The 144,179-nt window shown below is 49.6% G+C and overlaps 3 protein-coding genes and 3 non-coding genes across 7 annotated transcripts; 4 read left to right on the forward strand and 2 right to left on the reverse strand.

The window, feature by feature from the left end:
* Positions 1-532: 532 nt before the first annotated feature.
* On the forward strand, positions 533-116,280 carry LOC141060199 (oocyte zinc finger protein XlCOF8.4-like). 2 transcript variants are annotated; one of them, XM_073556446.1, is made up of 7 exons: positions 533-939; positions 89,827-89,976; positions 90,106-90,285; positions 90,368-90,491; positions 90,575-90,672; positions 90,871-90,961; positions 115,301-116,280. In XM_073556446.1, exons 2-7 carry the CDS (start codon positions 89,899-89,901, stop codon positions 116,152-116,154), a joined length of 1,425 nt encoding a protein of 474 aa, XP_073412547.1. In that variant the 5' UTR covers positions 533-939; positions 89,827-89,898; the 3' UTR covers positions 116,155-116,280. The 2 variants fall into 2 exon arrangements, with proteins under 2 accessions (XP_073412547.1, XP_073412546.1); XM_073556445.1 differs by lacking the exon at positions 533-939 and adding an exon at positions 89,488-89,657.
* Positions 2,280-2,362, forward strand: TRNAL-CAG (transfer RNA leucine (anticodon CAG)). The gene has a single exon. It is a non-coding gene; the product is annotated as a tRNA-Leu (tRNA).
* Positions 10,830-10,912, forward strand: TRNAL-CAG (transfer RNA leucine (anticodon CAG)). Its single transcript has one exon. It is a non-coding gene; the product is annotated as a tRNA-Leu (tRNA).
* Positions 19,350-19,432, forward strand: TRNAL-CAG (transfer RNA leucine (anticodon CAG)). Its single transcript has one exon. It is a non-coding gene; the product is annotated as a tRNA-Leu (tRNA).
* LOC141060198 (uncharacterized) lies at positions 47,799-58,335 on the reverse strand. The gene is made up of 2 exons (XM_073556444.1): positions 58,276-58,335; positions 47,799-48,621 (listed from the first exon to the last, which is right to left on the reverse strand). Exons 1-2 carry the CDS (start codon positions 58,280-58,282, stop codon positions 47,873-47,875), a joined length of 756 nt encoding a protein of 251 aa, XP_073412545.1. The 5' UTR covers positions 58,283-58,335; the 3' UTR covers positions 47,799-47,872.
* LOC141060263 (oocyte zinc finger protein XlCOF8.4-like) lies at positions 58,485-61,581 on the reverse strand. Its single transcript, XM_073556487.1, has 5 exons — positions 60,827-61,581; positions 59,224-59,373; positions 58,917-59,094; positions 58,711-58,834; positions 58,485-58,627 (listed from the first exon to the last, which is right to left on the reverse strand). The coding sequence occupies exons 3-5, from the start codon at positions 58,938-58,940 to the stop codon at positions 58,485-58,487; spliced, it is 291 nt and encodes a 96-aa protein (XP_073412588.1). The 5' UTR covers positions 58,941-59,094; positions 59,224-59,373; positions 60,827-61,581.
* Positions 116,281-144,179: the final 27,899 nt, after the last annotated feature.

Consider the following 144,179-nt stretch of genomic DNA (forward strand, 5'->3'; position numbering starts at 1 on the left):
GCTCAGCCTCTGCTCCCCCCCCATGCTCAGCCTCTGCTCCCCCCCCATGCTCAGCCTCTGCTCCCCCCCCATGCTCAGCCTCTGCTCCCCCCCCATGCTCAGCCTCTGCTCCCCCCCCATGCTCAGCCTCTGCTCCCCCCCCATGCTCAGCCTCTGCTCCCCCCCCATGCTCAGCCTCTGCTCCCCCCCCCCATGCTCAGCCTCTGCTCCCCCTCCCATGCTCAGCCTCTGCTCCCCCTCCCCATGCTCAGCCTCTGCTCCCCCCCCCATGCTCAGCCTCTGCTCCCCCTCCATGCTCAGCCTCTGCTCCCCCCCTCATGCTCAGCCTCTGCTCCCCCCCCCATGCTCAGCCTCTGCTCCCCCCCCCCCATGCTCAGCCTCTGCTCCCCCCCCCCCCCATGCTCAGCCTCTGCTCCCCCCCCCCATGCTCAGCCTCTGCTCCCCCCCCCCATGCTCAGCCTCTGCTCCCCCCCCCCCATGCTCAGCCTCTGCTCCCCCCCCCCATGCTCAGCCTCTGCTCCCCCCACACACCGTCTCCCTTCTGTCCTCTGCGGGGTGTCGCCGCTCCCTCCTCCGGGCTTTGTGTTGTGCCGCGCTCTTCCCCGCTGACAGCTCCGCTCCTCTGCTGCGCTCTCTCCACAGCAAACATTACGACACCACCGTCGCCTCCTCCATGACTCAGTCCGGCCTCCCACGTCTCCTCACCACACGTCACTTCCCCGCCCGGCCGCCATTTTAGTTCCTGTGGTGGCGGAGCACAGGCGGAAGTGCCGCCATCTGTAGCAGCGGCTGCGGTCCTCCTCACCGTGTCTCCGCCGAGTCAGGAGGTTTTCGTGAGGGGGAGATCTCGGCGGCCTGATACAATAATGCCGTCCACCCCGCTCCGTGTGGCCGCGGTGTGCTCCAGAACCGCAGCATGGAGGCGCACAATCTCCTCAGGTAATGGCGGAGCCCCTTCTTCTTCAGTCTGTGCGCGTAGTTCGGGGCCGTGTGAGGCCGGTGATGTCTCTAGGCCTCTGTATGTGATGGAGGACCCTGGGAGCGGCCATACCTTCTTACACACACCTCCATGGTGGCCTTTCCCCCCTCAGATGTAGGAAAATTACACATTTGTAACTGAATGTGTTAGAAACTTTTTTTGGGGTGGGGAACTTGCGCCATATAGCAACTCTCCGGCCATTTTTTTTAAAATTCTTTTATATGACTGGGAAAGGATTAAAAGCATAACAGTAGTGGCCTTTTCAGTTACCGGGGCCGACTAGGCCTCACACGGGTTCTGGTCGGGTCGTCATCAGTCCAGTCTGGGCAGGTGGTGTGTATATATATATATATATTTTAGTTTTCACCCCCCCAGTCTCTTCACTAGTTTTAAGCTTCAGGGGCCTGAAGGTCCTGGAAACCCTTTTATTTCGAGTGATTTCTGGCCGAAGCAAACTTAGGTTTGTTTGTGTCTGGTGGAAACTGATGGCCTTCACTCTGTTTTTTTTTCTGTTTTTGGAGTAAAAAAAAAAAAATATATATATTAGGTTCTTTTCACACCAGGACGTGTACACTGAATATATTCTATAGGGTATAACAGGCACCCGTCTGCCGAGAGAACGTCCTTCTCAAATCCATCTGACCACTGTACATCCAAAGAAACTTACCAGCTGATTCATCAGTTTACATTTTTTTTTTTTTTTTTAAGCCAAAAAATGTCTCTTGATGTTTTTACAGCCTCTCTGTTAACTTTGTGAAAAGTTGAATAAAATGCCTTTATCTACGATCATCTGATGTCTTGTTACAAAGAAATTAGACAGGGACAGAGTTTTGAATATTGGAATATTACAATTTTTTCTCATGTAGGGTGACCAGCCAATGTTACTGGGCACAGTGAGGCTACATGAAAGCTCCACATGTCCACTGTTAACTCCTGGTGGATTGTTTTATTAGTAATCTGTTCATTGTGGTATAAGTTGTATGCACAACTTTTTGTGTTGTATTTGAATTCAAATGGAATTTGAATTCAGGGGGTCGGAGCCTGGCTGTCCATGGATAAAAGTGGTCCTTGTGGTGCAGGCTTGAGGGTGCACAAATGCCCAACAGAGCACCACACAGCCCCAAGAACTGCTCCCTCACCTCAGTCTGGTAATTAGCTTTCAAATGACATCCCAATGTCCCCTCTGGCTTTGCCAGAAGTCCCACCAGGGGCCCCAATGTCTGATTTGGACAGCAGATCTGTACTGAAGTCCCTGGTGGTGCAAACTCTTGTGTCACCAGGGAGCATGTCAATGTCAGCAGTCAGGATGGCCTAGTGGTCTAAGGCACTGTGTTCAGGTTGCAGTCTCCCGTGGAGGCGTGGGTTCGAATCCCACTCCTGACAGCAGCAGTACTGGTCCCTGGAGGTGCAAGCTGTTGTGCACCAGGGAGCGTGTTAAGCGTCTGCAGTCACCACATGTGGAGGCGTGGGTTCAAATCCCACTCCTTGACAGCAGCAGTACTGGTCCCTGGAGGTGCAAGCTGTTGTGCACCAGGGAGCGTGTTCAGCGTCTGCAGTCACCACGTGGAGGCGTGGGTTCGAATCCCACTCCTGACAGCGACAGTTTTTTTTTTTTGTTTTAAGAAAAGAAAATAAACCTAGTGGCAGCATGTGTAATAACAGTCTCCAGGTCTTATAGCCTAATGTATACACCATAAATATTTATATGTGTGTCTATACAGTTGGTGTATATATGTGTGAGTATATTTTTTAGCCTTAAAGTTTTGATTCTCCATCCTCATTTCTTTCTTTTCCAAATCAAAAAAACACTTGTGTGAGAGCAATCTGCATCCAAAAAAACTTAGGGATAGGGACAATTTAGTGAGTACGTCGGGCTCCCTTAAAAGGTCAATTCACCCAACGAACAAGGGTGCTGCTCAGGGTGGATTGATTTAAATCACGCCGATTTAAATCACGATTTAAATCAAAAGATTTTTTTCTATTTAAATCGGATCGATTTAAATCATGATTTTAATCATGATTTAAATCACTGATTTAAATCAAAAGGTTTTTTTTTAATATAAATCACGATTAAAGTGAGAGCAGTGTGCATGTGCGCCCATAGTTACACGGACGAAACTAGGGGCAACGATCTAACGCCAGGGTGAGGGGGCGACCCCAAAGTAAGTAAAAATCTTTTTTGTTTTACTATATGGCAATAGGTAGGTGTTTAAAAGCAGCATGTCTTAATTGTATAAACTATTAATAGCCTCCACATTTTGTTCATACTGCCCCTTTAATTCCACACTTCTAGCTTGGTTTCAGTTTTGGTTTAGTTTCTTTTTCCCTGCATTCAGTTGACATGCCCAAACTTGTTGGATAGTCAGCAGTACTTGGCTCAGGCTGTAGTAACATCAGCAGTGCTTGGCTCAGGCTGTAGTAACAATCAAACTTCATAAGTGATCTGTGTGAGCCATGGCAGCAGGTCGTAAGAGAGACCCTATTTGGGTTCATTTTGTTGAGATGCCAGCAGCAGATCTTGGAAAGAAAGGTGCAAGAGCAAAGTGCAAATACTGTCAAAAGGATATCCAAGGACTTGTTTGCCGTTTGAAATCACATTATGAAAACTGCAATCAAATGATTTAAATCAAAAAAATCTGATTTAAATCAAAAAAATCTGATTTTTTTGATTTTTTTTAAAAATTCAAGATTTTTATCCACCCTGGTGCTGCTTGCTCGTCGGGTGAGATGGGCAGCACGATTATTATCATCTAACACGCTTTCCTAGGATAATCTGCCAACACAAATCTCTTCTTGAATGGACAATCGTTTCTTAAATGACAATTTATGCTGATAAAAAAAACCAAAAGCTCTAAATTAGGAAGGAGGCTGGAGGGGGGGGCGTCAGGGACTGGAGGGGGGAGACAGAGGCTGGAGGAGGAAGTGTGGTGGTGTAGACGGGGCTGCGGGAGGCTGTGTGGTGCTGTAGAGCGGGTTGCGGGAGGCTGTGTGGTGGTGTAGAGGCCTACAGGGCCACACAGCCCCCTGGTGTGACTTCCCGAGTGCCATGACAGCTGACTGTATATACATGTTTACACATACATGTATGTACATGTGCCATGACCACTCCTTAGACCATACATACATGGATTGTCACTTACCCAAACCGAGGATGAAGAGGCTTAGCTGCTCCACATGATGATGGTGGCCGGAGAGCTGTGTTCCTCCATAGCGATGTCGTCCATTAGGCAAACTTGGTGTCCTTGTCCCGCCAGTTCTTGAGCCAGTTTAGTGTCCACGATGCCTTGTTACCTATTGGAAAAAAAAGGGAAAAGGAAATTATTGAATTTTGACATAGAATAAAAATTAAGTCCTATGAATTGTACTGGTACATTAACCCCTTTTTCTACGAGCGTATATTGCCAGCAGACACACAGAGAGCGGGCGACTGCCCCAAGTGTTACCTACTGAGAGACAGAGAAATAAAAAAACAATAATTAATAAGGGAAATATTGCATTCATAATTAGTGTTCACAGCAGAGTGACAACACAGCCCCCCTAACCCTCCCCTACCCCACAGGGAACGCCTGTACCCCGCCATGCCCCCCACAGCTGTGCCCATACACTGTCCTCACCTCCCCCTGCAGGGACCACCTGTCTCCCACGCAGTGCCCCCCACAGCTGACCCCAAACACTCTGCAAGGACCCCCTGTCTCCCACGCAGTGCCCCCCACAGCTGACCCCATACACTCTGCAGGGACCCCCTGTCTCCCCCGTAGTGCCCCCCACAGCTGACCCCATACACTCTGCAGGGACCCCCTGTCTACCCGCAGTGCCCCCCACAGCTGACCCCATACACTCTGCAGGGACCCCCTGTCTCCCCCCCACAGCCTCCGGGCTGCGAAGAAATCGCGACGGAGCCGCCGTCCCTGTACCGGAGCACAGCCCGCTGCCACCACCGCAGAGCGCCGCCCGCTGCCACCACCACAGAGCCCACCTGCCCCAGCACAGCTGCCCCTGCCCCAGCGCAGCTGCCCCTGCCCAGCTGCCCCAGCGCTGCTGCTGCCCCTGCCTCAGCGCAGCTGCCCCAGCGCAGCTGCCTCTCCCCCAGCGCAGCTGCCTCTCCCCCAGCGCAGCTGCCCCAGCACAACCAACCTGCCCTAGCACAGAGCCGCCACCGCACGAGCCTGGACCACTGAATGACCCCTGTGACTACTTCACCTGTGCCAGATCCCTTCCCAGGTAAGCTGAATTCGGACTGTAAGACGGACCCCCATTTGACACATTTTTTTTCCCCCTATTTTCCTACTGAAAATTGGGGTGTTCTTATGGTCCGTTGCATCTTTTTTTTTTTAAAGAAAAGAAAATAAACCTAGTGGCAGCATGTGTAATAACAGTCTCCAGGTCTTATAGCCTAATGTATACACCAGAAATATTTATATGTGTGTCTATACAGTTGGTGTATATATGTGTGAGTATATTTTTTAGCCTTAAAGTTTTGATTCTCCATCCTCATTTCTTTCTTTTCCAAATCAAAAAAACACTCGTGTGAGAGCAATCTGCATCCAAAAAAACTTAGGGATAGGGACAATTTAGTGAGTACGTCGGGCTCCCTTAAAAGGTCAATTCACCCAACGAACAAGGGTGCTGCTTGCTCGTCGGGTGAGATGGGCAGCACGATTATTATCATCTAACACGCTTTCCTAGGATAATCTGCCAACACAAATCTCTTCTTGAATGGACAATCGTTTCTTAAATGACAATTTATGCTGATAAAAAAACCCAAAAGCTCTAAATTAGGAAGGAGGCTGGAGGGGGGGGCGTCAGGGACTGGAGGGGGGAGACAGAGGCTGGAGGAGGAAGTGTGGTGGTGTAGACGGGGCTGCGGGAGGCTGTGTGGTGCTGTAGAGCGGGTTGCGGGAGGCTGTGTGGTGGTGTAGAGGCCTACAGGGCCACACAGCCCCCTGGTGTGACTTCCCGAGTGCCATGACAGCTGACTGTATATACATGTTTACACATACATGTATGTACATGTGCCATGACCGCTCCTTAGACCATACATACATGGATTGTCACTTACCCAAACCGAGGATGAAGAGGCTTAGCTGCTCCACATGATGATGGTGGCCGGAGAGCTGTGTTCCTCCATAGCGATGTCGTCCATTAGGCAAACTTGGTGTCCTTGTCCCGCCAGTTCTTGAGCCAGTTTAGTGTCCACGATGCCTTGTTACCTATTGGGAAAAAAAAGGGAAAAGGAAATTATTGAATTTTGACATAGAATAAAAATTAAGTCCTATGAATTGTACTGGTACATTAACCCCTTTTTCTACGAGCGTATATTGCCAGCAGACACACAGAGAGCGGGCGACTGCCCCAAGTGTTACCTACTGAGAGACAGAGAAATAAAAAAACAATAATTAATAAGGGAAATATTGCATTCATAATTAGTGTTCACAGCAGAGTGACAACACAGCCCCCCTAACCCTCCCCTACCCCACAGGGAACGCCTGTACCCCGCCATGCCCCCCACAGCTGTGCCCATACACTGTCCTCACCTCCCCCTGCAGGGACCCCCTGTCTCCCACGCAGTGCCCCCCACAGCTGACCCCATACACTCTGCAGGGACCCCCTGTCTCCCCCGCAGTGCCCCCCACAGCTGACCCCATACACTCTGCAGGGACCCCCTGTCTACCCGCAGTGCCCCCCACAGCTGACCCCATACACTCTGCAGGGACCCCCTGCCTCCCCCCACAGCTGACCCCATACAGGCATACAGTTACCGGCCGGCAGCTCCAAGGTTCAAATCTGGCGCTCAGGTGACGTCATTGTTGCTGCAGTTAGACCGAGAAAGCAGGGGGTGGGCTCGGAGCCACGTGACACAGAGCCCGGCCGCCCATCCCCCAGCCTCACTGTACTGCAAGCCAGGGAGAGACTGTTTGTGTGCTGCACGGCGCTGACTCCGCCCCCCGAGCCAGGGGATGAGTCACAGGCAGCTCGGCGTGTCACACGACTCCTCCCTCTTCCACCTTCTATGCAGGCCGGATCTTGGTTCCCATAGCACAGTGACCCTGCCCACCGGCCAGTCACTGCCGCCCCTCCCCCACCACTAAGCGATCTTACACAGCAGCACAGAGCCAGGGAGGAGATGGGAGATGACCCCGCACCACACAGCGGAGCACTATGAGCCCTGGGGGCGCAGCGCTGACCCCACCCACACCGCACCACACAGCGGAGCACTATGAGCCCTGGGGGCGCAGCGCTGACCCTGCCCACCCCGCACCACACAGCGCAGCACTATGAGCCCTCGGGGCAGTCTCCCGTAGAGGCGTGGGTTCGAATCCCACTCCTGACAGCAGCAGTACTGGTCCCTGGAGGTGCAAGCTGTTGTGCACCAGGGAGCGTGTTCAGCGTCTGCAGTCACCACGTGGAGGCGTGGGTTCGAATCCCACTCCACACAGCGCAGCACTATGAGCCCTCGGGGCGCAGCCAGGGGTGGGATTCAGCGGGTTCTCCCCGGTTCGGTGGAACCGGTTGTTAAAGCTATTGCTCTCATTTTTGGCACCATTAGCCGGCTCTCACTTTTGAAAATGAGATTTCAAATTTTGAGGTCTGCGGCAGATTCTTTCCGGCGTCCATGCTCCCGGAGGCCACTGCAACATGGCGGCGGCCAGCAAGGGAAGTGCGGGGGCCTCCGGGCTGCGAAGAAATCGCGGCGGAGCCGCCGTCCCTGTACCGGAGCACAGCCCGCTGCCACCACCGCACCGCAGAGCGCCGCCCGCTGCCACCACCACAGAGCCCACCTGCCCCAGCGCAGCTGCTGCCCCTGCCCCAGCGCAGCTGCTGCCCCTGCCCCAGCGCAGCTGCTGCCCCTGCCCCAGCGCAGCTGCTGCCCCTGCCCCAGCGCTGCTGCTGCCCCTGCCTCAGCGCTGCTGCTGCCCCTGCCTCAGCGCTGCTGCTGCCCCTGCCTCAGCGCTGCTGCTGCCCCTGCCTCAGCGCTGCTGCTGCCCCTGCCTCAGCGCTGCTGCTGCCCCTGCCTCAGCGCTGCTGCTGCCCCTGCCTCAGCGCTGCTGCTGCCCCTGCCTCAGCGCTGCTGCTGCCCCTGCCTCAGCGCTGCTGCTGCCCCTGCCTCAGCGCTGCTGCCCCAGCACAACCAACCTGCCCTAGCACAGAGCCGCCACCGCACGAGCCTGGACCACTGAATGACCCCTGTGACTACTTCACCTGTGCCAGATCCCTTCCCAGGTAAGCTGAATTCGGACTGTAAGACGGACCCCCATTTGACACATTATTTTTTTTCCCCCTATTTTCCTACTGAAAATTGGGGTGTTCTTATGGTCCGTTGCATCTTATAGTCCGAAAAATACGGTAATTTATCCTGAGATTACAGAGTCTGCAACTTTTCTATCTAGCCAGTTAGAAGTGACTCATTGTAACACTTAGGGTACCGTTACACCTAGCGATGCACCAGCGATCCCGACTAGCGATATGACGCGGTCAGGATCGCTGGTGCATCGCTAGGTGGTCGCTAGTGAGCTGCTACACAGGCAGATCTCACCAGCGACATTGCTGGGGACGGGGATCGCTACTTACCTGTCAGACGCGGCGATCCTGCGTCCTCCCGCCCTGGGCGCCACAGGAAGCCCAGCAGGAAGTGGCCGACGAGGAATGGACCAGGAGCTTCTCGCGCGATCAGTGATAACCAGCGGGGGAGCCGGTCGGAGGTAAGTATCACATGCAGGGATATCGCTAGCAATATCGCTGCAACGTCACAAAATCGGTGACTTTACAGCAATATAGAATCATAGAATCGTAGAGTTGGAAGGGACCTCCTGGGCCATCTGGTCCAACCCCCTGCTAAAAGCAGGATTCGCTAAATCATCCCAGTCAGATGTCTGTCCAGCCTCTGTTTGAAGACTTCCATTGAAGGAGAACTCACCACTTCTCGTGGCAGCCTGTTCCACTCATTGATCACTCTAACTGTCAAAAAGTTTTTTCTAATATCTAATCTGTGTCTCTTCCCATTCAGTTTCATCCCATTGCTTCTAGTCTTTCCTTGTGCAAATGAGAATAAAGTTGATCCTTCTACAATGTGACAGCCCTTTAGATATTTGTAGACAGCTATTAAGTCTCCTCTCAGTCTTCTCTTTTGCAAACTAAACATTCCCAAATCCTGCAACCTTTCCTCATAAGACAGGGTTTGCAGACCGGTCACCATTCTGGTCGCTCTTTTCTGAACTTGCTCCAGTTTGTTGATGTCTTTTTTAAAATGTGGTGCCCAAAACTGGACACAATATTCCAGATGAGGTCTGACCAAAGAGGAGTAGAGGGAAATAATGACTTCACGTGATCTAGACTGTATGCTTCTGTTAATACATCCTAGAATTGCATTTGCCTTTTTTGCAGCTGCATCATACTGTTGACTCATATTCAGTCTGTGATCTATTAGTATACCCAAGTCTTTTTCACATGTGCTGTCACTTAGCCCTATTCCTCCCATTCTATATATGCTTTTTTCATTTTTATTGCCCAGATGTAGTACTTTGCATTTCTCCCTGTTAAAAACCATTCTGTTAGTTGCTGCCCACTTCTCCAGTTTATTTAAATCTTTTTGAATCCTCTCTCTCTCTTCTCTAGTATTAGCTATCCCTCCTAGCTTTGTGTCATCAGCAAATTTAATCAGTTTACCCTCAATTCCTTCATCTAAATCGTTGATAAAGATGTTGAACAATACAGGGCCCAGGACAGAGCCCTGTGGTACCCCACTTGAGACATTCTTCCAACTGGATGTGCAGCCATTTACGACCACTCTTTGGGTCCGATCACTAAGCCAGTTATGAATCCACCTAACAGTTGCCTTGTCCATTCCATACTTAGTCATTTTTTCAATAAGGATTGTATGAGAGACTTTGTCAAATGCTTTGCTGAAGTCAAGATATACTATATCTACAGCATTTCCTTGATCCACCCAATCAGTGATACCGTCATAGAAGGAAATTAAGTTAGTCTGACATGACTTATTAGTTAGAAACCCATGCTGACTCTGTTTAATCACTTCATTCTTATCCAGGTATTGACATACATGTTGTTTAATAATTTGTTCAAAGATCTTTCCTGGTATAGAAGTCAGACTCACCGGCCTATAGTTGCCTGGGTCCACCTTCTTCCCCTTTTTGAAGATAGGAACAACATTTGCTCTTCTCCAGTCTTCTGGCACTTCTCCTGTTCTCCAAGAATTTTCAAAGATTATGGAGAGGGGTTCAAAAATATTGCTAGCGATATCGCAGTGTGTAACGGGGTCTTTACAGACAATGGCGTTTACCATCTGTCTGCAGAACTAAAGTAATGAAAAAGAAGCTGGTAATTAGCTTTCAAATGACATCCCAATGTCCCCTCTGGCTTTACCAGAGGCCCCAATGTCTGATTTGGACAGCAGATTTGAAAAGACATTTTCAGTCTGGGGCAGTCTTGGGGGTTCTCAATCCCCTTAACTACTCTGCAGAAGGGGTCAGGCAAATCAAGCTTGGCAGGAACATCATCCAGGAGGCCACCTACATACAGCAACATCACTTGTCCCCCTGCTCCAAATGGAATTTGAATTCAGGGGGTCAGAGCCTGGCTGTCCATGGATAAAAGTGGTCCTTGTGGTGCAGGCTTGAGGGTGCACAAATGCCCAACAGAGCACCACACAGCCCCAAGAACTGCTCCCTCACCTCAGTCTGGTAATTAGCTTTCAAATGACATCCCAATGTCCCCTCTGGCTTTGCCAGAAGTCCCACCAGGGGCCCCAATGTCTGATTTGGACAGCAGATCTGTACTGAAGTCCCTGGTGGTGCAAACTCTTGTGTCACCAGGGAGCATGTCAATGTCAGCAGTCAGGATGGCCTAGTGGTCTAAGGCACTGTGTTCAGGTTGCAGTCTCCCGTGGAGGCGTGGGTTCGAATCCCACTCCTGACAGCAGCAGTACTGGTCCCTGGAGGTGCAAGCTGTTGTGCACCAGGGAGCGTGTTAAGCGTCTGCAGTCACCACATGTGGAGGCGTGGGTTCAAATCCCACTCCTTGACAGCAGCAGTACTGGTCCCTGGAGGTGCAAGCTGTTGTGCACCAGGGAGCGTGTTCAGCGTCTGCAGTCACCACGTGGAGGCGTGGGTTCGAATCCCACTCCTGACAGCGACAGTTTTTTTTTTTTGTTTTAAGAAAAGAAAATAAACCTAGTGGCAGCATGTGTAATAACAGTCTCCAGGTCTTATAGCCTAATGTATACACCATAAATATTTATATGTGTGTCTATACAGTTGGTGTATATATGTGTGAGTATATTTTTTAGCCTTAAAGTTTTGATTCTCCATCCTCATTTCTTTCTTTTCCAAATCAAAAAAACACTCGTGTGAGAGCAATCTGCATCCAAAAAAACTTAGGGATAGGGACAATTTAGTGAGTACGTCGGGCTCCCTTAAAAGGTCAATTCACCCAACGAACAAGGGTGCTGCTCAGGGTGGATTGATTTAAATCACGCCGATTTAAATCACGATTTAAATCAAAAGATTTTTTTCTATTTAAATCGGATCGATTTAAATCATGATTTTAATCATGATTTAAATCACTGATTTAAATCAAAAGGTTTTTTTTTAATATAAATCACGATTAAAATGAGAAGTGAGAGCAGTGTGCATGTGCGCCCATAGTTACACGGACGAAAGTAGGGGCAACGATCTAACGCCAGGGTGAGGGGGGGACCCCAAAGTAAGTAAAAATCTTTTTTGTTTTACTATATGGCAATAGGTAGGTGTTTAAAAGCAGCATGTCTTAATTGTATAAACTATTAATAGCCTCCACATTTTGTTCATACTGCCCCTTTAATTCCACACTTCTAGCTTGGTTTCAGTTTTGGTTTAGTTTCTTTTTCCCTGCATTCAGTTGACATGCCCAAACTTGTTGGATAGTCAGCAGTACTTGGCTCAGGCTGTAGTAACATCAGCAGTGCTTGGCTCAGGCTGTAGTAACAATCAAACTTCATAAGTGATCTGTGTGAGCCATGGCAGCAGGTCGTAAGAGAGACCCTATTTGGGTTCATTTTGTTGAGATGCCAGCAGCAGATCTTGGAAAGAAAGGTGCAAGAGCAAAGTGCAAATACTGTCAAAAATCTGATTTTTTTGATTTTTTAAAAAAATTCAAGATTTTTATCCACCCTGGTGCTGCTTGCTCGTCGGGTGAGATGGGCAGCACGATTATTATCATCTAACACGCTTTCCTAGGATAATCTGCCAACACAAATCTCTTCTTGAATGGACAATCGTTTCTTAAATGACAATTTATGCTGATAAAAAAAACCAAAAGCTCTAAATTAGGAAGGAGGCTGGAGGGGGGGGGCGTCAGGGACTGGAGGGGGGAGACAGAGGCTGGAGGAGGAAGTGTGGTGGTGTAGACGGGGCTGCGAGAGGCTGTGTGGTGCTGTAGAGCGGGTTGCGGGAGGCTGTGTGGTGGTGTAGAGGCCTACAGGGCCACACAGCCCCCTGGTGTGACTTCCCGAGTGCCATGACAGCTGACTGTATATACATGTTTACACATACATGTATGTACATGTGCCATGACCGCTCCTTAGACCATACATACATGGATTGTCACTTACCCAAACCGAGGATGAAGAGGCTTAGCTGCTCCACATGATGATGGTGGCCGGAGAGCTGTGTTCCTCCATAGCGATGTCGTCCATTAGGCAAACTTGGTGTCCTTGTCCCGCCAGTTCTTGAGCCAGTTTAGTGTCCACGATGCCTTGTTACCTATTGGAAAAAAAAGGGAAAAGGAAATTATTGAATTTTGACATAGAATAAAAATTAAGTCCTATGAATTGTACTGGTACATTAACCCCTTTTTCTACGAGCGTATATTGCCAGCAGACACACAGAGAGCGGGCGACTGCCCCAAGTGTTACCTACTGAGAGACAGAGAAATAAAAAAACCAATAATTAATAAGGGAAATATTGCATTCATAATTAGTGTTCACAGCAGAGTGACAACACAGCCCCCCTAACCCTCCCCTACCCCACAGGGAACGCCTGTATCCCGCCATGCCCCCCACAGCTGTGCCCATACACTGTCCTCACCTCCCCCTGCAGGGACCACCTGTCTCCCACGCAGTGCCCCCCACAGCTGACCCCAAACACTCTGCAGGGACCCCCTGTCTCCCACGCAGTGCCCCCCACAGCTGACCCCATACACTCTGCAGGGACCCCCTGTCTCCCCCGTAGTGCCCCCCACAGCTGACGCCATACACTCTGCAGGGACCCCCTGTCTACCCGCAGTGCCCCCCACAGCTGACCCCATACACTCTGCAGGGACCCCCTGTCTCCCCCCCACAGCCTCCGGGCTGCGAAGAAATCGCGACGGAGCCGCCGTCCCTGTACCGGAGCACAGCCCGCTGCCACCACCGCACCGCAAAGCGCCGCCCGCTGCCACCACCACAGAGCCCACCTGCCCCAGCGCAGCTGCCCCTGCCCAGCTGCCCCTGCCCCAGCGCTGCTGCTGCCCCTGCCTCAGCGCAGCTGCCCCTCCCCCAGCGCAGCTGCCTCTCCCCCAGCGCAGCTGCCCCAGCACAACCAACCTGCCCTAGCACAGAGCCGCCACCGCACGAGCCTGGACCACTGAATGACCCCTGTGACTACTTCACCTGTGCCAGATCCCTTCCCAGGTAAGCTGAATTCGGACTGTAAGACGGACCCCCATTTGACACATTATTTTTTTTCCCCCTATTTTCCTACTGAAAATTGGGGTGTTCTTATGGTCCGTTGCATCTTTTTTTTTTTTAAAGAAAAGAAAATAAACCTAGTGGCAGCATGTGTAATAACAGTCTCCAGGTCTTATAGCCTAATGTATACACCATAAATATTTATATGTGTGTCTATACAGTTGGTGTATATATGTGTGAGTATATTTTTTAGCCTTAAAGTTTTGATTCTCCATCCTCATTTCTTTCTTTTCCAAATCAAAAAAACACTCGTGTGAGAGCAATCTGCATCCAAAAAAACGTAGGGATAGGGACAATTTAGTGAGTACGTCGGGCTCCCTTAAAAGGTCAATTCACCCAACGAACAAGGGTGCTGCTTGCTCGTCGGGTGAGATGGGCAGCACGATTATTATCATCTAACACGCTTTCCTAGGATAATCTGCCAACACAAATCTCTTCTTGAATGGACAATCGTTTCTTAAATGACAATTTATGCTGATAAAAAAAAACAAAAGCTCTAAATTAGGAAGGAGGCTGGAGGGGGGGGCGTCAGGGACTGGAGGGGGGAGACAGAGGCTGGAGGAGGAAGTGTGGTGGTGTAGACGGGGCTGCGGGAGGCTGTGTGGTGCTGTAGAGCGGGTTGCGGGAGGCTGTGTGGTGGTGTAGAGGCCTACAGGGCCACACAGCCCCCTGGTGTGACTTCCCGAGTGCCATGACAGCTGACTGTATATACATGTTTACACATACATGTATGTACATGTGCCATGACCGCTCCTTAGACCATACATACATGGATTGTCACTTACCCAAACCGAGGATGAAGAGGCTTAGCTGCTCCACATGATGATGGTGGCCGGAGAGCTGTGTTCCTCCATAGCGATGTCGTCCATTAGGCAAACTTGGTGTCCTTGTCCCGCCAGTTCTTGAGCCAGTTTAGTGTCCACGATGCCTTGTTACCTATTGGAAAAAAAAGGGAAAAGGAAATTATTGAATTTTGACATAGAATAAAAATTAAGTCCTATGAATTGTACTGGTACATTAACCCCTTTTTCTACGAGAGTATATTGCCAGCAGACACACAGAGAGCGGGCGACTGCCCCAAGTGTTACCTACTGAGAGACAGAGAAATAAAAAAACAATAATTAATAAGGGAAATATTGCATTCATAATTAGTGTTCACAGCAGAGTGACAACACAGCCCCCCTAACCCTCCCCTACCCCACAGGGAACGCCTGTATCCCGCCATGCCCCCCACAGCTGTGCCCATACACTGTCCTCACCTCCCCCTGCAGGGACCCCCTGTCTCCCACGCAGTGCCCCCCACAGCTGACCCCATACACTCTGCAGGGACCCCCTGTCTCCCCCGTAGTGCCCCCCACAGCTGACCCCATACACTCTGCAGGGACCCCCTGTCTACCCGCAGTGCCCCCCACAGCTGACCCCATACACTCTGCAGGGACCCCCTGTCTACCCGCAGTGCCCCCCACAGCTGACCCCATACACTCTGCAGGGACCCCCTGCCTCCCCCCACAGCTGACCCCATACAGGCATACAGTTACCGGCCGGCAGCTCCAAGGTTCAAATCTGGCGCTCAGGTGACGTCATTGTTGCTGCAGTTAGACCGAGAAAGCAGGGGGTGGGCTCGGAGCCACGTGACACAGAGCCCGGCCGCCCATCCCCCAGCCTCACTGTACTGCAAGCCATGGAGAGACTGTTTGTGTGCTGCACGGCGCTGACTCCGCCCCCCGAGCCAGGGGATGAGTCACAGGCAGCTCGGCGTGTCACACGACTCCTCCCTCTTCCACCTTCTATGCAGGCCGGATCTTGGTTCCCATAGCACAGTGACCCTGCCCACCGGCCAGTCACTGCCGCCCCTCCCCCACCACTAAGCGATCTTGCACAGCAGCACAGAGCCAGGGAGGAGATGGGAGATGACCCCGCACCACACAGCGGAGCACTATGAGCCCTGGGGGTGCAGCGCTGACCCCGCCCACGCCGCACCACACAGCGCAGCGCTATAAGCCCTGGGGGCGCAGCGCTGACCCCACCCATCCCGCACCACACAGCGGAGCACTATGAGCCCTGGGGGCGCAGCGCTGACCCTGCCCACCCCGCACCACACAGCGCAGCACTATGAGCCCTCGGGGCAGTCTCCCGTAGAGGCGTGGGTTCGAATCCCACTCCTGACAGCAGCAGTACTGGTCCCTGGAGGTGCAAGCTGTTGTGCACCAGGGAGCGTGTTCAGCGTCTGCAGTCACCTCGTGGAGGCGTGGGTTCGAATCCCACTCCACACAGCGCAGCACTATGAGCCCTCGGGGCGCAGCCAGGGGTGGGATTCAGCGGGTTCTCCCCGGTTCGGTGGAACCGGTTGTTAAAGCTATTGCTCTCATTTTTGGCACCATTAGCCGGCTCTCACTTTTGAAAATGAGATTTCAAATTTTGAGGTCTGCGGCAGATTCTTTCCGGCGTCCATGCTCCCGGAGGCCACTGCAACATGGCGGCGGCCAGCAAGGGAAGTGCGGGGGCCTCCGGGCTGCGAAGAAATCGCGGCGGAGCCGCCGTCCCTGTACCGGAGCACAGCCCGCTGCCACCACCGCACCGCAGAGCGCCGCCCGCTGCCACCACCACAGAGCCCACCTGCCCCAGCACAGCTGCCCCTGCCCCAGCACAGCTGCCCCTGCCCCAGCACAGCTGCCCCTGCCCCAGCGCAGCTGCCCCTGCCCCAGCGCAGCTGCCCCTGCCTCAGCGCCGCTGCTGCCCCTGCCTCAGCGCTGCTGCTGCCCCTGCCTCAGCGCTGCTGCTGCCCCTGCCTCAGCGCTGCTGCTGCCCCTGCCTCAGCGCTGCTGCTGCCCCTGCCTCAGCGCTGCTGCTGCCCCTGCCCCAGCGCTGCTGCTGCCCCTGCCCCAGCGCTGCTGCTGCCCCTGCCTCAGCGCAGCTGCCCCAGCACAACCAACCTGCCCTAGCACAGAGCCGCCACCGCACGAGCCTGGACCACTGAATGACCCCTGTGACTACTTCACCTGTGCCAGATCCCTTCCCAGGTAAGCTGAATTCGGACTGTAAGACGGACCCCCATTTGACACATTATTTTTTTTCCCCCTATTTTCCTACTGAAAATTGGGGTGTTCTTATGGTCCGTTGCATCTTATAGTCCGAAAAATACGGTAATTTATCCTGAGATTACAGAGTCTGCAACTTTTCTATCTAGCCAGTTAGAAGTGACTCATTGTAACACTTAGGGTACCGTTACACCTAGCGATGCACCAGCGATCCCGACTAGCGATATGACGCGGTCAGGATCGCTGGTGCATCGCTAGGTGGTCGCTAGTGAGCTGCTACACAGGCAGATCTCACCAGCGACATTGCTGGGGACGGGGATCGCTACTTACCTGTCAGACGCGGCGATCCTGCGTCCTCCCGCCCTGGGCGCCACAGGAAGCCCAGCAGGAAGTGGCCGACGAGGAATGGACCAGGAGCTTCTCGCGCGATCAGTGATAACCAGCGGGGGAGCCGGTCGGAGGTAAGTATCACATGCAGGGATATCGCTAGCAATATCGCTGCAACGTCACAAAATCGGTGACTTTACAGCAATATAGAATCATAGAATCGTAGAGTTGGAAGGGACCTCCTGGGCCATCTGGTCCAACCCCCTGCTCAAAGCAGGATTCGCTAAATCATCCCAGTCAGATGTCTGTCCAGCCTCTGTTTGAAGACTTCCATTGAAGGAGAACTCACCACTTCTCGTGGCAGCCTGTTCCACTCATTGATCACTCTAACTGTCAAAAAGTTTTTTCTAATATCTAATCTGTCTCTCTTCCCATTCAGTTTCATCCCATTGCTTCTAGTCTTTCCTTGTGCAAATGAGAATAAAGTTGATCCTTCTACAATGTGACAGCCCTTTAGATATTTGTAGACAGCTATTAAGTCTCCTCTCAGTCTTCTCTTTTGCAAACTAAACATTCCCAAATCCTGCAACCTTTCCTCATAAGACAGGGTTTGCAGACCGGTCACCATTCTGGTCGCTCTTTTCTGAACTTGCTCCAGTTTGTTGATGTCTTTTTTAAAATGTGGTGCCCAAAACTGGACACAATATTCCAGATGAGGTCTGACCAAAGAGGAGTAGAGGGAAATAATGACTTCACGTGATCTAGACTGTATGCTTCTGTTAATACATCCTAGAATTGCATTTGCCTTTTTTGCTGCTGCATCACACTGTTGACTCATATTCAGTCTGTGATCTATTAGTATACCCAAGTCTTTTTCACATGTGCTGTCACTTAGCCCTATTCCTCCCATTCTATATATGCTTTTTTCATTTTTATTGCCCAGATGTAGTACTTTGCATTTCTCCCTGTTAAAAACCATTCTGTTAGTTGCTGCCCACTTCTCCAGTTTATTTAAATCTTTTTGAATCCTCTCTCTCTCTTCTCTAGTATTAGCTATCCCTCCTAGCTTTGTGTCATCAGCAAATTTAATCAGTTTACCCTCAATTCCTTCATCTAAATCGTTGATAAAGATGTTGAACAATACAGGGCCCAGGACAGAGCCCTGTGGTACCCCACTTGAGACATTCTTCCAACTGGATGTGCAGCCATTTACGACCACTCTTTGGGTCCGATCACTAAGCCAGTTATGAATCCACCTAACAGTTGCCTTGTCCATTCCATACTTAGTCATTTTTTCAATAAGGATTGTATGAGAGACTTTGTCAAATGCTTTGCTGAAGTCAAGATATACTATATCTACAGCATTTCCTTGATCCACCCAATCAGTGATACCGTCATAGAAGGAAATTAAGTTAGTCTGACATGACTTATTAGTTAGAAACCCATGCTGACTCTGTTTAATCACTTCATTCTTATCCAGGTATTGACATACATGTTGTTTAATAATTTGTTCAAAGATCTTTCCTGGTATAGAAGTCAGACTCACCGGCCTATAGTTGCCTGGGTCCACCTTCTTCCCCTTTTTGAAGATAGGAACAACATTTGCTCTTCTCCAGTCTTCTGGCACTTCTCCTGTTCTCCAAGAATTTTCAAAGATTATGGAGAGGGGTTCAAAAATATTGCTAGCGATATCGCAGTGTGTAACGGGGTCTTTACAGACAATGGCGTTTACCATCTGTCTGCAGAACTAAAGTAATGAAAAAGAAGCTGGTAATTAGCTTTCAAATGACATCCCAATGTCCCCTCTGGCTTTACCAGAGGCCCCAATGTCTGATTTGGACAGCAGATTTGAAAAGACATTTTCAGTCTGGGGCAGTCTTGGGGGTTCTCAATCCCCTTAACTACTCTGCAGAAGGGGTCAGGCAAATCAAGCTTGGCAGGAACATCATCCAGGAGGCCACCTACATACAGCAACATCACTTGTCCCCCTGCTCCAAATGGAATTTGAATTCAGGGGGTCAGAGCCTGGCTGTCCATGGATAAAAGTGGTCCTTGTGGTGCAGGCTTGAGGGTGCACAAATGCCCAACAGAGCACCACACAGCCCCAAGAACTGCTCCCTCACCTCAGTCTGGTAATTAGCTTTCAAATGACATCCCAATGTCCCCTCTGGCTTTGCCAGAAGTCCCACCAGGGGCCCCAATGTCTGATTTGGACAGCAGATCTGTACTGAAGTCCCTGGTGGTGCAAACTCTTGTGTCACCAGGGAGCATGTCAATGTCAGCAGTCAGGATGGCCTAGTGGTCTAAGGCACTGTGTTCAGGTTGCAGTCTCCCGTGGAGGCGTGGGTTCGAATCCCACTCCTGACAGCAGCAGTACTGGTCCCTGGAGGTGCAAGCTGTTGTGCACCAGGGAGCGTGTTAAGCGTCTGCAGTCACCACATGTGGAGGCGTGGGTTCAAATCCCACTCCTTGACAGCAGCAGTACTGGTCCCTGGAGGTGCAAGCTGTTGTGCACCAGGGAGCGTGTTCAGCGTCTGCAGTCACCACGTGGAGGCGTGGGTTCGAATCCCACTCCTGACAGCGACTGTTTTTTTTTTTTTTTTAAAGAAAAGAAAATAAACCTAGTGGCAGCATGTGTAATAACAGTCTCCCGTGGAGGCGTGGGTTCGAATCCCACTCCTGACAGCAGCAGTACTGGTCCCTGGAGGTGCAAGCTGTTGCGCACCAGGGAGCGTGTTAACCGTCTGCAGTCACCACATGTGGAGGCGTGGGTTCAAATCCCACTCCTTGACAGCAGCAGTACTGGTCCCTGGAGGTGCAAGCTGTTGTGCACCAGGGAGCGTGTTCAGCGTCTGCAGTCACCACGTGGAGGCGTGGGTTCGAATCCCACTCCTGACAGCAGCAGTACTGGTCCCTGGAGGTGCAAGCTGTTGTGCACCAGGGAGCGTGTTCAGCGTCTGCAGTCACCACGTGGAGGCGTGGGTTCGAATCCCACTCCTGACAGCGACAGTTTTTTTTTTTTTGTTTTTTTTTTAAAGAAAAGAAAATAAACCTAGTGGCAGCATGTGTAATAACAGTCTCCAGGTCTTATAGCCTAATGTATACACCATAAATATTTATATGTGTGTCTATACAGTTGGTGTATATATGTGTGAGTATATTTTTTAGCCTTAAAGTTTTGATTCTCCATCCTCATTTCTTTCTTTTCCAAATCAAAAAAACACTTGTGTGAGAGCAATCTGCATCCAAAAAAACTTAGGGATAGGGACAATTTAGTGAGTACGTCGGGCTCCCTTAAAAGGTCAATTCACCCAACGAACAAGGGTGCTGCTCAGGGTGGATTGATTTAAATCACGCCGATTTAAATCATGATTTAAATCACGATTTAAATCAAAAGATTTTTTTCTATTTAAATCGGATCGATTTAAATCATGATTTTAATCATGATTTAAATCACTGATTTAAATCAAAAGGTTTTTTTTTAATATAAATCACGATTAAAATGAGAAGTGAGAGCAGTGTGCATGTGCGCCCATAGTTACACGGACGAAAGTAGGGGCAACGATCTAACGCCAGGGTGAGGGGGGGACCCCAAAGTAAGTAAAAATCTTTTTTGTTTTACTATATGGCAATAGGTAGGTGTTTAAAAGCAGCATGTCTTAATTGTATAAACTATTAATAGCCTCCACATTTTGTTCATACTGCCCCTTTAATTCCACACTTCTAGCTTGGTTTCAGTTTTGGTTTAGTTTCTTTTTCCCTGCATTCAGTTGACATGCCCAAACTTGTTGGATAGTCAGCAGTACTTGGCTCAGGCTGTAGTAACTATGTAGGTGACTATACAGTTTTTTTTTCTTGTATCGGAGGCAGCGGCAGCAGCAACATGTTGGGGCCACTCACTGTGCAGCAAAGCTGGGGCCACTCACTGTGCAACATAACTGGGGCCACTCACTGTGCAGCATTATCTGGGGCCACCCACTGTGCAGCATTATCTGGGGCCAGTCACTGTGCAGCATTTTCTGGGGCCAGTCACTGTGCAGCATTATCTGGGGCCAGTCACTGTACAGCATTATCTGGGGCCAGTCACTGTACAGCATTATCTGGGGCCACTCACTGCAGCATTATCTGGGGCCACTCACTGTGCAGCATAACTGGGGCCACTCACTGTGCATCATTATCTGTGGTCACTCACTGTGCAGCATTATCTGTGGTCACTCACTGTGCAGCATTATCTGGGGCCACTCATTGTGCAGCATTATCTGGGGCCACTCACTGTGTAGCATTATCTGGGGCCACTCACTGTGCAGCATTATCTGGGGCCACTCACTGTGCAGCATTATCTGGGGCCACTCACTGTGCAGCATTATCTGGGGCCACTCACTGTGCAGCATTATCTGGGGCCACTCACTGTGCAGCATTATCTGGGGCCACTCACTGTGCAGCATTATCTGGGGCCAGTCACTGTGCAGCATTATCTGTGGCCACTCACTGTGTAGCAATATCTGGGGCCACTCGCTGTCCTCATTATCTGGGGCCACTCACTGTGCAGCATTATATGGGCCTCTCACTGTGCAGCATTATCTGGGTCCACTCACTGTGCAGCATTATCTGGGTCCACTCACTGTGCAGCATTATCTGGGTCCACTCACTGTGCAGCATTATCTGGGGCCACTCACTGTGTATCATTATCTGGGGCCACTCACTGTGCAGCATTATCTGGGGCCACTCACTGTGCAGCATTATCTGGGGCCACTCACTGTGCAGCATTATCTGGGGCCACTCACTGTGCAGCATTATCTGGGGCCACTCACTGTGCAGCATTATCTGGGGCCACACACTGTGCAGAATTATCTGAGGCCACTCACTGTGCAGCATAATTGGGGCCACTCACTGTGCAGCATTATCTGGGGCCACTCACTGTGCAGCATAACTAGGGCCACTCACTGTGCAGCATTATCTGGGGCCACTCACTGTGCACCCTCGGCTTATACGCGAGTCAATAAGTTTTTTTGTGACAAAATTAGGGGGGTCGGCTTATACACGGGTCGGTGTATATAAGGTAGTACCACAGCCCCAAGGGGTAAATTGCAATGCTATATACAAAAAAAACAAAAAATAATCAAAACATAAAATAGAATGATAAAAATAATAATTATGATGGAGCAACATTATGATTAAGACCCCGGCGGGGTGAAAACATCAACAACTGTAGTTGCTTCCTCACATTGTAAATTATCGCTCCCTTGTGAAAACCCCAATAAATCTTTTCTATTTATGCATGAACACCCGGCACTGCCGCTGGCATTCGGACCAGAGCTTGCGGCTGCATAGAAATACATACTGCACACTCTGGTCCGAGTGTCGGCGGCAGTGCCCGGTGTTCATGCGAGAGACTCGCACGAGAATCGTGAGTTTCTTGCATGTGTGTCCCCGGCCTTATCCTGGTCTAGGGCCTATATGGTCCATTACCCCAGCCCCTCACTTTAATTCTCACAGTGTGCAGGCTAATTCTAAATTTCACTGCATCTGTAGTTGCACAAAAACTCAACTAGCACCATTAACAAGCACGTCCACATCCTTGTCCCACCGCAGCGTTCAGTTGTCCACACCCCAGTCCATGGAACGCAAGTGTGGCGCCCCTGAGGCTGTTGCCACAGAGGTACTGCACCTTCTCCTAAGGTGTAGTGCCCCACCGCCTAGGTAAGTTGGGAACTCCTTTCCTCACTCCAACACCTGCATCCCACACACAGGATAGTTCAGCAGGACCACATTGCGGCTTCATGCTTAGAGGGTAGCAGAGCACCTTTCGTGGTTCCTGGCTTTATAACACGAGATGTGCTGGGAGGTGGGTGGAGTTGAGATACATAAAAGAGTGGGAAAGTGTAGGATTACAGGTCAGTCTGGCGGGAGGTCAGGCAAAAGAAGAAGGACAGTCAGTCAGGAGAGTCTGAGGATGGGTCCAAGAGGGAAGGAAGAAGGAGTGCTGCAGCTGCCTTAGTGATCTGAGACAGCTGGCATGGGAAAGGAACAAGGAGAAAGATGTAGAACTGCAACCTAAGCTTCCATTAGAGAGAGAAAGAACAGTACGGAACGAAGGAGTAGAGAACAGAGAGGAGTTGTGGGTTGGAAGAGGAACCCTGCCTATAGGTTCTCAGCGCAAGGCCGGGGCCCGGTCTCCGAGGTTGTATGGATACTTATGTGTTATGAATGAGTCACCGGAGGAAAAAACAAAAATGCAAGCTATGTCCAGAAAACCGGAGAGGTTGGTAGCTAGCGGATTGCAGACCCCTGATCCTATTCACAACTAACAGTAGCCGTGGAGCGTTCCTACGGTGGTCCTAGACGCCTCTTCACAGCCGAAGAACTAAATAAGCCTAAAGAAAGAAAGGGGAAATCTAAACTGCCCCAGAGCAGACCCCAAAGCAATAGACAGCCCCCAACATGTATTGTCGGTGAAAACACAAACACAGACAGAAAGAAAGGCAGAGCAAACGATGGGGCCCAACTAACTAGATAGGAAAGGACAGAAAAGATGCTGGCTGCAATCCACAAAAACCCTACCAAAAAATGTCCCAACACGTCTGATAGGAAAAACGGCCCTGAAGTCACTAGACTTCAAAATCCCTATATCAGCACTCCGATATATTCTGAAGACAGAGCAAAAGAGATTTAACCGATCAGGGACAAAAATGGAAATTCAGCAAAGCCCCAGTCGGGGCTGCCTGAACACAAAACTAAGCAAATCAGACAAAATCTCATAGAACAATAACAGAGCAAAACTTAGCTTTAGAAGACAGACACACTGAACATGTGGCATGAACTGGCTCTCTCTACTGCGCATGTGTGCTGTACTCATGGTCAAGGAGTGCACGGTGACTCGCTCTCTGGCGGTCACTGGGCACACGGCACCTCGCTAAATGGCAGTACCACTTTTACAGTTGTGGCCAAAAGTATTGACACCCCTGCAATTCTGTCAAATACTCAGTTTCTTCCTGAAAATGATTGCAAACACAAATTCTTTGTTATTATTATCTTCATTTAATTTGTCTTAAATGAAAAAACACAAAAAGAATTGTCCTAAAGCCAAATTGGATATAATTCCACACCAAACATAAAAAAGAGGGTGGACAAAAGTATTGGCACTGTTCGAAAAATCATGTGATGCTTCTCTAATTTGTGTAATTAACAGCACCTGTAACTTACCTGTGGCACCTAACAGGTGTTGGCAATAACTAAATCAAACTTGCAGCCAGTTGACATGGATTAAAGTTGGCTCAACCTCTGTCCTGTGTCCTTGTGTGTACCACATTGAGCATGGAGAAAAGAAAGAAGACCAAAGAACTGTCTGAGGACTTGAGAAACCAAATTGTGAGGAAGCATGAGCAATCTCAAGGCTACAAGTCCATCTCTAAAGACCTGAATGTTCCTGTGTCTACCGTGCGCAGTGTCATCAAGAAGTTTAAAGCCCATGGCACTGTGGCTAACCTCCCTAGATGTGGACGGAAAAGAAAAATAGACAAGAGATTTCAACCCAAGATTGTGCGGATGTTGGATAAAGAACCTCGACTAACATCCAAACAAGTTCAAGCTGCCCTGCAGTCCGAGGGTACAACAGTGTCAACCCGTACTATCCATCGGCGTCTGAATGAAAAGGGACTGTATGGTAGGAGACCCAGGAAGACCCCACTTCTTACCCCGAGACGAGTTTGCCAAAACTTACCTGAAAAAGCCTAAAACGTTTTGGAAGAATGTTCTCTGGTCAGATGAGACAAAAGTAGAGCTTTTTGGGCAAAGGCATCAACATAGAGTTTACAGGAGAAAAAAGAGGCATTCAAAGAAAAGAACACGGTCCCTACAGTCAAACATGGCGAAGGTTCTCTGATGTTTTGGGGTTGCTTTGCTGCCTCTGGCACTGTACTGCTTGACCGTGTGCATGGCATTATGAAGTCTGAAGACTACCAACAAATTTTGCAGCATAATGTAGGGCCCAGTGTGAGAAAGCTGGGTCTCCCTCAGAGGTCATGGGTCTTCCAGCAGGACAATGACCCAAAACACACTTCAAAAAGCACTAGAAAATGGTTTGAGAAAGCACTGGAGACTTCTAAGGTGGCCAGCAATGAGTCCAGACCTGAATCCCATGGAACACCTGTGGAGAGATCTAAAAATGGCAGTTTGGAGAAGGCACCCTTCAAATATCAGGGACCTGGAGCAGTTTGCCAAAGAAGAATGGTCTAAAATTCCAGCAGAGCATTGTAAGAAACTCATTGATGATTACTGGAAGCGGTTGGTCGCAGTTATTTTCGCTAAAGGTTGTCTAACCAAGTATTAGGCTGAGGGTGCCAATACTTTTGTCTGGCCCATTTTTGGAGTTTTGTGTGAAATGATCAATGTTTTCCTTTTTGCTTCATTCTCTTTTGTGTTTTTTCATTTAGGACAAATTAAATGAAGATAATACCAAAGAATTTGTGATTGCAATCATTTTCAGGAAGAAACCGAGTATTATCTGACAGAATTGCAGGGGTGTCAATACTTTTGGCCACAACTGTATTGGCAGGAGCTGACGGGAAGTCCTTTGCGGTGCCTGTGCTCTAAGGACAGAGCACGCCGCTCAGCCTCCTCTGCGCTGCTTGTCCACACCAAAAATCTCTGCTGTCGTGCCCTTTCTCTTAAGCTGGCCCCCTGCCTCTAGGTCACAGGGTCTGTCTGCTGCAGTTCGCTGCAGCGTCGGCACTTCGAGTGCATTGTGCACTACCCCCCTTGCTGCTCACACGCTCACAGCTGGGGACTCACTCCTGCTTTGTTTTTTTTTCCCTCAGCTTCCGACCACGTTCCCTGTCTATACATGCCCCCTCTTCCTGGGTAATGGAGCCTGTCCATTCCCCTATTACTTCCCTCGGGAAACGCAGCCTTGACAGTTCCGAACCCGGCACAGCACAGGTACCCGCAGCACGGTCATCCTGACTGCGTACATATCTGGCCAATCAGTTCTTTAATGCAAAAATCATAGAAGGCATGTTCTTCCAATTTTCAAGAGAAAATTGTACATTACATCCAGAACACTTTCACTTTGAAGGACTTTGTGGCTCATATCAATCCACAAGATGACACTAGTCTCATACTTCAAAATTTCGGTGGTAAATCATTTCCCCACTGATAGGCTGGGTATGTTCTGACATATGTAACATCATTTGGGTGATAATAATTATTCATACCTATTTGCTTCACAATATATTCATCTTTTTCTTAAAGGCTTCGGAATCTAATGTAAAAGTGAAAGCAAGTTGGTGAAGTGTGTTTTAACTCAAATGTGAAACGAATTGTCATCTTTACTATTTCTCCATTCCGTGTGCGGCTAACCACCTCATTGATCTTATTGAGTTTCTTTGGCAAGAAAACAACAGCACCATCAATACCACGTGCTTTTCCTATTAATTCATCGTGCTGGTAAAGTAGAGGTGAGATTAGTGATCTAGATAACATCTGTGGACTGTAGTCAACATGACACTGTGCCAAGACCCACTGGGATCTAGCTACCAATTTGACAGTTTGTGCACAGCTGAACAGAGTTGTCAGAAAAACGATTTTGATTCAATAACATGTTGGATGGTTTGTCTAGTGGAAACACCCATATAGTATTATTATAATTATTTATTTATATAGCGCCATTAATTCCATGGTTCTGTACATGAGAAGAGGTTACATACAAAGTAATAGATATCGTTTACAGTAAACAAATTTACAATGACAGACTGGTACAGAGAGTAGAGGACCTTGTCCTTGTGGACTAACATTCTACAGGATAATGGGGATGAGACAGAAGGTCGAGGGTGCGGTGCCTCAGCTGGTGGAGAGGCAGCAGCTCATGTGGTGGTGTAGAAGTCACATCTATGACCACCACGCTCTCCAATTGACACCTCTTGAAATGCAGCCGAAATGTCAAAATCTCCGTTACAGAAAGTGCAGGGGCTCCTTTTTTACGTCATCATCCAACCAGTTCAGTATTAGTAGGTAATGGATTTTCAGATTGCGGCCCAGGAACAGCAGCCTTCAGTAGTTGCGAGTCCTGCTCTTCCGCGTGATCTTGCTCTGGCTCTTTCAGTCATGATTTAATCTAGAAGATTTTGCCTTTAAATTCAGAGACAGAGTACAACACCGCCCAAGCGTTAACCCTCTGTTCCTCAGACTTTCTATCTGCGCAATGAATGCCTCTAGGCAAAAGATGATGGTGGTAGTAGTTGGAGTATTTAAGACAGTCATGAAGCAGCCATAATGACTTGAAACAGAAGTATTTTTACCGAGATATCACACTGTTCAATATGTGGCCTGTATTTTTACCCCAAAATAGTGTAGAGGACTAGGGTATCTGACAGCAAATACAGTGGAATATTGGCCAGAATTGCCACAATTTGTATGCATATGATATGTATATACACACATAGAGTGCTTGCCGGCCTTGCACTAATATGTATAGAGCGACGTACACTCCCCTGTCCACATAACACTGCAACCTATATACTCCGGAATTAGTCCTTAGAAGGACTGTTGGTTTAGCTGGATGTGAGTATTTAGGATGGTAGACCCCACACTGACTAATAACTCCCCAAATCTGACCCTATCTCTGCAGCAGCTCTCCCTACACTATCTCAATCCAGAGTTGAATGCACCGATCAGGGTGGTGTCCGGTCTCTTATACCCTTGATGATGCTGTGTGGCCAGCCAATAACTGCACGACCATAACAAAGATGGCTGCGGCATTACAGTGCCTGGCAGACAATCCCTGCATGGTGATTGGGTCTCTAAAGACCGCCAAAAATGCTGGGTGGAGCATTTCCCGCCGAGTAGTCCCGGATATGCACTGTGCTCGCCGAGTAGTGATACTCAGGCGAGTAACGAGGAATAGCAAGCACGTTCGCTCATCACTAATCAGAAAATACATAAATGTAATTTATGACAAACAAATGAATGTGATATTGAAAGGATACGTTATGATGTAGAATATCGATGAGGGCACTGTTTATTAAGTAGATATTATAATATATTGCGCAAAAAAAATAAAGGGAACACTTATACAACACGATGTAACTCAAAGTCAATCACTTCTGTAAGATAACCTGTCCAGTGATGATACAACACTGATTGTGAATCAGTTCCTCCTGCTGTTGTGCAAATGGAACAAACAACAGGTAGAAATGATCGGCAATTAGCATGACAACCCTATAAAGGAGGATTCTGCAGGGGGTGACAACAGACCATTTCTCTGATCTCATCCTTCTTGGCTGTTGTTTTGGTCACTTTTGCGTTTTGTCATTGCTGTCATCTCTAGAGCGTGTACAGTAGCATGAGGCAGTATCTACAACCCATAGAAGTTGCTCAGGTAGTGCAGCTCTTCCAGGATGGCACATCAGTGCGAGCTGTGGCGAGAACGGTAGCTGTGTTTGTCAGCAGTGTCCAGAGCATGGAGCAGATACCAGGAAGCAGGCCAGTACACCAGGAGACATGGAGGGGGCCATAGGAGGGCCACAATCCAGCAGCAGGACTGCTACCTCCTCCTTTGTGCAAGGAGGAATATGAGGAGCAGTGCCAGAGACCTGCAAAACGACCTCCAGCAGTCCACTAACATCCATGTGTCTGCTCAGACTGTCTGGCTTGGCTTTTATCCTAAGTCATGTAACAAGGCTCGTTAAAGGGTCGACATTGACTTTTAGGATTGCTACTTCCAATAGGTGGCACTAGAGTTCTGGTCCTCTTCCTCTCTGATGAGACAATTTGCATAATTAGCTCAGACTGTCAGAAACAGACTCCATAAAGATGGTTTGAGGGCCCAATGTCCACAAGTGGGTGTTGTGCTTACAGCCCAACACTGTGCACGGTGATTGGCATTTGCCAGAGAACACCAAGATTGGCAGATTCAACATTGGTGCCTTGTGCTCTTCATGAATGACAGCAGGTTCACCCTGAGCATGTTACAGACGTGAGTCTGGAGACACTGTGGAGAAAGTTCTGCTGCCTGCAACATCCTCCAGCATGACCGGTTTGGCAGTGGGTCAGTAATGATATGGGAAGGCATTATTTTGGAGGGCCACACATCCCTTTATGTGCTAGCCAGAGGTACTCTGACTGCCATTAAGTACCGGGATGAGACCCTCAGACCCATTGTGAGATCATGGGCCCGTGCAGTGGGTCCGGAGTTCCTTCTGCTGCATGACAATGCTAGGCCTCATGTGGCTGAAATGTCATCAGTTCCTGCATGATGAAGGCACTGATGCTATTGACTGACGTGCCCATTCCCCAGACCTGAATCCAATCAAGCATATCTGTGACTTTGTATCTCGTTCCATCCACCACGTTGCACCACAGACTGTCCAGGAGTTAACTGATACATTAATCCTGGTCAGGGATGAGATCCCTGAGGAGAACATTCGCCTCATCAGGAGAATGCCCAGGCATTGTAGGGAGGTCATACAGGCAGATGGAGGCCACACACATTCCTGAGCATCATTTCTTTTTCTAGAGGACTTTCCACTGAAGTTGGACCAGCCTGTAATTAGATTTTTCTCCTTGATTTTGAGCATCATTCCAAATCCAGCTCTCCGTGGGATACTGTAATTTACATTGATCATTATGTTTTATTGTTATCAACACATTCCACTATTATTATTATTATTTATTGTTGTAGCGCCATTTATTCCATGGCGCTTTACATGTAAGGAGGGGTATACATAATAAAAGTACAATAATCTTAAACAATACAAGTCATAACTGGTACAGGAGGAGAGAGGACCCTGCCCGCGAGGGCTCACAATCTACAAGTATGTAATGAACTGCTCAGCCCACGCATCTAAAGATTTCTGGAAGATGTAATTTCTCAACCAATGTGGCCTGAAGACTCTGACTACACAGATTTGTTTCTAGTCTGTTACCATAGGGCTGCATCTGAGCTGTTCACACCAACAAGCAGAGATCAAGCTGTTTTATTTTACATGTCTCTTTATTTTTTTTAAACTTTCTCCCAAATCATACACAGATGCCCTTCCAGTATTACCAATTTATGGAAATCTGCCATGAAGAATAAGAGCAAGATTTCACCACTTCTTTAAGATGAGTATCTCAAGGAGTTTTTGAAGAAAAAATTGAACAAAAAAATTCAAAAACTTTAGTTTCAGCTCCAAAAAGTCAGGAAAAAAAATTAGGAAAAAATTAAAAACCAGACCTCAGACACTTCCTGCCTAGCCCCCACACACACTCTACTCTCTGCTTGATCCCCACACGCACTCTACTCTCTGCCTGACCCCCCACACACACTCTACTCTCTGCTTGATCCCCACACACACACATGCTAGGTTAGGATATGGGTTGAACTAAATGGACTTAAAGTCTTCCTTCAACCTTAATAGCTATGTTACTATGTTACTGACTAACCTGCAGGGGGTGAATTATGGGTACAATTTTAGATTTGGAATTAATAAAGTTTAGTTTTGTCAGCAAACATGAGGAATGACAAGAGACAACCCATTTAAGAAGATCCAATTTCCGTTAAAACTATTTCAACACTATGAACATAAAAAAGGCTTCTCCCCTATGTGACGTCTCTGATATTTATTAACAGTTGATTTCCAAGTAAAATATTTCCCACATTAAGAAAATGAAAAAGGCTTCTCCTCTGTGTGACTGCTCCGATGTCTAACAAGAAGAGCTTTCCGTTTAGAACATTTCCCACATTCTGAACATGAATATGGCTTCCCTCCTGTGTGAGCTCTCTGGTGGCTAACAAAATGTGATTTACATGCAAAACATTTTCCACATTCTGAACAAGAAAAAGGCTTCTCCCCTGTGTGAGTTCTTTGGTGTTTAACAGGATTCCCTTTATGGTTGAAACATTAATCACATTCTGAGCAGGAAAAAGGCTTCTCCCCTGTGTGAGTTCTATGGTGATTAACCAAATCTGATTTCCGGTTAAAACGTTTCCCACATTCTGAACAGGAAAAAGGCTTCTTTGCTTTAGGAGCAGTTTGTTTTTAATGAATCTTTTTTTACTTTGATTTTCATAGAATCATAGAATCATAGAGTTGGAAGGGACCTCCTGGGCCATCTGGTCCAACCCCCTGCTCAAAGCAGGATTCGCTAAATCATCCCAGTCAGATGTCTGTCCAGCCTCTGTTTGAAGACTTCCATTGAAGGAGAACTCACCACTTCTCGTGGCAGCCTGTTCCACTCATTGATCACTCTAACTGTCAAAAAGTTTTTTCTAATATCTAATCTGTGTCTCCTCCCATTCAGTTTCATCCCATTGCTTCTAGTCTTTCCTTGTGCAAATGAGAATAAAGTTGATCCTTCTACAATGTGACAGCCCTTTAGATATTTGTAGACAGCTATTAAGTCTCCTCTCAGTCTTCTCTTTTGCAAACTAAACATTCCCAAATCCTGCAACCTTTCCTCATAAGACAGGGTTTGCAGACCGGTCACCATTCTGGTCGCTCTTTTCTGAACTTGCTCCAGTTTGTTGATGTCTTTTTTAAAATGTGGTGCCCAAAACTGGACACAATATTCCAGATGAGGTCTGACCAAAGAGGAGTAGAGGGAAATAATGACTTCACGTGATCTAGACTGTATGCTTCTGTTAATACATCCTAGAATTGCATTTGCCTTTTTTGCTGCTGCATCACACTGTTGACTCATATTCAGTCTGTGATCTATTAGTATACCCAAGTCTTTTTCACATGTGCTGTCACTTAGCCCTATTCCTCCCATTCTATATATGCTTTTTCCATTTTTATTGCCCAGATGTAGTACTTTGCATTTCTCCCTGTTAAAAACCATTCTGTTAGTTGCTGCCCACTTCTCCAGTTTATTTAAATCTTTTTGAATCCTCTCTCTCTCTTCTCTAGTATTAGCTATCCCTCCTAGCTTTGTGTCATCAGCAAATTTAATCAGTTTACCCTCAATTCCTTCATCTAAATCGTTGATAAAGATGTTGAACAATACAGGGCCCAGGACAGAGCCCTGTGGTACCCCACTTGAGACATTCTTCCAACTGGATGTGCAGCCATTTACGACCACTCTTTGGGTCCGATCACTAAGCCAGTTATGAATCCACCTAACAGTTGCCTTGTCCATTCCATACTTAATCATTTTTTCAATAAGGATTGTATGAGAGACTTTGTCAAATGCTTTGCTGAAGTCAAGATATACTATATCTACAGCATTTCCTTGATCCACCCAATCAGTGATACCGTCATAGAAGGAAATTAAGTTAGTCTGACATGACTTATTAGTTACAAACCCATGCTGACTCTGTTTAATCACTTCATTCTTATCCAGGTATTGACATACATGTTGTTTAATAATTTGTTCAAAGATCTTTCCTGGTATAGAAGTCAGACTCACTGGCCTATAGTTACCTGGGTCCACCTTCTTCCCCTTTTTGAAGATAGGAACAACATTTGCTCTTCTCCAGTCTTCTGGCACTTCTCCTGTTCTCCAAGAATTTTCAAAGATTATAGAGAGGGGTTCAAAAATTTCTTCTGCTATCTCCTTCAGCACTCTGGGGTGTAATTCATCTGGACCTGGAGACTTGAATTCATTTAGGCTAGCTAAGTGTTTCCTCACTATCTTTCTGTTTATAGATATCCTGGATTCTTCTATTCCCTTAATAGGACAGTGAATAACAGTTGATGTTACATTTCCTTTCTGAGAGAAAACAGATGCAAAATAGGAATTTAAAAGTTCAGCCTTCTCAACATCCTGTCTTACCATTTCATCATTTTCATCCTGTAAAAATCCTATAGCATCTTTGACTTTTCTTTTACTTTTGACATATCCCCAAAATCCTTTATTATTGCTTTTGACATCTCTTGCAAGCCTCAATTCATTTTCAGCTTTAGATAATCTGATTTGTGCCCTGCAGGTTCTGCAGACAGCATTATATTCTTCTTTAGATATGCCTCCCTCTTTCCATTTTATAAACATTTTTTTCTTCCTTTTTAGCATGTGCTTAAGTTCTGTGTTCATCCATCCTGGTTTCCTTAACTGCTTCCTATTCTTCCCTCTTTTCGGAATTAACAACTGTGCTTTGAGAATTTCATTTTTCAAGATTTCCCATCCTTCCTGGACATTTTTGTCTTTAAGGATATCCAGCCATTGGATCCCTCCAATTCTCTTTCTGAATCCCTTAAAATCTGCCTTTCTGAAATCTAACCTTGACGTCTGAGTCTTCACAGGTCTTCCGCCTCTAGTTATCCAAAATTCTAAAATAGCATGGTCGCTACCTCCTAGGGTCCCAGCCACTTTTACCTCCTCAACCATTTTCTCCCTGTTTATAAGGATTAGATCCAAGGTAGCAGTTCCCCTTGTTTTCTCCCTTACCTTTTGGAAGATAAAGTTGTCAGCAAGAGAGGATAAGAATTTCCTTGACCTGTTAGTTTTGCCTGAGAGAGATTCCCAACAAATGTCTGGATAGTTGAAATCTCCCATGACAACTATGTCATATTTTTTGGAGAACTTGGCCATTTGATGCATAAAGAGTTCATCCATAGCTTCAGCTTGCACAGGCGGCCTGTAGTAAATGCCTACAATGGTGTCCTTTCCATTGTTCTGTCCTTGTATTCTTACCCAAACAGTTTCCACAGAACTCCCAGTCTCTGAAGCTTCAATCTCTGTGCAGATATACGCGTTTCTAACATACAATGCGACACCCCCTCCTCGTTTATCAAGTCTGTTTCTTGCAAATAAGTTGTATCCTTCTAGTCTTGTATTCCAATCATGTGTATTGTCCCACCAAGTTTCAGTGATTCCAATGACATCATATTTCTTTTCCTGTGTTAGTAGTTCCAATTCTCCTTGTTTGTTGCCCATGCTTTGTGCATTAGTATAGAAACATTTTAGTTTGTGATTGGTTTCTCTTTCTCCAATATTTTTATTAATTAGATTCTTTCGTCTTTGTTCTTCCTTTCCACTTCTAATAGCAGAGTTCTCAATAGCATTTGTCAGGTGTATGGCTTTTTCTGGTCTTTTGCTTCCCTTCCCATGTTGTTCTAGTTTAAAGCTCTCCTTACAAGTGTAGCAAGGCGACTTCCAAATACATGCTTACCAGTCTTCGTAAGGTGCACCCCATCTCTAGCAAGTAGTCCATCGTATAAGTAGTTCACTCCGTGATCCAGGAATCCAAATCGTTGCTGACGGCACCATCGACGTAGCCAGTTGTTCACCTGCAGAATCTTATTCCACCTCCTTGTTCCATGGCCATCCACTGGGAGGATGGAAGAGAAGACCACCTGCGCTCCCAGTTCTTTCACTTTCTTGCCTAAGTCTTCAAAGTCTCTGCAGATGGTTTCCAGGTCGTTTCTTGCAGTGTCATTTGTCCCCACATGTAGTAGCAGGAATGGGTAGTCATCTGTAGGTCTGAAGAGTCCTGATATCCTGTCAGACACATCTTTAATTTTTGCACCTGGAAGACAACACATTTCTCTTGAAGTTATATCCGGTCTGCAGATAGCGGCCTCAGTTCCTCTCAACAGGGAATCCCCCATGACCACCACTCTCCGTTTCTTCACAACATTTTTCTTTCTCCATCCAGGAGGACTCTGAAGGCGTACAAGGTTGCTGCTTGTTGGCAAAGTCTTATCCTGATGTATTTCTTCATTGTTTTCCTGCGTGAGAGCCTGGTACTGGTTTCTGAGCAGTATGGGTGCTGACTGCCTCCTGATCCTCCTGCTTCTCTGGGTCACATGTCTCCATTCCTCTGTTTCTTCAGGTGCACTTCGAATTTCTTCTCTTTCTGTAACATGAAGAGATAATTCTGCTCTGTCCAAGAACTCTTCACCTTCCTTAATGATCTTCAACGTAGCTAACCTCTCTTCGAGATTTTGCAACTTTTCCTCCAACAGGGACACAAGCTTGCATTTGTGGCATGTGAAGTTTGGCTTTTCCACTGGTAAGTCTGTGAACATGTAGCAAGAAATGCAGCTCACCAAATGGCTCCTGGCCTCTTCCATCTTGAGATTTCTTAAAAACGATGAAAGATGAGCCCACAGAGACTCTTCACTTATCCCAGAAGGCACTGGGAATATGCAAATGATCTCCTCAAGACTCTTCCCCTGGTTTTCCGATTTCCTCTTTTCAGCTGCAACGGCCAAAACCCAGTGATCGTTGAGCTCGCGGAGACTCTTCACTTATCCCAGAAGGCACTGGGAATATGCAAATGATCTCCTCAAGACTCTTCCCCTGGTTTTCCGATTTCCTCTTTTCAGCTGCAACGGCCAAAACCCAGTGATCGTTGAGCTAGCGGAGACTCTTCACTTATCCCAGAAGGCACTGGGAATATGCAAATGATCTCCTCAAGTCTCTTCCCCTGGTTTTCCGATTTCCTCTTTTCAGCTGCAACGGCCAAAACCCAGTGATCGTTGAGCTCGCGGAGACTCTTCACTTATCCCAGAAGGCACTGGGAATATGCAAATGATCTCCTCAAGACTCTTCCCCTGGTTTTCTGATTTCCTCTTTTCAGCTGCAACGGCCAAAACCCAGTGATCGTTGAGCTCGCGGAGACTCTTCACTTATCCCAGAAGGCACTGGGAATATGCAAATGATCTCCTCAAGACTCTTCCCCTGGTTTCCTTAGTAGTCAGTAATGAATCAGGAGATGGGACCTGTTTCATAGGCTTATATGACAGATCTTTGCTGTGAATGGATGATGATATATCTGGAGTAATGGCATTCACTTTAGTTGTATCTTGTAAGATCTCAAGATCATCAGATTTAAAATCTGAAGATGTCAGCTGTCCCTCTGCTTTCCTGGTACAGTCATCTGCTTAGATAAAAACAATTATTTTTTTAATAAAATATCCTTGAGTTTTATATTTTTGAACATTTCTATTTAAACTGTCCATAAAAATGGCAAGCTATGTAAAAAAAACTATAATTATTTACCAAGACAATGACAGTTCACAGTCTAACATAAAACCTTGAAGGATGAACGAGTAGTGTGTGGTGTTCAACTGTTTGGTTTCTTTATATTTGATATTTGGGAGGCAGAATGAACAATCAATGTTATGTAGGCGAAAATAATACCAATTCTCATCTCACAAAAAACAAGTCCTCACTCAGGTCCATCATCTGTCAGTGGAAAAACAGAGGTTCCCACACTATTAGTGGCTCAAAGGCTGTTGAAAAGCAACAGAGTTTCTATAAACCAATCCAGCAAAATCCGCTCTCATGTCGGAGTCTTGCAGTGTGCGCAAACAACATTTAGGATCTCTGTATTTTGCAATATTATAGGAAGAAGAACCCACTTAATTTGCGGTGTGTGTCTCCTGGAGCACAATCTGGGCACTATGTGCTGGGTAAGAAAATGGCAAATGTGTAATTTTCACTCTCCAACATCCACTGCGTGTTAATTTCCGGAAAGAGGCTGTGGAGTCAAAATATTCACTCCTCCTACACACGTGGTCAAAATTGTTGGAACCCCTCGTTTACTGACAGATAAACCCACAATGGTCACAGAAATAACTTGAAGCAAATGAAAGTCAGATATTGCTTTTCAACCATGCTTCCACAGTACTTTTAAAAAAATAAAACTTATGAATTTGGCCTGGACAGAAATTATGGTGCCTTTAACCCCTTACCTACAATTGACGTAATATTCCGTCCATGTGACCATGGACCTAATTACCATGGACGGAATATTACGTCATCGCGATCAGCGGCGCCCACGTGGTGAGCGCCGCTGATCGTGGCCGAGTGTCAGCTAATTATCATAGCTGACACCCGGCACAATGTGTCAGGGGCGGTCACGGACCGCCCCCGACACGTTAACCCCTTGCACACCGCGATCAAACGCGATCGCGGTGTACCGGGGGTTAAAGGGAAGCATCGGCAGGGAGGGGGCTCCCTCCGTGCTTCCCTGAGCCCCCCACGGCAGCGGAATGTGCAGCGCTGCTGCGGGGGGCTCCTTTCCTCCAGGCCCCCGAATCCAAGATGGCGACGGGGGCCTTCAGGGGCCTGAGGAAGCTGGCTTCCTCACTGCCTGCAAAGCGCAGGCATGAGGAAGCCTTCAGCAGTGCCTGTGTCAGATCGCTGATCTGTCACAGTGATCTGTGATGTGACAGATCAGCGATCTGTCACAGGACAGTGATGTCCCACCTGGGACAAGGTAATAAAGTAAAAAAAAGTGTTAAAAATAATTAAAAAAAAATCGCTAAATAAATTAGTAAAAAAAAAAAAAATATTCCCCAATAAATCCATTTATCCAAAATAAAAAAAAACAAAAACAATAAAAGTACACATATTTGGTATCGCCGCGTCCGTAATGACCTGCCCTATAAAACTGTCCCATTAGTTAACCCCTTTAGCGAACCCCTTAAAAAATAAAAAACGAAGCAAAAAATAATGATTTATTATCATACCACTGAACAAAAAGTGCAATAACGCGCGATCAAAAAGGCAGATATAAATATGCATGGTACCGCTGAAAACGTCATCTTGTCCCGCAAAAAACGAGCCACCATACAGCATCATCCACAAAAAAATAAAAAAGTTATAGCTCGCAGAATAAAGCGATACAAAAATAATTATTTTTTATATAAAATAGTTTTCATTGCAAAAAACCGACAAAACATAAAAAAACGACCTAAATGAGGTATCGCTGTAACCGTACCGACCCGGAGAATAAAAATGCGTTATCAATTTTACCGCACGCGGAACGGTGTAAACGCACCCCCCCAAAAGAAATTCATGAAACGCTGGTTTTTGTTCATTCTGCTCCCCAAAAATCGGAATAAAAAGCGATCAAAAAATGTCACGTGCCCGAAAATGGTACCAATAAAAACGTCAACTTGTCCCGCAAAAAATAAGACCTCACATGACTCGGTGGGTCAAAATACGGAAAAATTATAGCTCACAATATGTGGTGATGCAAAAACTATTTTTACAATAAAAAGCGTCTTTTAGCGTGCGACAGCCGCCAAACATAAAAACCGCCATAAATCGTAAATCAAACCCCCCGTTATCACCCCCTTAGTTAGGGAAAAATAATAAAACTAAAAGAAAATGTATTTATTTCCATTTTCCCGCTAGGGTTAGGGCTAGGGTTAGGGCTAGGGTTAGGGCTAGGGCTCAGATTAGGGTTAGGGGTGTGTTGAGGTTAGGGTTGGAGTTATAATTGGGGGTTTCCACTGTTTGGGCACATCAGGTGCTCTCCAAAGGCAACATGGCGTCTGATCTCAATTCCAGCCAATTCTGCGTTGAAAAAGTCAAATGGTGCTCCTTCCCTTCCAAGCTCTGCCATGTGCACAGTGTTTTACCCCCACATGTAGGGTATCAGCCTACTCAGGACAAATTACAAAACAACTTTTGGGGTCCAATTTCTCCTGTTACCCTTAGGAAAATAAAAAATTGGGGGCAAAAATATAATTTTGCGGAAAAAAATGTTTTTTTTTATTTTCACGCCCAGGCGTTATAAACTTCTGTGAAGCACTTGGGGGTTCAAAGTGCTCTCCACACATCTAGATAAGCTCCGTGGGGGGTCTAGTTTCCAAAATGGGGTCACTTGTGGGGAGTTTCAATAGTTTAGGTACATCAGGGGCTCTCCAAACGCACATGACACCCGCATACCAATCCATCAAAGTCTGCATTCCAAAACGTCACTACTTCCCTTCCGAGCCCCGACGTGTGCCCATACAGTAGTTTTCTCCCACATATGAGGTATCAGCGTACTCAGGACAAATTGGACAACAACTTTTGGGGTCCTATTTCTCCTGTTACCCTTGGGAAAATAAAAAAAATGGGGACTAAAAGATGATGTTTGTTGAAAAAATACAATATTTTTATTTTCACGCCCGGTCGTTATAAACTTCTGTGAAGCACTGGGGGGTTCAAAGTGCTCACCACACATCTAGATAAGTTCATTAGGGGGTCTAGTTTCCAAAATGGGGTCACTTGTGGGGGGTTTCCACTGTTTAGGTACATCAGGGGCTCTCCAAACGCACATGACACCCGCAGACCAATCCATCAAAGTCTGCATTCCAAAATGTCACTACTTCCCTTCCGAGCCCCGACGTGTGCCCATACAGTAGTTTTCTCCCACATATGAGGTATCAGCGTACTCAGGACAAATTGGACAACAACTTTTGGGGTCCAATTTCTCCTGTTACCCTTGGGAAAATAAAAAAATGGGGACTAAAAGATCATGTTTGTGGAAAAAATACGATTTTTTTATTTTCACGCCCGGACGTTATAAACTTCAGTGAAGCACTGGGGGGTTCAAAGTGCTCACCACACATCTAGATAAGTTCCTTGGGGGGTCTAGTTTCCAAAATGGTGTCATTTGTGGGGGGTTTCTACTGTTTTGGTACATCAGGGGCTTTCCTAACGCGACATGGTGTCTGATCTCAATTCCAGCCAAAAACGTCAAATGGCGCTGCTTCCCTTCCGAGCTCTGCCATGCGCCCAAATAGTGGTTTATACCCACATGTGGGGTATCAGCGTACTCAGGATAAATTGCACAATAACTTTTAGGGTCCTGTTACTTTTGGAAAAATAAGAATTGAGGGTGAAAAGATCATTTTTGTGGAAAAAATATGATTTTTTAATTGTACTGCTGTACGTTATAAACTTCTGTGAAGCCCTTGGGGGTTCAAAGTTCTCACCACACATCTAGATAAGTTCCTTGGGGGGTCTAGATTCCAAAATGGTGTCATTTGTGGGGGGTTTCCACTGTTTTGGTACATCAGGGGTTTTCCAATCGCGACATGGTGTCCGATCTCAATTCTAGCCAAAAACGTCAAATGGCGCTGCTTCCCTTCCGAGCTCTGCTATGCGCCCAAATAGTCATTTACACCCACATATGGGGTATCAGCGTACTCGGGACAAATTGCACAATAACTTTTAGGGTCCTGTTACCCTTGGAAAAATAAAAATTGGGGGTGAAAAGATCATTTTTGTGGAAAAAATATGATTTTTTAATTGTACCGCTGTACGTTATAAACTTCTGTGAAGCCCTTGTGGGTTCAAAGTTCTCACCACATATCTAGATAAGTTCCTTGGGGGGTCTAGTTTCCAAAATGGGGTCACTTGGGGGGTTTCCACTGTTTAGGTACATCAGGGGCTCTCCAAACGCGACATGGCGTCCGATCTGAATTCCAGCCAATTTTGCATTGAAAAAGTCAAACAGCGCTCCTTCCCTACTGAGGTCTGCCATGCGCCGAAACAGTGGTTCCCCCCCACATATCAGGTATCAGCGTACTCAGGACAAATTGCACAATAACTTTTGCAGTCCAATTTCTCCTGTTACCCTTGGTAAAATAAAGAAAATTGAACCTGAAGTATTTTTTTTGTGAAAAAAAGTTAAATGTTCATTTTTTTTTTAATATTCAAAAAATTCCTGTGACGCACCTAAAGGGTTAATAAACTTCTTGAATGTGGTTTTAAGCACCTTAAGGGGTGCAGTTTTTATAATGGTGTCACTTTTGGGTATTTTCTATCATATAGACCCCTCAAAGTGGCTTCAAATGTGAAGTGGTCCCTAAAAATAAAATGGTGTTGCAAAAATGAGAAATCGCTGGTCAATTTTTAACCCTTATAACTTCCTAACAAAAAAAAATTTGGGTTCCAAAATTGTGCTGATGTAAAGTAAACATGTGGGAAATGTTATGTATTAAGTTTTTTGTGTGCCGTATCGCTGTGATTTAAGGGCATAAAAATTCAAAGTTGGAAAATTGCGAAATTTTCAAAATTTTCGCCAAATTTCCGTTTTTTTCACAAATAAATGCAAGTTATTTGAATGCAATTTTACCACTACCATGAAGTACAATATGTCACGAGAAAACAATGTCAGAATCACCGGGATCCATGAAAGCGTTCCAGAGTTATGACCTCATAAAGGTACAGTGGTCAGAATTGTAAAAATTGGCCCGGGAGTTAACGTGCAAACCACCCTTGGTAGTGAAGGGGTTAACTTAACCGCTTTGTGACCACCAATAGTACATAAATGTCGGCGCTAGCAGGGCTTTGTGCAGCACTGACGTTTATCTACGGTCGGCGGTTTTGTGCTCATCAGGCCCCCATGTACCTTATAACGAGGGGATTCCAGCGCACAACGTATCCTGTGACCCTCGACCTCATTGAGACCTGGTTGGTTCAGGTCCTTATGACGTCAGCATCACACCAGGCAACGAGACAAATCACTAGGAAAGTTTTTTTGTAGCAGCGAACTTTCCCGGGCAATCTGCATCATAAAAACACTGTTTCTCCTCAGATCTCCTGTCAGTGAGAGATTAGAGGAGAAACAGTGTTACAAGTGCTGCTGGCACCAGCTGTGTCAGTCAGCGATTGTGCTATAAAGTAAAAAAACAACTAAGGCAGGTTAGGGTTAGTGCTATAGTTAGGGTTAAAGTTAGGGTTACTGTTGGGCTCAAGTTAGGGTTTATTCTAAAGTTAGGGGTAGGTGTTGTGAATTCTCTTACTTCTGGGTCAGGGCTCCCTCTGGTGGTTACTGGAGGTAGTGGAGCTGGCCGGATTGACAGAGGTCTGCCACCTGATGATGATGACGATTGGAGATCTGGGGTTACTGATTGGAGTATTTAAGTCAGCAGACTTCCTTCAATCCCTGGTGATGATTGCTTTCCTGTGCATTCTGAGGTCTGACGTCTCCTGCCCTGATCCTACAATGTTCAGCTAAGTTGTTCATATGCTAATCCTTTGCATCTGATCTGGTTTTGTCTCTTTCTGCTTGTTGTGAGGGTTCAGCTTGCTCCCTGCTGGGGGCTGTAAGAGACCACCGCTCCATATGTTACAGCTTGTGTCAGTTTGTTCAGTCCCCTGTTATATTAGTCTCTTTTGCTTTGCTTCCAGTTCATACCAGAATGCTGATATAGTGGGGGCGAGGTCGTGAGACCTCAGTGTTTTTTTTGTACATCAGACATGTTGGATTTTTCAGGGTTTTGCGTGATTGCAGTGTCTTTCCTTTCCTATCCTATCTAGTCAGCTTGGGCCCCATCATTTGCTCAGTCTATTTTCTGCCTGTGTTTGTGTTTCATCTTGTCTCACCGACAATATATGTTTGGGGGCTATCTATTCCTTTGGGGTCTACTCCAGAGCAGTTTAGATTTCACGTTTCTTGCTTTAGGCTTAGCTAGCTCTCCGGCTGTGCCAAGGCATCAAGGGTATTGTAGGTACGCTCCACGGCTGCTGTTAGTTGTGTTGTTAGGACTAGCGGTCTGCAATCCGCTAAGTGACCAACCTTTCTGGTTTTCTGGTGGCCTAGCCTATTCCTGCCATCCTCCTCGGTGACCTGTTTATAACAGGTAGGCTAAAGAATTAGGCTTTTCTCAATTGTCTCCCCAATAATTAGGTCACGTCAGTCACGTCGTAGTTTTCTATTTACGGAAAAAAAATAAAAACGAATAAAATGGCCCGTCAGTTTTATAGTGCAGAGGAGGCTTATGCACTTTTATGTTCTGACAGTGAAGAAAGTGCAGTGTCAGATGGCGATGAGGATGGCGAGGGCTTTATTAGCAGCCACAGTGATAGCTCAGAAATGAGCAGTGATTCTGGTCCATCCTCACACACAAGGACCAGTACAACAAGAAGGACAAATAGCGCTTCTGGAGAAATGTCTCCAACTCAGGGAACAATGCTCAGTACTAGCGTTGTCCGTAGTGCTCGCGAATTGGCGCACACCAATGTCCAAGGGGCTTTGCCTCTTGATGTAGCATTTCTCAGAAGGGAGGCTTCGGATTCGGCTACTCCATTCATCCCTAATTTTAATGCCACTCCTGGTATAAATGTGGAGGTGGAAAATTTTGGACCAATTAATTTTTTTAATTTGTTTATGACAGATAGCTTGCAAGAGCATATTGTCCTACAAATTTATATGCGTCCAAATTCATCAGCCAGAATCCACGATCCTATTATGCTAGGTCAAATTTATGGAACCAACTAATGTCCTAGAAATGAAAGCATTTTTAGGACTTATATTCGCTATGTGGCTTGTTAAAAAACGATCATTCAGTCCTATTTGTCCAACCGCCCTGTTCAAGCCACCCCTATGTTTTCTGCCATTCTTCCTAGGACCCGTTATGAAATGCTCATGAGATTTTGGCATTTTAACGTCAATAGTCAATGCCTGCCCAGAGATGTCCCAGAACATGACAGACTATTCAAAATCAGACCCATCATCGAAGACTTGACAGAAAAGTTCTTATAGCTCTACACCCCAACAGAAAACATTTCCATTGATGAGTCCCTTGTAAAATTCAAAGGAAGACTGCACCTCAAGCAATTTATTCCTTCTAAGAGGGCAAGGTTCGGAATAAAGCTCTATAAAATGTGCGAGAGTTCAACCGGATACACATCAGCTTTTCACATTTATGAGGGGAAAGATAGCCAACTAAACCCACCAGGATGCCCTACTTATCTGGGGACATCTGGAAAAATGGTTTTGATTACCAGGAAAAGATCACTGAAAATCTTGTTTTTGAAAATGTTGTCCCCGCCAATCCTTTAGAATCTGATGTCAGAAGACTCACTGAGCGACATTTTATTGCACTCATCTCAGTAACTGAAACAAGAAAGAACCCCCAGAGAAGATGTCGTGTATGTTCCAAGAGAGGAATGAGGCATGATACCCGCTATTATTACCCACAATGCCCATCATTGCCAGCCTTATGCCTCCATGACAGCTTTCAAAATAGTACACTATAGGAACAAAAAAGCACAAATAGGGTCTTATCTGGGTTAATAATAAATATAAAAGAAATCCACTCACCTATTGCAGGAGAGATCAGGCACGTACGATTAGTAGTCAGCTGCTGCACGTCCAAAGGTCAAACAAGTGACCGCTGATATATCAATTCTTATGGAACTAATTTATGGACTTCCATGCACTGCTTGACAAAATACAGGAGGTGGCTCTTTTACTTAAAAACGCCTGAAGGGGGTGACAGGTTCCTTTTAACAATTTCCGGGGTAGGTCTCCAGAGACACAAATTGGGCACAATATATTGGGCACTACAATGACATTTTTGCAATTTTTGCTCTGAAACTTCTTCTATGAGTTTCTGGAAATCATCCATGTAGTGAAAATGGTCACTATATCCATAGATGAATTCCCAGAGGGGTGTCATTTCCAAAAAGGGTCACTTCAGGGGAAATTCTGGTGTTCTGGAACTTAGCGGCTCTCCAAAGTACAACAACAGCAGAATCCCCCCCTGAAGTGACCCCATTTTGGAAATGACTCCCCTGTGGGAATTGGAAATGACACCCTTCTTCGAATTCATCTATGTTATGAATGGGTCACCGAGGAGGAAAGCGCAAAAGGCTATGCCACCAGAACACCAGAGAGGTTGGTCACTCAGCGGATTGCAGACCCCTGATCTTAACACAACTAGCAGTAGCCGTGGAGCGTTCCTACGATGCCCTAGACGCTTCGTCACAGCCGGAGGACTAACTAAGCCTAAAGACAGAAAGGTGAAATCTAAACTGCCCCAGAGCAGATCCCCAAAGGAATAGACAGCCCCCAAACATATATTGTCGGGGAGACAAGATGAGACACAGACAGAAAATAGACTGATCAAATGATGGGGCCCACACTGACTAGATAGGACAGGACAGAAAAGGCACTGTCTGCAATCACGCAAAAACCCTAAAAATTCCAACACGACTGAAGCACAAAAATACTGAGGTTGGCACAACCTCGCCCCCACTAAATCAGCACTCAGGTGTGAAATGGCGGCTAGCAACAGGCTAAGGCTAGTTTCACACTAGAGTTTATTCGACGCAGCGCACGGCGCCGCTAAGCCCCGCCCCCTGCCGACTCCCTGCCCGCCCCATCCGGTCATCACCGCCTACTATCGCACATGGATGCTTGCGATCTGCGCACCCTATCTTTAGCTTTTAACCCTTATAACTTCCTAAGGAAAAAAATTTTGTTTCCAAAATTGTGCTGATATATATATATAGTTGATATAGATACTACTGTGCAGGCGCCGCCATCGCCGGTGACATTGTGCTGGATGTAATTTTTTTTCTAAGCCTCACAATGACCACAATATTATAGGCATTATCACCAATAAATTATCACCAATAATATCAATGCTATTATATGCATTATGTAATAATGGGGGCAGGTCAGTGAGGGATCAGCGACCTGTCATAAGCCAATACAGATGCATGCGAGTATTATTTCTTCTCTTAACCCCCCTTTTATAAAACAACTGAAAATATGTCTTATATTCTAGGTTCTTCAAAGTAGCCACCTTTTGCTTTGATTACTGCTTTGCACACTCTTGATGAGCTTCAAGAGGTAGTCACCGGAAATGGTTTTCACTTCACAGGTGTGGCCTGTCAGGTTTAATAAGTGGGATTTCTTCCCTTATAAATGGGGTTGGGACCATCAGTTGTGTTGTGCAGAAGTCTGGTGGATACACAGCTGATAGTCCTACTGAATAGACTGTTAGAATTTGTATTATGGTAAGAAAAAAGCAGTAAAGAAAAACGAGTGGCCATCATTCCTTTAAGAAATGAAGGTTAGTCAGTCTGAAAAATTGGGAAAACTTTGAAAGTGTCCCCAAGTGCATTGGCAAAAACCATCAAGCGCTACAAAGAAACTGGCTCACATGAGGACCGCCCCAGGAAAGGAAGACCAAGAGTCACCTCTGCTGCGGAGGATAAGTTCATCCGAGTCACCAGCCTCAGAAATCGCAGGTTAACAGCAGCTCAGATTAGAGACCAGGTCAATGCCACACAGAGTTCTAGCAGCAGACACATCTCTACAACTGTTAAGAGGAGACTTTGTGCAGCAGGCCTTCATGGTAAAATAGCTGCTAGGAAACCACTGCTAAGGACAGGCAACAAGCAGAAGAGACTTGTTTGGGCTAAGAACACAAGGAATGGACATTAGACCAGTGGAAATCTGTGCTTTGGTCTGATGAGTCCAAATTTGAGATCTTTGGTTCCAACCACCGTGTCTTTGTACGACGCAGAAAAGGTGAACGGATGGACTCTACATGCCTGGTTCCTACCGTGAAGCATGGAGGAGGTGTGATGGTGTGGGGGTGCTTTGCTGGTGACACTGTTGGGGATTTATTCAAAATTGAAGGCATACTGAACCAGCATGGCTACCACAGCATCTTGCAGCGGCATGCTATACCATCCGGTTTGTGTTTAGTTGGACCATCATTTATTTTTCAACAGGACAATGGCCTCAAACGCACCTCCAGGCTGTGTAAGGGCTATTTGACCAAGAAGGAGAGTGATGGGGTGCTACGCCAGATGACCTGGCCTCCACAGTCACCAGACCTGAACCCAATCGAGATGGTTTGGGGTGAGCTGGACCACAGAGTGAAGGCCAAAGGGCCAACAAGTGCTAAGCATCTCTGGGAACTCCTTCAAGACTGTTGGAAGACCATTTCTGGTGACTACCACTTGAAGCTCATCAAGAGAATGCCAAGAGTGTGCAAAGCAATAATCAAAGCAAAAAGTGTCTACTTTGAAGAATCTAGAATATGACATATTTTCTGTTTCACACTTTAATTATATAATTCCACATGTGTTAATTCATTGTTTTGATGCCTTCAGAATGAATCTACAATTTTCATAGTCATGAAAATAAAGAAAACTCTTTGAATGAGGAGGTGTGTCCAAACTTTGGTCTGTACCGTATACATGTATACAGTGTATTACATATTTACAATTTATTAGTTTTTTGTGTTATAAAGTTGTATTCCAATAAATAGATATTATGTTCTATCTACATATCTTGATTATTGGATCATAGAAATGATTAAATGTCTGTTGTTCACATTGTACAACAATAAATTTTTCACTTAAATATAAGCAATATATGTGGGAGTTGGAGTCGGTGTAAGGGAAATTGAGGAGTCGGAGTCGCAGGTTTGGCTTACCGACTCAACAGCCCTGCTGTTGTGAGTTAATTTTCCCCTTCACCATTGAGGTCTGATGAACTCCCTCTTCTGTGAAGGAAGGTAGTGAGGCTGATTACCAAGCACCTGAGCAGGATGATGGTGACTGGAATTGCTGACTGGATATAAGGCAGCTGACGTCCTTCTGCCTTGCTAGTGATTTCTCAGAGGGATTCTAGGAGACCAGTCTGATTCCTGCTCCTCAAAAGTTAAGTTTTCTGCTCTGCTTTTTGCATTTGTGTTTTGGTTTTGTTTTGCCTTGTTTTTCTGGAATTCTGCCATTCCCTGCTGGGGTGAGCTGAATTCCTTTTTGCTCTGTCTTCAGAAAATACCTGAGTACTGATATAGTCTTTTGAAGCCTAGCGTCTTCAGGGCTTTTTTCCCTATCAGTCTGTTGGCTCTTGTTTTGATAGGGTTTTGGTGGATTGCAGACAGCAGCTTTTCTATCCTGTCCTATTTAGTTAGCTTGGGCCCCATCATTTGCTCAGCCTATCTTTCTATCTGTGTGAGTGTTTTTTCATCTTGCTTCACCGTCATTATATGTTGGGGGCTGCCTATTGCTTTGGGGTCTGCTCTGGGGCAGTTTAGATTTCCCTTTCTGTCTTTAGGTTATTTAGTTCTCCGGCTGTGATCGAGGGGTCTAGGGCACCGTAGGAACCCCCCACAGCTACTGCTAGTTGTTGTTGATAGGTTCAGGGGTCTGCAATCCGATAGCTGCCAACTTCTCTGGTTTTCTGGACTTAGCTAGTATTTCTGTTTTTGCCTCCTACGGTGACTCATTCATAACACCCTGCTATGAACATAAAAAAGGCTTCTCCCCTATGTGACGTCTCTGATATTTATTAACAGTTGATTTCCAAGTAAAATATTTCCCACATTAAGAAAATGAAAAAGGCTTCTACTCTGTGTGACTGCTCCGATGTCTAACAAGAAGAGCTTTCCGTTTAGAACATTTCCCACATTCTGAACATGAATATGGCTTCTCTCCTGTGTGAGCTCTCTGGTGGCTAACAAAATGTGATTTACGTGCAAAACATTTCCCACATTCTGAACATGAAAAAGGCTTTTCGCCTGTGTGAATTCTTTGGTGTTTAACAAGATTCCCTTTATGGTTAAAACATTTCCCACATTCTGAGCAGGAAAAAGGCTTCTCCCCTGTGTGAGTTCTATGGTGATTAACCAAATCTGATTTCCGGTTAAAACGTTTCCCACATTCTGTACATGAAAAAGGCTTCTCTCCTGTGTGGGTTCTTTGGTGATCATCAAGATTCCCTTTCTGGTTAAAACATTTCCCACATTCTGAACAGGAAAAAGGCTTCTCCCCTGTGTGAGTTCTATGGTGAGTAACAAGCAGTGATTTATGTGCAAAACATTTCGCACATTCTGAACAGGAAAATGACTTCTTTGCTTTAGGAGCAGTTTGTTTTTTATTGCCTCTTTTTTTACTTTGATTTTCCTTAGTAGTCAGTAATGAATCAGAAGATGGGACCTGTTTCATAGGATCAGATGACAGATCTTTGCTGTGAATGGATGATATATCTGGAGTAATAGCAATCACTTCAGTTGTAGCTTGTAGGATCTCAAGATCATCCGATTTAAAAGTTGAATATGTCAGCTGTCCCTCTGATCTCCTGGTACAGTCATCTGCTAAGATAAAAACAATTATTACTTATTAATAAAATATCCTTGAGTTTTATATTTTTGAACATTTCTACTTAGCTTGCCATTTTTATGGACAGTTTATGTAAAAACTTTAATTATTTACCAAGACAATGACAGTTCACAGTCTAATAGAAAACCTTGTTGGATGAGCCAGTAGTGTGCGGTGTTCAACTGTTTGTTCATTCTGCCTCCCAAATATCAAATAAAAAGAAACCAATCAATGTTATGTAGGCGAAAATAATACCAATTCTCATCTCACAAAAACAAGTCCCCACTCGGGTCCATCATCTGTCAGTGGAAAAACAGAGGTTCCCACACTATTAGTGGCCCAAAGGCTGTTGAAAAGCAACAAGGTTTCTATAAACCAATCCAGCAAAATCCGCTCTCACTTCGGAGTCTTGCAGTGTGCGCCAACAACATTTAGGATCCCTGTATTCAGCAATATTATAGTGAGAAGAACCCACTTAATTTTTGGTGTGTGTCTCCTGGAGCACAATCTGGGCACTATGTGCTGGGTAAGAAAATGGCAAATGTGTAATTTTCACTCTCCAACATCCACTGCGTGTTAATTTCCAGAAAGAGGCTGTGGAGTCAAAATATTCACTCCTCCTACACACGTGGTCAAAATTGTTGGAACCCCTCGTTTACTGACAGATAAACCCACAATGGTCACAGAAATAACTTGAAGCAAATGAAAGTCAGATATTGCTTTTCAACCATGCTTCCACAGTACTTTAAAAAAAATAAAACTCATGAATTAGGCCTGGACAGAAATTATGGTGCCTTTAACTTAACCGCTTTGTGACCACCAATAGTACATAAATGTCGGCGCTAGCAGGGCTTTGTGCAGCACTGACGTTTATCTACGGTCGGCGGTTTTGTGCTCATCAGGCCCCCATGTACCTTATAACGAGGGGATTCCAGCGCACAACGTATCCTGTGACCCTCGACCTCATTGAGACCTGGTTGGTTCAGGTCCTTATGATGTCAGCATCACACCAGGCAACGAGACAAATCACTAGGAAAGTTTGTTGTAGCAGCGAACTTTCCCGGGCAATCTGCATCATAAAAACACTGTTTCTCCTCAGATCTCCTGTCAGTGAGAGATTAGAGGAGAAACAGTGTTACAAGTGCTGCTGGCACCAGCTGTGTCAGTCAGCGATTGTGCTATAAAGTAAAAAAACAACTAAGGCAGGTTAGGGTTAGTGCTATAGTTAGGGTTAAAAATGACAAAAATCTTGGCACTCAATATGTGAAATATTCAGACACTTTTATTTTGTGCATCCAGACAGAAAGGTTTAAACGTTTTCAGTCCAGCATAGGACCTTCATCAGAAAAATCTCGTTTACTGAAATAAATAAATCCTTCCAATGGTAGCCAAAAGAAGGACAAAGTAGAGAGCCTGGATGGCCAGTGGAAATGTTAAATGGCTGGCGTCTGGAAAGCGTATGTGGACTGAGCCGTCCAAAATTAGAACAGGCAGCTGTACAGCGTAGGGCTTCAGAAAAAGGACCTCTAGGGTCACTAAAATAAGGAGTGAAGACAGCACTGATAGCAGTGGTTATACAACCTCTAGAATTGAATTGCACTGGTGAAGCCCTGGTCCGTGGTCTGGCTGCCCTGTGTGTAAGACTGAAAACGTTTAAACCTTTCTGTCTGGATGCACAAAATAAAAGTGTCTGAATATTTCACATATTGAGTGCCAAGATTTTTGTCATTTTTGATTGATGGGTTGGATATCCGACTTGAGCACCAACAACCAAACTATTCCTGAGTGCCGTGCTCTCTTTATAGGATAGTTAGGGTTAAAGTTAGGGTTACTGTTGGGCTAAAGTTAGGGTTTATTCTAAAGTTAGGGGTAGGTATTGTGAATTCTCTTACTTCTGGGTCAGGGCTCCCTCTGGTGGTTACTGGAGGTAGTGGAGCTGGCCGGATTGACAGAGGTCTGCCACCTGATGATGATGACGATTGGAGATCTGGGGTTACTGATTAGCGTATTTAAGTCAGCAGACTTCCTTCAATCCCGGGTGATGATTGCTTTCCTGTGCATTCTGAGGTCTGATGTCTCCTGCCCTGATCCTGCAATGTTCAGCTAAGTTGTTCATGTGCTAATCCTTTGCATCTGATCTGGTTTTGTCTCTTTCTGCTTGTTGTGAGGGTTCAGCTTGCTCCCTGCTGGGGGCTGTAAGAGACCACCGCTCCATATGTTACAGCTTGTGTCAGTTTGTTCAATCCCCTGTTATATTAGTCTCTTTTGCTTTGCTTCCAGTTCATATCAGAAAGCTGATATAGTGGGGGCGAGGTCGTGAGACCTCAGTGTTTTTTTGTACATCAGACATGTTGGATTTTTCAGGGTTTTTTGCGTGATTGCAGACAGTGTCTTTCCTTTCCTATCCTATCTAGCCAGCTTGGGCCCCATTATTTGCTCAGTCTATTTTCTGCCTGCGTTTGTGTTTTATCTTGTCTCACCGACGATATATGTTTGGGGGCTATCTATTCCTTTGGGGTCTACTCCAGGGCAGTTTAGATTTCACCTTTCTTGCTTTAGGCTTTGCTAGCTCTCCGGCTGTGCCAAGGCATCAAGGGTATCATAGGTACGCTCCACGGCTGCTGTTAGTTGTGTTGTTAGGACTAGGGATCTGCAATCCGCTAAGTGACCAACCTTTCTGGTTTTCTGGTGGCCTAGCCTATTCCTGCCATCCTCCTCGGTGACCTGTTCATAACAGGTAGGCTAAAGAATTAGGCTTTTCTCAATTGTCTCCCCAATAATTAGGTCACATCAGTCACGTCGTAGTTTTCTACTTACGGGAAAAAAAATAAAAACGAATAAAATGGCCCGTCAGTTTTATAGTGCAGAGGAGGCTTATGCACTTTTATGTTCTGACAGTGAAGAAAGTGCAGTGTCAGATGGCGATGAGGATGGCGAGGGCTTTATTAGCAGCCACAGTGATAGCTCAGAAATGAGCAGTGATTCTGGTCCATCCTCACACAAGGACCAGTACAACAAGAAGGACAAATAGCGCTTCTGGAGAAATGTCACCAACTCAGGGAACAATGCCCAGTACTAGCGTTGTCCCTAGTGCTCGCGAATTGGCGCACACCAATGTCCAAGGGGCTTTGCCTCTTGATGTAGCATTTCTCAGAAGGGAGGCTTCGGATTCGGCTACTCCATTCATCCCTAATTTTAATGCCACTCCTGGTATAAATGTGGAGGTGGAAAATTTTGGACCAATTAATTTTTTTAATTTGTTTATGACAGCTTGCAAGAGCATATTGTCCTACAAATTTATATGCGTCCAAATTCATCAGCCAGAATCCACGATCCTATTATGCTAGGTCAAATTTATGGTACCAACTAATATCCTAGAAATTAAAACATTTTTAGGACTTACATTCGCTATGGGGCTTGTTAAAAAACGATCATTCAGTCCTATTTGTCCAACCGCCCTGTTCAAGCCACCACTATGTTTTCTGCCATTCTTCCTAGGACCCGTTATGAAATGCTCATGAGATTTTGGCATTTTAACGTCAATAGTCAATGCCTGCCCAGAGATGTCCCAGAACATGACAGACTATTCAAAATCAGACCCATCATCGAATACTTGACAGAAAAGTTCTTATAGCTCTACACCCCAACAGAAAACATTTCCATTGATGAGTCCCTTGTCAAATTCAAAGGAAGACTGCACCTCAAGCAATTTATTCCTTCTAAGAGGGCAAGGTTCGGAATAAAGCTCTATAAAATGTGCGAGAGTTCAACCGGATACACATCAGCATTTCACATTTATGAGGGGAAAGACAGCCAACTAAACCCACCAGGATGCCCTACTTATCTGGGGACATCTGGAAAAATGGTTTTGATTACCAGGAAAAGATCACTGAAAATCTTGTTTTTGAAAATGTTGTCCCTGCCAATCCTTTAGAATCTGATGTCAGAAGACTCACTGAGCGACATTTTATTGCACTCATCTCAGTAACTGAAACAAGAAAGAACACCCAGAGAAGATGTTGTGTATGTTCCAAGAGACGAATGAGGCATGATACTTGCTATTACCCACAATGCCCATCATTGCCAGCCTTATGCCTCCATGACAGCTTTCAATATAGTACACTATAGGAACAAAAAAGCCACAAATAGGGTCTTATCTGGGTTAATAATAAATATAAAAGAAATCCACTCACCTATTGCAGGAGAGATCAGGCATGTATGATTAGTAGTCAGCTGCTGCACATCTAAAAGGTCAAACAAGTGACCGCTGATATATCAATTCTTATGGAACTAATTTATGGACTTCCATGCACTGCTTGACAAAATACAGGAGGTGGCTCTTTTACTTAAAAACGCCTGAGAGGGGTGACAGGTTCCTTTTAACATTTTCCGGGGGTAGGTCTCCAGAGACATAAATTGGGCACAATATATTGGGCACTACAATGACATTTTTGCAATTTTTGCTCTGAAACTTCTTCTAAGAGTTTCTGGAAATCATCCATGTAGTGAAAATGGTCACTATATCCATAGATGAATTCCCAGAGGGGTGTCATTTCCAAAAAGGATCACTTCAGGGGAAATTCTGGTGTTCTGGCACTTAGAGGCTCTCCAAAGGGCAACAACAGCAGAATCCCCCCTGAAGTGACCCCATTTTGGAAATGACACCCCTCTGGGAATTGGAAATGACACCCTTCCTCGAATTTATCTATGTTATGAATGGGTCACCGAGGAGGAAAGCGCAAAAGGCTATGCCACCAGAACACCAGAAAGGTTGGTCACTCAGCGGATTGCAGACCCCTGATCTTAACAACACAACTAGCAGTAGCCGTGGAGCGTTCCTACGATGCCCTAGACGCCTCGTCACAGCCGGAGGACTAACTAAGCCTAAAGACAGAAAGGTGAAATCTAAACTGCCCCAGAGCAGATCCCCAAAGGAATAGACAGCCCCCAAACATATATTGTCGGGGAGACAAGATGAGACACAGACAGAAAATAGACTGATCAAATGATGGGGCCCACACTGACTAGATAGGATAGGACAGAAAAGGCACTGTCTGCAATCACGCAAAAACCCTACAAATTCCAACATGACTGAAGCACAAAAATACTGAGGTTAGCACAACCTCGCCCCCACTAAATCAGCACTCAGGTGTGAAATGGAGGCTAGCAACAGGCTAATACAGCAGGTGACTGAGCAAACAAACACAAGATACAAAAATACAGGGCAGGAGCCAGAAGCCCCAGGGGGAGCCAGCTGACTCCTGACAGCAAGGCAAAATCAGATGCAAAGGATTTAGCAAACGACACTTAGCTGGAAAATGCAGGATCAGGCAGGAGACAGATATCCTCACTATGCACAGACAGGAGTATCCCCGGCAGCCACTGAGAGAAGTCTGCTCGCTTATGTACTCCCAGTCTCTACCCCCACTTCTCCAATCATCCTCTGCAGCTGTTGGATTAACATCAAATTGACCAGCTCCACTACCAGCAGTATCCACCAGAGGGAGCCCTGCCTCAAAAGTAAGATTAAGAGAGTTCACAACACATCTATGTACACCCATAGTTTTACCAATGTTGACCATATACTTATCTACCTATTTTCCAATGTAAAATCTGGGCTTAAAACAACATTTTAGCGGTAAAAATGTACCATATTTTTCGGACTATAAGACGCACTTTTTCCCAAAAATTTTTTAGAGTCGGAATATACTTACAAATGCTGCGGCGCATCGCAGCAATGGAGCTGTGGGGACTCCGGCTTTGACAAAATGGTGGCGGAGGCCCCTCGCAGCACAGAGCACTGCCGCCCCAGCACAGAGCATTGCCGCCGCACCAGCACAGAGCGCTGCCGCCGCACCAGCCTTGACCACCGAACATCTGTGACCACTCATGCACCTTTGCTGATCCCTCCCAGTAAGCTGAATTCAGACTCTCCAAACGCGACATGGCAACCGCTAATTATTCCAGCAAATTTTACATTCAAAAAGTCAAATGGTGCGCTTTCCCTTCTGAGCTCTGCCGTGCGCACACACAGTAGATTTCCCCCAAATATGGGGTATCAGCATGCTCAGGAGAAATTTCAAAACAAAACGTATCATCCATTTTCTCCTGTTACCCTTGCAAAAGTAAAAAAAAAAATTAGGTCTACATGAAAATTTTTGTGAAAGAAAAGTAAATGTTTATTTTTTCCTTACACATTCCAATCATTCCTGTGAAGCACCTGAAGGGTTAAGAAACTTCTTGAATGTGATTTTGAGTACCTTTAGGGGTGCAGTTTTTACAATGGTGTCACTTTTGGGTATTTCCTGTCATACTGACCCCCCCCAAACTCACTTCAAAGGTGAGGTGGTCCCTAAAAAAAATGGTTTTGTAAATTTTGTTGTAAAAATGAGAAATCGCTGTTTAGCTTTTAACCCTTATAACTTCCTAAGGAAAAAAAATTTGTTTCCAAAATTGTGCTGAGATATATATATATATATATATATATATATATATATATATATATATATATATATATATATATATATATATATATATAGTTGATATAGATGCTACTGTGCAGGCGCCGCCATCGCCGGTGACATTTTGCTGGATGTAATTTTTTCTATAAGCCCAACAATAGCCACAATATTATAGGCATGTACATATTTTAATTGTCTCCCATTGTAAGATCTTTTTATATCTCTGTAAACAGTGCCTACTTTTTGGAGTAAATATAAAATTTATTAGTTCCGTCTCCTTGTTCTGTGACGAATTCACGTGCCTATAAGCTAATTACGCTACTATTTGGGTTGGCTTCGGAACCCCTGTATTAATTTTAAATATTAATATAGAGAATCAGAAGTTGGTGGCAGCGGTGTGTTTTGGCTAGGTGGGTAGAGCTGGTAGTGACTGAGCGGGTTTTATAGGCAGATTGTGTAGCTGCGGCCAAAGCATTTATAATTCCCTCACTGCAAGTGGACCTAATAGCCATTGCACAACAAGTAGCCCGTCCGGCGACTTCCTAGGTGCAGTTCTCTGACTGACCTGAAGGTAAGGGGGGGCGCCTGCGAGCTCCAAAGTGGAACTGGAAAGTGGGATATACATAAATCTCGGCAGTTCGTGACATATTGTGGCAGCAGTGGGATATCTACAATAAACCCCTGCGGTAAATTGTTGGGGCAAGACAAGCTTGCTGCTTTCATCACATTGTTGACAGCAGTGGGATAACTAAGATAAGCCCCCCTGCACATGTGATAGCCGTGTGCGGTCAAAGGTCACACCACTGTCCCCTCCAACCTCCCTTATCTCTGCCGAGGAATTTGGCACACACTTCAAAAATAAGATCTACCAAACAAGCCAAGTCTTCATCATTCAACCAACACAACCCCTTTGTATACCAGACCACTGCCCAAACCCCATAACCTCCCTCTCCAACATCGCTGAAGGGGAGCTTAATTGTCTCTTCTCCAAATCGCACCTCACAACCTGTGCACTCGACCACATCCCATCCCCTCCCCAACTTCAACACCACACTTATCTCATCCCTAACCCACCTCTTCAACCTATCACTAACGTCTGGTACCTTCCCTTCTGCTTTCAAACATGCCACAATCACGCCTATCCTTTAAAAGCCAACCCTCGACCCAACCGCAATGTCCAGCTATCGTCCAATATCACTGCTCCCATTTGCTTCCAAACTCCAGGAGCAGCACGTCCACGCTGAACTTTCTTCCCATCTATCATCTAACTTGCTCTTTGACAATCTACAATCTTTATTTATGCCCCCATCACTCCACTGAGACAGCCCTGACCAAAATTACTAACAACCTAATTACAGCAAAATTAAATGGACAATACTCTCTACTCCTGCTTCTAGACCTGTCTTCTGCATTCGACACAGTTGACCACTGCCTCCTACTACATATCCTCTCCTCCTTTGGCATCAAAGACATCGCCCTATCCTGGATCTCCTCATACCTTTCCAACCGCACATTCAGCGTCTCCCACTCCCACACTACCTTCCTCATCCCACCCTCTCTCTCTGTTGGAGTCCCCCAAGCCTCTGTTCTAGGACCCCTACTCTTCTTAATCTATACACTTGGCCTGGGGCAACTCAAAGTCCCACAGATTCCAGTACCACCTTTATGCCGATGACACTCAGATCTACCTCTCTGAGTGGGTACATTTTGGGTACAATATTTTGGCCCAGATGTCACCTCTCTGCTGTACAGAATCCCGGAGTGTCTATCAGCCATATCCTCCTCCATCTCCTCTCGCTTCCTCAAGCTCAATGTGGACAAATCTGAAGTCTTCTTTCCTCCATCTCACAGATCTTCCTTACCTGACCTATCACGATTAATGACATCACGCTTTCCCCAGTAACAGAAGTCTGCTGCCTCGGAGTAACCTTTGACTCTGCCCTGTGCTTCAAACCTCACATCCAAGCTCTTTCTACCTCCTCTTGCCTCCAGCTCAAAAATATTTCAAGAACCCGTCCTTTCCTCAACCTACTAAAATACTTGTGCATGACCTCATCTCCCGCCTCGACTACGGCAGAATTCTTTTCTGTGGTCTCCCTGCTAACACCCTCGCACCTCTCCAGTCCATCCTTAACTCTGCTGCCCGACTAATTAATCTCTCTCCTCGCTACTCCTCCACTTCTCCCCTCTGCAAATCTCTTCACTGGCTCCCACTCCCTCAGCGTATCCAGTTCAAATTACTAATACTGACCTACAAGGCCATCTATAACCTGTCTCCCCCATATGCCTCTGAACTAATCTCCCGATACCTTCCCTCACGTAATCTCTGGTCCTCCCAAGACCTCCTCACCTCCACAATTATTCGCTCCTCACCCAACTGCCTCCAAGACTTCTCCCGAACTGCCCCAATTCTCTAGAATTCTTTGCCCCAACAAGTCCAAATATCAACCACATTTGGATCCTTCAGACGGAACCTGAAAACCCACCTCTTCAAGAAAGCCTACAGCCTGCAATGACCCCGCTACCTCCTTCTCTCTCACCACTACCGGGGATATCACCTCAACCAACACCGGAACTGCTACGACCCACCAACCTACTGTCTCCTTACCCACCATCCTGTAGCATGTAAGCCCTAATGGGCAGGGTGCTCTCTCCCCTCTATCAATCTGTGATTGTTAGCTTGTTTACTGTGACATCTGCAATTTGTATGTAACCCCCTCTCATGTACAGCACCATGGAATCAATGGTGCTATATAAATAATAAAAAAAAATGTAATCAGAGCACCACATAAAGCCCCGCCCAGAGCATGAGAATCTCATTAACTGAAAACTACAAATACAGATTACACAACAGTAAACCAGAGTTGCATTCATTTATGGTGGCTCATTGGAGCTACTATGAATCCTGAGCAGAAGATTAGAGATAGTTTTGCTCCCCATTTCAGGAGAGATTGTGCAGTAATCTGAATTCCTTAGGATCAAAAACAATGTAATTGGTTGTAAGTTCTATAGAAAAGGGCTTTCAATGCCCAAAGTCATTTGAACAGTTTTGGGTGGAGGAGAATGTTGTGGTCTAGAGGCAAAATGGTGATCATGGTAATACGGCCGGACTACACCACCGATGAAGCAGCCAAAGCCAGTGACTGAGAGGAATCTGTGACTTCTCTGGATTCAGTGGTTACTACTCACCATTCATCACCCCTCACATATGTCTCTGTAGTATTAATATGGGTCAGATCTTCACCCTGAAACAAATATTGTAAAAGTCACCGACAGATGGAGAAGTCCCATCTATGATCAGCTCTAATCCTGCCATCTCCACCGTTCTCATCACACAAGTATAAAACATATAATACTGGTGGATAAAACAAGACTGAGCACAAGACCTTCACAGTCGTCTACACATCATAGGGGAGATCTCCTGACACCTTCTCTCCATCTACCTGATGATCCTGAGGAGCACTGGGATCTTCTTGGTTACAGTCCTGTGGAAGAAGAGGACGGGGACATCTCTCTGGTGTTGTCCTCTTACTAGATAGATCTGGAGGAAACACATACAGGGACTGAATTCATTCTCTACATACAGATAATTATAGGCCGTGTGTATTTAGTCCTGTCTATTACCTGGAGATGTGAGGGGCTGGGGAACCTCCATTATAACGTCCTTGTACAGATCTCTGTGTCCTGCTAAATACTCCCACTCCTCCATGGAGAAATAGACAGCGACATCCTGACACCTTATAGGAACCTGACACATACAATGATACCGTCATCCCCCGATCCCTTCATAGTGTTACTGTATAATGTCCCTGCATTCCCAGCAGTGTCACCTCTCCAGTCAGCAGCTCCATCATCTTGTAGGTGAGTTCTAGGATCTTCTGGTCATTGATGTCCACATGGATCAGGGGGAGAGGTGGAGGCCCCGTGATTGGGCTCAGGGGTCTTTCACATCCCTCAGACACAGGGTCCTGACAGCGATCACTAGAGGTCTTCTTTACCACTGTAATCCTGGTTATGGAGAGACACATTAATAAATCTCACTCCAGACATTTCCAGAGTCCTCACCTCTCCAGTTCTGTCCATCTGTTATTCCCATAGATAAGAATGATGTAATGTGACATCATCAGAATCTCTCACCTCTCCAGTGAGACGGAAGAGGATCTCTAGGGTGAGGTGTAGTATCCTCTCCGCCATCTTGTCTCTGTCCATATCCATCCTTGGTGGGTAAATCAGGAAAATTCTCTTTTGTAGAAGATCTTCACTGAGAGGATCCGATATTGTAGAGACCTGAATGAGAAGAAGATGATCCGATGTAACACCATAAGAATCCTGTGTAATAATACAATTACTGGAGATAATAAGGGAAACATATGAGGAGATTTATTATCTTACAGGGTTTAGTTTTCTTCCCTGACATCTACTAATAAAACCTATATATTTAGGCCACAGACAACAAGCAGTTTCCTCCTCGGAGTCGGCAGTTGAACACGTTCCTCATAGACTCATCTTCCATAACGCTAATTCTCGTCTCATTACCGACACTGGAATCGGCATTAGCAATACTGCAGGAGATATTCATTACACGCGACATGAGAAATAACTCCTTCATGATGAGGACAACATCTTCATCTTCTACTGCGGCTCTAGAAACAGATTTGGCCAGAGTCGGTCACTGACTCCATCCCCACCGGCCGTCTATATGAAGGTTTCCCGTCTTCCCCATACTGGAATCTTCTCTCACGTTAGATCTCAGCTCTGAGTCACACACAGAAGTTTGAGGCTTTTAGAAAAGATTTTTAGGTTCCACAATCACAACGGACAGAAATGATCTGATCCCAAAGTCTCCATGTACAGTGATTTATGGGGTTTATTTCTGGCCTTAGGCTTTCCTATATTACAAGAAAAACTCCAGAAAAAGCCGATATTAAAATGTTTCTACAGAAAATTGGCTCCAACAATTCTTGTAAAAATAAAAACATAAAAAAAGCAGAAGACACATTATATTTTAACAAGTGAAACTCTTTGGGCCCCATAACATAGATGTACACCGCAGGAACGGCACAGGAGCGTCTGCAACAAAACCCTGGCAGTTTAAAGGGAAGGTGCCATCAAAGCCGGATGTGGCGTTGGCGCGCGTTCCACTTGCCGGATGTGGCGTTGGCGTGCGTTCCACTTGCCGGATGTGGCATTGGCGCGCGTTCCACTTGCCGGATGTGGCATTGGCGTGCGTTCCACTTGCCGGAGATACAAGGCTGTGGACCGTGCGCCATCAAGCCAACTTGGTTTCATATTCTACTTCTATGCGGTTCAAGAAACCGGAAGTTATTTTGGCGTGTGTTCCACGTACCGGAAACACTAGGTTGTGGAGCGCACGCCTCTACCTCATTGGACACAATTAGTAGCCCGCCTTCATTTGAGTGTGGTGGATTTTTTCCTTGCGGCTCACGCGCCTTTATGGCACACTGGCGTGCGTTTCAACCACCAGAAGTACCATGGTATGTTCTCCCCCTGCCTTTCTCTGGGGTAACACGCGTCTGTAAGACGTCCTAGTGATTGGAGACATAATGGCATGCACACCATATGTTCAGTGTTAACACCTGTGGGAATTCCTAATGGGAAGTGGTAATTAATTTCTCCTCATCTATGTAAAGTTAACCCTTTTTGTCCTGCCGTTCCTCACAGCTTCAGACAAGGAGTGGAGGGATCCATTCCTCTCTAGCTCAGCACTATGGCACCTCACCTCCTATCACAAGCAGAAGTCCCCTGATGACTCAGCTTGGAAGAAACGCGTTGGGCCCTTCCATGGGGGAATGCAGGGCTTGTTTAGCACAGGGGGAGCTGTGGACGGTCGGGGGGGGGGAGTCTTGGGGATAGACTACTGTTAGCCCTTTGGGGTCTTGTAGGGCATTTTCTTCCCCTTGTCCTGTATGGATCATCCTGGACCCAGGATCTCCTTTTCCTCCCGCACCGGCTTCATGAATTGCTGAGCTTGTGCCTTTCCTTCCTTATTGCTCTGGCATATTTCGGGTGGTAACTCTATAACTGTCATCCAGATTCCAGTCATTCCTGTTATATGCAGCCAGAATCTGTCAGTCGTTATTTGCGGGGTTCTGTGGGATTCTCCCAGATCCACAAGGTTTGATTCTGGGACTTGCTGATTGCAGTTCAGCCATTTCAAGTGGGAATCATTCCTCCTGATCGGGCTGTGCTCCTCACGCCCCTTTATTTGTGACTTCACCCAAACATTTATATTCATTCACTCTGGGGGACACAAAATTGTATTTATTCTACTATCTAACTAAAGGTTATGTTTTATCTCCCGTCCACCACACGCCGACTCCGCCTCCGCTCCCATCCACCACACGCCAGCTCCGCTCCCGTCCACCACACGCCGGCTCCGCCTCCGCTCCCGTCCACCACACGCCGGCTCCGCCTCCGCTCCCGTCCACCACACGCCGGCTCCGCCTCCGCTCCCGTCCACCACACGCCGGCTCCGCCTCCGCTCCCGTCCACCACACGCCGGCTCCGCCTCCGCTCCCGTCCACCACACGCCGGCTCCGCCTTCGCTCCCGTCCACAACACGCCAGCTCCGCCTTCGCTCCCGTCCACCACGCGCCAGCTCCGGCTCTGCTCCCGTCCACCACGCGCCAGCTCCGGCTCTGCTCCCGTCCACCACGTGCCAGCACCACGCGCCAGCTCCTGCTCTGCTCCCGTCCACCACACGACAGCTCCGCCTCCGCTCCCGTCCACCATGCGCCAGCTCCGCCCCCGTACACCACGCGCCAGCTCCGGCTCTGCTCCCGTCCACCACGCGCCAGCTCTGCTCCCGTCCACCACGCGCCAGCTCCGCCCCCGTACACCACACGCCAGCTCCGGCTCTGCTCCCGTCCACCACACGCCAGCTCCGCCTCCGTCCACCACGCGCCAGCTCTGCTCCCGTCCACCACGCGCCAGCTCCGCCTCCGCTCCCGTCCACCACACGCCAGCTCCGCCTCCGCTCCCGTCCACCACACGCCGGCTCCGCCTCCGCTCCCGTCCACCACACGCCGGCTCCGCCTCCGCTCCCGTCCACCACGCGCCGGCTCCGGCTCCGCTCCCGTCCACCACGCGCCGGCTCCGCTCCCGTCCACCACGCTCCGGCTCTGCTCCGGTCCACCACGCGCCAGCTCCGTCCCCGTCCACCACGCGCCAGCTCCGTCCCCGTCCACCACGCGCCAGCTCCGGCTCTGCTCCCGTCCACCACGCGCCAGCTCCGGCTCTGCTCCCGTCCACCACGCTCCGGCTCTGCTCCCGTCCACCACGTGCCAGCTCCGCCCCCGTCCACCACACTCCAGCTCCGGCTCTGCTCCCGTCCACCACGCGCCAGCTCCGGCTCTGCTCCCGTCCACCACGCGCCAGCTCCGCCCCCGTCCACCACACTCCAGCTCCGGCTCTGCTCCCGTCCACCACACGCCAGCTTTGGCTCCGCCCCCGTCCACCACACGCCAGCTCCGCCCCGTCCACCACGCGCCAGCTCCGCCCCGTCCACCACACTCCAGCTCTGCTCCCGTCCACCACGCGCCAGCTCTGCTCCCATCCACCACGCGCCAGCTCCGGCTCCGCTCCCGTCCACCACGCGCCAGCTCTGCTCCCGTCCACCACGCGCCAGCTCCGGCTCTGCTCCCGTCCACCACGCGCCAGCTCCGGCTCTGCTCCCGTCCACCACGCGCCAGCTCCGGCTCTGCTCCCGTCCACCACACGCCAGCTCCGGCTCCGCTCCCGTCCACCACGCGCCAGCTCCGCCTCCGCTTCCATCCACCACACGCCAGCTCCGGCTCTGCTCCCGTCCACCACGCGCCAGCTCCGCCCCCGTCCACCACACTCCAGCTCCGGCTCTGCTCCCGTCCACCACGCGCCAGCTTTGGCTCCGCCCCCGTCCACCACACGCCAGCTCCGCCCCCGTCCACCACGCGCCAGCTCCGCCCCGTCCACCACACTCCAGCTCTGCTCCCGTCCACCACGCGCCAGCTCTGCTCCCGTCCACCACGCGCCAGCTCCGGCTCCGCTCCCGTCCACCACACGCCAGCTCCGCCTCCGCCCCCGTCCACCACGCGCCAGCTCCGCCCCCGTCCACCACGCGCCAGCTCCGGCTCTGCTCCCGTCCACCACGCGCCAGCTCCGGCTCTGCTCCCGTCCACCACGCGCCAGCTCCAGCTCTGCTCCCGTCCACCACGCGCCAGCTCCGGCTCTGCTCCCGTCCACCACGCGCCAGCTCCGCCCCCGTCCACCACACTCTAGCTCCGGCTCTGCTCCCGTCCACCACGCGCCAGCTCCGCCCCCGTCCACCACACTCTAGCTCCGGCTCTGCTCCCGTCCACCACGTGCCAGCTCCGGCTCCGCCCCCGTCCACCACACTCCAGCTCTGCTCCCGTCCACCACACGCCAGCTCTGCTCCCATCCACCACGCGCCAGCTCCGGCTCCGCTCCCGTCCACCACGCGCCAGCTCCGCTCCCGTCCACCATGCGCCAGCTCCGGCTCTGCTCCCATCCACCATGCGCCAGCTCCGGCTCTGCTCCCGTCCACCACACGCCAGCTCCGGCTCTGCTCCCGTCCACCACGCGCCAGCTCCGCCTCCGCTCCCGTCCACCACACGCCGGCTCTGCTCCCGTCCACCACGCGCCGGCTCCGGCTCTGCTCCCGTCCACCACGCGCCGGCTCCGGCTCTGCTCCCGTCCACCACGCGCCGGCTCCGGCTCTGCTCCCGTCCACCACGCGCCAGCTCCGGCTCTGCTCCCGTCCACCACGCGCCAGCTCCGGCTCTGCTCCCGTCCACCACGCGCCAGCTCCGGCTCTGCTCCCGTCCACCACGCGCCAGCTCCGGCTCTGCTCCCGTCCACCACGCGCCAGCTCCGGCTCTGCTCCCGTCCACCACGCGCCAGCTCCGCCCCCGTACACCACACGCCAGCTCCGGCTCTGCTCCCGTCCACCACGCGCCAGCTCCGGCTCCGCCCCATCCACCACGCGCCAGCTCCGCCCCCGTCCACCATGCGCCAGCTCCACCCTGTCCACCACACTCCAGCTCCGCCTCCGCTCCCATCCACCACACGCCAGCTCCGCCTCCGCTCCCGTCCACCACACGCCAGCTCCGCCTCCGCTCCCGTCCACCACACGCCGGCTCCGCCTCCGCTCCCGTCCACCACACGCCGGCTCTGCCTCCGCTCCTGTCCACCACGCGCCGGCTCCGCTCCCGTCCACCACGCGCCGGCTCCGCTCCCGTCCACCACGCGCCGGCTCCGCTCCCGTCCACCACGCGCCGGCTCCGCTCCCGTCCACCACGCGCCGGCTCCGGCTCCGCTCCCATCCACCACGCTCCGGCTCTGCTCCCGTCCACCACGCGCCAGCTCCGCCCCCGTCCACCACGCGCCAGCTCCGGCTCTGCTCCCGTCCACCACGCGCCAGCTCCAGCTCTGCTCCCGTCCACCACGCGCCAGCTCCGGCTCTGCTCCCGTCCACCACGCGCCAGCTCCGCCTCCGCTCCCGTCCACCACGCGCCGGCTCTGCCTCCGCTCCCGTCCACCACGCGCCGGCTCTGCCTCCGCTCCCGTCCACCACGCGCCGGCTCCGGCTCCGGTCCCGTCCACCACGCGCCGGCTCCGCTCCCGTCCACCACGCTCCGGCTCTGCTCCGGTCCACCACGCGCCAGCTCCGTCCCCGTCCACCACGCGCCAGCTCCGGCTCTGCTCCCGTCCACCACGCGCCAGCTCCGGCTCTGCTCCCGTCCACCACGCTCCGGCTCTGCTCCCGTCCACCACGTGCCAGCTCCGCCCCCGTCCACCACGCGCCAGCTCCGGCTCTGCTCCCGTCCACCACGCGCCGGCTCTGCTCCCGTCCACCACGCGCCAGCTCCGGCTCTGCTCCCGTCCACCACGCGCCAGCTCCGTCCCCGTCCACCACGCGCCAGCTCCGTCCCCGTCCACCACGCGCCAGCTCCGGCTCTGCTCCCGTCCACCACGCGCCAGCTCCGGCTCTGCTCCCGTCCACCACGCTCCGGCTCTGCTCCCGTCCACCACGTGCCAGCTCCGCCCCCGTCCACCACACTCCAGCTCCGGCTCTGCTCCCGTCCACCACGCGCCAGCTCCGGCTCTGCTCCCGTCCACCACGCGCCAGCTCCGCCCCCGTCCACCACACTCCAGCTCCGGCTCTGCTCCCGTCCACCACACGCCAGCTTTGGCTCCGCCCCCGTCCACCACACGCCAGCTCCGCCCCGTCCACCACGCGCCAGCTCCGCCCCGTCCACCACACTCCAGCTCTGCTCCCGTCCACCACGCGCCAGCTCTGCTCCCATCCACCACGCGCCAGCTCCGGCTCCGCTCCCGTCCACCACGCGCCAGCTCTGCTCCCGTCCACCACGCGCCAGCTCCGGCTCTGCTCCCGTCCACCACGCGCCAGCTCCGGCTCTGCTCCCGTCCACCACGCGCCAGCTCCGGCTCTGCTCCCGTCCACCACACGCCAGCTCCGGCTCTGCTCCCGTCCACCACACGCCAGCTCCGGCTCCGCTCCCGTCCACCACGCGCCAGCTCCGCCTCCGCTTCCATCCACCACACGCCAGCTCCGGCTCTGCTCCCGTCCACCACGCGCCAGCTCCGCCCCCGTCCACCACACTCCAGCTCCGGCTCTGCTCCCGTCCACCACGCGCCAGCTTTGGCTCCGCCCCCGTCCACCACACGCCAGCTCCGCCCCCGTCCACCACGCGCCAGCTCTGCTCCCGTCCACCACGCGCCAGCTCTGCTCCCGTCCACCACGCGCCAGCTCTGCTCCCGTCCACCACGCGCCAGCTCCGGCTCCGCTCCCGTCCACCACACGCCAGCTCCGCCTCCGCCCCCGTCCACCACGCGCCAGCTCCGCCCCCGTCCACCACGCGCCATCTCCGGCTCTGCTCCCGTCCACCACGCGCCAGCTCCGGCTCTGCTCCCGTCCACCACGCGCCAGCTCCAGCTCTGCTCCCGTCCACCACGCGCCAGCTCCGGCTCTGCTCCCGTCCACCACGCGCCAGCTCCGCCCCCGTCCACCACACTCTAGCTCCGGCTCTGCTCCCGTCCACCACGCGCCAGCTCCGCCCCCGTCCACCACACTCTAGCTCCGGCTCTGCTCCCGTCCACCACGTGCCAGCTCCGGCTCCGCCCCCGTCCACCACACTCCAGCTCTGCTCCCGTCCACCACACGCCAGCTCTGCTCCCATCCACCACGCGCCAGCTCCGGCTCCGCTCCCGTCCACCACGCGCCAGCTCCGCTCCCGTCCACCATGCGCCAGCTCCGGCTCTGCTCCCATCCACCATGCGCCAGCTCCGGCTCTGCTCCCGTCCACCACACGCCAGCTCCGGCTCTGCTCCCGTCCACCACGCGCCAGCTCCGCCTCCGCTCCCGTCCACCACACGCCGGCTCTGCTCCCGTCCACCACGCGCCGGCTCCGGCTCTGCTCCCGTCCACCACGCGCCGGCTCCGGCTCTGCTCCCGTCCACCACGCGCCGGCTCCGGCTCTGCTCCCGTCCACCACGCGCCAGCTCCGGCTCTGCTCCCGTCCACCACGCGCCAGCTCCGGCTCTGCTCCCGTCCACCACGCGCCAGCTCCGGCTCTGCTCCCGTCCACCACGCGCCAGCTCCGGCTCTGCTCCCGTCCACCACGCGCCAGCTCCGGCTCTGCTCCCGTCCACCACGCGCCAGCTCCGGCTCTGCTCCCGTCCACCACGCGCCAGCTCCGCCCCCGTACACCACACGCCAGCTCCGGCTCTGCTCCCGTCCACCACGCGCCAGCTCCGGCTCCGCCCCATCCACCACGCGCCAGCTCCGCCCCCGTCCACCATGCGCCAGCTCCACCCTGTCCACCACACTCCAGCTCCGCCTCCGCTCCCATCCACCACACGCCAGCTCCGCCTCCGCTCCCGTCCACCACACGCCAGCTCCGCCTCCGCTCCCGTCCACCACACGCCGGCTCCGCCTCCGCTCCCGTCCACCACACGCCGGCTCTGCCTCCGCTCCTGTCCACCACGCGCCGGCTCCGCTCCCGTCCACCACGCGCCGGCTCCGCTCCCGTCCACCACGCGCCGGCTCCGCTCCCGTCCACCACGCGCCGGCTCCGCTCCCGTCCACCACGCGCCGGCTCCGGCTCCGCTCCCATCCACCACGCTCCGGCTCTGCTCCCGTCCACCACGCGCCAGCTCCGCCCCCGTCCACCACGCGCCAGCTCCGGCTCTGCTCCCGTCCACCACGCGCCAGCTCCAGCTCTGCTCCCGTCCACCACGCGCCAGCTCCGGCTCCGCTCCCGTCCACCACGCGCCAGCTCCGCCTCCGCTCCCGTCCACCACGCGCCGGCTCTGCCTCCGCTCCCGTCCACCACGCGCCGGCTCTGCCTCCGCTCCCGTCCACCACGCGCCGGCTCCGGCTCCGGTCCCGTCCACCACGCGCCGGCTCCGCTCCCGTCCACCACGCTCCGGCTCTGCTCCGGTCCACCACGCGCCAGCTCCGTCCCCGTCCACCACGCGCCAGCTCCGGCTCTGCTCCCGTCCACCACGCGCCAGCTCCGGCTCTGCTCCCGTCCACCACGCTCCGGCTCTGCTCCCGTCCACCACGTGCCAGCTCCGCCCCCGTCCACCACGCGCCAGCTCCGGCTCTGCTCCCGTCCACCACGCGCCAGCTCCGGCTCTGCTCCCGTCCACCACGCGCCAGCTCCGGCTCTGCTCCCGTCCACCACGCGCCAGCTCCGGCTCTGCTCCCGTCCACCACGCGCCAGCTCCGGCTCTGCTCCCGTCCACCACGCGCCAGCTCCGGCTCTGCTCCCGTCCACCACGCGCCAGCTCCGGCTCTGCTCCCGTCCACCACGCGCCAGCTCCGGCTCTGCTCCCGTCCACCACGCGCCAGCTCCGGCTCCGCTCCCGTCCACCACGCTCCGGCTCTGCTCCGGTCCACCACGCGCCAGCTCCGTCCCCGTCCACCACGCGCCAGCTCCGGCTCTGCTCCCGTCCACCACGCGCCAGCTCCGGCTCTGCTCCCGTCCACCACGCTCCGGCTCTGCTCCCGTCCACCACGTGCCAGCTCCGCCCCCGTCCACCACACTCCAGCTCCGGCTCTGCTCCCGTCCACCACGCGCCAGCTCCGGCTCTGCTCCCGTCCACCACGCTCCGGCTCTGCTCCCGTCCACCACGTGCCGGCTCCGCCCCCGTCCACCACACTCCAGCTCCGGCTCTGCTCCCGTCCACCACGCGCCAGCTCCGCCCCCGTCCACCACACTCCAGCTCCGGCTCTGCTCCCGTCCACCACGCGCCAGCTTTGGCTCCGCCCCCGTCCACCACACGCCAGCTCCGCCCCCGTCCACCACGCGCCAGCTCCGCCCCGTCCACCACACTCCAGCTCTGCTCCCGTCCACCACGCGCCAGCTCTGCTCCCGTCCACCACGCGCCAGCTCTGCTCCCGTCCACCACGCGCCGGCTCCGCTCCCGTCCACCACGCGCCAGCTCCGCCTCCGCCCCCGTCCACCACGCGCCAGCTCCGGCTCTGCTCCCGTCCACCACGCGCCAGCTCCGGCTCTGCTCCCGTCCACCACGCGCCAGCTCTGCTCCCGTCCACCACGCGCCAGCTCCGGCTCTGCTCCCGTCCACCACGCGCCAGCTCCGCCCCCGTCCACCACACTCTAGCTCCGGCTCTGCTCCCGTCCACCACGCGCCAGCTCCGGCTCTGCTCCCGTCCACCACGCGCCAGCTCCGCCCCCGTCCACCACACTCTAGCTCCGGCTCTGCTCCCGTCCACCACGTGCCAGCTCCGGCTCCGCCCCCGTCCACCACACGGCAGCTCCGCCCCCGTCCACCACACTCCAGCTCTGCTCCCGTCCACCACACGCCAGCTCTGCTCCCATCCACCACGCGCCAGCTCCGGCTCCGCTCCCGTCCACCACGCGCCAGCTCCGCTCCCGTCCACCATGCGCCAGCTCCGGCTCTGCTCCCGTCCACCACGCGCCAGCTCCGGCTCTGCTCCCGTCCACCACACGCCAGCTCCGGCTCTGCTCCCGTCCACCACGCGCCAGCTCCGCCTCCGCTTCCGTCCACCACGCGCCGGCTCCGGCTCTGCTCCCGTCCACCACGCGCCGGCTCCGGCTCTGCTCCCGTCCACCACGCGCCGGCTCCGGCTCTGCTCCCGTCCACCACGCGCCGGCTCCGGCTCTGCTCCCGTCCACCACGCGCCGGCTCCGGCTCTGCTCCCGTCCACCACGCGCCGGCTCCGGCTCTGCTCCCGTCCACCACGCGCCGGCTCCGGCTCTGCTCCCGTCCACCACGCGCCGGCTCCGGCTCTGCTCCCGTCCACCACGCGCCGGCTCCGGCTCTGCTCCCGTCCACCACGCTCCGGCTCTGCTCCCGTCCACCACGCGCCAGCTCCGGCTCTGCTCCCGTCCACCACGCGCCAGCTCCGGCTCTGCTCCCGTCCACCACGCGCCAGCTCCGGCTCTGCTCCCGTCCACCACGCGCCAGCTCCGGCTCTGCTCCCGTCCACCACGCGCCAGCTCCGCCCCCGTACACCACACGCCAGCTCCGGCTCTGCTCCCATCCACCACGCGCCAGCTCCGGCTCCGCCCCATCCACCACGCGCCAGCTCCGCCCCCGTCCACCATGCGCCAGCTCCACCCCGTCCACCACACTCCAGCTCCGCCTCCGCTCCCGTCCACCACACGCCAGCTCCGCCTCCGCTCCCGTCCACCACACGCCGGCTCCGCCTCCGCTCCCGTCCACCACACGCCGGCTCTGCCTCCGCTCCTGTCCACCACGTGCCGGCTCCGGCTCCGCTCCCGTCCACCACGCGCCGGCTCAGCTCCCGTCCACCACGCGCCGGCTCCGGCTCCGCTCCCGTCCACCACGCGCCGGCTCCGGCTCCGCTCCCATCCACCACGCTCCGGCTCTGCTCCCGTCCACCACGCGCCAGCTCTGCTCCCGTCCACCACGCGCCAGCTCCGGCTCTGCTCCCGTCCACCACGCGCCAGCTCCGGCTCTGCTCCCGTCCACCACGAGCCAGCTCCGGCTCTGCTCCCGTCCACCACGCGCCAGCTCTGGCTCTGCTCCCGTCCACCACGCGCCAGCTCCACCCCCGTCCACCACACTCCAGCTCCGGCTCTGCTCCCGTCCACCACACGCCGGCTCCGCCTCCGCTCCCGTCCACCACGCGCCGGCTCTGCCTCCGCTCCCGTCCACCACGCGCCGGCTCCGCTCCCGTCCACCACGCGCCGGCTCCGCTCCCGTCCACCACGCGCCGGCTCCGCTCCCGTCCACCACGCTCCGGCTCTGCTCCGGTCCACCACGCGCCAGCTCCGTCCCCGTCCACCACGCGCCAGCTCCGGCTCTGCTCCCGTCCACCACGCGCCAGCTCCGGCTCTGCTCCCGTCCACCACGCTCCGGCTCTGCTCCCGTCCACCATGTGCCAGCTCCGCCCCCGTCCACCACACTCCAGCTCCGGCTCTGCTCCCGTCCACCACGCGCCAGCTCCGGCTCTGCTCCCGTCCACCACGCGCCAGCTCCGCCCCCGTCCACCACACTCCAGCTCCGGCTCTGCTCCCGTCCACCACACGCCAGCTTTGGCTCCGCCCCCGTCCACCACACGCCAGCTCCGCCCCGTCCACCACGCGCCAGCTCCGCCCCGTCCACCACACTCCAGCTCTGCTCCCGTCCACCACGCGCCAGCTCTGCTCCCATCCACCACGCGCCAGCTCCGGCTCCGCTCCCGTCCACCACGCGCCAGCTCTGCTCCCGTCCACCACGCGCCAGCTCCGGCTCTGCTCCCGTCCACCACGCGCCAGCTCCGGCTCTGCTCCCGTCCACCACGCGCCAGCTCCGGCTCTGCTCCCGTCCACCACGCGCCAGCTCCGGCTCTGCTCCCGTCCACCACACGCCAGCTCCGGCTCCGCTCCCGTCCACCACGCGCCAGCTCCGCCTCCGCTTCCATCCACCACACGCCAGCTCCGGCTCTGCTCCCGTCCACCACGCGCCAGCTCCGCCCCCCACACTCCAGCTCCGGCTCTGCTCCCGTCCACCACGCGCCAGCTTTGGCTCCGCCCCCGTCCACCACACGCCAGCTCCGCCCCCGTCCACCACGCGCCAGCTCCGCCCCGTCCACCACACTCCAGCTCTGCTCCCGTCCACCACGCGCCAGCTCTGCTCCCGTCCACCACGCGCCAGCTCCGGCTCCGCTCCCGTCCACCACGCGCCAGCTCCGCCTCCGCTCCCGTCCACCACGCGCCAGCTCTGCTCCCGTCCACCACGCGCCAGCTCCGGCTCTGCTCCCGTCCACCACGCGCCGGCTCCGCCTCCGCTCCCGTCCACCACACGCCGGCTCTGCCTCCGCTCCCGTCCACCACGCGCCGGCTCCGGTCCCGTCCACCACGCGCCGGCTCCGCTCCCGTCCACCACGCTCCGGCTCTGCTCCGGTCCACCACGCGCCAGCTCCGTCCCCGTCCACCACGCGCCAGCTCCGGCTCTGCTCCCGTCCACCACGCGCCAGCTCCGGCTCTGCTCCCGTCCACCACGCTCCGGCTCTGCTCCCGTCCACCACGCGCCAGCTCCGGCTCTGCTCCCGTCCACCACGCGCCAGCTCCGGCTCTGCTCCCGTCCACCACGCGCCAGCTCCGGCTCTGCTCCCGTCCACCACGCGCCAGCTCCGGCTCTGCTCCCGTCCACCACGCGCCAGCTCCGGCTCTGCTCCCGTCCACCACGCGCCAGCTCCGGCTCTGCTCCCGTCCACCACGCGCCAGCTCCGGCTCTGCTCCCGTCCACCACGCGCCAGCTCCGGCTCTGCTCCCGTCCACCACGCGCCAGCTCCGGCTCTGCTCCCGTCCACCACGCGCCAGCTCCGGCTCTGCTCCCGTCCACCACGCGCCAGCTCCGGCTCTGCTCCCGTCCACCACGCGCCAGCTCCGGCTCTGCTCCCGTCCACCACGCGCCAGCTCCGGCTCTGCTCCCGTCCACCACGCGCCAGCTCCGGCTCCGCTCCCGTCCACCACGCGCCGGCTCCGCCCCCGTCCACCACACTCCAGCTCCGGCTCTGCTCCCGTCCACCACGCGCCAGCTCCGCCCCCGTCCACCACACTCCAGCTCCGGCTCTGCTCCCGTCCACCACGCGCCAGCTTTGGCTCCGCCCCCGTCCACCACACGCCAGCTCCGCCCCCGTCCACCACGCGCCAGCTCCGCCCCGTCCACCACACTCCAGCTCTGCTCCCGTCCACCACGCGCCAGCTCTGCTCCCGTCCACCACGCGCCAGCTCTGCTCCCGTCCACCACGCGCCAGCTCTGCTCCCGTCCACCACGCGCCAGCTCCGGCTCCGCCCCCGTCCACCACGCGCCAGCTCCGCCCCCGTCCACCACGCGCCAGCTCCGGCTCTGCTCCCGTCCACCACGCGCCAGCTCCGGCTCTGCTCCCGTCCACCACGCGCCAGCTCCAGCTCTGCTCCCGTCCACCACGCGCCAGCTCCGGCTCTGCTCCCGTCCACCACGCGCCAGCTCCGCCCCCGTCCACCACACTCTAGCTCCGGCTCTGCTCCCGTCCACCACGCGCCAGCTCCCGCTCTGCTCCCGTCCACCACGCGCCAGCTCCGCCCCCGTCCACCACACTCTAGCTCCGGCTCTGCTCCCGTCCACCACGTGCCAGCTCCGGCTCCGCCCCCGTCCACCACACGGCAGCTCCGCCCCCGTCCACCACACTCCAGCTCTGCTCCCGTCCACCACACGCCAGCTCTGCTCCCATCCACCACGCGCCAGCTCCGGCTCCGCTCCCGTCCACCACGCGCCAGCTCCGCTCCCGTCCACCATGCGCCAGCTCCGGCTCTGCTCCCGTCCACCATGCGCCAGCTCCGGCTCTGCTCCCGTCCACCACACGCCAGCTCTGGCTCTGCTCCCGTCCACCACGCGCCAGCTCCGCCTCCGCTTCCGTCCACCACACGCCGGCTCCGCTCCCGTCCACCACGCGCCGGCTCCGGCTCTGCTCCCGTCCACCACGCTCCGGCTCCGGCTCTGCTCCCGTCCACCACGCTCCGGCTCTGCTCCCGTCCACCACGCGCCAGCTCCGGCTCTGCTCCCGTCCACCACGCGCCAGCTCCGGCTCTGCTCCCGTCCACCACGCGCCAGCTCCGGCTCTGCTCCCGTCCACCACGCGCCAGCTCCGGCTCTGCTCCCGTCCACCACGCGCCAGCTCCGGCTCTGCTCCCGTCCACCACGCGCCAGCTCCGGCTCTGCTCCCGTCCACCACGCGCCAGCTCCGGCTCTGCTCCCGTCCACCACGCGCCAGCTCCGCCCCCGTACACCACACGCCAGCTCCGGCTCTGCTCCCATCCACCACGCGCCAGCTCCGGCTCCGCCCCATCCACCACGCGCCAGCTCCGCCCCCGTCCACCATGCGCCAGCTCCACCCCGTCCACCACACTCCAGCTCCGCCTCCGCTCCCGTCCACCACACGCCAGCTCCGCCTCCGCTCCCGTCCACCACACGCCAGCTCCGCCTCCGCTCCCGTCCACCACACGCCGGCTCCGCCTCCGCTCCCGTCCACCACACGCCGGCTCTGCCTCCGCTCCTGTCCACCACGTGCCGGCTCCGGCTCCGCTCCCGTCCACCACGCGCCGGCTCCGGCTCCCGTCCACCACGCGCCGGCTCCGGCTCCGCTCCCGTCCACCACGCGCCGGCTCCGGCTCTGCTCCCGTCCACCACGCTCCGGCTCTGCTCCCGTCCACCACGCTCCGGCTCTGCTCCCGTCCACCACGCGCCAGCTCTGCTCCCGTCCACCACGCGCCAGCTCCGGCTCTGCTCCCGTCCACCACGCGCCGGCTCTGCTCCCGTCCACCACGAGCCAGCTCCAGCTCTGCTCCCGTCCACCACGCGCCAGCTCTGGCTCTGCTCCCGTCCACCACGCGCCAGCTCCACCCCCGTCCACCACACTCCAGCTCCGGCTCTGCTCCCGTCCACCACACGCCGGCTCCGCCTCCGCTCCCGTCCACCACACTCCAGCTCCGGCTCTGCTCCCGTCCACCACACGCCGGCTCCGCCTCCGCTCCCGTCCACCACACGCCGGCTCCGCCTCCGCTCCCGTCCACCACGCGCCGGCTCTGCCTCCGCTCCCGTCCACCACGCGCCGGCTCTGCCTCCGCTCCCGTCCACCACGCGCCGGCTCCGGCTCCGCTCCCGTCCACCACGCGCCGGCTCCGCTCCCGTCCACCACGCTCCGGCTCTGCTCCGGTCCACCACGCGCCAGCTCCGTCCCCGTCCACCACGCGCCAGCTCCGGCTCTGCTCCCGTCCACCACGCGCCAGCTCCGGCTCTGCTCCCGTCCACCACGCTCCGGCTCTGCTCCCGTCCACCACGTGCCAGCTCCGCCCCCGTCCACCACACTCCAGCTCCGGCTCTGCTCCCGTCCACCACGCTCCAGCTCCGGCTCTGCTCCCGTCCACCACGCGCCAGCTCCGGCTCTGCTCCCGTCCACCACGCGCCAGCTCCGGCTCTGCTCCCGTCCACCACGCTCCGGCTCTGCTCCCGTCCACCACGTGCCAGCTCCGCCCCCGTCCACCACACTCCAGCTCCGGCTCTGCTCCCGTCCACCACGCTCCAGCTCCGGCTCTGCTCCCGTCCACCACGCGCCAGCTCCGCCTCCGCTTCCGTCCACCACACGCCGGCTCCGCTCCCGTCCACCACACGCCGGCTCCGGCTCTGCTCCCGTCCACCACGCGCCAGCTCCGGCTCTGCTCCCGTCCACCACGCGCCAGCTCCGGCTCTGCTCCCGTCCACCACGCGCCAGCTCCGGCTCTGCTCCCGTCCACCACGCGCCAGCTCCGGCTCTGCTCCCGTCCACCACGCGCCAGCTCCGGCTCTGCTCCCGTCCACCACGCGCCAGCTCCGGCTCTGCTCCCGTCCACCACGCGCCAGCTCCGGCTCTGCTCCCGTCCACCACGCGCCAGCTCCGGCTCTGCTCCCGTCCACCACGCGCCAGCTCCGGCTCTGCTCCCGTCCACCACGCGCCAGCTCCGGCTCTGCTCCCGTCCACCACGCGCCAGCTCCGGCTCTGCTCCCTTCCACCACGCGCCAGCTCCGGCTCTGCTCCCGTCCACCACGCGCCAGCTCCGGCTCTGCTCCCGTCCACCACGCGCCAGCTCCGGCTCTGCTCCCGTCCACCACGCGCCAGCTCCGGCTCTGCTCCCGTCCACCACGCGCCAGCTCCGGCTCTGCTCCCGTCCACCACGCGCCAGCTCCGGCTCTGCTCCCGTCCACCACGCGCCAGCTCCGGCTCTGCTCCCGTCCACCACGCGCCAGCTCCGGCTCTGCTCCCGTCCACCACGCGCCAGCTCCGGCTCTGCTCCCGTCCACCACGCGCCAGCTCCGGCTCTGCTCCCGTCCACCACGCGCCAGCTCCGGCTCTGCTCCCGTCCACCACGCGCCAGCTCCGGCTCTGCTCCCGTCCACCACGCGCCAGCTCCGCCCCCGTACACCACACGCCAGCTCCGGCTCTGCTCCCGTCCACCACACGCCAGCTCCGGCTCTGCTCCTGTCCACCACGCGCCAGCTCCGCCCCCGTCCACCACACTCTAGCTCCGGCTCTGCTCCCATCCACCACGTGCCAGCTCCGGCTCTGCCCCGTCCACCACACGCCAGCTCCGCCCCGTCCACCACGCGCCAGCTCCGCCCCGTCCACCACACTCCAGCTCTGCTCCCGTCCACCACATGCCAGCTCTGCTCCCATCCACCACGCGCCAGCTCCGGCTCCGCTCCCGTCCACCACGCGCCGGCTCCGGCTCCGCTCCCGTCCACCACGCGCCAGCTCCGGCTCTGCTCCCGTCCACCACGCGCCAGCTCCGGCTCTGCTCCCGTCCACCACGCGCCAGCTCCGGCTCTGCTCCCGTCCACCACGCGCCAGCTCCGGCTCTGCTCCCGTCCACCACGCGCCAGCTCCGGCTCTGCTCCCGTCCACCACGCGCCAGCTCCGGCTCTGCTCCCGTCCACCACGCGCCAGCTCCGGCTCTGCTCCCGTCCACCACGCGCCAGCTCCGGCTCTGCTCCCGTCCACCACGCGCCAGCTCCGGCTCTGCTCCCGTCCACCACGCGCCAGCTCCGGCTCTGCTCCCGTCCACCACGCGCCAGCTCCGGCTCTGCTCCCGTCCACCACGCGCCAGCTCCGGCTCTGCTCCCGTCCACCACGCGCCAGCTCCGGCTCTGCTCCCGTCCACCACGCGCCAGCTCCGGCTCTGCTCCCGTCCACCACGCGCCAGCTCCGGCTCTGCTCCCGTCCACCACGCGCCAGCTCCGGCTCTGCTCCCGTCCACCACGCGCCAGCTCCGGCTCTGCTCCCGTCCACCACGCGCCAGCTCCGGCTCTGCTCCCGTCCACCACGCGCCAGCTCCGGCTCTGCTCCCGTCCACCACGCGCCAGCTCTGCTCCCGTCCACCACACTCCAGCTCCGGCTCTGCTCCCGTCCACCACGCGCCAGCTCTGCTCCCGTCCACCACGTGCCAGCTCCGGCTCCGCTCCCGTCCACCACGCGCCAGCTCCGCCCCGTCCACCACACTCCAGCTCCGGCTCTGCTCCCGTCCACCACGCGCCAGCTCTGCTCCCGTCCACCACGTGCCAGCTCCGGCTCCGCTCCCGTCCACCACGTGCCAGCTCCGGCTCCGCTCCCGTCCACCACGCGCCAGCTCCGCCTCTCCCCACCCCACATTGGCAGCCTCTGCCTGTTACCCCATGCCCAGCCTCTGCCCCCCCACACTCTCTCTCCACAGACCGTCTTCTTTCTGTCCTCTGCGGGGTGTCGGCTGCTCCCTCCTCCGCGCTCTTCCCCGCTGAAAGCTCCGCTCCTCTGCTGCGCGCTCTCCACACTGCTCTCCTATGGTGAATGCTGGACAGTGTGGGCGGGGCCACAGCTTCCTCCCGTCTGCTCTATGGAGGAGGAGGCACCGCCCCTTCTGGTCACATGGGCATGACGTCACTACAGGTCCTGTGTGCACAGAGCAGCCATATATGTGGTGGACACTCCTGGACCTTCTGCTTTCTGGGCCGGTTCCTCCTGTGAGTCCTATTAACCCTTTCGCTCCCTGTCTTCTCCTTTCTGACAGGACAATCTCTGAATTCGGACAGTGTGACGGGAATTTCAGCAATGTGGAAGGAAAAAATGACAATTTTCCTGTTTTCCTCACAGAAATGTGACTTTCCCCCCAATGTATCATTGTCCTAAAGGTGACAGGAGCGCTGAGGCCGCACAGTGCGCCGTGTCTCCTGAGTGCCGATACCCCACAGGCTCAGGAGGGAAGGGGCGCCATTGTGACTGGGATAGACGGCGGACGCCGTGTGACGTGTGAAGAGCGCTGACACCAGAACAGCAGAGACCCCACAAGTGGCCCCATGTTACCCCCTCCACCTCTAGGGGACAGGGAGGATTATTAACCCTCAGGGGAATCGCTTGTGTAACACACGACCGCTCCAAAGTTTGGGGTCACCCAGACAATTTTGTGTTTTCCATGAAAACTCCGACTTTTATTCATCTATTGAGTTGCCAAATTAATTTAACCACTTAAAGGGAGTCTGTCACCCCATTTTAGCACTATAAGCTGGGGCCGCCGCCATAAGGGGCTTATCTGCAGCATTCTGTAATGCATTCTGTAATGCTGTAGATAAGCCCCGATGTAACCCGAAAGATAAGGAAAACACGTTAGATTATACTCACCCCGGCGTACGGTGCCTCCCATCTTCATACGATGACGTCCTCCTCCTAACTTCTCCCTCGGCTCCTGTGCAGGCGTACTGATCTGACCTGTAGAGGGCAGAGTAAAGTACTGCAGTGCGAGGGGCCGGGAAGGGCACAGAGGTCCCGCGCCTGCGCACTGCAGTACTCTGCTCTGCCTTCTACAGGACCGATAAAGCACGCCTGCGCGGCAGCCGAGGGAGAAGTTAGGAGGAGGACGTCATCGTATGAAGATGGGAGGCCCTGGACCAGACTGCAACGCCCCCCGGTGAGTATAATCTCACGTGTTTTTCTTATCTTTCAGGTTACATCAGGGGCTTATCTGCAGCATTACAGAATGCATTACAGAATGCTGTAGATAAGCCCCTGATGGCGGTGGCCGCAGCTGATAGGGCTAAAATGGGGTGACAGACTCCCTTTAATGAACGGAGCTTTTTTCATTTTTCGCTCCCCTTATTTCCAGAGCCATAACTTTTTTATTTCTCCGTCAGTATGGCTGTATGCAGGATGAGTTGTGCTTTTGAACGACACCATTCGTTTTATCATGTCTTGTACTCAAAACCGGGAAAAAAAATTCTAAATGCGGTAAAATTGCAAAAAAAGTGCAAACCCTCACTTTTTTGTTTGGCTTTTTTGCTAAGTTCACTAAATGCTAAAACTGCCCTGCCATCATGATTCTCCAGCTCATTACGAGTTCATAGACTCCAAACATGTCTAGGTTCTCTTTTATCCAAGTGGTGGAAAAAAATTCCAAAATTTGCTAAAAAATAAGCACAATTTTTCGAGCCCCGTAGCGTCTCCATTTTTCGTGATCTTGTGCTTGGTGAGGGCTTATTTTTTGCGTGCCGAGTTGATGTTTTTAATGATACCATATTTGTGCAGATACATTCTTTTGATCACCCGTTATTGCATTTTAATGCAATGTCACGGCGACCAAAAAACCGTAATTCTGGCGTTTTGATTTTTTTTCTCGCTACGCCATTTAGCAGTCGGGTTAATCCTTTTTTTATTGATAGATCGGGCGATTCTGAATGCGGCGATACCAAATATCTGTAGGTTTGATTTTTTTTATTGTTTATTTTGATTGGGGCGAAAGGGGGGTGATTTGAATTTTTATGATTTTTATTTTCTTTAATTTTTAAACACTTTTTTTTTATTTTTGGCACGCTTCAATAGTCTCCACGGGAGAGTAGAAGCATGCCATACTTGATCGGCTCTGCTACATATGGGAGATGAGCAGATCGCTCATATGTAGCAGTAATACAGCATTGCTATGAGCGCCAACAACAGAGTGGCACTCATAGCAATCTGACGGCAACAACCATAGAGGTCTCTATGAGACCTCTGATTGTCATGGCAACGCGTCGCTGACCCCCGATCACGTGACGGGGGTTGGTGATACGCTCATTTCCGGCTGGACGCCGGAAATACTAGTTTAATGCCCGCTGTCAGTGTTTGACAGTGGGATTTAACTAGTTAATAGGCGCGGGCAGATCTTGATTCCGCCCGCGCCTATTGCCGGCACATGTCACCTGTTTATAACAGCTGACATGTCGAGGTTTTGAAGTGGGCTCACCGCCGGAGCCCACATCAAAGCAGAGGATACTGACCGCTGATGTACTATCCCGTCAGCGGTCTGTAAGGGGTTAAAATCTCGTCCAGACATTGACAAGGTTCGAAAAAAAGATTTTTATTTGAAATAATAATTTTCTCCTTCAAATTTTGCTTTTGTCAGAGAATGCTCCCTTTGCTGCAATTCCAGCATTGCAAACCTTTGGCATTCTAGCAGTTAATTTGCTGAGGTAATCTGGAGAAATTTCACCCCATGCTTCCAGAAGCCTCTCCCACAAGTTGGTTTGTCTTGATGGGCACTTTTTGCGTGCCATACGGTCAAGCTGCTCCCACAACAGCTCAATGGTGTTGAGATCTGGTGACTGCCCTGGCCATTCCATTACAGATAGAATACCAGCTGCCAGCTTCTTCCCTAAATAGTTCTTTCATAATTTGGGTCATTGTCCTGTTGTAGGATGAAATTGGCTCCATTCAAGCGCTGTCCACAGGGTATGGTGTTGTGAGTTCATTTTTCCCTTCACCAGTGATGTCTGATGAACTCCCTCTTCTGGCGAAGGAAGGTAGTGAGGCTGATTACCAAACAGCTGAGCAGGTAGATGATGACTGGGTCACAGGAACTGATGACTGGATATAAGGCAGCCGACGCCCTGCTGCCTTGCTGGTGATCTTCCTGCTGCATTCTTGGAGACCAGTCTGATTTCTGCTTCTCAAAGCTAAGTTTTGCTCTGCTTTTTGTACACTTTAGTTCTGGTTTTGTTTGCCTTGTTTTTTGGGAGTTCTGCCATCCCCGGCCAGGGGTGAGCTGAATTCCATTTTTGTCTCTGATCTGTTGATCTTTGGCTCTGTCTTAAGAATTTACCTGAGTGCTGATATAGTCTTTTTGAAGCCTAGCGACTTCAGGGCCTGTTTCTCCTATCAGTCTGTTGGTACATTTTTGGATAGGGTTTTTGCGGATTGCAGACAGCAGCTTTTCTGTCCTGTCTTATTTAGTTAGCTTGGGCCCCATCATTTGCTCAGCCTATCTTTCTATCTGTGTTAGTGTTTTTCATCTTGCTTCACAGTCATTATATGTTGGGGGCTGCCTATTGCTTTGGGGGCTGCTCTGGGGCAGTTTAGATTTCCCCTTTCTGTCTTTAGGCTAATTTAGTTCTCTGGCTGTGATCGAGGGGTCTAGGGCACCGTAGGAACCCCCCACGGCTACTGCTAGTTGTTGTGGATAGGTTCAGGGGGTCTGCAATCCGATAGCTTCCAACTTCTCTGGTTTTCTGGACTTAGCTATTATTTTTGTTTTTTCCTCCTTCGGTGACTCATCCATAACAGTATGGCATGGCGTTGCAAAATGGAGTGATAGCCTTCCTTATTCAAAATCCCTTTTACCTTGTACAAATCTCACACTTTACCATCACCAAAGCAACCCCTGACCATCACGTTACCTCCACCATGCTTGACAGATGGCGTCAGGCACTCTTTCATCATCTTTTCAGTTAATCTGCGTCTCACAAATGTTCTTCTGTGTGATCCAAACACCTCAAACTTGGATTCGTCTGTCCTTAACACTTTTTTCCAATCTTCCTCTGTCCAATGTCTATGTTCTTTTGCCCATATTAATCTTTTCCTTTTATTAGCCAGTCTCAGATATGGCTTTTTCTTTTCCACTTTGCCCTGTAGGCCAGCATCCCGGAGTCGCCTCTTCACTGTAGGTGTTGATACTGGTGTTTTGTGTGTATTTAATGAAGCTGCCAGTTGAGGACCTGTGAGGCGTCGATTTCTCAAACTACAGACTCTAATGTACTTGTTACTCAGTTGTGCAGTGGGGCCTCCTACTTCACTTTCTACTCTGGTTAGAGCCTGTTTGTCGTCTCCTCTGAAGGGAGTAGTACACACCGTGGTAGGAATTCTTCAGTTTTCTGGCAATGTCTCACAAATAATTCATTTCTAAGAACAAGAATAGACTGTCAAGTTTCACACGAAAGTCCTTTTTTCTGGCCATTTTGAGAGTTTAATGGAACCAACAAATATAATGCTCCAGATTCTCAACTAGCTCAAAGGAAGGTCAGATTTATAGCTTCTCTAATCAGCCAAACTGTTTTCAGCTGTGCTAACATACTTGCACAATGGTAATCTAACCATCCATTAGCTTCTTACACAGTTATCAAAGTACCATAAGAACACTGTAGTGATGGTTGTTGGAAATGGGCCTCCTTACACCTATGAAGATATTGCATTACAAACCAGACATTTGCAGCTAGAATAGTCACACGGTAGTGTACTTTAATATTGGCCCTATTTCCTGTTGGCAGGTATACCTTTTCTTTTAGGATTTGATAAAAACGGCCACCAGTGGAGAAGAAACCTCTTCTACTAATATTTTGCAGAACTCCCCTGGCAGCCCATCTGGTCCGGGTGCCTCGCTATTTTTCAGGGAGTTAATAGTGTCCACTATCTCTTCCTTTCTTATTGTAGAGTTGAATCTTTCTCACCTTCTGAGACTGTTGGGAGGGATAGTCTATCTAGGAATGTCTTCCCCTCTTCTCCATCTACTGGTTCTTGTTCATACAATGTGTTATAGTATTTATGCCAGATGTCATTTATGATTTTTGGGTCTGTTTGTGGTGAACCTTTGTGATCATTCAATCTACCTATAAATCTCATAGGTGTTCGGCTTTTTGCCAAGCGAGCCAATAATGAACCAGCCTTATTACCGTATCTAAAAAATTCAGATGTTTTTTGGTTCCCCCTTATTCTTTCTAGTCTGTCCAGCTAAAGGTCAAATTCTGCTTTAGCTTTAATCCATTTATGCCTATTTTCTAAATTGGGTCGGTTAAGTGCTTGGTGTATAGGCCGCTTAGCTCTTCACTTGCTGTGTTATAGGATAATGTAGTTTTAGTCCGTGTTTACCACAATGTCACACAGGTTGGGAAACACCGGCTTTTGTGCTGGGTATGTTCGGCTATATTTGGTGATTTAATCGATGATTAAATTGTTGAATATTGCAATTTCGGCGATCGTGAGCCGAACTTTAACCCCTTTCTGACATGAGACGTACTATCCCATCCATGGGACCCGGGCCCCTATGCCCATGGACGGGATAGTACGTCTACCGAGATCAGCGGCGCCCACGTGGTGAGCGGCGCTGATCGCGGCCGGGTGTCAGCTGATTATCGCAGCTGACACCCGGCACAATGTGTCAGGGGCGGTCACGGACCGCCCCCAACATGTTAACCCCTTGCACACCGCGATCAAACATGATCACGGTGTACCGGGGGTTAAAGGGAAGCATCGGCAGGGAGGGGGCTCCCTCCGTGCTTCCTTGAGCCCCCCACGGCAGCGCAATGTGCAGCGCTGCTGCGGGGGGCTCCTTTCCTGCAGGCCCCCGAATCAAAGATGGCGACGGGGGCCTTCGGGGGCCTGCAGGAAGCTGGCTTCCTCAGTGCCTGCAAAGCGCAGGCATGAGGAAGCCTTCTGCAGTGCCTGTGACAGATTGCTGATCTGTCACAGTGATCTGTGATGTGACAGATCAGCGATCTGTCACAGGACAGTGATGTCCCACCTGGGACTATTTAATAAAGTAAAAAAAAAAATAAAAAAAAATGTTAAAATAAATTAAAAAAAATCGCCAAATAAATTAGAAAAAAAAAAAATATTCCCCCAAATAAATCCATTTTTTAGAAATAAAAAAAAAACAATAAAAGTACACATATTAGGTATCGCCGCGTCCGTTACGACCCGCCCTATAAAACTATCCCATTAGTTAACCCCTTTAGCGAACCCCTTAAAAAATAAAAATAAAAAACGAAGCAAAAAATAATGATTTGTTATCATACCACCAAACAAAAAGTGTAATAACGCGCGATCAAAAAGACGCATATAAATATCCATGGTACCGCTGAAAACGACATCTTGTCCCGCAAAAAACGAGCTGCCAAACAGCATCATCAGCAAAAAAATAAAAAAGTTATAGCTCGCAGAATAAAGCGATGCAAAAATAATTATTTTTTATATAAAATAGTTTTCATTGCATAAAACCAACAAAACATAAAAAAAACGACCTAAATAAGGTATCGCTGTAACCGTACTGACACGAAGAATAAAAACGCTTTATCAATTTTATCGCACGCGGAACGGTGTAAACGCACCCCCCCAAAAGAAATTCATGAAACGCTGGTTTTTGTTCATTCTGCGTCCCAAAAATCGGAATAAAAAGTGATCAAAAAATGTCACGTGCCCGAAAATGGTACCAATAAAAACGTCAACTCGTCCCGCAAAAAATAAGACCTCACATGACTCGGTGGGTCAAAATACGGAAAAATTATAGCTCTCAATATGTGGTGATGCAAAAACTATTTTTACAATAAAAAGCGTCTTTTAGCGTGTGACAGCTGCCAAACATAAAAACCGCCATAAATAGTAAATCAAACCCCCCGTTATCACCCCCTTAGTTAGGGAAAAATAAAATTAAAAAATGTATTTATTTCCATTTTCCCGTTAGGGTTAGGGCTAGGGTTAGGGCTCAGATTAGGGTTAGGGGTGTGTTGGGGTTAGGGTTGGAGTTATAATTGGTGGTTTCCACTGTTTGGGCACATCAGGGGCTCTCCAAATGCAACATGGCGTCTGATCTCAATTCCAGCCAATTCTGAGTTAAAAAAGTCAAATGGTGCTCCTTCCCTTCCAAGCTCTGCCATGCGCCCAGTGTTTTACCCCCACATGTATCAGCCTACTCAGGTCAAATTGCAAATCAATTTTTGGGGTCCAATTTCTCCTGTTACCCTTAGGAAAATAAAAAATTGGGGGCAAAAATATCATTTTTGTGGAAAAAAATGATTTTTTTATTTTCACGTCCGAGCGTTATAAACTTCTGTGAAGCACTTGGGGGTTCAAAGTGCTCACCACACATCTAGATAAGTTCCGTGGGGGGCCTAGTGTCCAAAATGGGGTCACTTGTGGGGAGTTTCAATAGTTTAGGTACATCAGGGGCTCTCCAAACGCACATGACACCCGCAGACCATTCCATCAAAGTCTGCATTCCAAAATGTCACTGCTTCCCTTCCGAGCCCCGACGTGTGTCCATACAGTAGTTTTCTCCCACATATGGGGTGTCAGCGTACTCATGACAAATTGGACAACAACTTTTGGGGTCCAATTTCTCCTGTTACCCTTGGGAAAATAAAAAAAATTGGGGACTAATTGATCATGCTTGTGGAAAAAATACGATTTTTTTATTTTCATGCCCGGGCATTATAAACTTCTGTGAAGCCTTTGGGGGTTCAAAGTGCTCACCTCACATCTAGATAAGTTCCTTAGGGGGTCTCGTTTCCAAAATGGGGTCATTTGTGGGGGTTTCCACTGTTTAGGTACATTAGGGGCTCTCCAAAGGCAACATGACACCCGCAGACCATTCCATCAGAGTCTGCATTCCAAAACGTCACTACTTCCCTTCCGAGCCCCGACGTGTGTCCATACAGTAGTTTTCTCCCACATATGGGGTGTCAGCGTACTCAGGACAAATTGGACAACATCTTTTGGGGTTCAATTTCTCCTGTTACCCTTGGGAAAATAAAAAAATTGGGGACTAATTGATCATGTTTGTGGAAAAAATACGATTTTTTTATTTTCATGCCCTGGCATTATAAACTTCTGTGAAGCCTTTGGGGGTTCAAATTGCTCACCTCACATCTAGATAAGTTCCTTAGGGGGTCTAGTTTTCAAAATGGGGTCATTTGTGGGGGGTTTCCACTGTTTAGGTACATTAGGGGCTCTCCAAAGGCAACATGACACCCGCAGACCATTCCATCAAAGTCTGCATTCCAAAACGTCACTACTTCCCTTCCGAGCCCCGACGTGTGTCCATACAGTAGTTTTCTCCCACATATGGGGTATCAGCATACTCAGGACAAATAGGACAACAACTTTTGGGGTCCAATTTCTCCTGGTACCGTTGGGAAAATAAAAAAATGGTGACTAAAAGATCATGTTTGTGGAAAAAATACGAATTTTTTATTTTCACGCCCGGGCGTTATAAACTTCTGTGAAGCACTGGGGAGTTCAAAGTGCTCACCACACATCTAGATAAGTTCCTTGGGGGGTCTAGTTTACAAAATGGTGTCATTTGTGGGGGGTTTCCACTGTTTAGGTACATCAGGGGTTTTCCAATCGCGACATGGTGTCCGATCTCAATTCCAGCCAAAAACATCAAATGGCGCTGCTTCCCTTCCGAGCTCTGCCATGCGCCCAAATAGTGGTTTACCCCCACATGTGGGGTATCAGCGTACTCAGGACAAATTGCACAATAACTTTTAGGGTCCTGTTACCCTTGGAAAAATAAGAATTGAAGGTGAAAAGATCATTTTTGTGGAAAAAATATGATTTTTTAATTGTACGGCTTTATGTTATAAACTTCTGTGAAGCCCTTGGGGGTTCAAAGTTCTCACCACACATCTAGATAAGTTCCTTAGGGGGTCTAGTTTCCAAAATGGTGTCATTTGTGGGGGATTTCCACTGTTTAGGTACATCAGGGGTTTTCCAATCGCGACATGGTGTCCGATCTCAATTCCAGCCAAAAACGTCAAATGGCGCTGCTTCCCTTCCGAGCTCGGCCATGCGCCCAAATAGTGGTTTACCCCCACATGTGGGGTATCAGCGTACTCAGGACAAATTGCACAATAACTTTTAGGGTCCTGTTACCCTTGGAAAAATAAGAATTGAGGGTGAAAAGATCATTTTTGTGGAAAAAATATGATTTTTTAATTGTACGGCTGTATGTTATAAACTTCTGTGAAGCCCTTGGGGGTTCAAAGTTCTCACCACACATCTAGATAAGTTCCTTAGGGGGTCTAGTTTCCAAAATGGTTTCATTTGTGGGGGGTTTCCACTGTTTTGGTACATCAGGGGTTTTCCAATCGCGACATGATGTCCGATCTCAATTCCAGCCAAAAACGTCAAATGGCGCTGCTTCCCTTCCGAGCTCTGCCATGCGCCCAAATAGTGGTTTACCCCCACATGTGGGGTATCAGCGTACTCAGGACAAATTGCACAATAAATTTTAGGGTCCTGTTACCCTTGGGAAAATAAAAATTGGGGTGAAAAGATCATTTTTGTGGAAAAAATATGATTTTTTAATTGCACCGCTGTACGTTATAAACTTCTGTAAAGCCCTTGTGGGTTCAAAGTTCTCACCGCATATCAAGATAAGTTCCTTGGGGGTCTAGTTTCCAAAATGGGGTCACTTGTAGGAGGTTTCCACTGTTTAGGTACATCAGGGACTCTCCAAACGTGACATGGCGTCCGATCTGAATTCCAGCCAATTTTGCATTGAAAAAGTCAAACGGCACTCCTTCCATTCTGAGCTCTGCCATGCGCCGAAACAGTCGTTCCCCCCCACATATAAGGTTTCAGCGCACTCAGGACAAATTGCACAATAACTTTTACAGTCCAATTTCTCCTGTTACCCTTGGTAAAATAAAAAAAATTGAACCTGAAGTTTTTTTTTTGTGAAAAAAAGTTAGATGTTCATTTTTTTTTAAATATTCAAAAAAATTCCTGTGACGCACTTAAAGGGTTAATAAACTTCTTGAATGTGGTTTTGAGCACCTTAAGGGGTGCAGTTTTTAGAATGGTGTCACTTTTGGGTATTTTCTATCATATAGACCCCTCAAAGTGGCTTCAAATGTGATGTGGTCCTAAAAATAAAATGGTGTTGTAAAAATGAGAAATCACTGGTCAACTTTTAACCCTTATAACTTCCTAACAAAAAAAAAATTTTGGTTCCAAAATTGTGCTGATGTAAAGTAAACATGTGGGAAATATTAGTTATCAAGTTTTTTGTGTGCCGTATCTCTGTGATTTAAGGGCATAAAAACTCAAAGTTGGAAAATTGCGAAGTTTTCAAAATTTTCGCCAAATTTCCATTTTTCTCACAAATAAACGCAAGTTATTTGAATGAAATTTTACCACTAACATGAAGTACAATATGTCACGAGAAAACAATGTCAGAATCACCGGGATCCATGGAAGCGTTCCAGAGTTATGACCTCATAAAGGGACAGTGGTCAGAATTGTAAAAATTGGCCCAGTCATGAACGTGCAAACCACCCTTGGGGGTGAAGGGGTTAATCTGTAAGACCTGTAGCCACCATCTTTTAGCCACATTTAAAAAGCCATCCTGTAAGATTCCAGCCGCTTGCAAACTTAAGAAAATAATCATTCTCCTTCTCGTAAGCTAATCGGCAGCGTCCAGTCGGATGAGTGTCTATGGTCCCTGCTTAGCACCTCCTCTGACCCCACAATTGCCATCCTCCTGCCTTTACTGACGTGGCTGACGCCTCCTATGTCATCCAGTCTGTTGCGCTGCGCAGCTCCTGTTCCCTCCTGTGCAGGTGCGAGAGCTGGACAGACAGTGGATGACACAGGAGACGTCAGCCATGTCAATCAAGGCAGGAGAGACTGTGAATCAGGCCCATAGTGAGCAACAAAAACCGCTGTGCACATGATGCTGAAAATTCAGCGCGGAAACACAGCGGTTTATTTTCCACAGCATGTCAATTCTTTGTGCGGATTCCGCAGCGGTTTTACACCTATTCCATTATAGAGAAAACCAAAAACAAAACACAAAACAAATATCCTGGAATAAAAAAGTAAAAAAATATATTGCAAAAATTGCATGAAGGTAGTAATAATAGTAATAATAAGGGTATTTAGTTAACATAATTTTGATCAAAATAATGTAGAAGCCATCCCGCCACGTCACGGCAACCCTTGTGGGACAGTCCTAACTCTTGTATTTAAAACCTTTCCACTTGTCAAGTGACGTAAATGTGAACAAGGACAGAGGGACTGAACCACCAGTAATAGTGTAGGCCAGACAGGATGGATTTTCCAACTCAGAAGCAGGGCGGTCACACCCTTATATGCACAGAATGCGCAATGAAACAAATGAGAAACTGGGTCTGAGCAGAAAAAGTAAATTAATGTGCATGCAAATTGTAATTGCATATGAACACATGACCTTTACACAGAGAAAACCAAAAGCAAAACACAAAACAAATATCCTGGAATAAAAAAGTAAAAAAATATATTGCAAAAATTGCATGAAGGTAGTAATAATAGTAATAATAAGGGTATTTAGTTAACATAATTTTGATCAAAATAATGTAGAAGCCATCCCGCCACGTCACGGCAACCCTTGTGGGACAGTCCTAACTCTTGTATTTAAAACCTTTACCTATTCCATTATAGGAATCTGCAGGTGTAAAAACGCAGAGCAAATCCGCACTAAATCCGCAGGAACCTGCAGGTAAAACACAGGTCGTCTTACCTGCGGATTCTGCAGAATCCATGCAGAAAAATCCACAATGGAATAAGCAACGTGTGCACATACCCTTAGTCTCTGTCCAGCTTGCAGGATAAACAAGACATAAAAGTTTAAAGGGGTTGTCCACTACATTAAATTAACCCCCAAAGTATCCCCCCAGGCCCCTAATCAATTTTGTAAATACCTCATGTTGCCTATACTGCCTGTGAGTGGCGTTATCGCTGGCCGCTCACAGGCAGCACGTAACCCAGCGCTGATGTCACAAGTGAGGCGTGACTCAGCGCTGGGTCCCCGCAGTGGCTGCTGGGTTGTGGGCGGGGTTACCCCCGGGGTCACACCCAGCATCCACCCAGCATCCACTGCGCGCTTTCTCAATGAATGGGCGCTTGGTGGATGCCGGGTGTGATGCAGGGGGATAATCGCTCCCACAGTCTGGCAGCCAGCGCGGAAGGAGGAAGATGGACCCCCGGCTGCTGCCAGCACTTGTCGGGACGTCAGCGGAAGCAAGAGCCGGCTGCAGCCAGGGGTCATGTGCTGCCTGTGAGCGGCCAGCGATAGCGACGCTCACAGGCAGTATAGGCAACATGAGGTATTTACAAAATTCATTAGGGGCGCCAGGGGGATACATTGGGGCGTTAATTTAAAGTAGTGGACAACCCCTTTAAGAACCTTCATTGCTTTATGTATCTGTATGTATATATTCGACCAACAGATTAGACATATCAAATAGTAAATGACATGTGCCAAGACACTCATCAGTCCTCATGTTGTGTCCAGTGTGTCCCTGGTCCTCGGTGCTGCTCCTAGCCTCCTTGGCTGTCAGGCTCCTTCCAGACAGAAGCAGAAGAGTGCAGACAGTGAGCTCAGCTCACAGTCAGAGGCAGAGCAAGCCCCGCTGCGTCCAGGCTTTTGGGGCTGATGACTTCTCTGCAGCAGGGAGCTTTGAAGGAGAGCGCGCTCATCCTGGATTGGGTGGGTAACCTTCCTTCCCCCTCTCCTCCACAAACTGCAGAAGAGTGGTTACATGACTCACTCCCTGCACTCTGATACATGTGAAGTACAAACGCCAGCCCTGACAGTAGCTCCAGGTGGGCCCGCTCTCAAGCACAGTGTTACATCGCATCATCTTCTTCTCATTCAGGTCTCTACAATATCGGATCCTCTCAGTGAAGATCTTCTACAAAAGAAAATATTCTTGATTTACCCATCAAGGATGGGTATGGACAGAGACAAGATGGCGGAGAGAATGTTACACCTCACCCTAGAGATCCTCTTCCGTCTCACTGGAGAGGTGAGAGATTCTGATGACGTCACATTCTATCATTCTTATCTATGGGAATAACATATGGACAGAACTGGAGAGGTGAGGACTCTGGAAATGTCTGTAGTGAGATTTATTAATGTGTCTCTCCATAACCAGGATTACACAGTGGTGAAGAAGACCTCTAGTGATCGCTGTCAGGACCCTGTGTCTGAGGGATCTGGAAGACCCCTGAGCCCAATCACGGGGCCTCCACCTCACCCCCTAATCCGTGAGGATATCAATGACCAGAAGATCCTAGAACTCATCTACAAGATGTTTGAGCTGCTGACTGGAGAGGTGACACTGCTGGGAATGCCTGGACATTATACAGAAACACTATGAAGGGATCGGGGGATGACGGTATCATTGTATGTGTCAGGTTCCTATAAGGTGTCAGGAGGTCGCTGTCTATTTCTCCATGGAGGAGTGGGAGTATTTAGAAGGACACAGCGATCTGTACAAGAACGTCATAATGGAGGTTCCCCAGCGCCTCACATCTCCAGGTAATAGACAGGACTAAATACACACGGCCTATAATTATCTGTATGTAGAGAATGAATTCAGTCCCTGTATGTGTTTCCTCCAGATCTATCCAGTAAGAGGACAACACCAGAGAGATGTCCCCGTCCTCTTCTTCCACAGGACTGTAAACAAGAGGATCCCAGTGCTCCTCAGGATCATCAGGTAGATGGAGAGAAGGTGTCAGGAGATCTCCCCTATGATGTGTAGACGGCTGTGAAGGTCTTGTGCTCAGTCTTGTTTTATCCACCAGTGTTATATGTTTTATACCTGTGTAATGAGAACGGTGGAGATGGCAGGATTAGAGCTGATCATAGATGGGACTTCTCCATCTGTCGGTGACTTTTACAATATTTGTTTCAGGGTGAAGATCTGACCCATATTAATACTACAGAGACATATGTAAGAGATGATGAGCGGTGTAAAGAGGAGATTCCCACATATGACTACCCAGGTGAGTAGTAACCACTGAATGTAGAGAAGTCACAGATTCCTCTCAGTCACCGGCTGTGGTTGCTTTATCGGTGGTGTAGTCCGGCCGTATTACCATGATCACCATTTTGCCTCTAGTACCACAACATTCTCCTCCACCCAAAACTGTTCATTGATTTTGGACATTGAAATCCCTTTTCTATAGAACTTACAACCTGGTAGATCCACCTACCCCCTGGGATTAGGAGACGCTGACTGTTCCCTGCCCAGATCTGTAACTAAATCCAAATGACAGCGTACGTAGAATGTGCTGACAAGATAGAAAATCACTTGTAGAAAAATCTTATGCTGGGCCTGTAAGAGAAAGCGGAGGGTAATGATGCTGTTGGCTTCCTAGATCCCTGAGATCTTATCGGATGAATCTTCTCTCCCTTCTGTGCTGCTGAATGTCTCATGGTCCCTACAAGACCAGGTCCAGTCTTTCTGGCCAAACATCTCTTTTATGATCCACAACAGTAAATGTGCAGTGAGGCCAAGTGTGAATTTCTGTACAATAACAGCAGAGTTTCCCTTTATCCTGACTTTCCAATTTGTATTAAAACTACCGTATTTTTCGGACTATATAAGACACACTTTTATCCTTCAAAAATGTGGAGGAAAATGGGGGTTGCGTCTTATAGTCCGGATGTACCGGCTCTGGCTTTGGTGTGGAGGTGAGGGAACTGCATCAGCGGAGCAGCGGGTCACAGGAGGCTGGAGCCGGTGACTGCGGCTAAATCTTGTTCCCGCTGCTAAAGAGAAATGAATATTCACTGCATTACACGCCCATGGGCTTGGAGGGCAATGAATATTCATTTCTCTTTAATAATAGTATCTTGAGATGATTAGCCCCTAACCCCGGTCCTGGTATGCATGGCCCCATCCTTATAATTGGCCCCCACCCCCGTCCCCATCCTGGTATGCATGGTCCCATCAGAAAACATTAAAAAACAAATCATTACACTTACTTACCCCGCGCTCCCTCGCAGCGTCCTGCTCCGGTGCCAGCAACTGCTATATGCTTGTAAGCAGCGCATGGCAGGGACGTGCACGCAAAGGGCAGTAAGTATTCATTGCTCTTCAGTAGCGCGCAGTGTCAGCCACCGGCTTCCTGCTGCTACCGGCGGTCACGTGTGCCGCTACTTAAGAGAAATGAATATTCATGAATGCTCACTGTTCTCAGCGCTGCTTACAAGCAAATAGCAGATGCTGGCACCAGAGGTAAGCGTAATGGTTTGGTTTTTTTTTAATGTTTTGTGATGGGCCATGCACACCAGGATAGGAATGGGGGTGGGGGCTTATAAGGATGGGGCCCTACATACCAGGACGAAATAAGTCACTGAATACCAGGACGAGATGGGGTCCATGCATACCAGGATAAGGTTGGGGCCATGCTTTCCAGGATAGGGATGATGGGGCCATGCATACCAGGATAGCGATGAGGTGCCATGCATACTAGGATGAGATGGGGCCCTGCATACCAGGATGAGATGGGGCCATACCTACTAGGACAAGATGGGGACCCTGCATACCAGGATTGGGATGGGACCATGCATACTAGAACGAGATGGGGACCCTGCATACAAGGATAGGGATGGGACCATGCATACTAGAACGAGATGGGGACCCTGCATACAAGGATAGGGATGGGACCATGCATACCAGGACAAGATTGGAGCTCTGCATACCATGATAGGGATGGGATCATGCATACCAGGACAAGATGGGGACCCTGCATACCAGGATTGGGATGAGGCCATGCATACCAGGATAGAGATGAGTGGGCCATGTGTATCAGAATGGGTATGAGGGGACCATATATACCAGGATAGGGGATATTAAGTACAGAATTGACCACATTTTTTGCTTCAATTTTTTTTCCTAATTTCATTCTCTAAAACCTAGGTGCGTCTTATGGTCCAAAAAATACAGTAATTTCAAGGAGGATTGTGATAATCTCCAGGACAAACATTCCACCTGTGCCATGATAGATCTCTAAGCTGTGTGTGGCTGATGGCTGTAATATACATTTATTCCCGCCTGCAGGAGATGTGTTGGCTCCAGCCCTGGTGTCATAGATTTACTAAACGTCATGAATTCCAATATGTTTTCCATCCTAAGGAATTCAGATAACTGCACAATCTCTCCTGAAATGGGGGCGCTAATACTTTCTCTACTCCTCCGGTCAGGACTCATAGTGGCTGCAATGGTCCACCATAAATGAGTGCAACTCGTTTAGTGTTCTCCCCTTGTACATACGTTGTTGGGGATGTAACATATTTTTTTATTCTGTGTCTTTTTTTTATAACCTGTTCATTCTGTATGATAGTTTGATTGTGGTGGGATCGGCCTTCCTGCCTAATGTGAGTCTGTAACTCCCTGATAGTCTTGAAAAAAATCTCTCCATTGCCTCTTCCAAATGCCTAAGATCTAAATTTAAAGGGATCCTGTCAGCCGGATTGTGCACAGTAACCTACAGACACTGTCAGGTCAGCGTCGTTATACTGATTACAGTGATACCTGGTGATGAAATCCGTCTTGTGGTTTATGTTTAATCTGTATTTGTAGTCTTCAGTTAATGAGATTCTCGTGCTCTGGGGCGGGGCTGTGGGCGGAGCTTTATATGATGGTCTGTTTACATATGCATCTGTATTGGCTTATGACAGGTCGCTGACCCCTCACTGACCTGCCCACATTATTACATAATGCATATAATAGTGTTGATATTATTGGTGATTATGCCTATAATATTGTGGCTATTGTGAGGCTTAGAAAAAAGAAATTACAAATGACACTGGCGGCGCCTGGCCAGTAGCATCTATCTCTTACTTATAGATGGTACTGCGCAGGCGCCACCATCGCCGGTGACATTTTTCTGGATGTAATTTTTTATGTAAAATAGGGGGCAGGTCACTGAAGGGTCAGTGTCATAAGCCAATACAGATGAATATATACGCAGAGCACCACATAAGGCCCCTCCCACAGCCCAACCCACAGCCACTCCCACAATTCCACCCCGAAGCACAAGAATCTCATTAACTGAAAACTACAAATACAGATTAAACAATAACCAGCCCGCAGCTGCCCAGAAAACCCAGAAATTCCGACACTTTGCCCGGCTCTTCCTACTTACCATGTGTGTTGTTTTATCTCTAATAAAAGACTTTATTCTGGCTGTGATTTATTTACCATATATCTATAGGATTAGTAATGGATAGGTGTCTTACTCTCCATTACTAAGCCGTGGGCTTGATGTCACCTGACAATACAACCCCACAAATATGAAGCCCACTTGCCATCACTACAGGGCAAGTGGGAAGAGCCGGGCAAAGCACCAGAATAGGCGCATTTAATAGATTTTCCTTTTCTGGGCAGCTGCAGGCTGCTATTTTTAGGCTGGGGGGTCAATATCTATGGCCCCTTACAAGCCTGAGAATACTAGCCCCCAGTTGTCAGCTTTAGCAAGGCTGGTTGTCAAAAATGGAGGGGAACTCACGCCGTTTTTTTAAATTATTTAATTAATTAAAAAAACTGTTTGGACCCCTCTATTCTTGAAAACCAGCCTTGCCAAAGCTGACAGATGAGGGTTGCAGCCCCCAGTTGTGAGTTTTTCCGGACTGGTTATAGAAAATAAAAGGGAACGCACGCCGTTTTTTCATTCCTTTATTTAGTTATAGCGCAGGCGGCGGGTGAGGAATACTCCCATCATCTGCTCCTGCTGTCATTGTACTTAGCATCAGGTGTAGGTTGATGGGAGTAATAGTCATCATTCTTACTTTAATATAACTATCATTATTCTCCCCGCCGGCAGAGCAGGGGAGAATGATGTGAGCGTCTTCAGCACCCGCTGCCGGGGAACAGCGCTTACTGTAGCGCTTCTTCCCTGTCGGCCGTCCTTGTGGTACTGATGCTGCACTAGGGCGGCACACGGTTGTCACACATGTGCCACAAGTATTACACACATGGACATCTCCGGTACCGGAAATATCAGGACGTGTGAAACCGGCCTTATACACAGTTCTCTTTAAATGCCTAATATTTCTTCTTGAAACTCATCTGACAGAAAATATTGGAGCTTAGGATAGTATAGATTGTGAAGTCTCCGAGACCCATACTCTAGTTACACCAGAGAGGTTTCACCACTAGTTACTCATTTAGTACTGATGGAGACTGTGGAGTTTGATCATTTCAGTAGTTCCTAATCAGGCCCCATTATTAACCCCTTCCTGCCATCCGACGTACTATCCCGTCCACGGTACCCGGGCCCGTATGACCGGGGACGGGATAGTACGTCGGGCCCTTTAATGCGATACCGCGACTAAAGTCGCGGTGATCGCATTAAAATTCCGACGCCATCTCACCTTCGAAAAGATGGCGTCGGCATCCCGGGCTGCGATCCCGCCCCCCCGGCATCCAGAGCGCTGTGATTGGCTGTTCAATTCTGAACAGCCAATCGCAGCGTTTCTCATTGTTTCAGCCAATCAGCTTGGCTGAAACAATGATGTCCTAGGCGGGGATCGAGTACCGATGTACTCGATCCTAGAGCCGGTGCCTGGCGTTGCCAGGCACCGGCAAAAAGCACCCGGATTGGCGCGATCGCCGACCTGATCGATCGCGCCAATCGCAGTGCACAGCGGCGCTATATCGCCGCTGTGCCCTGCCAGTACCGGCCAGGATCGGTGCTATATTAGCACCGATCATGCTGGAGCCTGATGCAGGCCCAGTAGGGCCTGCAGGAGTTGGCTGGCGCGATCGATTAGATCGGCGATCGCGCCAACCACAGGGCACAGCTGCGGTCACCATGTGACCGCTCTGTGCCCTGCTGGTGACCTGGGCATGACCTGCCTAGTAATCGGAGCTGTGAGCTCCGATTCTAGGCAGTTGCCATGGTCACCAGGCAGATCAGGGATTGGTGGGATCGATGTAATCATTCGATCCCACCAATGACAGGTCACAGCAGCGATGTGACCGCTCTGTGACCTGCCCCCTGACCTGCCTCTGACCTGTCTGCAGGGGTCCTCACTCTAGCTGAGGATTCCTGCAGAGAAGTCGGGCGCAGCAAGAGCTCCTGTGCTGGGTATTGTGGTGCCACAGCTTGTAGCATCACAATCCCTGCAGAAGAAAGAAGAAGAAGAAGAAGAAGAAGAAGAAGAAGAAGAAGAAGAAGAAGAAGAAGAAAGAAAACTATAATTGTAAGTGTTAATTGATCCCTGATCCCCTGCCCAATCTATCTTCACCCCCCCAATCTATCTTCATCCCCCCATCCCCCCTCCACCCCCCCTCTTACCCCCCTTTTACCCCCCTCCACCCCACTTTTGCGTCACCTCCGTGCGCAGCCGGCGAGCGTTGATCGGTGACGCAGTTCACCAATCAACACTCGCGCTCGCTTTTTTTTCCTTAGCCCCCTTTGCGCCACTTCCGTTCACACATTCCGCAGCAGCAAAAGTTGGATAAGTGACACACGTCACTTATCCAAGCTTGTGCCTGCCGTTTTTCATTTTTTTCACCCCCCTTTGTGCCACCTAACTACAACCCTAACTGTTGATCCCTGCCCAATCTATCTTCATCCACCCCAATCCCCCCATCCCCCTTCCCCCTATTTTTACCCCCCTCCACCCCACTTTTGCGCCACCTCCGTGCGCAGCTGCCGAGCGTTGATTGGTGACGAGGTTCACAGATCAACACTTGAGCTCGTTTTTTTTTCCTTAGCCCCTTTTGCGCCACTTCCGTACACACATCCCGCAGCCGCAAAAGTTGGATAAGTGACACACGTCACTTATCCAAGCTTGTGCCTGCCGCTTTTCATTTTTTTCACCCCCCTTTGTGCCACCTAACTACAACCCTAACTGTTGATCCCTGCCCAATCTCTCTTCTTCCACCCCAATCCCCCCATCCCCCTTCCCCCTATTTTTACCCCCCTCCACCCCACTTTTGCGCCACCTCTGTGCGCAGCCGCCGAGCGTTGATTGGTGACGCAGTTCACCGATCAACACTTGAGCTCGCTTTTTTTTCCTTAGCCCCTCCGTACACACATCCCGCAGCTGCGAAACTTGGATAAGTGACACAGTTCACTTATCAGAGTTTGCCGTTTTCCTTTTTTTTTTTTTTTCCACCCCCCCCTTGCGCCACCCCGTGTGCACATCCAGCAGCCTAGTTTTGATAAGTGACACTTATCAGCTAGGGCCTGCTGTTTTATACTTTTTTCCACAGCTTTTTCTTTACAGAAAGTTTACACCAATCACTCCCCCCCCCTCACGTACACATACAGTTTTCAATAAAGTGTACACCCAAGCACCATATTTACACAAAAATGTCATCAAATTCATCCCAACAGCGCTATTCATATGCTTTACTTGCCTCCGAAACTGATAGCGATTTGGATGACGATCCGACTTTTCTTTATTTTTCGGATTCTTCATCCTCTTCTTCTTCCTCTTCTCCCTCCTCATCTTCCTCCTCGGGTCCTGCGGAACCGCCACGCAGACGCTCCAGGACAGAAGATGAGGCAGCGCCCACCATGCCCGCAGCTGACCCAGTGCTCCCCGTATGGACCTCGCCCCCCAAAAATTACGAGCCACTGATTCCTGATTTTGTGGCAGAATCAGGAATCAAGTTTGACACCACCGGCCTCACAGAAATTGACTTTTTCAAAGTCTTTTTCTCTGAGGATTTTGTTAACCTCATGGTGGAGCAAACTAATTTGTACGCTCGTCAATTTTTGGAGCAAAACCCGCGTTCAACATTTTCAAACTGGTCTCCTGTAGACGCAGTTGAAATGACGCAGTTTTGGGGCCTGGTCCTCCATATGGGGATACTGAAGAAACCGGAAATTCGGCAATATTGGAGTGTTGATATTTTATACAACACTCCAGTGTTCCGAATGGTCATGGCCCGGACGCGTTTTGAGGCCATCCACAAGTTTCTGCATTATACTGATAATGCAGCGTGTCCCGCACAAGATGACCCCAACTTTGACCGTCTGTTCAAAGTTCGGCCGGTCATCGAACACTTCAACAAAAAGTTTGCTGAAGTGTACGTGCCCCAAAGGGACATCTGCGTGGATGAGTCCTTGGTTCACTTCAAGGGAAGGCTGCGATTCCGTCAATACCTGCCCAGTAAGAGGGCCAGGTACGGAATCAAACTCTATAAGTTGTGTGAGAGTACCTCAGGGTACACCCACAAGTTTAGAGTTTACGAAGGGAAGGACACCCGGATTGAACCCCCTGAGTGTCCTCCTTTCCTGGGAGTGAGTGGGAAAATTGTGTGGGATTTGGTGCACCCACTGCTGGATAAAGGTTATCACCTCTACACTGATAACTTTTATACCAGCATCCCACTCTACAAATCCCTCTCTGACCGACGTACCGCAGCCTGCGGTACTGTCCGCAAAAATCAGAGAGGCCTCCTGAAGACGCTACTTGGGCAGATGCTCCGAAAAGGTGAGAGCAGAGCCCAATGTAGCGACCACCTGCTGGTGGTCAAGTACAAGGACAAGAGAGATGTCCATCTCTTGACCACCATACACGGTGATGGCAGTACCCTCTGCACTGTACGGGGTACCTCTACACAGGTCCTCAAACCGACATGTGTAGTGGGGTACAACAAAAAAATGGGGGGAGTTGATCTCTCCGATCAACTCCTCCAACCGTACAATGCATTGAGGAAGGCCAAGGTGTGGTACAAAAAGCTGGCCGTGCACATCGTCCAAATGGCAATGCTCAACGCATTCCTGCTGTCACAATGTGCATGCCCCAGCGATACGGCGTACCTTCATTTCCAGGAGGTAGTGGTTAAGGCCATGATGTTTGGCGCTCAGGAAGGAGCGGGCCCCAGTACTTCAGGAACTGAAGGTGCTCGTATTGTCCCAGGTCAGCATTTTCCGGGGGTGGTCCCGCCAACCCCAAGAAAAGGTAAGCCGCAAAAAAGGTGTCGAGTGTGTTACAAAGAAATGGAATACGCAGGGACACCACTTACCAGTGCGACACCTGCCCCGAAAAACCTGGCCTGTGCATGAAGGATTGCTTCAAATTGTACCACACCTCCATGCACTACTAATTTACATTAGATTAGTTGGGGGCACATCTAGATTTGTTCATTGGGGGTCTAGTATCCAAAATGATGTCATATGTGGGTTTTTTTCCTGTTTAGGCACATCAGGGACTCTGCAAATGGAACATGACGCCAGCAGACCATCAAAGTCTGCATTCCAAAACAACACTACTTCCCTTTCGAGCCCCAACGTGTGCCTAAACAGTTTTTTCCCACATGTGGGGTACCAGAGTACCCAGGACAAATTGGACAACGACTTTTGGGGTCCAATTTCTCCTGTTACCCTTGGGAAAATTAAAAATTGGGGACTAAATTATCATTTATGTGGGAACAAAACAGGATTTTATATTTTCACGCCTGGGCATTATAATCTTTAGTGAAACACTTGGGGGTTCAAAGTGCTCACCACACATCTAGATAAGTTCCTTAGGGGGTCTAGTTTCCAAAATGGGGTCACTTATGGGGGGTTTCTACTGTTTAGGAACATCAAGGGCTCTGCAAATGGAACATGACGCCCGCAGACCATTCCATCAAAGTCTGCTTTCCAAAACGTCATTACTTCCCTTTCGAGCCCTGACGTGTGCCCAAACAGTAGTTTTCTCCCACATGTGGGGTATCAGGGTACTCAGGACAAATTGGACAACAACTTTTGGGGTCCAATTTCTCCTGTTACTCTTGGGAAAATTTAAAAATTGGGGACTAAATGATCATTTATGTGGGAACAAAACAGGATTTTATATTTTCACGCCTGGGCATTATAATCTTTAGTGAAACACTTGGGGGTTCAAAGTGCTCACCACACGTCTAGATAAGTTCCTTAGGGGGTCTAGTTTCCAAAATGGGGTCACTTATTGGGGGTTTCTACTGTTTAGGAACATCAAGGGCTCTGCAAATGGAACATGACGCCCGCAGACCATTCAATCAAAGTCTGCTTTCCAAAACGTCATTACTTCCATTTCGAGCCCTGACGTGTGCCCAAACAGTAGTTTTCTCCCACATGTGGGGTATCAGGGTACTCAGGACAAATTGAACAACAACTTTTGGGGTCCAATTTCTCCTGTTACTCTTGGGAAAATTAAAAATTGGGGACTAAATGATCATTTATGTGGGAACAAAACAGGATTTTATATTTTCACGCCCGGGTGTTATAAACTTCTGTGAAGCCCTTGGGGGTTCAAAGTGCTCACCACACATCTAGATAAGTTCCTTAGGGGGTCTAGTTTCCAAAATGGGGTCACTTGTGGGGGGTTTCCACTGTTTAGGCACATCAGACGCTCGTCAAACGTGACATGGCGTCCGATCTCAATTCCAGCCAATTTTAGGTTGAAAAAGTCAAACGGGGCTCCTTCCCTTCTGAGCCCTGCCATGTGCCCAAACAGTGGTTCCTCCCCACATATTGGGTATCAGCGTACTCAGGACAAATTTGACAACAACCTTTGGGGTCCAATTTCTCCTGTTACCCTTGGGAAAACAAAATATTGGGGACTAAATGATCATGTTTGTGGAAAAAATATGATTTTTTATTTTCACTCCCGGGTGTTATAAACTTCTGTGAAGCCCTTGGGGGTTCAAAGTGGTCGCCACACATCTAGATAAGTTCCTTAGGGGGTCTAGTTTCCAAAATGGGGTCACTTGTGGGGGGTTTCCACTGTTTAGGCACATCAGATGCTCGTCAAACGTGACATGGCGTCCGATCTCAATTCCAGCCAATTTTAGGTTGAAAAAGTCAAACGGGGCTCCTTCCCTTCTGAGCCCTGCCATGTGCCCAAACAGTGGTTCCTCCCCACATATTGGGTATCAGCGTACTCAGGACAAATTTGACAACAACCTTTGGGGTCCAATTTCTCCTGTTACCCTTGGGAAAACAAAATATTGGGGACTAAATGATCATGTTTGTGGAAAAAATATGATTTTTTATTTTCACTCCCGGGTGTTATAAACTTCTGTGAAGCCCTTGGGGGTTCAAAGTGGTCGCCACACATCTAGATAAGTTCCTTAGGGGGTCTAGTTTCCAAAATGGGGTCACTTGTGGGGGGTTTCCACTGTTTAGGCACATCAGACACTCGTCAAACGCGACATGGCGTCCGATCTCAATTCCAGCCAATTTTAGGTTGAACAAGTCAAACGGGGCTCCTTCCCTTCTGAGCCCTGCCTTGTGCCCAAACAGTGGTTCCCCCCCATATATTGGGTATCAGCGTACTCAGGACAAATTTGACAACAACTTTTGGGGTCCAATTTCTCCTGTTACCCTTGGGAAAATAAAAAAATTGTTGCTAAAATATTATTTTTGTGACTAAAAAGTTAAATGTTCATTTTTTCCTTCCACGTTGCTTCTGCTCCTGTGAAGCACCTGAAGGGTTAATAATCTTCTTGAATGTAGTTTTGAGTAGCTTCAGGGGTGCAGTTTTTAGAATGGTGTCACTTTTGGGTATTTTCTGCCATATAGACCCCTCAAAGTGACTTCAAATGTGAGGTGGTCCCTAAAAAAAATGGTTTTGTAAGTTTTGTTGTAAAAATTAGAAATCGCTTGTCAAATTTTAACCCTTATAACTTCCTAACAAAAAAAAATGTTGTTTCCCAAATTGTGCTGGTGTAAAGTAGACATGTGGGAAATGTTATTTAGTAACTATTTTGTGTCACATATTTCTCTGTTTTAAGGGCATACAAATTCAAAGTTTGAAAATTGCAAAATTTTCAAAATTTTTGCCATATTTCTGTTTTTTTCATAAATAAACGCAAGTTATAGCGAAAAATTTTTACCACTAAAGTGAAGTACAATATGTCACGAGAAAACAATCTCAGAATCGCCTAGATCCGTTGAAGCGTTCCAGAGTTATAACCTCATAAAGGGACAGTGGTCAGAATTGTAAAAATTGGCCCGGTCATGAACGTGCAAACCACCCTTGGGGGTGAAGGGGTTAATATCTGACGTGTGTCACTTTATGTGGTGATAAATTCTTCACAAAGGATAATAGAAAACAACTGGATCTTACAAATTATTTTCCAGCTTCGCACTATACCCTACATACGATTGTACACTACTGTCTGGGCACATGGCAGTGTTCAGAAGGGAAGGAGCGCCATTTAGCTATTTGAATGAAGATCTAGCTGGAATAGTTTGCAGACACAATGTATTGGGAGCACTGTTCATGGTCACCTGGCAGCTCAAAAGAAGTCCACCATGAACATGCTTGGCTCTATCTTCTCTGCTTTCCATATCCCAAGGATTGCCTTGCTCATCGCCCTTTAATACCATTACATGAATCTGGACTTACACTGGGACCCCTAGGCTTGGCCCATGGTGTTACCTGCTATTCTGTGGTGTTAGATGCCAAGAAGAATAGTCAGATAGCTGGGTTAGAACCAGAAGGACAGAATACAGAATCAGAAGACACAAGAGTAGTCAGTAAACGGGCCACGGTCACAGCAGGAAACAAATACACAAGCCGCAAGCTGAGCACAGAGGACTCAACCAGAGGAGAACAGCGCTGTATCTGGCAGATTCCGGCCATGTGCTTTGCGCTTTAGTAAGGTGTGGTACTTTCCAATTGGCTGCATTTGGGAGCAGATTACTCCAGCTGGACAGCAGGAACAGATCCCAGATGAGATTGGACACACCATATGCAGAAGCCCTAACTAGTGTTGAGCGATACCTTCCGATATCGGGAAATATAGGATCGGATTGGATCGTACCGATACCCCAAAAATATCGGGTATCGCCGATTCAGATACCGGAAACCCATGCAAGTCAATGGGGCACAAATATCGGAATGAAAATAAACCCTTTCTTTCCTTGCACATCCAGTTCGGGAGGGGGGAAGAGTGTGGGCGGAGGCTGTGCGTGTGTGTGTGTGTGCAGGCGGGGTCTGTGCGGGCCTGCCGGAGGTCTGTGCGGGCCTGCCGGGGGTCTGTGGGCCTGTAGGGGGTCTGTACGGGCCTGCCGGGGGTCTGTGCAGGCCTGCCGGGGGTCTGTGCGGGCCTGTAGGTTGTGTGTGTGGGCCTGTCGGTTGTGTGTGTGTGCAGGCATCGTCCGATGGGACTACAAGTCCCATCGGGTGATGCCTGCTACAATGATAGTGATTGACACATTAGCCAATGATGGGACAGTAGTAGTCCCATCATCCGGCTAATGTGTTGAATGTAAAAAAAAAAAAAAAAAAAGCATACATACTACATATATACTACATTCATACAACATGCTACATACATACAACATACATACTACATACAATACATTCATACAATACATTCACATAGACATACAGTACATACAGTTGTGGCCAAAAGTATTGACACCCCTGCAATTCTGTCAGATAATACTCAGTTTCTTCCTGAAAATGATTGCAAACACAAATTCTTTGATATTATTATCTTCATTTAATTTGTCTTAAATGAAAAAACACAAAAAGAATTGTCCTAAAGCCAAATTGGATATAATTCCACACCAAACATAAAAAAGAGGGTGGACAAAAGTATTGGCACTGTTCGAAAAATCATGTGATGCTTCTCTAATTTGTGTAATTAACAGCACCTGTAACTTACCTGTGGCACCTAACAGGTGTTGGCAATAACTAAATCACACTTGCAGCCAGTTGACATGGATTAAAGTTGACTCAACCTCTGTCCTGTGTCCTTGTGTGTACATTGAGCATGGAGAAAAGAAAGAAGACCAAAGAACTGTCTGAGGACTTGAGAAACCAAATTGTGAGGAAGCATGAGCAATCTCAAGGCTACAAGTCCATCTCCAAAGACCTGAGTGTTCCTGTGTCTACCGTGCGCAGTGAACTGTATAACAGTACATACTCACCATCACTTGTCACTTTGATCCCCGAAGCCAGTGTCATCTATAAAAAATATTAAAATAACAAACAACCAATATTACTCCCTGGTCCGCAGAAATCCACGAGTGTCCCACGACGATCTCCCGTGGAGAGCAGCAGCATCAGCTGATGCGACTGCCCTCTAGGGGCTCCAGGAATACAATGACGGGAGGTAGGCATTCCTCCGCCACTGTAAAAAAAATAGTCCCTAGTCTCACATTTGGCATTGCTGTGTGAGAAAGTTCCCACGCAGCTTTTGCCATAAAGTGAGACTAGTGAACTATAGTAACCTCTCAGTGATGCACTGCAGGAGATCGTCGTGGGACACTAGTGGATTTCTGCGGATCACAGAGTATATTGGTTGTTTGTTATTTTAATATTTTTTACAGATGACACTGGCTTCGGGGATCAAAGTGACAAGTGATGGTGAGTATGTACTCTATGTTATATGTACTGTATGTCTATATGTATGTATTGTATGTTGTATGAATGAAGTATATATGTAGTAAGTATGTATTATGTAGTATGAATGTAGTATGTATGGTTGTATGAATGTAGTATATATGTAGTATGTATGTTGTATGAATGTAGTATGTATGTATGTTGTATGAATGTTGTGTGTATATATGTAGTATGTATGAATGTTGTGTGTATATATGTAGTATGTTGTATGAATGTAGTATGTATGTTGTATGAATGTTGTGTATATATGTAGTATGTATGTATGTTGTATGAATGTAGTATATATGTAGTAAGTATGTATGTTGTATGAATGTAGTATATATAGTATGTATGAATGTAGTATGTATGCATGTTGTATGTATGTAGTATGTATAGTTTTTTTTTTTTTTTTACATTCAACACATTAGCCGGATGATGGGACTACTACTGTCTCATCATTGGCTAATGTGTCAATCACTGTCATTGTAGCAGGCATAGCCCGATGGGACTTGCAGTCCCATCGGATGATGCCTGCACACACACACAACCCCCGGCAGGCCCGCACAGACCCCCGGCAGGCCCGCACAAACCGCGCATCATGATGACATCATTTCAGCAGTCAATCACAGCCATGCCATTAGTTAACATGGCTAACACAACTGGCTCATGTATTATGGGAACTTCCGATTCCGGTATTCGATAGTGTAAAAATATCGGAACTCCGATAAAGCGAATATCAGCCGATACCCGATATTTGCAGTATCGGAATGCTCAACACTAGACCTAACATAACTAAATGACAGAAAACCAGAACAATCGAAATCCCCATAAAGTGATTCTATTTTATAAATTAATTCACTGAGGGTTATAATCCTTAGGAGGAGTGAATATTTTGACTCCACAGCCACTTTCTGCAAATTAACACGCAGTGGATGTTGGAGAGTGAAAATTACACATTTTCCATTTTATTACCCACCACATAGTGCCCAGATTGTGCTCCAGGAGACACACACCGCAAATTAAGTGGATTCTTCTCACTATAATATTACTAAATACAGGGATCCTAAATAGAGTTGAGCGACTTTTGGTTTTTTAGGGTCGCGTTTCGTTTCGTGAAACCCGACTTTTCCAAAAGTCGGGTCGAGCAAGATCGTCCGATGATAGGGAAAAGTCGGGGTCGTCCCGAAACACGAAACCCAATGTAAGTCAATGGGGAATAAAAGTCGGCAGTGAGAGGAGTACAGGAAACACACCAACAGTGCCCATTTGAATGCCAAAAGCATCAATTCTTCTTACTTAAGCTTGTCAACCTTAATTAACTTCATAATACAAGTTATGCACTGAAAAATGGGGGTTATTTGGCTACAGTTGTGGGGGGAGGGCTGGCTCCAGGTTTTCATGTGCCCTGGGAGAAAGAGCGCCCCTTTAACACATACCACAACTCATCATGCTCCGATACGGCAGAGAAATAGCGGTATATAGTACAATGAAAAATACTTCACTTTTTACATCTCATGACGAGGCCCATCTATTTCTCCATACAGAATCATTGGTCCCATATAATGTTTGAAACAGTATATGATGAGCTCCACATAATGCTACAGTATATGTTGGTCCCCATGGATGAAGCTCCACTGTCTTATGGGCCCAAATAATGCTCCAAACATAATGGGCCCCATTTCTAATGCTCTAGTGTATAATGGGCCCTGTAAATGCTGCTCCAGTGTCTGATGTCCACCTTTGGAATGTTCCAGTGTATGGTGGGCCCCATCTATCATTCTCCAGAGTATAGTGCTCCCCAAAAATTGCTGTCCCAACATTGAAAACAATCAAATAAGTCTCCTCGCTAGGGAATCCCTGTACTTGTCTGGACTCCTCATCGTCCCCATCTTCCATCTCACTGCACAGTATTTCAACTTTGCAAGTGCTGTGATCCTGAGCAAGCAGGGGGGGCCCACTCGTTGGCGACGGCACTGGCACAGAGCCCCTGATAGTACGGTGGTGTGTCTGATGGCGGGTGGGCCGAACCTGCACTTTCATCTTCAGCTTCCTCTTTGTCACCGTGTAAGATGGAACTGTATATGGGAAGGGTAACCTGAGTTTCATCAGGGTCAGATTCAGGCCGTGTAGCGTGCGAGGGGAATGTAGTGGTCTGGGTCAATGTACCAGCAGATTCATCGAGCAGTGGCTGGGCATCAGTGCATTTGTGTCGCCCCCAGGAGTACGGTCGCCACAGTGGCATTACCTTCTTCCTAGGGAGTGTGATGTCATGCTTGGGAGCAACGAACGATCTCTCTAGCAGGTTAACTGATTGGGCGGCGTTATTCCCACGAGTCATGACCCTCCAAACAGCGTTCATGAAGGCAAAGTGTTTGTTTTACGTGGGCAGTATGGTTGCAAAGCTGAACCTTAAAGGAATGTCCAGAAGGGCACCACCAGGAGTGGAGCCTACAGTTAAATTCGACTCCACCTGGGAAACCTCAACCATGCCAGCTACAGAACAGATGCACACATTGCAAGCTTAATTCCGTTAACGAACGAGACTCCGTCATGCCCCGCGGTCCAAGTCCGGCTTACTAGAGGGACACGTGAGGCTCTGGCACATGAGATTGGCCAATAACTGGTGTGTCATGCCCTTACATGTCCGTGGCTGCATGTGCGCTACACTGAAAAGGCCAGCGTTTGTCGCTTACAGGTGCAGATAACCCGCTGAACAACGTTAGTGATGGGGATCTGTGATTACAATTATTACCCGCGAACAATGATTTCCCAGTAAGTGCAGGTCAACTGCAGTTCCGGAATTAGGCCTAACCGTCATTCCTGAAAAAATGAAAAACTTACGTGTGCAAATCACAGGTGCTGTAGCTTGCTTAACAGCTCGCCAGCCGTTCTCACGCCCAGTATGGATTGCATGTGATTGCACAAAGGTTAGAAAGGGTACCATATCCCCGCATAACATGTATGGATAGCGTACACATTCAAAATATATGTCTATACATCAGGAGGCAGGCTCAGACGGTGTTAGGCCCAGTATGGATTGCACGTGATTGCACAAAGGTGAGAAAGGGTACCGTATCCCCAGATAACATGTATGGATAGCGTACACATTCAAAATATATGTCTATACATCAGGAGGCAGGCTCAGACGGTGTTAGGCCCAGTATGGATTGCACGTGATTGCACAAAGGTGAGAAAGGGTACCGTATCCCCAGATAACATGTATGGATAGCGTACACATTCAAAATATATGTCTATACATCAGGAGGTAGGCTCAGACGGTGTTAGGCCCAGTATGGATTGCACGTGATTGCACAAAGGTTAGAAAGGGTACCGTATCCCCGGATAACATGTATGGATAGCATACACATTAAAAAGATATGTCTATACATCAGGAGGCAGGCTCAGACGGTGTTAGGCCCAGTATGGATTGCACGTGATTGCACAAAGGTGAGAAAGGGTACCGTATCCCCAGATAACATGTATGGATAGCATACACATTCAAAATATATGTCTATACATCAGGAGGCAGGCTCAGACGGTGTCAGGCCCAGTATGGATTGCACGTGATTGCACAAAGGTGAGAAAGGGTTCCGTATCCTCAGATAACATGTATGGATAGCGTACACATTCAAAATATATGTCTATACATCAGGAGGCAGGCTCAGACGGTGTTAGGCCCAGTATGGATTGCACGTGATTGCACAAAGGTGAGAAAGGGTACCGTATCCCCAGATAACATATGGATAGCGTACACATTCAAAATATATGTCTATACATCAGGAGGCAGGCTCAGACGGTGTTAGGCCCAGTATGGATTGCACGTGATTGCACAAAGGTTAGAAAGGGTACCGTATCCTCAGATAACATGTATGGATAGCGTACACATTCAAAATATATGTCTATACATCATGAGGCAGGCTCAGACGGTGTTAAGCCCAGTATGGATTGCACGTGATTGCACAAAGGTGAGAAAGGGTACCGTATCCCCAGATAACATGTATGGATAGCATACACATTCAAAATATATGTCTATACATCAGGAGGCAGGCTCAGACGGTGTTAGGCCCAGTATGGATTGCACTTGATTGCACAAAGGTGAGAAAGGGTACCGTATACCCAGATAACATGTATGGATAGCGTACACATTCAAAATATATGTCTATACATCATGAGGCAGGCTCAGACGGTGTTAGGCCCAGTATGGATTGCACGTGATTGCACAAAGGTGAGAAAGGGTACCGTATCCCCAGATAACATGTATGGATAGCGTACACATTCAAAATATATGTCTATACATCAGGAGGCAGGCTCAGATGGTGTTAGGCCCAGTATGGATTGCACGTGATTGCACAAAGGTTAGAAAGGGGTTCCGTATCCCCAGATAACATGTATGGATAGCGTACACATTCAAAATATATGTCTATACATCAGGAGGCAGGCTCAAACGGTGTCAGGCCCAGTATGGATTTGACAGCCCAGACTACACAGCGGAGGAGCAGGGAGAGGTAAAGATTGCAAATGCTGGGGCCCCGCCCAAGCAAGGGGGGCCCACTCGTGGGCGTCGGTACTGGCACTGGGCCCCTCATAGTACGGCGGTGTGTCTGACGGCGGGTGTGCACCACCACCGTCAGAGACACTTGATTGCACTATGAGGGACCCTGTGCCAGTGCCCGCGCCCAAGATTCGGCCTACCCACCTGTCCAGGGCAACGGCACTCGCACGGTGTCGTGCGCTAGGTGGTGACCCCGGCCATGGGGGGGAGGCAGCACAGTTAGGGAGTTTTAGAAAGTGGCATATGTTGATGTTGGACATTCAGCTGATGCAAAAGGTGAAATAGGTCAAGACCCAGGAATAGGTGGACCAAAGCAAGCCATTTTTCTGTCACCCTATGTGTCATCAGGGGAAGGTGGGACAAAATCCTTGGAAACCCATGCGTGGTTCATTTTAATGAAGGTTAGATCATCCACATTTTGGGTTGACAGACGGGTCCTTTTTTCTGTCAGGATTGATCCAGCTGCACTGAAGACTCTTTCCGATAGCACACTTGCAGCTGGGCAAGCGAGCTCCTGTAAGGCATATTGTGCCAATTCAGGCCAGGTGTCCAGTTTAGCAGCCCAATAGTCAAAGGGGAATGACCTGTGTGGGAGAACATCGATATGGGAGGAAAAGTAGTTTGTAACCATAGTTGACAACTGCTGTCTCCTGTCACTTTCCATCGATGCAGTATTACCAGTTGTGTGAGCGGTACTTGAAAAATCAGTCCACAACATTGTCATGAAACCCCTGTCTCCAACGCCACTTCTGCTGTGTGCACCACGAACACCTCTGCCAAGCTGACCCCGGCCCGTACGGCTCGTGTGAGAACCATCACCGCTGCTGTGTGCTGGGAATGCCTCAAGCAACCGATTTACCAGAGTTGCTTGTTTATTAGCCAATATTATGTCAAGGTTCTCCTGTGGCATGATGTTTTGTAATTTGCCTTTATAGCGTGGATCCAGGATGCTGGCCAACCAGTAGTCGTCATCGTTCATCATTTTGGCAATGCGGGGGTCCCTTTTTAGGATCTGCAAGGCATAATCTGACATGTGGGCCAATGTTCCCGGTGTCAATGATGCACTGCGAGTGCTGGTTGGAGGAGCACTTTCTGGCAAATCCACATCCCTCCAGTCATGCACAAACCCTGTACAAGACCTTGCCATGCCAACATTTTCACTTGCCCCACGAGATGCATCCTCCTCCCCTAAGTAATCATCCTCCTCCTCTTCTTCCTCCACCTCGTCCAGGAGAGGTCCCTGAGCAGACAATGGCTGAATGTCATCAAGGATTCCCTCCTCTTCCTCATCAACATTGGCTGCAGAAGCCTGCTCCTTAAGGTGCGTCAAAGTTTGCATGAGCAGACGCATAAGTGGGATGCTCATGCTTAGGATGGCGTCGTCTGCGCTTACCAGCCGTGTGCATTCCTCAAAACACTGAAGGACTTTACAGAGGTCTTTCAGCTTCGACCACTGCACACCTGTCAACTCCATGTCTGCTCTCAAAGTGCCTGGCCGTGTATCCTCCCACAAATGCATTATGGCCTGCCTCTGCTCGCACAGCCGCTCCACCATGTGCAGGGTGGAGTTCCACCTTGTTGCAATGTCGATAATGAGGCGGTGGTTGGGAAGGTGGAGCAATCGCTGCAGCTTCTGCATACGAACGGAGTGTACAGGCGACCGGCGGATGTGCGCGCACAGTCTTCGCACCTTCTGGAGCAGGGCTGTTAACTCCGGATAATTTTTGAGGAAGCACTGCACCACCAGGTTCAAGGTGTGAGCCAAGCAAGGTATGTGGCTGAGTTTTGAAAGGGCTATGGCTGCCACAAAATTACGGCCGTTATCACTAACTACCTTGCCTGCCTCAAGATGTACACTGCCCAGCCATGACTCAGTTTGTCGCTGAAAGTACTCGGCCAGCACCTCGGCGGTGTGTCTGTCGCCCAAACACATCATCTGCAACACAGCCTGCTGACGCTTTCCACTAGCTGCTCGATAGGGGGACACCTCGTGTGCAACAGTGGCAGCTGCAGATGGAGTGCTCATACGACTGCGCTCTGGACGAGTTTTCGCTTCTGGAGGAGGAGGGTCGAACGCCTACAGCCAACTGTTTCCTATACCGTGGGCTAGGCAGCACTGTCCCACCACCGCTGTCCCCTGTGGACCCTGCATCCACCACATTAACCCAGTGCGCAGTGATGGACACGTAACGGCCCTGGCCATGCCGACTGGACCATGCATCAGTTGTGAGGTGCACCTTTCCGCTCACTGACTGCTTGAGTGCATGGACAATGCGGTCTTTCACATGATGGTGGAGGGCTGGGTTGGCTTTGCGAGAGAAGAAGTGGCGACTGGGTAGGTCATAGCGTGGTACTGCATAGGCCATGAGTTCGCGGAAAGCTGCGCTTTCCACCAACCGAAAGGGCATCATCTCAAACGAGATTAGTTTGGCAATGTGGGCGTTCAAACCCAGTGTACGTGGATGAGAGACTGAGTACTTTCTTGACCTATTCATAGTGTCTGGGAGGGTGAGCTGGACTTGAGAGCTGCATATGGTGGAAGTAGCGGTGGACAGGGCGGACTGAGAGAGGGTTGATGATGGTGATGGAGTTGGTGTTCTTTCTGATGGCCTAGAATCAGTCTTTCGTTGATATAACAGTGGGATTCCCTGACTGCTGTGGCCTTGCAACGACACCTCAACATTTGCTGCTGTGCTAACCGGTGGGCTTACAGTGGGGGAAACAATGTAGCGTTGCTGACTACCTTCGTTGTGATCAGTTGCACATGTGGCACTTGAGGTTTGGTGTTGTGTCCACGCTTGCAAGTGCATGCTGGTTAAATGTCTAAGCATGCAACTGGTATTCAAATTTTTCAGATTTTTCCCTCGGCTAAAGGTCTTTGCGCACTTCTTACAGATAACCTTGGCCTGATCATGAGGATTTTGTTCAAAAAAGTGCCACACTGGACTCTTCCTACTTTGGCAGACATTTTGCGGCCTAGCACGCTGTGATCTTTTGACCCTCTGGACAAGCTGTCCAGCAACTCTTTTGATTTTTGGAACCTGTCTTTGGAGTGCTCCGGGCCTGCCAGATAACAGCTGTTGCGATGTCGATGTCTGCTGTGGATGCTCCTCATCTGAGCTATTGGAAGCAGCACCCTCTTCCCCCAATGGATGCCAATCTGGGTCAACAACTGGGTCATCTATCACCTCCTTTTCAATGTCATGTGCACCTTTCTCTGTGTCACCGTGTATGGTGGTATAGTGTGCGGGAAGGGGCACCTGAGTCTCATCAGTGTCAGAATCTGGCTCTGTACACTGCGAGGACAATGTAGTGCTCTGAGTGAATGTACCAGCAGAATCATCCATCAGCGGCTGTGCATCAGTGCACTCCATGTCAGATTCATCTTGGCCTGGGTAATTCACCATTTGACTTGATAATCCAGGCATGGTATGTGAAAACAGCTCCATCGAGTAATCAGTAGTATGGCCTGCGTCATCCTTCAATCTTGGTTGGGGTGAAGGACACAAGGAAAGGTGTGTTTCATGAACATGAGCCTCCAATGACGACTCAGTGCTTTTACTTTTTACAACTGAAGAAGAGGAGGCGATAGAGCTGGAGGCTGAGTCAGCAATGTTAGACAAAACTTTTTCCTGATGCTCTGGCTTTAAAAGCGGTTTGCCAACTCCTAGAAAACTAAGCCTTCGAAGCCTTATGGAGCCAGACGATGACGCAGGCTCAACACCTGCATTTGGTCCTATTTTGCTCTTGCCACTACCATCAGATCCACCACCAACACCATCATTACCAGCTGCCAACCCCCGCCCAATTCCACGGCCTCTTCCACCAGCCTTCCTCATTTTTGGTAAAAATGTAGACAAAATCCAACAAACTATATAGTAATGTAAAACAAGGTACAAGGTGTCTATAGGACAGGGGAGATTTTGAATTTCTGCTCACACTAGTGGACACTGGACACTTTTGGATTGTGTGAGGCCCACTGAATATCTGAGCGCTATGTGACAGGCTCGATGGCACAGCTGTGACCAAAGTGACTAGAGGATAAGTGAGATTTTGAATTTCTGCAGACACTTGTGGACACTGGACACTTTTGGATTGTGTGAGGCCCACTGAATATCTGAGCGCTATGTGACAGGCTCGATGGCACAGCTGTGACCAAAGTGACTAGAAGATAAGTGAGATTTTGAATTTCTGCAGACACTTGTGGACACTGGACACTTTTGGATTGTGTGAGGCCCACTGAATATCTGAGCGCTATGTGACAGGCTCGATGGCACAGCTGTGACCAAAGTGACTAGAGGATAAGTGAGATTTTGAATTTCTGCAGACACTTGTGGACACTGGACACTTTTGGATTGTGTGAGGCCCACTGAATATCTGAGCGCTATGTCACAGGCTCGATGGCACAGCTGTGACCAAAGTGACTAGAGGATAAGTGAGATTTTGAATTTCTGCAGACACTTGTGGACACTGGACACTTTTGGATTGTGTGAGGCCCACTGAATATCTGAGCGCTATGTGACAGGCTCGATGGCACAGCTGTGACCAAAGTGACTAGAGGATAAGTGAGATTTTGAATTTCTGCAGACACTTGTGGACACTGGACACTTTTGGATTGTGTGAGGCCCACTGAATATCTGAGCGCTATGTGACAGGCTCGATGGCACAGCTGTGACCAAAGTGACTAGAGGATAAGTGAGATTTTGAATTTCTGCAGACACTTGTGGACACTGGACACTTTTGGATTGTGTGAGGCCCACTGAATATCTGAGCGCTATGTCACAGGCTCGATGGCACAGCTGTGACCAAAGTGACTAGAGGATAAGTGAGATTTTGAATTTCTGCAGACACTTGTGGACACTGGACACTTTTGGATTGTGTGAGGCCCACTGAATATCTGAGCGCTATGTGACAGGCTCGATGGCACAGCTGTGACCAAAGTGACTAGAGGATAAGTGAGATTTTGAATTTCTGCAGACACTTGTGGACACTGGACACTTTTGGATTGTGTGAGGCCCACTGAATATCTGAGCGCTATGTCACAGGCTCGATGGCACAGCTGTGACCAAAGTGACTAGAGGATAAGTGAGATTTTGAATTTCTGCAGACACTGGACACTTTTGGATTGTGTGAGGCCCACTGAATATCTGAGTGCTATGTCACAGGCAGAAATTGGCTAGTGTATCACAAACTACAAGGTGTATGTAGAATTGGGCAGAGTAGGAATCTCCCTAGAGTACAGGTCTGTAAGAACGGAACATGTCCTCGACTTATTCTCACAGAGTGACACAGATAGCTTCACTGTGGCTGTGATAACAGCCGTTACACGGTACTGTGTGAGGAGCGTACACCGCTGTATGGTGTGAAAAAATGCACGCTCAGTACCTCAGCAGGACAAAAAAAAACAAATTGGGATTGCTTTTAAAAAAGCAGTTTGCAGCTCAGTACCTCAGCAGGACAAAAAAAAAATTGGGATTGCTTTTAAAAAAGCAGTTTGCAGAGCAGTGGGTAAACAGCAACGCCAGCTGTCAGGAAGCCTTAGAAGGCAGCCCAACAACCAACACCACTGATACACCACAATATAGCCTCCCCTTGCACTGCACACACAGTGACTGGTGTGTTGTACAGGCACAATCGCTAGCAGCAGAAGCAGTTTTTTTTTCTTCCCTGCCTAACACTCTCCCTACAGAATCAGCAGCAACCTCTCCCTATACTGAGATCGGCAGAAGTAAGATGGCGGTCGGCGTGCACGCCCTTTTATACCCCCTGTGACGCCCACCTAAGCAAGCCAATCACTTGCATGCCCTTCTGAAAGATGGTGGTGACCCGTGCCTATGTCATCACGTTGCCCACAGTGTCCGTGGATCCTGATTGGCTGAAAAAGAGCGCAAAACAAACTTTTGAAACGCGACTTTGGCGCGCAAGTCGCCGACCTCGTGGCCGACCTCATCCTAGGGTCGGGTTTCGTTTCATGAAACCCGACTTTGCCCAAAGTCGGCGACTTTTGAAATTTTTCGACCCGTTTCGCTCAACTCTAATCCTAAATGTTGTTTGCGCACATTGCAAGACTCCGAAGTGAAAGCGGATATAACTGGATTGGTTTATGGAAACCTTGTTGCTTTTCAACAGCCTTTGAGCCACTAATAGTGTTTACAGATGATGGACCTGAGTGGGGACTTGTTTTTTGTGAGATGAGAATTGGTATTATTTTCACCTACATAACATTGATTGGTTTCTTTTTATTTGATATTTGGGAGGCAGAATGAACAAACAGTTGAACACCACACACTGCTGGTTCATCCAAAAAGGTTTTCTATTAGACTGTGAACGGTCATTGTCTTGGTAAATAATTAAAGTTTTTTACATAGGTTGCCATTTTTATGTACAGTTTAAGTAGAAATGTTCAAAAATATAAAACTTAATATTTTATTAAATTTTTTTTTTTTTTTTATCTTCGCAGATGACTGTAGCAGGAGATCAGAGGGACAGCTGACATCTTCAATTTTTAAATCTGATGATCTTGAGATCCTACAAGATACAACTGAAGTGATTGCTATTACTCCAGATATATCATCATCCATTCACAGCAAAGATCTGTCATCTGATCCTATGAAACAGGTCCCATCTTCTGATTCATTACTGACTATTAAGGAAAATCAAAGTCACAAAAGAGGCATTAAAAAACAAACTGCTCCTAAAGGAAAGAAGCCATTTTCATGTTCAGAATGTGGGAAATGTTTTAACAAGAAATCAGATTATGTTAAGCACCAGAGAACTCACACAGTGGAGAAGCCTTTTTCCTGTTCAGAATGTGGGAAATATTTTGCACAGAAATCAAATTTTGTTACCCACCAGAGAACTCACACAGGGGAGAAGCCTTTTTCCTGTTCAGAATGTGGGAAATCTTTTGCACAGAAATCACAATTGGTTACCCACAAGAGAACTCACACAGGGGAGAAGGCTTTTTCATGTTCAGAATGTGGGAAATGTTTTAACAATAAATCACATTGTGTTAAGCACCAGAGAACTCACACAGGGGAGAAACTATATTCATGTTCAGAATGTGGGAAATGTTTTGTACATAAATCACATTTTGTTATCCACCAAATAACTCACACAGGAGAGAAGCCTTTTTCATGTTCAGAATGTGGGAAATGCTTTAACAATAAATCAAATTTTGTTAAGCACCAGAGAACTCACACAGGGGAGAAGCCATTTTCATGTTCAGAATGTGGGAAACATTTTAACCAGAAAGCGCTTCTTCATCGCCATCAGAGCAGTCACACAGATGAGAAGCCTTTTTTATTTTCTTAATGTGGGAAATATTTTACTTGGAAATCAACTGTTAATAAACATCAGAGACATAACAAAGGGGAGAAGACTTTTTATGTTCATAATGTTGGAATAGTTTTAACCAAAATTAAATCTTCTTAAATGGGTTGTCTCTTGTCATTCCTCATGTTTGCTGACAAAAGGATAAATATAAACCTTATTAATTCCAAATGTAAAACTATACCCATAATTCACCCCCTGAAGGTTAGTCAGTAGGTGACTAATAGAAAAAAACATGTACCCTACATCTCAGTATATAGGGTGAGGTGATGTATACACACTCACTCTCCAAGCCTCTCATTTCTACGGGTTTCATCGTCCTCACCAAAGGCGTCATCAGGAGACTAATTAATATTGATCTATATTCAAGCGAGACTAGACAAAAAAAACTAAAATCATGTATCATGTTTTCCGAAACAAAACTAGCCACATATATGCAGATCCCAGACTTCAAACTATATACTTCATACAGTTTTTACATCACGAGGGACACGGATCTATAATTCTATAGGAAACAATCTAGGGGTGACAGTGAGTGGTGTCAGGAAACAAAACAATGCATGTGAAAAGAGCCAAATGTGACACCACCAAGTGGCCAGTGAAAGTGCAACGGATAAGAAAAGAGAATAAAAAGTGATATGGTAAAGTTATAACGATAAAAGCAGCTTAAAAAACAGTGATGGATAATAAAATATATGGAAAAGTGTTTGTTGTGAAGTGTATACACTCATAGAAATGTTTTCTTTGAAATATAAATAAATCAGTATTAGGATGTGTAAAAAAAGAGAAATATGTTATTTTGAGAAAATGTAATGAACAATAAGTTAAGTGAATAATCGTGAATGAAATTGTTATTAAAAAATATAATTAAATCCCAGAACCTGACACTTCCCAGGATATATGGGCTTATATTGGAATCCCAATTAACCAACTGGAAAGTTAAAAATAAAGGATACAAAAAAACAAGCCCAAAACACCTCATAACCCACAATGTAAGGTCAGAAAAATACAGAAAAAATATAAGTTTATATTCACACTGCAATATCAGTCACATGTGATCTGTGTCTCCCAGAAGAAAAGTCATCATAGTGTCATTCCCAGTAATAACCGTATAGAGGAGTAAATGAATGTGGAGAGACCGTTCATTGTTAGAATAGTGGGTAGACACAGATGGTATCCAATGTTCCTGACTGTCCGGATGTAATGCTAAGTAGATATGATTTTACGGAACATTCTAGTATCTCCCATTGCTACTCTACTGATGAGAAAATCTACCTGTCAGCTGAAAACCCCCCTTACTCACTTACAGCTCTGTGTCTGCATTAGTAATAGGACACCAGACATTTCCTGTTGCAAGCAGCTGTCTCTCTCTCTCTTCCCACCTCCCTGCACAGCCAGGAAAGGAAGTCTTTGTTTAAACCATACGGGGCAAGCTTATGAATGAGAGATATTAAAATAAGCCTAGCGCAGGCTCCGGTCGCAACAGAAAAATGAAACACATTTCTGTGATCTGCGCGGACCCGGCTTCGCTACGGTGGCTCTTGCGAAGTTCTAGCACTCTCATAAACGGAGATATGGATTACTCCCAAATGTTGTGTCCTAACTACTGCATGTTTGGTTTTGTTTTATTGTATTCGATAAATGGGGAAAAACGATGCCATCTGCGTGTTTATGTGAGCTTGCCTCATCGAGATATAGTTAGTATAAATTTTACAATTAGATTGTAACTTAGAGAAAGGGGGCCAAACGTCTCCAGCAACCCCTTCTGTGATGTCACACAGCAGACGCCATAAGGCATGCCAGTAAACAAACCAGTCAGTTAAGCTGGAGTTTTCATGCTGAAAGGACCCACCAGATGTTGGGAGATGTCTGGCTGGCTGCCTGCCCATCTCCCAGCCACATGATTTGCCTAAAGATAATTGAGCAACTGTAAGTTTTAATTTCTGCTTTTCATCCCTGTTATTTTATATTTGCAATGTACATATCTAATGTTTCAACTTTGTAACAACTTTTTATCTATGTAATCACTGCCCGCCTTTGGGGAATAAATCATAAAATTATCAGTCTGTCTTCATGCTCTAAGAAACGAACACGTGCCTTTAGATAATTATGCTACCGAATTGGGTTGGCTTCGAACCCCTCTATTAAGTCTATAACTTAAGCAGAGAAACCAGGGGCTGGTGGCGGCGTGGTGTGTTTGGTTGGTTGGGCTAGCTGGCAGTACGCAAGGGTCTTATATGCTGATTGGGTGACTGAGGCCAGAGCACTGATAATCCCCTTACTGCAGCAGTCTAATCGCCTGTGCACAACAAGCAGCCAGTCCGGCGACTAATTATCCTAGGTGTAGTTCCCTGACTGACCTGAGAATAAGGGGGGCGCCGGAGAGCTGCAAGTTCCAAAGTGGAACTGAGAAAGTGGGATATACATAAATCCCCGCAGTTCTTGGAAGGTTGTTAGCAGTGTTGGGGCATCCAAAATAACCCCCCTGCAATAAATTGTTAGGGCAAGACTAGCTTGCTGTATTTTTGTCACATGGTGCCAGTGGTGGGTTAACTAAGATAAGCCCCCACTGTGCCTGTGATAGCCATGTGTCGACAGTGCGTCGCATTCCCCCGTCCGTGACATATCGGTGTCAGCAGTGGGATCGTGACATATTGGTGGCAGCGGTGATATCGTGACACCGGATGTCTAGAGGATCTTCACCATAGGAGAGTAAAGTGCAGATAGGCTATCTTGTGACTGTTGTTTTATGAGGAAACCTTTTAAATAAAAGGGAAATGAAAAACAAATAAGACACATGGAAATCAGATAAAACTGTTTTATTTAAAAAAGAGTGTAGAGAACAAATTCTACCAAACCCCCTATAGGAAAGGGGAGATGCTGAGAACTTCATTTACACCATTGGGATATAAGGTAATTGCCAGATCCATTTAGTTTCTAATTGTGACCAGCAGTGATGGGCGAACCCCCCCCCCCCCCCCCCCCCCCCCCGATGATCGGGATCGCTGGGTTCGCCCGAGATTTTTTGTAAAGTTCAAGCTCGGGGCCGGAGATGACGCGAACTTGCGTCCAAACCCAGAGCTTGGACTTTACAGATATGGGGTGGGGGGGCTGTAAAAGCATAAAATTAATAATAAACATTATAATTATACTTACTAGTCCAGTGACGCGTCCTCCCGCCTTGTCTCCCGGCTGCATCTACTTCCGGGGCCGCTCATTAACTTCCGGCTTATTCACTCCACTGCTCGGAAATTTTCAGCCAGTGTCAGTGGCGTTCATGTGGTGACGTCAGGGTTCACCCCAGTTAATGCGCGGCTCCAGAAGCAGATGCGGCCAGGAGACAGCAGGATTGGAGGATGCGACCCAGGACAGGTAAGTATAATATTTATTATTAATTTTATGCTATTACAGGCTTTGGACCCCAACTGTAACACAGGTATCCCATGGAAACCCATGTTCAGAACTTTGTGACCGAGCACTATGTGTTCGGTACGGGTCCAGAACTTTACAGTTTGGGTTCGCCCATCCCTAGTGACCAGATCTTTTTCCATTCGCCACCCCTTTTGGTAACCAGGACCCTATTGATGCCAGAGACACGTAGTAAGCTGGAATCACAGTTATGTTTTGTCTTGAAATGTCTCGGCAAGGGTTTTATTTGAGTCATGTCTTCAATCTTTTTAGAATTGTTGATGCTCAAGACATGTTCACTTAGGCTGGGTCACACTGCGTTATGGCAATCCGTTTAACGTATTGCGTTACACCGAGGCATAACACAGTGTAACGCAATCTGTTAACGCTGCCATTAACCCCCATTATTGGACGCATCGCCAACTCATGCCATAATCAGCATGCGCTAGCGATGTGCCATTATTCTGTGATGGACCCTCGGACACGTGCTGCAGCATCTGAGCTTCCGTCACCGTTAGCGCATATGAAGCATCTGCACTAGCGGTATAGCATAACGCGATCGCGTTATGCTATAGTGTTAACGCAGCCCATCAACGCTATGCGTTGAACGGACTGCTTTAGCGCAGTAAGAAGCTGACCTTATTCGGTCTCTAGGTTTTCTAAGGTGTCACAGGCACTGCCTAGGGAGCGCTATCAGGGGGCACATGAATGAGCGCGGGGAGTGCAGGCAGAAGGCATGCAGCACACAAGGACCTGAGGCTAGGGCAGCAAGCACAGGACCCAGCACTAAGCGATCACGTGACCAGGGGGCAGAGACACCACACGTGAGTGCAGGGAAAGAAACTGAGCATGCAGAGCACAGGACAAAGACAGTAAACCTGGTCAAAGAGAGCCGAGGGTCAAAAGCCAGACGAGCGCGCAGTACCTAGCGACAAGACAAAGAGTAAACGGAGACAAGCCAAGGGGATCAGATAAACAGGAGAGACAGAGAAGTACAAAGCAGAATACAGAGGCAAAAGTCAGGGGACAAAGGCATACCTTTACGATGAGTCACCTGGGTCAGCGACCACAAACAAGGTATACAGAAGTATCACCGACACTAAATCCAGGAACTGCCAAGATTAAATAGCCGCCCCAAAACCAAAGAGAGGCAGACTAAAATTAACCCTGACCTGACCAGGATGGAGGCGGAACCATCCTGTCCAGAGTCATGACACGTGAGTCCTATATATTAGCTTGCAAGGACAAGTGGCAAAGTAAATGACAAACTCTGTGTCACATGTTCTGTGATGGATAATGTTGTACTTGACACTTCCATTTCTCAAGCTAAATGTCAATCTCACCTCCATATTTGGGCAAGCTATACATTAACGACAAGGAGAAAAAATCACCATTTATTACCCTTCGTGCCAAAGTAGTTAGGTGTCTTAGCTAAGTTACTTGTGACACATAAGAACCAGCTGTGTGCTGAATGTATTACAAAGATCCTAAAGAAGGAGCAGACCTCATTCATGGCTGACATGAGGTCTATAATTAGGGAAGACGCGCTAAGCACAGTTTCCAGTCCAGTTCCCCCTCAGACAGTACAGGTCATGTCCCATCATAAGAGAGAAAGGTGGGAAATGGAAGTATCATCAGAGAAAGATGAAGGTTCTTATGATCGGTACCAATATCTGGAGGGTGGAGAGGAAATGCCTCAGGTTCTCCCAGAGGAAAGGAATAAAGATTATTTCTCATCCGACGATACAGAACGAGTACAATGAAAACTGAGGAAGCACAAATGGCTCACTCAATACAGGATGAAATGTTTAGGGGCTGTGAACCCAGAGAAACAGAGTCTTTCCAGCTAACAAACACATAAGAGCCATGATAATGGAAGAGTGGGAAGATGAAAAAATAGCTAAAAAGAGACCCTCCTACTACTTACAACAATTTTAATACTTTAAAAAGGGGGGCTTATCATATCAGAGGTACAGTGAGGAGAAGTTATCTAGCCATATTACGGCCTATCACTCAGCCCGCCTTGCCGCCGAGGTTGGCACCCTAAGATTGCGATATGGCGGCCCCACTCACTGCCGGTTTACACTCAATGACCTAAATACACCCTACATATATAGTGGTACGGAAAGTATTCAGACCCCTTTACATTTTTCACTCTTTGTTTCATTGCAGCCATTTGGCAATTTCAAAAAATTTCATAATTTTCTCATTAATGTACACTCTGCACCTCATCTTGACTGAAATGTAGAAATTTTTATTAATGTATTAAAAAAGAAAAACTGAACTATCACATGGTCATAAGTATTCAGACCCTTTGCTCAGACACTCATATGTAAGTTTCATGCTGTCCATTTCCCTGTGATCCTCCTTGAGATGGTTCTACTCCTTCATTGGGATCCAGCTGTGTCTTTTTAACTTTGTTTTTATTGAAAAAAAATCTTTCCTACATATATCCATGCAGATAATGTTTGAGGCATATGTAATGAAACCTCATTAGAGATCGCATCGGTACACAGAACAATAGATCAAGACAAACCTGAAAAACCGGGGATGGGAAAAAAGGGAGAAGGAAGCGGGGGGCATGTCAAAAACAAGCATAATGTTTACCCATCAGACACCCAGCACATGTGTCTAATCTTAAGTTCAGGACCCACTGACACTAAAGTACACCCCAAACACCCCGAAGTGTCTCTCTGCAGCGGTTCACCCAGAGACATCAATGGACAGGTGTCTCCCCCAGTAGTAGTTGCTCCTGGTACCAGACTGTTGGCTGAAAACAGGTCTTAATATCGCTCTGGATGTGCTGTGGGAGCAGAGAGATGAAGCTTTCCCAAGTTTTGAAAAAGGCCTGCACCCTTCCCTCTTTATGTAAAGAGGCCTCAACCCAGTCCATTTGAAGCAAGAGCGACAGCTTCTCTAGAAAGATATTGAAAGGAGGGGCATGGTCGTGGATCCATGTCTGTAAAATGGCCTTAGTCCTGGCAGCCGCCACCAAATGCAGTAGTTTATGGGCCCCTGGAGAACAGGTGTAATTATCTGGTTTTAGGTATCCAAATATGGCCCATAAGGGTTCATCAGGAACAAAGTTTGTCAGATGTGTGGCAGTGTATTGCCGTACTCTTTCCCAAAATAGTCTAATGACCGGGCATGCCCACAAGCAATGAAACAGGTTGGCTTCTAGGGAATGGCATATAAAACATGTAGAAGTTGTGTACAACCCCATTCTATGACCTTTTCGCAGAGTCAGGTAAGAGCCGTGACAGATTTTCAATCTCATTTCTAGGAAACGGGCTGAGGGGAGGAATTTGTAGGCTGGGTCTAGAGCTTTCAGAATAGTGTCACAGGACATGCTGGGGTCTTCAGTCTGCCATTTTGTTACTGGAAATTGGAATTGTGCATAATCCAGAGCTATATGGATGAATTTGTAATTAGTGGCTATTTGGACAGATGGAGAATTATATTTCGTGAGCCATCTAAGCACGGATGGTCTCCATTCATATTCAGAAAGATGTGCTAATACTTTTGTTCCATAGCTTTTACCTTGCAAGTATTGGAAGGGAGGGAATATGGCAGTGGGATATTTACATTTCAACTCCTCTATTGAGTAAATCCGTCGTTCCTCGGGGTGGACTAAGTGCTTAATAGATGTTATACCTTGGGAGTACCACTGGTAGAAGACAGGGTGAGAGTGCCCGTCCTGAAAGTGGGGGTTACCAATAAGTGGAAGAAGAGACATTCAGGGAGAGAGCTGGAAATGTCAACGTAGTTTCCGCCATACCCTCCATGTGGACATTAAAAGTGGGTTAGCTCTCACGAGTGTAAGATATGATGTCTTTCATGCTCCCCTTCCCTCTGATTGTCTTCCAGTTCTAAATGTTTACAGACGTGTTTTATGATAATTGCCTGCGATACTGCTACATGTATAACTATGTATTACTGCTCATTGCTTATGGTATTGCCACTTGAATGTGTTACCATTGTATAGAAAACTGTATATATTGACTTGCATTCCTGTATTATAATGCTTACATATTATGTGTTCTTTGTATATGTACAGTCAGGGATAGGTAGTGTATCCTTCTTGGGATATTAGAGAAGGACACTCTTACTATATAGTTTCCCCTATAGACCAGGTAGTTGTAATTATGTTGCGGACCACTAGAGGGGGTATACTAGTGGGGCCTGATAGGAGGTTCTTAGAGGGTTATTTGTAGGAGGGGCTGCTGAGAGTTAAGGTTAGTGATGAAGAGTGGTTTAGTCAGATGGGGCCAGGGTGCCCAAGTGTCCACATGGGCTATAGGCAGGGTGGATAAAAATCTTGATTTTTTTAAAAAAATCAAAAAAATCAGATTTTTTTGATTTAAATCAGATTTTTTTGATTTAAATCATTTTTCTTTTCATAGACTTTAACCATCCCAGTAAAATGTCTGTTAAAAAAATAGGTTGTAAATTAATTGCCAGACTTACCACTAGTACTAGGCTCCTGGTGCATAAGAAGCTGTGGGGGTTCATTGACATTAGTTGTATCACTATCAACATCTTCATTTCCCTTCTGGTTGCAGTTTTTATAATGTGATTTCAAAACGGCAAACAAGTCCTTGGATATCCTTTTGACAGTATTTGCACTTTGCTCTTGCACCTTTCTTTCCAAGATCTGCTGCTGGCATCTCAACAAAATGAACCCAAATAGGGTCTCTCTTACGACCTGCTGCCATGGCTCACACAGATCACTTATGAAGTTTGATTGTTACTACAGCCTGAGCCAAGCACTGCTGATGTTACTACAGCCTGAGCCAAGTACTGCTGACTATCCAACAAGTTTGGGCATGTCAACTGAATGCAGGGAAAAAGAAACTAAACCAAAACTGAAACCAAGCTAGAAGTGTGGAATTAAAGGGGCAGTATGAACAAAATGTGGAGGCTATTAATAGTTTATACAATTAAGACATGCTGCTTTTAAACACCTACCTATTGCCATATAGTAAAACAAAAAAGATTTTTACTTACTTTGGGGTCCCCCCCTCACCCTGGCGTTAGATCGTTGCCCCTAGTTTCGTCCGTGTAACTATGGGCGCACATGCACACTGCTCTCACTTCTCATTTTAATCGTGATTTATATTAAAAAAAAACCTTTTGATTTAAATCAGTGATTTAAATCATGATTAAAATCATGATTTAAATCGATCCGATTTAAATAGAAAAAAATCTTTTGATTTAAATCGTGATTTAAATCATGATTTAAATCGGCGTGATTTAAATCAATCCACCCTGGCTATAGGGCCGGACAGCTCGGCAGTCACATAAAATTAAGTCGTTATTGTCCACGTTACCCACGGCCACTGCATGCCTAAGCAGTGGGTCAGAATCGGAAAAGGAAGATGTGGCATTTTACCGCCTGGGCCAATGCTTTTAGGGCATAAGTTGGCTGGACTAAGGAGATGAAAGGAGTTGGAGCTTCGACAAGATCAGTACAGACGGGCCGGATGCTTCACTAGGGGCCACCAAACATAGTGATTGATGAATTCATGTCTGGGGTGAAACAGGCTGAAGGAAATGTCATTATAGTGAGGTCAGGCCTGGAAGGAACTGGGAAGCAGTCTAGTACGGTCCAGTCCGGGCGTTTACTGCACAGAAGTGACAACAAGCAAAGGAAAGATCAGGAAGCAAGAAAATGTTATGATGTACCAACTGTGAATGTAACGTGCAAAATTCTAAGTAGAGAAAGTGTTAAAGTTGTCTCGGACTGTGTCTCCATTGATGGGGGTCGCCTAGAAGAGAGACTGCTATGGCCTGGGAAGTGCCTGGGTGAACCTGAATCTGGAGATGCAGGTATGCCGAGAATAGTATTGTTTCATGTAGGGAAAGGACTGGACACAGCTGTCACCGGAATACAGGTCACGACTACAGTCCTGTCCCTCCCTTATACTTCAGTCAGCAATTCCGTATAAGGGAGATGTAGAAGGGTAGGGAGAGCCAGTGCCGGGGTAAGACCGCTCCAGGTCATATTGGGCATAATAAGACATTCCTCTCAGCCAGTCCACCACCACCCGGTACAGGGATGCTAAGGTATAGTGTCAAATGTCAGGGAAATTTATCCCCCCGTTTCCCCGCAATCATTGGAGTATTTTGAAGGCTATACGGGGCATTTTTCCCTCCCAGATGAATGAGCGATACAGATAGTTAATTGGGATAGTATGGAAGAGGTAGAGGAGACGTGGGAATTCCGTCATCTAAATTAAGTTGGCTCTGCCTAGATATGACAAGTTAAAATCTTTCCATTTCACTAAGGTAGATTCTAAGTTTTTAAGATATGTATCAATATTAGTTTTCTATAATTTAGCTGGGTGTTGTGTCACCTGTATTCCCAAGCATTTCAGTGAGCCATTAGTAAATTGACACGGGAACCTTAATGCCCGCAAAGGTTTGAAAGGTTTGAAATGCGAATATTTGCCACGCTGCTGCATCCCTGATTAAATCCTGTCTTAGCCTCACATAGGAGGCCATGTAGCAGCATCTGCAGTCAGTTCGCCAGGATCCTCACCAAGAGTTTATAGTCGTGGTTGAGGAGAGCTGCTCCATAAAGGCTGATGGCCCCATAAGATGCTCCATAGAATAATATGCCCCATATGCTGCTCCATAAAGGTTGATGGCCCCAATAGATGCTCCATAGAATATTATGCCCCATATGCTGCTCCATATGCTGCTCCATAAAGGTTGATGGCCCCATAAGATGCTCTATAGATATATATGCCCCATATAATGCTGCATAAATGTTGATGGCCCCATAAGATGCTCCATAGATATATATATATGCACCATATGCTGCTGTGATTTAAAAAAAAATGACATACTCACCTCTCGCCGCTGTTGGCCAGGTGACGGTGTCATGAGCAGGTGCGGATACTGACACGCTATGGGGGCCAGGTGCCAGTGTCGCCGCTTGCTCAGGGCCCCGACACCTGTGATATTCACCTGTCCCTGTTTCACCTCCACGCGCCACTTAATCTTGCTGTACCACGTGACAGCTGAACACAGGAAGATCTGCGGCACCGGAAACCATCTGAGAAGCAGGGAAGTGCAGAGACCGTGCCAGGAAGGGGTGAGTATGATCTGACAGCCGCCGACTCCTGTGCTCCCCCTCCAACGCCTACCCCCTGAGACAATGACTCGAGAATAAGCCGAGAGGAGCACTTTCAGCCTAAAAAATGGGTTGAAAATCTCAGCTTATACACGAGTATATACGGTAAAGAAATTTAACTCACGACCTGATTTGACATTTTCATGAAAAAAATCACTGATAATATAAATTCATTGGAAGACAATATAATCAAGACTAAAATGTCATGGTGTGTTTTGGGTAGGTGGTGAAGGAGTTAACTCTGAGAGCCTCTCTGTGGATCTGGGGAGGGTTTTTATAGCTTCAGGGGAGAGCCATCCCCTGTCACTTATACTCCTATGTGAGTGTGCCCGACCCTGCTTTGTCCGTGCGTCACTCATTGTCAATCATTGTCCGTCTGCCTGGTATTCTGACCCTGCTCTGTTATGGTTTATGTCTCTGGTTTGCTGACTCTGTACCTGCTTTGCCTGTGCTGTGTATGACCCTTGGCTTTGTCTGACCTCCCTCCTGAATATCCCTCCTGTACCTCGCTTGCCCGTACTGTGTATGACCTTCGTTTTGACTGACTCTGAGTTTTTGGATAATGTCCTGCCATCTCTGAAATCAGGATGCTAAGCCCCGCCCCCTTGCAGTCACAGGACCATAGGTCCTGTGAATGCTTGCAAACTTCAGCATCCACAGGTCCTGTGCATCTGTACTTTCCAGCTGTACCTGACCCCGGGCCCCCTACAGTGTGGGTGAGTCCCTGCTCAGCGGAGGCTGCATGCCGGCGCTGTCAGGATCCTGACATAAAAAATCTACGTTTTCCAGAGACACTATGAACTATAAAAACAACAAAGTATATAGTTGGAATAAATCTTCTTTTCATGGTTCCTCTAAAAAATCCATCTTGAGAAATAATGTGAACGCTTCCAAACCTGGTTATAAACACAATAAAACGGTCTATTTTTCTTCATCTGAATACAATAGCTCGGATTAGGACACTGGCCATTCCTCACGTAGGAGGGCTGTGGATACACGTGACCCTCGTAATTTTTCCACTGTTGCAACAAAAAACGCAATTTGCGTAGGAGAGGAGGACGGAGACAGAGAAAACCGTCCATGGAGACGCTATCCTACGAGGCACAGGAAAACAACTTAGTAAAAGCCATTGATAGTTTTTCTTATGTCCTGATTCTGGCCCCTGTGGTTTTATCTCAAGCACAAATGGAAGTTTTATCAAAAGGACTGAATTCTGTACCGAGCAAAAAGTTCAACTTATTCCAGACCATCAAAGATGTTAATAAACTTACGAGGTTGTTAACCGTCAAAAGACACTTTTTCTCTGTGGATCGGCAATGTAATTGACCAACATTTGAACCCGCTTCATCACCTTTGACTACCGCATTATTTTCACTTGAGGAACAGAAAGCCATTTGTACATTATCATCTCTTCAGGATCCAAAATGCAATCCATGTTCTGTTCAAGACAATGACATTTTTGTTTCTACTCAGAATTTGACTTATTATAGTGGTTTGAAAAAACCACTATACTGTAATCCGAACGCTGCTAACTTCTTCTTCTTATTATTATTATTTTCCAGTTGATTTCCGCAATTAATGCGGCTCGAACCGCTACACGCACAGACTCCGTTGAGGTGTCGTTTCGAAGCCAGCGTCCATGTGAGGTGTGCTAAGTATTTTTCGTGTCGATCGGATTTGTAGTTTTTGCGCAATTTGCGTTTGAAAATTTTTTTTCCCGTCATTGGAATGCACTGTCTCCAATGCTTTTCAATGGGAAACTTAAAACGTGCCCTGAGGCGATTGAAATGGCAGTTGAGCTCATTGATATGCGCAGGCAGACCCAGTTACTATGCCAACGCCTACGAACGTCACATGACATCTCCAGAACAGAGCTTTTGCCACATAATATCAGCTCTTAAAGCTAAACCCACTGCACAAATGCAAATCTAGCTTCATTACATGACGCATGCCCCTGAGAGAGAATGTGTGCGCCAAAGTGGATTTAGAAGCCCAGTGAGCCACCCTGGCTCTTAAAGGGCCGACGCGCCAAATTGATTCTTAAAGAGCCGGCGCACCAAAATGAGTCTTAAAGGGCCGGCGCGCCAAATCGAAAGTTGAGTGACCCAAGGCTCCAAATCGGAGGCTGATACACCCTGGCCTACAAAAAGGAGGCTGAGCAACCCTGGCATCCAAATCGGACCCAGAGTGGCCCCGCCCACGAAGTCGGACCCAGAGTGGCCTCGCCCACCAAATCAGACCCAGAGTGGCCCCGCCCACCAAATTGGACCCTGAGGAGCCCCACCCACAAAATCGGACCCTGAAGGCCCCACCCACAAAATCGGACCCTGAGGGGCCCCACCCACAAAATCGGACCCTGACTGGCCCCGGCCACAAAATCGGACCCTGACGGGACCCGGCCACAAAATCGGACCCTGAGGGACCCCACCTACAAAATTGAACCCCGAGGGGCCCCAACCACAAAATCGGACCCTGAGGGGCCCCAACCACAAAATCGGACCCAGAGTGGACCTGCCCACCAAAATGGACCCAGGGGGCTCCACCCACAAAATCAGACCCTAAGGGGCCCCACCCACAAAATCGGACCCTGAGTAGACCCGGCCACAAAATCAGACCCTGAGGGGCCCCAACCACAAAATCGGACCCTGAGGGGCCCCGGCCACAAAATCGGACCCTGAGGGGCCCCGGCCACAAAATCGGACCCTGAGGGGCCCCAGCCACAAAATCGGACCCTGAGGGTCCCCGGCCACAAAATCGGACCCTGAGCGGCCCAACCACAAAATCGGACCCTGAGGGGCCCCGGCCACAAAATCGGACCCTGAGGGGCCTCGGCCACGAAATCAGACCCTGACGGGTGCCGGCCACAAAATCGGACCCTGAGGGGCCCCAACCACAAAACCGGACCCTGAGGGGCCCCAACCACAAAATCGGATCCTGAGGGGCCCCAACCACAAAATCGGACCCTGAGGGGCCCCGGCCACAAAATCGGACCCTGAGAGACCCCGGCCACAAAATCGAACCCAGAGGGGCCCCACCCACAAAATTGGACCCTGAGCGCCCCCAACCACAAAATCGGCCCTGAGGGGCCCCAACCCCAAAATCGGACCCTGAGGGGCCCCGGCCACAAAATCGGACCCTCAGGGGCCCCGCCCTCAAAATCGGACCCTGAGGGGCCCCTCCCTCAAAATCGGACCCTGAGAGGCCCCGCCCACCAAATCAGACCCTGAGGGGCCCCGCCAACCAAATCGGACTCTAAGGGGCCCCACCCACAAAATCAGACCCTGAGGGCCCCCAACCACAAAATAGGACCCTAAGGGGCCCCACCCTCAAAATCGGACCCTGAGTAGACCCGGCCACAAAATCAGACCCTGAGGGGCCCCAACCACAAAATCGGACCCTGAGGGGCCCAGGCCACAAAATCGAACCCTGAGGGGCCCCACCCTCAAAATCGGATCCTGAGGGGCCAACCAACAAAATCGGACTCTGAGGGGCCCCAGCCACAAAATCGGACACTGAGGGGCCCCACCCACAAAATCAGACCCTGAGGGGATCCGGCCACAAAATCAAACCCTGAGGGGCCCCACCCACAAAATCGGACCCTGAGGGGCCCCAACCACAAAATCGGACCCTGAGGGGCCCCGGCCACAAAATCGGACCCTGCGGGGCCCCGGCCACAAAATCGGACCCTGAGGGGCCCCGCCTACAAAATCGGACCCTGAGGGGATCCGGCCACAAAATTAGACCCTGAGGGGCCCCACCCACAAAATCGGACCCTGAGGGGCCCCACCCACAAAATCGGACCCTTAGGGGCCCCACCCACAAAATCGGACCCTGAGGGGCCCCACCCACAAAATCGGACCCTGAGGGGCCCCACCCACAAAATCGGAGCCTGAGGGATCCCCACCAAGGAATCAGATCCTGAGGCGCCCCACCCACCAAATCAGACCCTGAGGCCAAAGTGGCCCCTGAGAGGCACTCACAGTTAAAATGGATCCTGAGTTGAAAGTCTTGCAGAGGCAGCAGGCAAGTCTCTCTTAAAGGGGCAGCCCAGGCACCATTTCAAACCACTATCTGTACTTCCTTCAGGAAATACACATCTAGTATTATTATTACTATTCAGTTGATTTCCGCAATTAATGCGACCCGAACCGCTACACGCACAGACTCCGTTGAGGTGTCGTTTCGAAGCCAGCGTCCACGAGTGGTGTGCTAAGTATTTTTCGTGTCGATCAGATTTGTAGTTTTTGCGCAATTTGCGTTTTAAAAAACATTTTCCTGTCATTGGAATGCATTGTCTCCAATGCATTTTAACGGGAAAATGTTGCCATAGTGAAAACACGGTGCAGTCGTGAGGTGGCAGTTATGCTCATTGATATGCGTAGGCCAGGGCCGGCGTCAGCACCCGGGCAAATGCCAGGGCCCTGGCGAAATGGGAGGGCCCACTCACGCTGTCTGGGATACCCGCCGGCCGCCGCCATGCCCCCATGTACTGACCCCAACCTGCGCCCTCCGCGAGGGACCCACGCAGTGACGCAGCCCCTTAGGCTGAGTGCAGACGACTTTTTGGCCCTGCGGATTTTTCCGCTCAGAATGGAATAAATCCACTGGTCAAATGACCTGCATTTTTCCTGCGGATTTCTTCCATTTTTCCTGCGGTTTTATTGCGGTTTTTGTACGGTTTTCCCCCTGCGGATTTGGAGACAGGGGAGATGGAAAACCGCACAAAAGAAGTAACATGCTGCGGATTTTGAACCGCAGGAAAACCGCGCGGAAAAATCCCCAGCGTCTGCACAGCGGTTTTTTTTTCATTGATTTTAAGGCTACTGTACATCACAATGCGGATATGCAACGTTTCTGCGCGGTAAAATCAGCTGCGGATCCACTGGAAATCTGCATCGTGTGCACACAGCCTAACTGCCAGCAATGGTCATCGCTTCCTTCGGCTGTAATCTTGTGTGCGGTGCCGGCAAAGGACCTGTGATGAGGTCACAGGAGGGGAGGAGTCAGGGGTCACATGATCAGGGTGGCTGCAGCACTCTGTTGTGCTGGTCGCTTGTCATTATGGTGCTGGTCTGGATGGATGAGGTAACGTTTATGTGTGGGACGGTGGGCTCAGGGAGGGGTTTAACAAGGTGGATGTAGCAGAGCCGTGTGTGTACTTGTGTGGGGTCAGAAGGGGTTTACAAGGTGATGTAGCAGAGTCGTGTGTGTGCTTGTGTGGGGTCAGGAGGGGTTTACAAGGTGGATGTAGCAGAGCCGTGTGTGTACTTGTGTGGGGTCAGGAGGGGTTTTACAAGGTGGATGTAGCAGTGCCGTGTGTGTACTTGTGTGGGGTCAGAAGGGGTTTACAAGGTGGATGTAGCAGAGTCGTGTGTGTACTTCTGTGGGGTCAGGAGGGGTTTACAAGGTGGATGTAGCAGAGCCGTGTGTGTATTTGTGTGGGGTCAGGGAGGGGTTTTACAAGGTGGATGTAGCAGAGCCGTGTGTGTATTTGTGTGGGGTCAGGGAGGGGTTTTACAAGGTTGATGTAGCAGAGCCGTGTGTGTACTTGTGTGGGGTCAGGAGGGGTTTTACAAGGTGGATGTAGCAGAGCCGTGTGTGTACTTCTGTGGGGTCAGGAGGGGTTTACAAGGTGGATGTAGCAGAGCCGTGTGTGTATTTGTGTGGGGTCAGGGAGGGGTTTTACAAGGTGGATGTAGCAGAGCCGTGTGTGTATTTGTGTGGGGTCAGGGAGGGGTTTTACAAGGTTGATGTAGCAGAGCCGTGTGTGTACTTGTGTGGGGTCAGGAGGGGTTTAACAAGGTGGATGTAGCAGAGCTGTTTGTGTACTTGTGTGGGGTCAGAAGGGGTTTACAAGGTGGATGTAGCAGTGCCGTGTGTGTATTTGTGTGGGGTCAGGGAGGGGTTTTACAAGGTGGATGTAGCAGAGCCGTGTGTGTACTTCTGTGGGGTCAGGAGGGGTTTACAAGGTGGATGTAGCAGAGCCGTGTGTGTATTTGTGTGGGGTCAGGGAGGGGTTTTACAAGGTGGATGTAGCAGTGCCGTGTGTGTACTTGTGTGGGGTCAGGAGGGGTTTTACATGGTGGATGTAGCAGAGCCGTGTGTGTACTTGTGTGGGGTCAGGGAGGGGTTTTACAAGGTGGATGTAGCAGTGCCGTGTGTGTACTTGTGTGGGGTCAGGAGGGGTTTTACATGGTGGATGTAGCAGAGCCGTGTGTGTACTTGTGTGGGGTCAGGAGGGGTTTACAAGGTGGATGTAGCAGAGCCGTGTGTGTACTTGTGTGGGGTCAGGAGGTGTTTTACAAGGTGATGTAGCAGAGCCGTGTGTGTACTTGTGTGGGGTCAGGGAGGGGTTTTACAAGGTGGATGTAGCAGAGCCGTGTGTGTACTTGTGTGGGGTCAGGAGGGGTTTTACTTGGTGGATGTAGCAGAGCCGTGTGTGTACTTGTGTGGGGTCAGGAGGGGTTTACAAGGTGGATGTAGCAGAGCCGTGTGTGTACTTGTGTGGGGTCAGGAGGGGTTTACAAGGTGGATGTAGCAGAGCCGTGTGTGTACTTGTATGGGGTTAGGAGGGGTTTACAAGGTGATGTAGCAGAGCTGTTTGTGTACTTTGTGTGGGGTCAGGAGGTGTTTTACAAGGTGGATGTAGCAGAGCCGTGTATGTACTTTGTGTGGGGTCAGGAGGTGTTTTACAAGGTGGATGTAGCAGAGCCGTGTGTGTACTTGTGTGGGGTCAGGAGGGGTTTTACATGGTGGATGTAGCAGTGCCGTGTGTGTACTTGTGTGGGGTCAGGAGGGGTTTACAAGGTGATGTAGCAGAGCTGTTTGTGTACTTTGTGTGGGGTCAGGAGGTGTTTTACAAGGTGGATGTAGCAGAGCCGTGTGTGTAATTTGTGTGGGGTCAGGAGGTGTTTTACAAGGTGGATGTAGCAGAGCCATGTGTGTACTTGTGTGGGGTCAGGAGGGGTTTACAAGGTGATGTAGCAGAGCCGTGTGTGTACTAGTGTGGGGTCATGAGGGGTTTTACATGGTGGATGGTGCAGTGCCGTGTGTGTACTTGTGTGGGGTCAGGAGGGGTTTACAAGGTGGATGTAGCAGTGCCGTTTGTGTACTTGTGTGGGGTCAGGAGCGGTTTACAAGGTGATGTAGCAGAGCTGTTTGTGTACTTTGTGTGGGGTCAGGAGGTGTTTTACAAGGTGGATATAGCAGTGCCGTGTGTGTACTTGTGTGGGGTCAGGAGGTGTTTTTCAAGGTGGATGTAGCAGAGCCGTGTGTGTACTTGTGTGGGGTCAGGAGGTGTTTTTCAAGGTGGATGTAGCAGAGCTGTGTGTGTACTTGTGTGGGGTCAGGAGGGGTTTACAAGGTGGAAGTAGCAGAGCCGTGTTTGTACTTGTGTGGGGTCAGAAGGGGTTTACAAGGTGGATGTAGCAGTGCTGTTTGTGTACTTGTGTGGGGTCAGGAGGGGTTTTACAAGGATGTAGCAGAGCCGTGTGTGTACTTCTGTGGGGTCAGGAGGGGTTTACAAGGTGGATGTAGCAGAGCCGTGTGTGTATTTGTGTGGGGTCAGGGAGGGGTTTTACAAGGTGGATGTAGCAGAGCCGTGTGTGTATTTGTGTGGGGTCAGGGAGGGGTTTTACAAGGTGGATGTAGCAGAGCCGTGTGTGTACTTGTGTGGGGTCAGGAGGGGTTTAACAAGGTGGATGTAGCAGAGCTGTTTGTGTACTTGTGTGGGGTCAGAAGGGGTTTACAAGGTGGATGTAGCAGTGCCGTGTGTGTATTTGTGTGGGGTCAGGGAGGGGTTTTACAAGGTGGATGTAGCAGAGCCGTGTGTGTACTTCTGTGGGGTCAGGAGGGGTTTACAAGGTGGATGTAGCAGAGCCGTGTGTGTATTTGTGTGGGGTCAGGGAGGGGTTTTACAAGGTGGATGTAGCAGTGCCGTGTGTGTACTTGTGTGGGGTCAGGAGGGGTTTTACATGGTGGATGTAGCAGAGCCGTGTGTGTACTTGTGTGGGGTCAGGGAGGGGTTTTACAAGGTGGATGTAGCAGTGCCGTGTGTGTACTTGTGTGGGGTCAGGAGGGGTTTTACATGGTGGATGTAGCAGAGCCGTGTGTGTACTTGTGTGGGGTCAGGAGGGGTTTACAAGGTGGATGTAGCAGAGCCGTGTGTGTACTTGTGTGGGGTCAGGAGGTGTTTTACAAGGTGATGTAGCAGAGCCGTGTGTGTACTTGTGTGGGGTCAGGGAGGGGTTTTACAAGGTGGATGTAGCAGAGCCGTGTGTGTACTTGTGTGGGGTCAGGAGGGGTTTTACTTGGTGGATGTAGCAGAGCCGTGTGTGTACTTGTGTGGGGTCAGGAGGGGTTTACAAGGTGGATGTAGCAGAGCCGTGTGTGTACTTGTGTGGGGTCAGGAGGGGTTTACAAGGTGGATGTAGCAGAGCCGTGTGTGTACTTGTATGGGGTTAGGAGGGGTTTACAAGGTGATGTAGCAGAGCTGTTTGTGTACTTTGTGTGGGGTCAGGAGGTGTTTTACAAGGTGGATGTAGCAGAGCCGTGTATGTACTTTGTGTGGGGTCAGGAGGTGTTTTACAAGGTGGATGTAGCAGAGCCGTGTGTGTACTTGTGTGGGGTCAGGAGGGGTTTTACATGGTGGATGTAGCAGTGCCGTGTGTGTACTTGTGTGGGGTCAGGAGGGGTTTACAAGGTGATGTAGCAGAGCTGTTTGTGTACTTTGTGTGGGGTCAGGAGGTGTTTTACAAGGTGGATGTAGCAGAGCCGTGTGTGTAATTTGTGTGGGGTCAGGAGGTGTTTTACAAGGTGGATGTAGCAGAGCCATGTGTGTACTTGTGTGGGGTCAGGAGGGGTTTACAAGGTGATGTAGCAGAGCCGTGTGTGTACTAGTGTGGGGTCATGAGGGGTTTTACATGGTGGATGGTGCAGTGCCGTGTGTGTACTTGTGTGGGGTCAGGAGGGGTTTACAAGGTGGATGTAGCAGTGCCGTTTGTGTACTTGTGTGGGGTCAGGAGCGGTTTACAAGGTGATGTAGCAGAGCTGTTTGTGTACTTTGTGTGGGGTCAGGAGGTGTTTTACAAGGTGGATATAGCAGTGCCGTGTGTGTACTTGTGTGGGGTCAGGAGGTGTTTTTCAAGGTGGATGTAGCAGAGCCGTGTGTGTACTTGTGTGGGGTCAGGAGGTGTTTTTCAAGGTGGATGTAGCAGAGCTGTGTGTGTACTTGTGTGGGGTCAGGAGGGGTTTACAAGGTGGAAGTAGCAGAGCCGTGTTTGTACTTGTGTGGGGTCAGGAGGGGTTTTACAAGGTGGATGTAGCAGAGCCGTGTGTGTACTTTGTGTGGGGTCAGTAGGGGTTTACAAGGTGGATGTAGCAGAGCCGTGTGTGTACTTGTGTGGGGTCAGGAGGGGTTTACAAGGTGGATGTAGCAGTGCCGTGTGTGTACTTGTGTGGTGTCAGGAGGGGTTTACAAGGTGGATGTAGCAGAGCCGTGTGTGTACTTGTGTTAGGTCAGGTGGGGTTTACAAGGTGGATGTAGCAGAGGCGTGTGTGTACTTGTGTGGGGTCAGGAGGTGTTTTACAAGGTGGATGTAGCAGTGCCGTGTGTGTACTTGTGTAGGGTCAGGAGGGGTTTACAAGGTGGATGTAGCAGAGCCGTGTGTGTACTTGTGTGGGGTCAGGAGGGGTTTTACAAGGTGGATGTAGCAGAGCCGTGTGTGTACTTTGTGTGGGGTCAGTAGGGGTTTACAAGGTGGATGTAGCAGAGCCGTGTGTGTACTTGTGTGGGGTCAGGAGGGGTTTACAAGGTGGATGTAGCAGTGCCGTGTGTGTACTTGTGTGGTGTCAGGAGGGGTTTACAAGGTGGATGTAGCAGAGCCGTGTGTGTACTTGTGTTAGGTCAGGTGGGGTTTACAAGGTGGATGTAGCAGAGGCGTGTGTGTACTTGTGTGGGGTCAGGAGGTGTTTTACAAGGTGGATGTAGCAGTGCCGTGTGTGTACTTGTGTAGGGTCAGGAGGGGTTTACAAGGTGGATGTAGCAGAGCCGTGTGTGTACTTGTGTGGGGTCAGGAGGGGTTTTACAAGGTGGATGTAGCAGAGCCGTGTGTGTACTTTGTGTGGGGTCAGTCGGGGTTTACAAGGTGGATGTAGCAGAGCCGTGTGTGTACTTGTGTGGGGTCAGGAGGGGTTTACAAGGTGGATGTAGCAGTACCGTGTGTGTACTTGTGTGGTGTCAGGAGGGGTTTACAAGGTGGATGTAGCAGAGCCGTGTGTGTACTTGTGTTAGGTCAGGTGGGGTTTACAAGGTGGATGTAGCAGTGCCGTGTGTGTACTTGTGTAGGGTCAGGAGGGGTTTACAAGGTGGATGTAGCAGAGCCATGTGTGTACTTATGTGGGGTCAGGAGGTGTTTTACAAGGTGGATGTAGCAGAGCCGTGTGTGTACTTGTGTGAGGTCAGGAGGAGGGGGTTTTACAAGGTGGATGTAGCAGAGCCGTGTTTGTACTTGTGTGGGGTCAGAGGGGTTTAGCAAGGTGTATGTAGCAGAGCCGTGTGTGTACTTGTGTGGGGTCAGGAGGGGTTTTACATGGTGGATGTAGCAGAGCCGTGTGTGTACTTCTGTAGGGTCAGGAGGGGTTTACAAGGTGGATGTAGCAGAGCCGTGTGTGTACTTGTGTGGGGTCAGGAGGGGGTTTTAAAAGGTGAATGTAGCAGAGCCGTGTGTGTACTTGTGTGGGGTCAGGAGGGGTTTTGCAAGGTGGATGTAGCAGAGCCGTGTGTGTACTTGTGTGGGGTCAGGAGGGGGTTTTACAAGGTGGATGTAGCAGAGCCGTGTGTGTACTTGTGTGGGGTCAGGAGGGGTTTACAAGGTGGATGTAGCAGAGCCGTGTGTGTACTTGTGTGGGGTCAGGAGGGGTTTTACAAGGTGGATGTAGCAGAGCCGTGTGTGTACTTGTGTGGGGTCAGGAGGGGTTTACAAGGTGGATGTAGCAGAGCCGTGTGTGTACTTGTGTGGGGTCAGGAGGGGTTTACAAGGTGGATGTAGCAGAGCCATGTGTGTACTTTGTATGGGGTCAGGAGGTGTTTTACAAGGTGGATGTAGCAGAGCCGTGTGTGTACTTGTTTGGGGTCAGGAGGGGTTTTGCAAGGTAGATGTAGCAGAGCCGTGTGTGTACTTGTGTGGGGTCAGGAGAGGTTTTACAAGGTGGATGTAGCAGAGCCGTGTGTGTTGTTTGGTGGGGTCAGGAGGGGTTTACAAGGTGTACGGAGCAGAGCCGTGTGTGTACGAGGTGTACGGAGCAGAGCCGTGTGTGTACGATGTGTACGGAGCGAAGCCGTGTGTGTACGAGATGTACGGAACGGAGCCCTGTGTGTACGGAGCTGAGCCGTGTGTTTATGGAGCGGAGCAGAGCCGGGGGTGTACGGAGCAGAGCCGTGTGTGTACGAGGTGTATGGTGGGGAGCATTTATACCTCCCGAGTCCCAACCGTCCCGGATCCAGCGAGACAGTCCTGATTTTGAGAGAGATACTGCCCCAGCCGGGAGCATACTTTCCCCGCGGGACACAGGAGTACACAGTGGAGCCCCAAGGAGTAATTTAAAACTTGCACGTAACGCTCTGCCGGAAGTGACGTGCTGGAAGCTGACCAGAAATTAGGTCATTTCAGTAGGAGATTGTGACGGAACCATGGAGGCACTTCAGGGAATGCTTCAGATCCATCACCGTGTCCTCCTCTGACAGAGCGGACAGCGGGATCGCCTTGGAATCGGGGATGTCGGGCATGTGAGCGGATCATGATATGTCCTGCACCAGGAGGCTCAGGTGGGCACTACAATGGGAGCTGGGCTGCTATAGTATCTTTATAGAATTTTTCTTTCTCTGTTTCTTTCTCTCTCTGTTCTTTCTCTCTAATCTTTTTTTCTCTCTCTCTGTTCTCTTTCTTTCTTTCTTTCTTTCTCTGTTCTTTCTCTCTCTCTCTCTGTTCTCTCTTTCCTCTTTTTCTTTCTCTCTCTCTGATCTTTCTTCCCCTCTTTCTTTCTATCTGTTCTTTCCCCTCTTTCTTTTTCTCTCTACCTCTCTGTTCTTTCTTTCTTTCCCCTCCTTCTTTCTCTCTCTCCCTGTTCTTTTTTTCTGTTGATGCTTTTTCTCTGTGTTCTTTCTCTCTCCGTTCTTTCTTCCCCTCTTTTTTACTCTCTCCCTCTGTTCTTTTTTCCCCTCTTACTTTCTTTCTTTCTCTCTCTGTTCTTTTTTTCTGTCCACTCTTTCTTTCTCTTTGTTCTTTTTCTTTCTTTTTTCCTTCTCTCTGTTCTTTCTTTCCACTCTTTCTCTATCTGTTCTTTCTTTCTTTACCCTCTTTCTTTCTCTTTCTCTCTGTTCTTTTCTTTCTCTTTCTCTCTCTGTTCTTCCTTTCTTTCTCTTTGTTCTTTATTTTCTTTCTCTTTCTTTCTCTGTTCGTTCTTTCTATGTTCTTTCTTTCTTTCTCTCGCTCTCTGTATCTTTCTCTCTCTGTTCTTCCTTCCATTCTTTCTCTCTTTCTTTCTCTGTTCTTTATTTCCCCTCTTTCTTTCTTTCTGTTCTCTCTCTGTTCTTTCTCTCGCTCTCTTCTTTCTTTCATGCGTACACTACTAATCAGTAGCCTCCTTCACATGAACGTGTTTTGCCACAGAGCGAGTGTCTGTGTGTATCACATGCGTGTCCGTGTGATCCACGCGGAGACAAGTCCGTTTTTGGCGGTCACCACGGATGTCACACGGCATGAGTCGTGGTATGTGTTAAGGGGGGGCCCACTGAGACTTTTTCGCCCGGGGCCCTCAAAAACCTGGAGTCGGCCCTGGCGCAGGCACACCCAGTTACTATGCCAACGAATACGAACTTTACATGACCCCAGCAGGACACAGTTTCTGCCAGATAATATCAGCTCTTAAAGCGAAACCCAAAGCACAAATGCAAATCTAGCTTCATCACATGATGCATGCCCCTGAGAGAGAATGTCCGCCAAAGTAGATTTAGAAGCCCAGTGCGCCAAACTAGCTTTTAAAGGGCCGACGCGCCTAAGTGATTCTTAAAGGGCTGACGCACCGAAATGAGTCTTAAAGGGCCGGCGCGCCAAATCGAAAGCTGAGTGACCCCACGCTCCAAATCGGAGGCTGATCGACCCTGGCCTACAAATCGGAGGCTGAGCCACCCTGGCCTCCAAATCGGACCCAGAGTGGCCCTGCCCACCAAATCGGATCCTGAGGGGCCCCACCCACCAAATCAGACCCTGAGGGGCCCCACAGGCCAAAGTGGCCCCTGAGAGGCACCCACAGTTAAAACGGATCCTGAGTTGAAAGTCTTGCAGGGGCAGCAGGCAAGTCTCTCTTAAAGGGGCAGCCCGGGCACCATTTCAAACCACTATCTGTACTTCCTTCAGGAAATACACATCTAGTATTAATGTTGTAATCCGAACGCTGCTAACTTTTTCTTTTTATTCAGTTGATTTCTGCAATTAATGCGGCCCGAACCGCTAGACGCACAGACTCCATTGAGGTGTTGTTTCGAAGCCAGCGTCCACGAGAGGTGTGCTAAGTATTTTTCGTGTCGATCGGATTTGTAGTTTTTGCGCAATTTGCATTTGAAATTTTTTTTTCCCGTCATTGGAAGCCCAATGCTTTTCAATGGGCAACTTAAAACGTGCCCTGAGGCAATTCAAATGGCAGTAAAGCTCATTGATATGCGCAGGCACACCCATTTACTATGCCAACGCCTACGAACGTCACATGACGCCCCCAGGACAGAGCTTCTGGCACATAATATCAGCTCTTAAAGCGAAACCCACAGCACAAATGCAAATCTAGCCTCATCACATGAAGCATGCCCCTGAGAGAGAATGTGCGCCAAAGAGGATTTAGAAGCCCAGTGCGCCAAACTAGCTCTTAAATAGCCGACGCGCCTAAGTGAATCTTCAAGGGCCGGCGCACCAAAATGAGCCTTAAAGGGCCGGCGCGCCAAATCGAATGCTGAGTGACCCCAGGCTCCAAATCGGAGGCTGATCGACCCTGGCCTACAAATCGGAGGCTGAGCCACCCAGGCCAACAAATCGGCCCCGGAGTGGCCCCGCCCTCCAAGTCGGACCCAGAGAGGCCCCGCCCACCAAACTGGACCCTGATGGGGCCCTGCTCACCAAATCAGACCCGTAGTGGCCCCGCCCTCCAAATCGGACCCAGAGTGGCCCGCCCACCAAATCGAACCCCGACGGGCCTCATCCCACCAAATCAGACTCAGAGTGGTCCCGCCTACCAAATTGTACCCTGAAGGGCCACGCCCACCAAACTGGACCCAGAGTGGCCCTGCCCACCAAATCAGACCCTGAGGGGTCCCACCCACCAAATCTGACCCTAAGGGGCCCCACCCACCAAATCTGACCCTAAGGGGCCCCGCCCACCTAATCAGACCCAGAGTAGCCCCGCCCACCAAATCAGGCCATGAGGAGCGCCGCCCACCAAATCAGACCCTCATGGGCCCCGCCTGCCAAATCATACCCTGAAGAGCCCCACCCACCAAATCGGATCCTGAGGGGACCCGCCCACCAAATCGGACCCTGAGAGGCCCCGTCTACCAAATCGGAACCAGAGGAGCCCCGCCCACGAAATTGGACCCTGTGGGGCCCCACTCACCAAACCGGACCCTGTGGGGTCCCGCCCACCAAATTGGACCCAGAGTGGCCCCTCCCACTAAATCAGACCCTGTGGGGCCCCGCCCATCAAATCGGACCCTGTGGTGCCCCACCCACCAAATCGAACTCTGAGGGGCCCCGCCCACTAAATCGGACCCAGAGGGGTCCCACCCGCCAAATCAGACCCTGAGGAGCCGTGCCCACCAAACCGGACCCTGAGGGGCCTCGCCCACCAAATCGGCCCACCAATTCAAGCACTGAGGAGCCCAGTCCACTGAATCGGATCCTGAGGGGCCCCACCCACTAAATCAGACCCTGAGGGGCCCCACAGGCCAAAGTGGCCCCTGAGAGGCACCCACAGGTAAAACGGATACTGAGTTGAAAGTCGTGCAGGGGCAGCAGGCAAGTCTCTCTTAAAGTCGCAGCCCGGGCACCATTTCAAACCACTATCTGTACTTCCTTCAGGAAATACACATCTAGTATTATTATTACTATTCAGTTGATTTCCGCAATTAATGCGGCCCGAACCGCTACACGCACAGACTCCGTTGAGGCCTCGCTTCGAAGCCAGCGTCCACGAGTGGTGTGCTAAGTATTTTTCATGTAGATCGGATTTGGAGTTTTTGCGCAATTTGCGTTTGAAAAAACATTTTCCTCCATGCATTTCAATGGGAAAATGTTGCCATAGGGAAAACCGGATCCGATTCAGTGGACAGTCGTGAGGTGGCAGTTAAGCTCATTGATATGCGCAGGCTCACCCAGTTACTATGCCAACGCCTACAAACTTCACATGACCTCTCTAGGACAGCGTTTCTGGCAGATAATTTCAGCTCTTAAAGCGAAACCAACAGCATAAATGCAAATCTAGCTTCATCACATGACGCATGCCACTGAGAGAGAATGTGCGCCAAAGTGGATTTAGAAGCCCAGTGAGCCACCCTGGCTCTTATAGGGCCGACGCGCCAAAGTGATTCTTAAAGGGCCGGCTGACCGAAATGAGTCTTAAAGGGCCGGCGCGCCAAATCGAAAGCTGAGTGACCCCAGGCTCCAAATCGGAGGCTGAGCCACCCCGACCTCCAAATCGGAGGCTGATCCACCCTGGCCTCCAAATCTGACCCAGCGTGGCCCCGCTAAAAAAATCAGACCCTGAGTGGCCCCACCCACCAAAATGGACCCAGAGTGGCACAGCCCACCAAATCGGACCCCAAAGGGCCCCGCCCACCAAATCGGACCCAGAGTGGCCCCGCCCACCAAATCGGACCCTGAGGAGCACCACCCACCAAATCAGACCCAGAGTGACCCCACCCACTAAATCGGACCCTGAGGGGCCCCGCTCACCAAATTGGACCCTGAGGGGCCCCACTCACCAAATCGGACCCTTATGGGCCACACCCACCAAATCGGACCCAGAGTGGCCCCGCCCACCAAATCAGACCCCGAGGGGCCCCACCCACCAAATCAGCTCCTGAGGGGCCCCGGCCACCAAATCGGACCCTGAGGGGCCCCACCTACCAAATCGCAACCTGAGGGGCCCCAGCCATAAAATTGGACCCTGAGGGGCCCCACCCACAATATCGGGCCCTGAGGGGCCCCACCCACAAAATCAGACCATGAGGCCAAAGATGCCCCTGAGAGGCACCCACAGTTAAAACGGATCCTGAGTTGAATGTCTTGCAGGGGCAGCAGGCAAGTCTCTCTTAAAGGGGCAGCCCGGGCACCATTTCAAACCACTATCTGTACTTCCTTCAGGAAATACACATCTAGTATTAATGTTGTAATCCGAACGCTGCTAACTTTTTCTTTTTATTCAGTTGATTTCCGCAATTAATGCGGCCCGAACCGCTACACGCACAGACTCCGTTGAGGTGTCGTTTCGAAGCCAGCGTCCATGTGAGGTGTGCTAAGTATTTTTCGTGTTGATCGGATTTGTAGTTTTTGCGCAATTTGCGTTTGAAAATTTTTTTTCCTGTCATTGGAATGCACTGTCTCCAATGCTTTTCAATGGGAAATGGCAAAACGTGCCCTGAGGCGATTGAAATGGCAGTTAAGCTCATTGATATGCGCAGGCACACCCAGTTACTATGCCAACGATACCCCGAAACAGCTGTCTGTGGATGGATACTATGTTTTGGCATAGGTGGTTTCCTTCATTGGAGACTGCCCTTCCCGTGGTTGTTCCTTCCCGATGAAAGACCTGGCTAGTCATTGCTTGCATTGAGAAACATGTGATGGTGTCTCCGCAGTGTTGGATGTTGATCTCCATGAGGTCACTCATCCTCATTTTTTCATTGATATGCGCAGGCAGACCCAGTTACTATGCCAACGCCTACGAACATCACATGACGCCCCCAGGACAGAGCTTCTGCCACATTTCTCTCAGAAAGGAAATGTAACATCAACTGTTATTCACTGTCCTATTAAGGGAATAGAAGAATCCAGGATATCTATAAACAGAAAGATAGTGAGGAAACACTTAGCTAGCCTAAATGAATTCAAGTCTCCAGGTCCAGATGAATTACACCCCAGAGTACTGAAGGAGATAGCAGAAGAAATTTTTGAACCCCTCTCTATAATCTTTGAAAATTCTTGGAGAACAGGAGAAGTGCCAGAAGACTGGAGAAGAGCAAATGTTGTTCCTCTCTTCAAAAAGGGGAAGAAGGTGGACCCAGGTAACTATAGGCCGGTGAGTCTGACTTCTATACCAGGAAAGATCTTTGAACAAATTATTAAACAACATGTATGTCAATACCTGGATAAGAATGAAGTGATTAAACAGAGTCAGCATGGGTTTGTAACTAATAAGT

This window comes from Dendrobates tinctorius, unplaced genomic scaffold, assembly GCF_039654945.1.
Source record: "Dendrobates tinctorius isolate UK_male_01 unplaced genomic scaffold, ASM3965494v1 ptg000233l, whole genome shotgun sequence".
NCBI lineage: Eukaryota > Metazoa > Chordata > Amphibia > Anura > Dendrobatidae > Dendrobates > Dendrobates tinctorius.

Coding starts and splice junctions, on each gene's coding strand:
- LOC141060199 (XM_073556445.1), top strand. CDS start 89,604: ATGACTTCTCTGCAGCAGGGAGCTTTGAAGGAGAGCGCGCTCATCCTG. Junction 90,286..90,367: donor TTGAGCTGCTGACTGGAGAG/GTGACACTGCTG, acceptor TGTATGTGTCAG/GTTCCTATAAGGTGTCAGGA. Junction 90,962..115,300: donor TCCCACATATGACTACCCAG/GTGAGTAGTAAC, acceptor TTATCTTCGCAG/ATGACTGTAGCAGGAGATCA.
- LOC141060263 (XM_073556487.1), bottom strand. CDS start 58,940: ATGATGGAGCTGCTGACTGGAGAG. Junction 58,835..58,916: donor TGGAGCTGCTGACTGGAGAG/GTGACACTGCTG, acceptor TGTATGTGTCAG/GTTCCTATAAGGTGTCAGGA. Junction 58,628..58,710: donor CCAGCCCCTCACATCTCCAG/GTAATAGACAGG, acceptor TGTTTCCTCCAG/ATCTATCTAGTAAGAGGACA.